General features: G+C 41.9%; 3 protein-coding genes and 1 pseudogene across 5 annotated transcripts; 1 reads left to right on the top strand and 3 right to left on the bottom strand.

Annotated features, from left to right (window-relative positions):
• Positions 1-58,588: 58,588 nt before the first annotated feature.
• Positions 58,589-97,284, bottom strand: FAM114A2 (family with sequence similarity 114 member A2). 2 transcript variants are annotated; one of them, XM_059062940.2, is made up of 14 exons: positions 97,191-97,284; positions 93,457-93,701; positions 93,046-93,145; positions 92,550-92,642; positions 89,648-89,739; positions 88,127-88,261; positions 87,486-87,644; positions 86,757-86,880; positions 82,710-82,789; positions 75,615-75,737; positions 74,763-74,902; positions 71,728-71,800; positions 61,972-62,025; positions 58,589-59,736 (listed from the first exon to the last, which is right to left on the bottom strand). In XM_059062940.2, the coding sequence occupies exons 2-14, from the start codon at positions 93,685-93,687 to the stop codon at positions 59,635-59,637; spliced, it is 1,506 nt and encodes a 501-aa protein (XP_058918923.1). In that variant the 5' UTR covers positions 93,688-93,701; positions 97,191-97,284; the 3' UTR covers positions 58,589-59,634. The 2 variants fall into 2 exon arrangements, with proteins under 2 accessions (XP_058918923.1, XP_066888125.1); XM_067032024.1 differs by lacking the exon at positions 93,457-93,701 and having other exon boundaries at positions 97,191-97,211.
• MFAP3 (microfibril associated protein 3) lies at positions 97,249-117,756 on the top strand. 2 transcript variants are annotated; one of them, XM_059062944.2, is made up of 3 exons: positions 97,249-97,325; positions 107,439-107,902; positions 111,146-117,756. In XM_059062944.2, exons 2-3 carry the CDS (start codon positions 107,608-107,610, stop codon positions 111,937-111,939), a joined length of 1,089 nt encoding a protein of 362 aa, XP_058918927.1. In that variant the 5' UTR covers positions 97,249-97,325; positions 107,439-107,607; the 3' UTR covers positions 111,940-117,756. The 2 variants fall into 2 exon arrangements, with proteins under 2 accessions (XP_058918927.1, XP_066888126.1); XM_067032025.1 differs by lacking the exon at positions 97,249-97,325 and adding an exon at positions 104,762-104,871 and having other exon boundaries at positions 111,146-115,501.
• On the bottom strand, positions 104,332-105,120 carry LOC131756132 (large ribosomal subunit protein uL30 pseudogene; annotated as a pseudogene).
• A 16,431-nt stretch (positions 117,757-134,187) lies between the features above and the next one.
• On the bottom strand, positions 134,188-135,186 carry LOC131756130 (tRNA wybutosine-synthesizing protein 3 homolog). Its single transcript, XM_059062962.2, has one exon. It carries the CDS (start codon positions 135,125-135,127, stop codon positions 134,339-134,341), a length of 789 nt encoding a protein of 262 aa, XP_058918945.1. The 5' UTR covers positions 135,128-135,186; the 3' UTR covers positions 134,188-134,338.
• Positions 135,187-144,179: the final 8,993 nt, after the last annotated feature.

The raw sequence follows: 144,179 nt of genomic DNA, 5'->3' as shown, positions 1-144,179 counted from the left end.
ATCCATCCACGTCTCTATAAATGACGCAATTTCGTTCCTTTTTATGGCTGAGTAATATTCCATTGTATATATGTACCACATCTTCTTTATCCATTCATCTGTCGATGGGCATTTAGGTTGCCTCCATGAACTGGCTATTGTAAACAGTGCTGCAATGAACATTGTGGCACATGATTCTTTTTGAATTATGGTTTTCTCCGGGTATATGCCCAGTAGTGGGATTGCTGGGTCATATGGTAATTCTATCTTTAGTTTTTTAAGGAATCTCCCCTATGTTTTGCATAGGGGCTGTATCAATTTACATTCCCACCAACAGTGCAAGAGGGTTCCCTTTTCTCTACACCCTCTCCAGCATTTGTTGTTTGTAGATTTTCTGATGATGCCCATTCTAAATGGTGTGAGGTGATACCTCATTGTAGTTTTGATTTGCATTTCTCTAATAATTAGTGATGTTGAGCAGCTTTTCATGTGCTTCTTGACCATCTGTATGTCTTCTTTGGAGAAATTTCTATTTAGGTCTTCTACCCATTTTTGGATTGGGTTGTTTGTTTCTTTAATATTGAGCTGCATGAGCTGTTTATATATTTTGGAGATTAATCCTTTGTCCGTTGATTCGTTTGCAAATATTTTCTCCCATCCTGAGGGTTATCTTTTCGTCTTGTTTATGGTCTCCTAGTTTCATTAGGTCCCATTTGTTTATTTTTGGTTTTATTTCCATTATTCTAGGAGGTGGATCAAAAAAGATCTTGCTGTGATATATGTCAGAGTATTCTTCCTATGTTTTCCTCTAAGAGTTTTATAGTGTCCAGTCTTACTTTTAGGTCTCTAATCCATTTTGAGTTTATTTTTGTGTATGGTGTTAGGGAGTGTTCTAATTTCATTCTTTTACATGTAGCTGTCCAGTTTTCCCACCACCACTTATTGAAGAGACTATCTTTTCTCCATTGTATATACGTGCCTCCTTTGTCATAGATTAGCTGACCATAAATGAATCGGTTTATCTCTGGGCTTTCTATCCTGTTCCATTGATCTATATTTCTGTTTCTGTGCCAGTACCATACTGTCTTGATTACTGTAGATTTGTAGTATAGTCTGAAGTCAGGGAGTCTGATTCCTCCAGCTCCGTTTTTTTCCCTCAAGACTGCTTTGGCTATATGGGGTCTTTTGTGTCCCCATACAAATTTTAAGATTTTTTGTTCTAGCTCTGTAAAAACTGCCATTGGTGATTTGATAGGGATTGCATTGAAGCTGTAGATTGCTTTGGGTAGTATAGTCATTTTCACAGTATTGATTCTTCCCATCCAAGAACATGGTATATCTCTCCATCTATTTGTATTATCTTTAATTTCTTTCAGCAGTCTCTTATCGTTTTCTGCATACAGGTCTTTTGTCTCCCTAGGTAAGTTTATTCCTAGGTATTTTATTCCTTATGTTGTAATGGTAAATGGGAGTGTTTTCTTAATTTCTCTTTCAGATTTTCCATCATTTGTGTATAGGAATGCAAGAGATTTCTGTGCATTAATTTTGTATCCTGCAACTTTTCCAAGTTGATTGATTAGCTCTAGTAGTTCTCTGGTGGCATCGTCAGTATTCTCTATGTGTAGTATCATGTCATCTGCAAACAGTGACAGTTTTACTTCTTCTTTTCCCATTTGTATTCCTTTTATTTCTGTTTCTTCTCTGACTGCTGTGGCTAGGACTTCCAAAACTATGTTGAATAATAGTGGCGAGAGTGGACATCATTGTCTTGTTCCTGATCTTAGAGGAAATGCTTTCATTTTTTCACCATTGAGAATGATGTTTGCTGTGAGTTTGTTATATATGGCCTTTATTATGTTGAGGTAGGTTCCCTCTATGCCCACTTTCTGGAGAGTTTTTCTCATAAATGGGTGTTGAATTTTGTCAAAAGCTTTTTCTTCATCTATTGAGATGATCATGTGACTTTTATTTTTCAATTTGTTAATATGGTGTGTCACATTGATTGATTTGCATATATTGAAGAATCCTTGCATCCCTGGGATAAATCCCACTTGATCATGCTGTATGATCCTTTCAATGTGTTGTTGGACTCTGTTTGCTAGTATTTTGTTGAGGATTTTTGCATCTATATTCCTCAGTGATATTGGTCTGTAATTTTCTTGTTTTGTAGTATCTTTGTCTGGTTTTGGTATCAGGGTGATAGTGGCCTCATAGAATGAGTTTTGAAGTGTTCCTTCCTCTGCAATTTTTTGGAAGAGTTTGAGAAGGATGGGTGTTAGCTCTGCTCTAAATGTTTGATAGAATTCACCTGTGAAGCCATCTGGTCCTGGACTTTTGTTTGTTGGAAGATTTTAAATCACAGTTTCAATTTAATTACTTGTGATTGGTCTGTTCATATTTTCTATTTCCTCCTGGTTCAGTCTTGGAGGGTTATACCTTTCTAAGAATTTGTCCCTTTCTTCCAGGTTATCCATTATATTGGCATAGAGTTGCTTGTAGTAGTCTCTTAGGATGCTTTGTATTTCTGTGGTGTCTGTTGTAACTTCTCCTTTTTCATTTCTAATTTATTGATTTGAGTCCTCTCCCTCTTTTTCTTGATGAGTCTGGATAATGTTTACCAATTTTGTTTTATCTTCTCAAAGAAACAGCTTTTAGTTTTATTGATCTTTGTTATTGTTTTCTTTGTTTCTATTTCATTTCTTTCTGCTCTGTTCTTTATGATTTCTTTCCTTCTGCTAACTTTGGGTTTTGTTTGTTCTTCTTTCTCTAGTTCCTTTAAGTATAAGGTTAGATTTTTTATTTGAGATGTTTCTTGTTTCTTGAGTAGGCTTGTATAAACTTCCCTCTTAGAACTGCTTTTGCTGCATCCCATAGGTTTTGGATCGTCATGTTTCCATTGTAATTTGTCTCTAGATATTTTTTTATTTCCTCTTTGATTTCTCCAGTGATCTCTTGGTTATTTAGTAACGTATTGTTTAGCCTCCATATGTTTGTGTTTTTTATGTTGTTTTCCCTGTAATTGATTTCTAATCTCATAGCGTTGTGGTCAGAAAAGATGCTTGATATGATTTCAATTTTCTTAAATTTACTGAGCCTTGATTTGTGACCCAGGATGTGATCTATCCTGGAGAATGTGCCATGTGCACTTGAGAATAAAGTGTAATCTGCTGTTTCTGGATGGAATGTCCTACAAATATCAATTAAATCTATCTGGGCTATTGTGTCATTTAAAGCTTGTGTTTCCTTATTAATTTTCCATTTGGATGATCTGTCCATTGGTGTAAGTGAGGTGTTAAAGTCCCCCACTATTTTTGTTTTACTGTTGATTTCCTCTTTTATAGCTGTTAGCAGCTGCCTGATGTATTGAGGTGCTCCTATGTTGGGTGCATATATATTTATAATTGTTGTGTCATCTTCTTCAATTCATCTCTTGATCATTATGTTGTTTCCTTCCTTGTCCCTGGTAACATTCTTTATTTTGAAGTCTATTTTATCTGATATGAGTATTGCTGCTCCAGCTTTCTTTTGATTTCCATTTGCATGGAATATCTTTTTCCATCCCTTCACTTTCAGTCTGTATGTGTCCCTAGGTCTGAAGTGGGTCTCTTGTAGATAGCATATAGATGGGTCTTGTTTTTGCATCCATTCAGCCAGCCTGTGTCTTTTGGTTGGAGCATTTAATCCATTCACATTTAAGGTAATTATCAATATGTATGTTCCTATGACCTTTTTCTTAATTGTTTTGGGTTTGTTTTTGTAGGTCCTTTTCTTCTCTTGTGTTTCCCACTTAGAGAAGTTCCTTTAGCATTTGTTGTAGAGCTGGTTTGGTGGTGCCGAATTCTCTTAGCTTTTGCTTGTCTGTAAAACTTTTGATTTCTCCATCAAATCTGAATGATATCCTTGCTGGTTAGAGTAGTCTTGGTTGTAGGTTCTTCCCTTTCATCACTTTAAATATATCATGCCACTCTCTTCTGGCTTGTAGAGTTTCTGCTGAGAAATCAGCTGTTAACCTTTTGGGAGTTCCTTTGTATGTTATTTGTCATTTTTCCCTTGTTGCTTTCAATAATTTTTCTTTGTCTTTAATTTTTGTCAGTTGGATTACTATGTGTCTCGATAGTTTCTCCTTGGGTTCATCTTGCCTAGGACTCTCTGTGCTTCCTGGACTTGGGTGGCTATTTCTTTTCCCATGTTAGGGAAGTTTTCGACTATAATCTCTTCAAATATTTTCTAGGGTCCTTTCTCTCTCTCTTCTCCTCTTGGATCCCTATAGTGCAAATGTTCTTACGTTTAATGTTATCCCAGAGGTCTCTTAGGCTGTCTTCATTTCCTTTCATTCTTTTTTCTTTATTCTGTTCCATAGCAATGAATTCCACCATTCTGTCTTCCAGGTCACTTACCCGTTCTTCTGCCTCAGTTATTCTGGTATTGATTCCTTCTAGTGTATTTTTCATTTCTGTTATTGTATTGTTCATCTCTTTTTGTTTGTTCTTTAATTCTTCTAGGTGTTTGTTCTTTAATTCTTCTAGGTCTTTGCTAAACATTTCTTGCATCTTCTCGATCTTTGCCTCCATTCTTTTCCGAGGTCCTGGATCATCTACTCTATCATTATTCTGAATTCTGTTCCTGGAAGGGTGCCTATCTCCACTTCATTTAGTTGCTTTTCTGTGGTTTTATCTTGTTCCTTCATCTGGTACATAGCCCTCTGCCTTTTCAACTTGTCTATCTTTCTGTGAATGTGGTTTTTATTCCACAGGCTGCAGGATTGTAATTCTTGCTTCTGCTGTTTACCCTTTGGTGGATCAGTTCTTTTTTTTTTTAAACCTCTTTATTAGAGTATAGTTGCTTTACAATGGTGTGTTAGTTTCTGCTGTATAACAAAGTGAATCAGCTATACGTATACATATGGGAGACTAGCCAGACTTGATACTGCAAACAAAAACTAATGAGAGAGACTCAAGGACAGGAAAAAAAAAAATCTGACAGCTGCTATGTCTGAGCCACCTCATGCAATCAGGGTACCTAGAAGTCTCAGCTTTTCAGATGGTCTCTGACCTCTGATGACAAGTCAAGAATTGGATCCCTTTCATGTAACTTTGTTAAGCCAAGACTTCGTAGGAGCTTTCCATGGTCCCAAAGATGTTAAACTCTCATCTACCCATTTCTCCACACTCATCCAATAAGGAATTATTGCTTTCTTCTGTAATAGAATTGTTCTAGGCTCTAGATTAGAAGCACTGTGGTCAACAAGATAAATAATAGTTCTGCCTTAATGGAGCTTACATTCTAGTTGTAGACAAAGACATTGAAGACACAGAAAGGAAAAATATACACCTAATTCTGATAAAGGCTATGCAGAGAATTAGAATAAAGTGACATGGTAGATGAGAAAGTGGCTACTTTAGATTGGATAGTCAGGAAGGGCCTCTCTGAGAAAGTAATATTTGAGATGAGGTCTGGATATAAGAATCTGCCAGACAAACTAAGAGCAGTTCCATGCAGATAAAACACGCTGGGGGAGAATGAGGTTGGTATGTTCATAGAACAGAAACAAAGCCTGTGTAGCTGCAGCTTGATGAGGAAGGGAAACAAGATCAGGGAGAAAAGAAGAGGCATAATCAAAATAGGACTTTTTATGTTAGGGTAAGAAATTTCAATTCTTTCCAAATGTACTGAGATAATCCTGCTAACAAGGACTTTCCAGGCAGGGCCTACAGATAGATGGAGGGCTTTGACCCTCCTCTGGACTAACCCTGGACCTTAATCCTTGGGAATAGCCAACCTTGTGATTTCTCTAGTTATAGTTTGATCCCTAAGACCAGACTATCTGAAACTGGGTTTAGCAACCAAGCCAGAGAGAATATATGTAAGGAGTACACAGAGGTGAAAATAGGTAATTTATGAGGTTATGAGAGACAAACATAAAACCCAGAAGAGTCCAATGGAAAGTTGATCATTAGACCACTAGAATGTAAGCTTCACAAAGTCAGGGACCTTTTCAGTCACATTTATTACTATATCTCCTGTATCCATCATGGTGCCTGACCATATTAGGTACACTATATAAACCTACTGAATAAACAAGTGGGAAAAAATGAACAAAAGATGTGTTTTCCATGCAAATGTACCTCACACATCTTCAACTACAGGGAACATAATTCATCGAGGGCCCCTGCTAATGAAATTCACCAAATTTCTCCACCACTGCTCCCTACCAACAACTGTGTGTGGCAGGAATACTATGGTCACCCACTCCTAGAGATAGCCTTGCTGAGCTCACCTTTGAGTACCCATCAGTCTATGATGCTTCCAGCAAGCCTCCCTTCCTTCTCTTCTGCATTAGGAATCAGATTTGTGCTCCAGTCTGACAGCTCTCCCAGACTCTCTTGCCTCCCTCCCCATTTTTTTCTCCCAATTGTTTCCCCTAATGAAATCCTTGGACATTTAATCCCATCTTCGTTTCTGCTTCTTGAAAGACCCAGACTAATGTGAAAGATGTAGGGTACCACCAACCAAGCTAGATACTAACAGCATCTGTTGCTCCTGTGGGGTTATCTACTTATGTACTTCCTTCCAAGGCAGGAATTAAGCAACACTGAACCCAAAGGAGAGGACAGGCAAATAACTGCTTCTAAACAGAAAGGGAAATTAAGGGGGAGAAGTTGGAGCAAGATTCTGAAAAAATCTTCCTTCAATTTCCTTCTGTTTCTTACTATACTGGAGCTACTTTATATCCCGTGTTTAAAACTCTAGTAAATTCTATTTTAAATGTCTTAAAATTAGTTCCTCTATCACTATAATTTCTATAACTCAAAGTGTTTGAACAAGAAGCATTTTCTCATCTAGTCCCTTGAATTGCAATTGGTTGATAAAGGAATCAGTGACTGTGGATTATAAAATAATTGTGCTGTACTTTAACATATGCAAATCTCTTATGCATCTTTGAACAAAATTTATTCTCCCCACAACCATGTAAATTAAATAGAGTAAGGGATATTATCCCATTCCACAATTGAGGACACTGACATTTAAGAATACAAAGTAGTCCCTTAGTAATTTACAGAATACAGAGTACCCAGACCTCTGTCCTTTGGCTAGGAGCACATCATGCTACCTGTCATAGCTAGTCCATGGAATAAACACTTTTGTTCCCTCCCGGCTACCATTCTGCTTTCTTCTGATAAGAGTATCTCTCCTCCATTTTCAGATCATGTGTTAATTATAGGATTAATTCTATCACAGCTCTGGAGGTGAACATGTGATCCAAAATAGGCCAATCATAACACTGAATCCCCCATGCATAGGCATATAATTCAAACACTGAGAGCCACCTGAAATCCTTACTGATTCCTTTGAGTAAAAGGTATTTTCACATGGGTTGCTAAGCTGGTAGGTTGTAAACTATATCACCATCACATGGAAAGTCCCTGCCTGGGTGAAGTAATAACAGTAAAAATCGGGGCTGAGAGGTAGAGAAACATGAATTCCCGGTGATCTCATTTGAGAACCTGGATCAAGGTATGCCTGAAGCCTTGTACTCTAGACTTGACAGTTGTGAGAGCCAATAAATGTCCCTTAAAAATAGATAGCTTGAATTGTGTTTCAGTCAATTAACTAAAGCTTGACAAAATGAATCAATATTATACATTCAAAAAGATACATTCACCCCAATGTTCACTGTAGCACAATTTACAACCACCAGGACATGGAAACAACCTAAATGTCCATCAACAGAGGAATGGATAAAGATGTGGTACGTATATACAATGAAATATTACTCAGCAATAAAAAAGAACAAAGTAATGCCATTTGCAGCAATGTGGATGGACCTAGAGATTATCATACTGAGTGAAGTAAGTCAGACACAGAAAGACAACTATCATAAGATATCACTTATATGTGGAATCTTAAAAAAAGGGGGGGTACAAATGAACTTATTTACAAAACAGAAGCAGATTCATGTAGAAAACAAACTTATGGTTACCAAGGGATAAAGGTGGGGGAGGGATAAAATGGGGGATTGGGAATGACATATACACACTACTATATATAAAATAGATAAGTAATAATAACCTGCTGTATAGTACAGGGAACTCAACTCAATAGTCTGTAATGGTCTACATGGGAAAAGAATCTTAAAAAAAAAAGAGTGGATGTATGTATATGTATAACTGATTCACTTCGCTGTACACCTGAAACTAACACAATATTGTAAAACAACTATACTCCAATAAAAATGTTTTAAAAAAATAAGTTACAAGGATGCATTATGTAACACAAGGAATATAACCAACATTTTACAATAACTGTAAATGGAGTATAATCTTTAAAAAATGTGAATCACTATATTGTACACCTGTAACTTACACAATATTGTACATCAACTATACTTCAATAAATAATTTAATTTTTTAAAAAAGTAGTAATAGGAGCAAAGTTACCTCGGAAAGGAAAATATTGGTAACAGTAAACAATTTTCATGATTTAATAAAATGTCATGTGCCTTCATGCAAACTAATGCCCTCATAATTCATTTTTATTTACTGTTTTCACCAATGAGCAGAGAATATGACTGAAATGAAGCATTTTTCCTTGAACTTCAGAAAGCCAGCTGGATAATTCTCTGGACATGTGAATGGCTGTAGCAGAAAGAAAAAGCACAGTATCTTTAATTCTATGAGCTTTAGATTTGGGGGTGAGGGGTAGTTGGTCACTGAAGTAAAGAGATGAAAAGTGGGAATAAGTGTCTCTTTATAAGGTTCTCAGAGGAAAAAGAGGAAAGACTTTGGATCACTACTGGATAATGTGAAAATTTAAATTTACAAGTCTCATTTATGTGACTTGCTCTATTTTTCTCTGAGCACTTGTCATGTGACATACAATATGTTAGTTTGTTTACTTATTCCCTACCTCCCCCTATCAAGAACATGGTCTCCATGTGGGCAGTGACTATGCCTGTTTTTTTTGTTGCTCCATACCTAGTTCCTGGAACAATGTTGGTGCATAGTGGGTACTAACAGATAATGGTTAAATATTTGTTGAAAGGTATTTGCATCTGTACTACTCTTGTTCTAAATTATGTATTAGAACAACATTAAAATATTCTAACAATACCATTGATGGTCATGTTCAACTATTTAAATAAGGAGTTCTATATTCATACAAAAAGCAGAAATGTATATGTCACATCTCCATTTACCATACAAATTGGGACCATGGTTGATTGAATCGTGAATCATGGCAGCATCGCATTGTGCACCAAAGAAACTAAGAAGGAGAAAATAGGCTGTAGAACTGTGCTAACACATTAACCACCAGCCACATGTGGCTATTGAAATGTTGCAAGTCTGAATTGAGATGTGCTGTAAGTATAAAAAACTACACAAGAGTTCAAAACCTGAGTTAAAAAAAAAAACTATCTTATTGAGAATTTTTACTTGGATTGTATATTGAAATTATAATATTTTTTATATATTTAGGTCAGATAAAACATATTTTTAATTAATTTCTCATGCTCCTTTCCTTTTCCTTTCTTTAATGTGGCTACCAGAAAATTGAAAATTTACATCTCACATTTCTGGCTTATGGTTCACATGTCAGAAAAATCTGTAGATTGAATTTGTGGTTCAAATTCAATTCATCTCCTACTTCTGCTGGCGAGATCACTGTAGGGTGAAAGCTTTGCAAACTCGGGCCTGGAAAGTTGAATGGTGGATCCTTGAAGTCCCTTTCTCTTCTCTCTCTTGATCATTCCAGGAAGCATCAAGAGTCATTGTTATAATAAAAACTTTCTCTTGGCAACATTCTTTTTTTTCTTGAGCCAACTGTTTAAAGTCTTCACAAAGTAATACAACTTTTTATGCCAAGGATTTTCAGTAGTGGAATTCTTGACAAAGCAAATGCCACAGAGGGTAGCCACAATATGCCCTGTGTACCTGACATTTGTGACTCATTCATTTTTATGCCAGAGACAGTGTGATACCTCTCTCTTAAAAAAACAAATAAATAAAAAATAAATTCCACCTCAAATCAGCAACCTTGAAAACACTGGCTTCTCTCAATCCTTACTCTCTTGCTACAAGGCAGTTCATAATGTTCTCTTCCTGGGATTCTTATTTCATTTTTTATGAGCTTCATATGTTTTCTCTTCTAGTCATATTAACAGAGAGCCTTTATTTGTTGCTTAACTCCTTTTGGTGTCTGTTTGTTTCATGTCTCATGTCCTGGAGTGGGATTACATTAGGGTTCACATTGCCTTTCTCCCTAACCCAGTAATCATCTCAGAGACAAGGCCTTCTAATTCCTTGCTTCAGTCCTGGTTCTCAGTAGGTAATAGTTGGAATGCATGAATGAATCCATCTAAACCCCTAGGAATACTGTCGTCATTATTCATCTGATTTTCAAAACCAAAAGAAACCCAGAGAAACTGCCCTGATTTCCCACAATTCAAGGTTTAGATGCTACCATGATCCTTCCCTGCTTTCTCATGCCAAGTCCACTGGCTAGATTTGATTATAAAAAGATGGGGAGGCAGGGAGATCAGATAGTGTGGCCCTCATACCAGACACTTTAGAATCACCCAGGGTCTTGTTAAAAATCCAGATCACCCTGCAGTTTGAGAACCAGGGTAAAGTGTAACCAAAGGTCTGGAAGGGAAAACATAGGGAGAATACTGTATGGGAGCAAAACTTGCCACCCCAAAATATGTCTTTGGCATGCGGATTATTTCAAGCTGAAAACAATCAGGGCCCCAAAGACTCAGAAAGAATCTGTGACCTTCCCCCAACTGCCTAAAAGACTGTAAATAGAGGACCTGTTGCAGGAAGGGAGCCATCACCACAGATAATTATAGTATGAACTAGGTGTGTAGACAGGGAGGAACCTAGCAAACTCTGTTAAAATTCCTCTCTGTGTCCCACTGCCTCTGTGCAGCCCAGCAAACATTTGTATACCAAACGTTTGCTTTACCATCTTTATGTAAACTGCCTTCCTCCCCTATGAAGTCCCAAACCACTACCCCCAACATCCTCTTCAGTCTTTAGCTGAAGATCGTATTTAAGGTAAGGTCTTTGGCCCTTTGCAAGACTTGTTCAGTTTTCCTGGGTCTCTCCCATATAGACATGTTATTAAACTTTTGTTTGATTTTCTTCTGTTAATCTGTCTCACGTCAGTTTGGCTCTTAGACCAGCCAGAAGAACATAGAACAGTAGAGAAAATTTCTTCCTCCCCAACAAGATTACGGGAGAAGCAGAGAAAGGCGGGCATGAGCTTTCCCAGAGGGTGGTATAACGTGTGCACTGGACCCCATTTCCATATCATTGTGTAAATTTCCCACCTCCAGTGTTTTTCTTTAGAACACATTGCACATTGTACCACACTCATGCGCACATTGTCTCCTAATGTGTCTGTGCCAAAGATAACTGGAGCTTTGTGCCAACAATTGTGGAAAATAAATAAGGGTGGACCACAGCTACAGCGAAGGGGCTATGGGTTCTTGTTGAAAGAAGAGGAAAGTAATAATGGGAAATAGTAAGAACCAAGAATCACAATCTTGGGTATAAAGACACTTGGGAACAGCAGCCAAGCTGAAACTCATAAATATACATATGAATCCAAAGAGAGGAAATAAAATAGAAAAGAAACAAGCTTTAAGGGAGAGGATAGAGGCAGAGTACAAAAGAAGAAAAGAAAAAACGCTCAGCTTACTTGTAAGAAATTGATCTATATTCTGGGGTCTGGAGTGGGAACAACAGCTGTGGATGAGAATTTGGAGTCATGAACAGATTTAATTTTGGAGGCCCTCGTGCTTCTGTGGACAGATTCCCTCTGAACCTTGCAAAGACAGTGATCACACCTCCTGCAGGCTTGTTCCTCTCAACACCTGGTGCAAGAAGTTTTAGCTTGGGGACCGTATTAGGGTTCTCCAGAGAAAATAACTAATAGAAGACAGACAGACAGACAGATAGATAGAGATTTATTGCAAGGAATTTCTTCACATGATTATAGAGATTGAAAAGCCCCAAGATCTGCAGAGTGAGTGGGTATACTGCAGACCCAGGAAAGCCAATGGTGTCAATTCCAGTCCAAAGAGGAGCAGGCTCAGGAACCAGGAAGAGCCGATGTTTCAGTTCACTTCTAAAGGTGGGATAAGACTGATGTCCTGGCTCAAGGCAGTCAAGCAGTCAGGGGGGAGCCTTTTGTTCCATTCAGACTCTCAACTGATAGGATGAAGCCCACCCACATTAGGGAGGCCAATCTGCTTTACTCACTCTACCAATTCAAATGCTGATCTCACCCAGAAATACCCTCAAACACCCTCAAGGATACACCCAGAATGTCTAACCAAATATCTGGGCATCCCAAGGCCCAGTCAAATTGACACATAAAATGAACCATCACCAGGGCTCTCATCCAACCTGCTGCAAAAGTACTCACACTATAGCTCCAGCTACAAACTGCAGCTCCAGCTACAACCACAGGATTTCACTTCAGAACACTGGCATCATCACCTCCTGCCCAGGAGGAGCTGGTGGGTTTTGTAGAAATTCATCACAAAAGTTAAACAAGGGGATCTGAACATCTCACTTATGTAAATCACACCTCAATAAAAAAAAGTGTAATGAGGGCAATGCTGTTGCCACACTGGCTACAGTGAGACCTTGTACTTCTACAACTGTTAGAAAAACTGCAGGCCCTGGATGGATGCCCAGCTGGAGAGTCTAGAGCACCAAGCTGAGGAGCAGTATGTCAGGGAGGTGGGATCCCCGAGACCACCCCCAGGTTTGATCATTCACTAGAAAAACTCATAGGATTCAGCATAGAGTTGTACTCACAGCTAGAATTTATTACAGTGAAATTTATTATAAGAAACAAAGCAACATGAGTGAAGGGAAAAAGCATGTGGGGTGAATTCCAGAGGAAACTAGGAGCAAGTTTCCAAGACTGCCCTCCCAGGGGAGTCACATAGGATGTACTCAACTCCTCTGTATCCAACTGTGACAACAAATATGAAATGTTGTCTTCCAGGGAAGCTCTTTAGAGACTCAGCACCCAAGGGTTTTATTGGTGACCACTCATGTTGGTACCCTCTGCCACCACATACCAAAATTCTAGACTCCCAGAAGGAAAACAAGTGTAGGAGAGGCAGAGATTGTCCTCTCTCCTTCTAGGTTCTTCTGGCTGGTCTAAGAGTTAAATTAGATATGAAACAGATTAACAGGAGAAAATCAAACAGAAGTTTAATAATATGTGTACATGATAGCGACCCAGAAAAGCTGAGTAACTCACCAACGTGGCCAGAGCCCTCACCTTAACTACCATCTTCAGCTAAACACAAAAGAGGTTGTTGGGGGGTAGTGGTTTGGGACTTCAAAGGGAGAGGAAGGCAATTCACATCGTGATGGAAAACAAATGTTTGGTAACTAAATGTTTGCTGAGTCATGCAGAGACAATGGGACACAGAGTGGACTCTGATCTGTAGGCCCTGCTGAGTTTCCCCCAGCACATTTAGCCCACATTCTTTGCAGATGGGCCTCTTTGCAGAATAGAGCTTCTATTTAAATTCTTTTAGGCAGTTAGGGGGAAGTTTCTTCTGGAGTCTTTTGGGCCTTGTTTGTTTTCAGCTGGAAATAATCTGAATGCCAAACAGATATTTTGGCGTGGCAAGTTTTGCTCCCTTACACAAGGGTGCAGCATAAACCACATCATTTGAACAAACTGTTTAGGCACAGTGAGAGAATCAGTTAGGGAATGATGGGAACCTCCCCAAATCCAAGTTCTCAGGCACCAGCCAAGGGTCAACCTTGTCAGCAGGCCTCTCTAAGGAAAGCATTCCCAAGCCTCCTATTTAACCTTTATTCCTGCACAAGCAGCAAAGACTTCCCACACCCAGCCACTGAGTGCATGATGAAAATGAGGACGGAGAAAAGGCAGCCACTTCAGAAAGGATGTAGGAAAAATGAAACTCAGCCCCTGAAGGCTGCACCAAGCACTGGACTTTCTTCTGCCACAATATAAGGAGTTTGGAGACAGGCTGCCGCCAGCGCAGAAGTTTGTGGAGGGTCAGAGTATGGCCAGTCATGTCAGTGGTCACATAAGGAAGGTAACAGACCTTACCAACTCTCAGAGAGTCTATGTAGCTGCTTATCCAGAACATATGGACAGAGATCACAAGGTCCTCCCTGAGCAACTCGGTACATCCAGAGGTCCTACCCATACTAGTGATCTGTTCCAGCAGAAATGCCAAGCCCTAAAGGCGTGTGTGGACAGCCCACGGTGGGTTGAGCAGAACTGAGCCTCCCAGCACGGGTCAAGGAGACGGACAAAGGTTGCAGGGTTATAGCAAGGACAAGGAACACAACTACCAAACACTTGCAATTGAATGAACTGATCTTCAGAATGTGACTATTGAATTATATTCATTGCACACAAGTCCTAATGATGCTAGAGTAGAATTTCCTGCTACTAAAGCTTCTTTGGTTGCAGTAAAATATTCTCTTTTTTGTCATTCAGAAAATAAAATTTAAAACTCACCTGTAATTCCAGGAACATTTGCAGAAATAGCTTTGCTTTGTTTGGTCATGAGGTTAGAACTACAAATAAGTATAGGTTAGCAGAAAACTGCCCTTAAATCAAGATACAAGGACACCGTAGGTAGAGCATAGATCTTGGGCAGGAATGAGAGGGTAGGTAATCTCTGGTGCTATGCAACCCCTCTTGCTTTAGGGTTGGGGGTGTGTGTATTTAAAAGGTGATTGTTTTTAATTTTTAAAAGCAATTGCCTGAAAATTCTTGCCATCATCTGAGAATAACCTCAGGGGCAAAAAGAAAATCTAAATGCAAAAATGTCTTGGATGGCACTGATAGCTCTTTATCTCGGACTGAAGAGCTTTGCTTCGCTTATGCCCCAGTGATCTTTTAAAAGGATGTTCCCTTTAAAGATGTAAATATCTTTTATAATCAGAAAAATCCTTCAGATACCAATCCACTGGAAGACTGAAAAGCAAGATGGGCCCATCTGTTAGCTTGACAGCAAAGGCTTGGAGCCTGAGAAGGTATATATAATGTCTCTGAAGAGCATCTTACTCCCTGTCTCTGATTCTGTTATACTGTTAATCATCTATTAGTAATTTGCTTTTGAAAAGACTAAAAACTTGAATGTCTGAAGTCAAGGGGAGCCACCATCTTTGTTAGGTTAGACAGGAACTAGGGAATTGCCAAGAAGATATTTCTGCCCCAGTCTATGAATGATAAAGGAGTCTGCCCAGAGATGTAATCATCCAATACATAGTTCTGTGTTCTGTACTCACTCACGGGAAAGATGCTCTCAAAGCTTTTATCATTGCAGGTGTCTTGTGTCTTCCTCCAACTTCCTAATCACTAACAAGTGGTAGAAATAGTTTTATTTGGTAATTACCTTTGGGGGGAAATCTTGTTATGTTAAAATGCACTTGATGATTCTATCTACCATAAATCTGAGTGTAAAAACACGAAACACAGAGGAAGGAAACTAGATTGTGTTCCTGCTGGAAAGCAGTGGGTGGGTGCAGAGACATTGATCAAGTTATCTTCATCCTTCAGCTAGGCTGGAGGATGACAGTTTTTCCCATCACCCTCTTGGTTCCCAAACCATATTAGGCATCTTCCTGGCTGACCGTAATTTCTCCCCCGCACCAGATTTCTGAGTTGCTTTAGAGACAAAATGAAGCAAGCCTAGCATACTCTCACATTCTAGAATGACTATGGCCAGAAATCTATTAGATTTCTTGTGGAAAAAGAACTTTCAGGGTCAGAGTTAGAATGCAATATCGGATAGTGTAGTGGTTATCCAAGAGGGCCCCCCTCTGCAATACCCCATGGTCTTTGGATGTGCTCCAAAGGAGACAAAAGGAAAATCAGAATGGTAGAGCTGGCCATTACCCTTACTTTAATCAGAGTCACTCCACCCTTATCTGTATGTGTGTGCACACATGTATGTGTGTATGTATATGCACACGTATATTCGTATCCCTCAAACGATTGATTTGAAAAAAAGTCTCTTTTGCAAAAAATAATTTTAAAATTTATAAATCATTTATGGAGATGATGAAGTAGTGGACTAGGAATCAAAAGATTAATTGCCTAAACAGCCTCAGGCAAATAACTTCACCCTGATCAGCTAAATAAAAGGGGTAGCCTTTCTGACGTCCAAGGTTCCCTCTAGCTCTGGAAGTTTATAATACTTTGATGGAGGAGGGAACAGTCAGAGGGAAGGACTCAAACTGTCATGAGTGTAGAGAACTCTTCCCAGAAATCAGAGCAGCCATCAACACCTTCAGAAAAAGTGAACTGCCTTTTCCTATAGTATATCGAATATAATACTTGGCAAAATGCCACTCCAAGCCACGTCTAAGTTGCCAATTTCTGAGACAGCTGCTGGGCTAGGGGAAACAGTAGTCCAAACCTTGCATTAAATGTAATGGCTTTTCCTCCCTGGAGACTTACCTTCATTTCCATGCCCCTCCCCACATTGTTGTGCCCAGCACCAGTACACCTGTGAGCAAGAAAATCCCACATCACCCTGGAACATTCAGAGGGACTATGCACAGAGATTAGAGATTGACTGGCAGCCAACCCTCTAGAAAGGGTCAGCCTATCAGCAAATCATGAATGGGGCCGCAGTATCTTCAGCCCATTTAGCCTCACTTCTGGTCTTGAACTCTTCAAGCACCAAGCATCAATCTGACCACTGAGTGATGCTATGCTAGAAGCCAAGTTTACAAAGGTGAGTAAATCATGGTCCCCACTTTGAGGAGCCCCTGGCCTATAGGTACTCATGTACAGTGCTGAGAACTCTGATAGGCGAGGGCAGGGATGTCTTGGGCATCACTCTCTACCCAGTGTCTAGCAAAATACCTGATACTCAGTAAATAGTAGGTAAATAGTAGGTACTCAATAAAGTTTTTTTTTTTTTTTTTTTTTTTTTGTGGTACGCGGGCCTCTCACTGCTGTGGCCTCTCCCGTTGCGGAGCACAGGCTCCAGACGCGCAGGCTCAGCGGCCATGGCTCACGGGCCCAGCCGCTCCGCGGCACGTGGGATCTTCCCAGACCAGGGCACGAACCCGTATCCCCTGCATCGGCAGGCGGACCCTCAACCACTGCGCCACCAGGGAAGCCCCTCAATAAAGTTTTATAGAATGAATAAATGAACCTAAAAGAATGTAGAAGGGGGCTTCCCTGGTGGCGCAGTGGTTGAGGGTCCGCCTGCCGATGCAGGGGATACGGGTTCGTGCCCTGGTCTGGGAAGATCCCACGTGCCGCGGAGCGGCTGGGCCCGTGAGCCATGGCCGCTGAGCCTGCGCGTCTGGAGCCTGTGCTCCGCAACGGGAGAGGCCACAGCAGTGAGAGGCCCGCGTACCACAAAAAAAAAAAAAAGAATGTAGAAGGGAGAGTAATTAATTTTCACTGGTTGTAGGTGGAAGAGAAAGCACCTGGAACTATATTACTTATTCATTGAAAGACTCTGATAAGGTATGAAATGCCTGATGAGACTTGTTGCTATTCTTTCTAAGTAGATATTCATCTTTTCAGGATGCAGGCAGGAAACTTTAAGCCAAAGGAATAAATTTCTAATGGTAAAAAATACAGACACAACTGAGTGGGGTTTCTGAAGGTTGGTTTGTTTAGTTTTTAAGGTAGACAACGGAACACCAAAATGTTTAGCCCAGGTTCTAATATTTACCCTATGGATATACCCTTTTTTTGCATTGTCTCCAGCCCGGCCTTCCAGGAATATGCACCCACGGTAATAAATGATTTATAATTTAATAGCCCCACACACTCATTTATTGAGAGGTTCTAAAACACCAAAACCTCAAAAATATGATTAATCAATTTCAATTTACTCAAACCTTCCTCTCCAAGTATAATTAAGGGTGTTGGGATTAGTATTGCCAGATAAAATAGTGGATATCCAGTTAAATAATAATTTTAAACAGTGAATACTCTTTTGTACAAGTATGTCCTAAATATTGCATATGACATATATAACCTCACAAAACAGCTAGGTATGTCAACTCTAGTTGGAGGGAGAATAATTAAAAATGTGGAGAGCTATGTCCTTAATTAAAGTTACCATTAATGCCAAAGCTCATGTGTTAATTGTCCCATACTTTCCCATATAGTCCCATATCCTTGGAATTTCATTAGTCCTACAAACATTTTCCCTTTTGGGGAGACTCTTGTGAAATCCTTGACCAAAATGGAGTGAGTCCAGATAGAAGGTTCTAAGGGGGAAAGCTCAGTAGAGTTTGGCTGATAAAAACAGTCTGTTCGGGACTTCCCTGGTGGCACAGTGTAACGTTAAGAATCCATCTGCCAATGAAGGGGACACAGGTTCAATCCCTGATCCAGGAAGATCCTACATGCCACAGGGCAACTAAGTCCGTCTGCCACAACTACTGAAGCCCGTGTGCCCAGAGCCCATGCTCCGCCACAAGAGAAGCCACAGCAATGAGACGTCCGCACACCGCAACGAAGAGTAGCTCCTGCTCGGCACAACTAGAGAAAGCCTGCGCGCAGCAATGAAGACCCAATGCAGCCAAAAATAAGTAAATAAACTAACAAACAAACAAATTTATTTTTTTTAAAAAAAGCCTGTTCTCATGGCCTGACTCAGTCTTTTGTAACCTAATCATTAAAGTGACACTCCATCACTTTTGCCATAATCTCTTTGTTATCAACAAGTAACTAGGGCTTCCCTGGTGGCGCAGTGGTTGAGAATCTGCCTGCCAATGCAGGGGACACAGGTTCGAGCCCTGATCTGGGAAGATCCCACATGCCGTGGAGCAACTGGGCCCGTGAGCCACAACTACTGAGCCTGCGCGTCTGGAGCTTGTACTCCACAACAAGAGAGGCCGCGACAGTGAGAGGCCCGCGCACCACGATGAAGAGTGGCCCCCACTTGCCGCAACTAGAGAATGCCCTCGCACAGAAACGAAGACCCAACGCACAGCCAAAAATTAAAATAAATAAATTTTTTAAAAAAAGATTCCACGTCTTCCCCATTGGCTTTCCTTTAAAAAAACAAAAACAAAAACAAGTAACTAGATCCAGACCACACTCAAGGGGAGGGGATTGCACAAGGGTAATCACTGGGGGCCATTTTTGAAAGCCAACTACCAGACAATACTAGTATAAATCTAGATACAGAGGCTCTTCTTATAAACATATTAGATTCCAAGAGCCTGCTTCTTCAGTCCATTTGTCTTAAAGACGGAAGGAGTAAGAGATGTAAGCTTTCAATCCTGACATATGCTTATACCAATGAGAGCAGGTTATTCCAACATGGGCTTATCCATGAAGTCCTTGCTGAAATAAATTCTATCTATCAGGCATCCTTCACCAAAATAGGCTGGTTTCAACTACAGTGAAGATCTGTCACAGCAAGAAACCTTTTCTGTTCAGCAAATGCTGAAGAGAATTTTTTAGAAGCTGGAGCAACCTCACTTGACCCATTGTCATTCATTTTGATGCCATGATGATTCCACAAGGGCTTGAATCCCTGGGACCATTAGGGGCTCATGACCAAAATTTTATCAGGAACACTTTCCACCATGCTTAGCCTCTAAGCTTTCAAACTGCCAGACTTCTGTGTGAGTCTTAAAGTAGAAAATATCTTGCAATGCTGCTTATTTCCTGGCCAAACAGTCAGAAGTTTGTGCATGTCAACTTCATCATTAGCCTTTTCTGTTCAGTTCTCTTCACTTAGGCACAGTTTTCCTTGTTTATATGATTCATTCTTTTTTTTATCCTCCTGGCCGCCAGCTCTCTTTGCTTTTTTTTTTTTTTTTTTTTTTTTTAGTGGCACCTCCATTCTCCTGGACAAAGGACATGAAAATAATCTCTTTTCATCTGTGTTTCTTCATTCAATATATTCAGTGGGTCAACTTCTTCAGCTTCTTCTTTTGAGTCATATCTTGGATTTGAACTTGGCTCTCCTTTTTCCAACATCATCTAGGTCTGGATTACTGCCACCTTGTGCATGTGTGTGTACATGTGCAAGCACATGGGTGTGTTTGTGTATGCATGTGCATGGATGTGTGTGCATACATGTGTGACTATGTGTGTACACAAACAGTTCTAAGAGGGCAGATCTTAGGTCACCGCTGTATCCCTGCACTTAAAACAGACCTCAAATCCAAGTAGGTGTTCAGTTGATATATTTTGAAGTGAAAAGATGGATTAGGGGAAGAGGATGGGTGGTTTAGCTGCTTTGCCCATTGGGGACTGCCCTCTTAGGAAGAAATCAATCTGTCTACCCTCTATCCACCTGACCATCCTTTCTTTATTCATGGGTGCCTGAAATCCCTTGTGAAAAGATTCAGGTTAAAAAAAGGAATTAATTGCAGTTATTAGCTAGAACTCTGTCCTAATAGAAACTGACTTGAACTAGATCAAATAAAAGTGTGAAACTTATTGTAAGGCTGTGGGCTGTTTTCATGGAAATCACAGAGATGTAGCTGGATTTTGGAAGGGGAATGAAGATGATGAGACTCTTTGGTCTCTGGACATTTTTTTCCTTTCTGAATGTCTGCTTTTGTCTATTACTTTTTATTAACCCTGAAGACCAGTTTCCTCTCCTTCTTGAACCACAGGGATGCCAGATTATAGCCACAGTACAGCTCCTGAATTTGTATCTCCTCTATTCAAGAGACTAGCCTAGACTGAATTAGAAATCTCTCAGTTTCATTTCCAAATTTTCAAAAAAAAAAGTGCCAAGCAACTGTGACCTGGGGGCAGGACCATGTTGTAGAAGCTCAGCTTATGGGGGCCCATGGCCTGAGGAGTAGTTAAGGAGACCTCAGGGAGTTTGCAGACACCATGAAGGGGTCCACAGTTACTATCATGAGCCAGTCCGTGGGAACAGGCTTTTTTTTTTTTTATAAAACTGTTTATTTATTTATTTATTTTTGGCTGCATTGGGCCTTCGTTGCTGTACACAGGCTTTCTCTAGTTGTGCCGAGCGGGGGCTACTCTCCGTTTTGATGTGCGGACTTCTCATTGCCGTGGCTTCTCTTGTTGCAGAGCACAGGCTCTAGGCATGTGTGCTTCAGTAGTTGTGGCACACAGGCTTAGTTGCCCTGTGGCACATGGGATCTTCCTGGATCAGGGATCCAACCCGTGTCCCCTTCATTGGCAGATGGATTCTTAACCACTGTGCCACCAGGGAAGTCCCGAACAGGCTGGTTTTGTTAGCCAAACTGGCTCATCCAGCTGGACTCTCTTTTGCCTTCTCAGCGTGCACATTTTGATTAAGCAAGCTGCCATGTAAGAGAGGCCCGTGTGGCAAGAAACTGAGGGTAGCTTCTGATTAATGCCAGCAAGGGACTAAAGCCCTCAATCCAACAGCTTCAAGGAACTTAGTTCTGCCAGCAAACACATTAATAACAATGAAAGTAGATCCTTCCATAATCAAGCCTGCAGATGAGACCACAGCCTTGGCCAACACTTTGATTGCAGCCTTATAATTCCAGCTAAGCCACATCTGACTCCCAGAGTCAGGGAGGCCCCAAATGAATGGCCTCTCACCCATCAACTCTGCTTCTCCAAGAACTATCACTCTCTGTAAGATTTAGACAAAGTCCCACTCCTTCAGGGGGCTTGCCATGATTACTCTGGCTGTCCTAAACTTACCCTTCTCTAATTGACTTGTCTATACTGCTATACTATACTTGTAAGTCTATACTGCTTACAAGTCACTTTGGCCCTTACCTTATACTGCCCTCTCTAGCTAATTGGGACAGCATTTTTCAGGTGGGCTGTGTATTGGTAGGAAGAGACTCCACACACTGACACCCACTGAAAATCTCTGGGTATTTGCTAAAACAAATCTGAAACATTCAAAGCAAAGTGACCATGCAAAACAAAAACCAATGCAGCATGTCTCAGATGTGCCTCAAATCTCCTAGTGGGGGACCCTCAGCTAACTATGACTTCTTCCACCAAAGCTAGGGTCTTCCCTGACCTGAAAAACTTAATTTTAACTGTATTCAAGTGTTTTTGTACTACAGCCCCACATCACCATTCAGGAAAAATTTACCCAAATAATCTGTGCATGTCATGTTTCCATGTGAGAAAATGTTTCTAGATATCAGGCTCTCCTTGATCCTTGAAATAATCTCAGTATCAGTGAGACCCTATCTTCCCTCAGGAGGGAGAAAAGTAGTTTCCATGCCAACAAAGCAAGCTCTTTCAAGCACCCCAGGTAGCTATTGCCCTTTCTTTGGTTATTGGATAATTTATAAGCATAACGTTTCACCCCCAGTAAGACTGTAAGGATAGAGGGGAATGAGAACCAGTGCTCATTGATCACTCATCGTAATCATCAGGACTACCATCATATTAAGCACCACAAATTTGCCTCACATGGGCCAAGAACATGGCATAAACTCAATATTAAAAAAACAAACAACCCAATCCAAAAATGGGCAGAAGACCTAAATAGACATTTCTCCAAAGAAGACATACAGATGGCCCAGAGGCACAGGAAAAGCTGCTCAACATCACTAATTATTAGAGAAATGCAAATCAAAACTACAATGAGGTATCATCTCACACTGGTCAGAATGGCCATCATCAGAAAATCTACAAACAACAAGTGCTGGAGAGGGTGTGGAGAAAAGGCAACCCTCTTGCACTGTTGGTGGGAATGTAAACTGATACAGCCACTATGGAGAACAGTATGGAGGTTCCTTAAAAAACTAAAAATAGAATTACCATATGACCCAGCAATCTCACTACTGGGCATATACCCAGGGAAGACCATAATTCAAAAAGACACATGCACCCCAATGTTCATTGCAGCACTACTTACAATAGCCAGGACATGGAAGCAACCTAAGTGTCCATCGACAGATGAATGGATAAAGAAGATGTGGCACATATATACAGTGTAATATTACTCAGCCATAAAAAGGAACGAAATTGGGTCATTTGTAGAGACATGGATGGATCTAGAGACTGTCATACAGAATGAAGTAAATCAGAAAGACAAAATCAAATATCGTATATTAACGCATATAGAACCTAGAAAAATGGTATGGATGAACCGATGTGCAGGGCAGAAATAGAGACACACATGTAGAGAACAAACATATGGACACCAAGGGGGGAAAGTGGTGAGCGGGGTTGGGGGATGATGAATTGGGAGATTGGGATTGACAAATACACACTAATATGTATAAAATGGATAACTAATAAGAACCTGCTATATAAAAAATAAATAAAATAAAATATTTTCCACTTAAAAAAAAAAAAAAAGGTGGCAGCATATATTATCCTATTTCCTGACAATGCTGTGAGGTAGATATATCACTTCTGCTTTTCCAGATACAGACACAGGGTCTCAAGGTCAATATCTTACCCAAGTTTGCATATCTCAAAAGTTGCATGACCAGACATAGAATCAGCCTTCAAAGGCTGTGATCTTTCCAGTACTCAGTAGGCCTCTCTGTAAATACCCCATATCCACTCTAATGTGTGAAAGACAATCTCAGTCAAGAAATCCTCCCACCTGTCTAACTAAATTCCTTCAAGCTGAAGCTTCAGGCCCTCCCTGCCTCTTCTGTTCTTGGAGGAACTGGTCCCCAGACTTTAATTGCTCTTCCGCTAAGATTGTTAAATCATCCCTTGACCATCTTTTAGGCTGAACCATTCTGTCTTGCCAGGCCTGATTTGGGGGGCCATTAATCATTTCCATTCTCTTGACCCAAACACTTTTGACTTTCTGTAGCCCTCTGATGTACTGTCTCCATTTTAAAAGGTTCTTAAAATTGTCCAGGTTTGGGGAGGGGGCATGACATTTGGGGGTAGGGAATCTTTCCATCTGTACAAATAGAATGCCTTATTCCTGAGGGAAGGGAGATTAGAAGAAAGCTCAGAGGGCTGGGGCCAGGGAAACAACGTAGAGAATGAAAATAGATGAGTTCAAATGAAGATGAATCAGAAACACGGGATTAAATTTCCCTGAGGCCTTCAATCTTACCAAGAAATGTGCTGGATAAAATAGATTTGGATTTGATTTATCAAATGCAAAATGATTTCTTCCTTTAAAAAAAATTAGGCAAGATGCAGTGAGTACCCTGCCAGACCACGCACAGTTGGAATTAAGCACCAAAAAGCCAGCACAGCCCCTGAGTAGGAGTCAGGTCAAGGCTGGAAGCCTGCCTGTGTCTCCCTGGAGCCAGCAGTTTCCAGCAGGGTATCTCCCATGTTAATCAGCACAGGAGGCAGCAGGGGTGTGGAAATAAGAGTGCCACACTGGGGACTTCCCTGGTGGTACAGAGGTTAAGAATCCGCCTGCCAATGCAGGGGACATGGGTTTGGGCCCTGGTCCCAGAAGATCCCACATGCCATGGAGCAACTAAGCCCCTGGGCCACAACTACTGAGCCTGCGCTCTAGAGCCCGTGAGCCACAACTACTGAGCCCATGTGCCACAACTACTGAAGCCCACATGCCTAGAGCCCTGCTCTGCAACAAGAGAAGCCACCTCAATGAGAAGCCCACATACCGCAACAAAGAGTAGCCCCCTCTCGCCACAACTAAAGAAAGCCCACGTGCAGCAACAAAGACCCAAGACAGCCAAAAATAATTAATTAATTAATTAATTAATTTTTAAAAAAGAATGCCACGCTGGCAATCAGGAGACCTGGGTTCTAGCCCCGGCTCTTCCAGTAACAAGTGGATGACGCTGGCAAGCCCCTTTACCTCCCTGAGCCTCAATTTCCCCAAATTTAAATCCAAGGGCTTCAGACTAGCTAATCCCAAGCGTCTTTTCCTGGTCTCATACTTCATAATTCTCCATTGAATATCAGCAGTTGCCAAAATGGGGTCCACCAAACACTGAATCTACAAGACGCTTAATGAAAAGACAGCTAAGTGGTCCCCCTAGGTTTCGGGAATGCTGTCTATGAATTCCCCTTTAGAGATTCAGAGTGGATATCAGCGCATTAAAGATTCTGTGATACTATATATGAAAGAGATAACTTACCAGAACCTGCTGTTTAGCACAGGGAACTCACTCGATACTCTGTAATGGCCTATATGGGAAAAGAATCTTAAAAAAAAAAAAAAAAAAAAAAAAAAAAAAGAGTGGATATATGTATATGTATAACTAATTCACTTTGTTGTACACCTGAAACTAACAACATTGTAAATCAACTATACTCCACTAAAAATAAAAATAAAAAACCAATTCTGTGAAAATCTAATGTAAAAGAAAAAACAAAATATGTTTAACTCAACCCAACAGTTCCCTAATCTTATACCACAGAACTTCTTTAGTTATTACCTATGACCCTATGGCATGTATTTTGGGAAACACTGACATGTAAAAATTCTATACCTCCTCCCTCCTTGCCTTCAGGGTTTGATCCTCATGTGTGCCTATCTTACCTAGTCACAGCAGGACTTGGACAGCCCCATGGGGAGCTGGAGGCTCTGAGCACTTGTGTCCTGAAAGCAGCACATTGGTCAGCACGCAGTCAGCCCCAGGATAGTCATGTGCTTGCAAACAGAACCAGGGCTAAAATGGCAGGAAAATAAATTCACTATGTATGGGTGCTTTAGGTGCCATATAGGTAAGATGCAGGTGCTTCCCTGTCTCTGAACATTACCTCACAGGATGGACCCTTCCTCAGGGTCTTGAGTGTTTCTGGACAAACAGAGCTCAGAGGCCATGAGAAGAATGACTTCTATTTTGGAAAAACCTAAATTCACTGAGGTGGTGCATTCGTCTGCCAGGGTTGCCATAACAAAATACCACAGATTGAGTGGCTTAAACAACAGAAACTTATTTTCTCACAGTTCTGGAGGCTGGAAGTCTGAGATCAGGGTGCCCGCAGGGCTGGTTTCTGATGAGACCTCACTTCCAGGCTTGCAAGCAGCTGCCTTCTCCCTGTGTCCTCACTTGGCCTCTTCTCTGGGCCCACAAATCCCTGGTGTCTCTTTCTCTTCTTAAAATAAAGCCATTAATCCCCCACCCTAATGACCCCATTCAACCTTAACTACCTTCTTAAAGGCCCTATCTCCAAATACAGTCACTGATGTGAGAGGCACAGTCACTGATGTGAGAGGCGTGGGGAGTAGGGCTTCAACTTATGAATTTAAGTGTGGGACACAATTCAGTCGATAACAGGGGGATTCCTCTGGATTGTTACTCAGAGGGAGAGAGAAAGGTGAGTTTGGGAGTTTAAGAAACAGAAAGAGTCAGAAAAGGAAGCAACAGAAAATGTCCTCCAGGGCTGAGCAGATCAAGTGGTCTGTGGGTGCCCCCTGCCCCTCGCAGGGCTGGGAAGTACTAGGAAATCAAAGGGGATGTCTTGTGACACACCTCGAGAGGCTGTGTCCTGTGTGCCTCCCAGGGGCCAGCTTGGCTTGGAAGATGCAGAGCCCTTCAAGATCCTGTAGACTTGAAGGAAGGTATCAGCTGTGAGTGTGTGGACACAAGGTCCGAGCCACCACCCCGTACACAAGACCTCAGGGCATTTCCCCACATGCCAGGGACAAGGGAGTGCCCCAGGGATGAGTGAAATGGAACTACCCACCACCCAGAATCATGAAATCTTGCAGCAGGTTCAACTTGTTTCAGAGACATAAAATAGCTATTGCACACACCTGTGTTTGGAGTAGATTTTAGACCTGACACTGATTACTAGTTGTGGGCTGGGTAGAATCCATGGGGAGGGGAGTGAGAGGCAAGGTCTCAAAGGGCAGGTCCAGACCTAGGTGAAAGATTCCCAGCAAGGCTGGACCAGTCAAACTCCTTATACAGGATTTGTATTAATAAGCAGTAGAGTAGATGCTGACCCCTTTGGGACAAGCAGGCCCAGTAACTCACCCTGGCTTAGCCACTCTCTTTGACTTGGTGGAAGGAATATTAGTTTCCTGCTATAAAAAAAATTATCACAAACTTGATGGCTGAAAACAATAGGAATTCTTTCACAATTCTGGAGGCCAGAACTCCAAAAAGCAAGGGTCACTTGATTTTGTTGACCTTCCCTCCAGAGGCTCCAGGGGAGAATCTGTACTCTCTTCCAGCTCCTGGTGGCTGCAGGCGTTCCTTGGCTTGAGGCCACATCACTCAATCACGGCCTCCATCCTCACATCACCATCTCTTCTTCTGCGTGTGTCTCAAAATTCCCCCTATAAGGATATCTGTGATTGCATTGAGGGCCCACTGGATAGTCCAGGATAAATGCCCCCTCTCAAGATCCTTAACTAAATCACAGTGTCTGCAAAATGAGGTCCATTCACAAGTTTCAGAGATCTGACACAGATACCTCTTCAAAGGTAATTTTCAGCCTACTCCAGGAGGGTCAAGATCTTGAGAAGCTTAGCCAAGGGTGACCCATCCCCCAGCAGCCAGGCCCACCACCAGAGCTCCTGGGACAAGGCCTGGCACATAGTGTGGTGGGCTCTTAAGATTTGCTGAATGAAGAGTTTGTTGATAAAAGCCAATATGATGAGAAATAAAGCCATGGGCTAGTCCTTTCACCCTTGAAAGGACTTATCAGTGGACTCTAGATTTTCATTGACTAGATAAACCTACTCACAAACACAAAAGTTGGGAGGGGGGCAGGCACGGAAAAGTCCCCACATAGAACTTCCAGCCTTTTCAATTGCAAAGTGAGGAGAGTAAAAGAAAACACCATTTACTTTCATAATCATTTCATAAAAGAAAGAACATTTTAACAACAAAAGGAAGGTCATTGCCTCAAATAAAGGACAGTCCTTGAAATTAAATAAACCTAGCCTCATTAAAAATTCACTCCAAGTTCTTTTTTTTCTTTCTCAGTTTGCCACAGACAAATGAAAATCCCATTATAGACCCATTCCGTTTGCAAACGGGCATCTGGGAGCAACTACAGAGAAAAATGTTAGAAGGGAAAAAGTTAAACCCAAGCAGGATCCTGTGGGACTCCAGGGCACAAAAGCCTTTCCGTGTCCCCTGTTTCTTGCTTGTAGGAAATAGGCTTCATTCAGCCTCCATGACCTTCCCTGAGTTCCAAAGGGCAGGTTCAAACAGTTGCTAATCAGGGAAGGGAGGGGAGGCAGAGACAAAGGAGGAGCAGTCAAGAAACAATAGTGCAGCCTTGGGTCAGGGTCCTGGTTCCCCCTCGAGGGATACACATAACAATATCTTTGAGCTGTTCTGCAGCTACTGAAACCCTCACCAGGTGGAAGGAGTTAAAGGCATACTTCCCACAAGCACGTAAACCCCAGATGGTTTGGAACCAGAAGGTTGGTGATGCTGACTCCTGTTTACCTCACCACCAACCAATCAGAAGAATGTCCACAAGCTGATCACGCCCTCTTTGAGCTATTATCATCGAACTCCTCACTACCCTCTCCAGGTCGGGACACACAGTTTTAAAGGCATTAGCCCCGTGGTCCCCTTTGCCTGGCCAAACAATAAAGCTATTTTTTTCTACTTCACCCAAAACTCTGTCTCCAAGGTTCAATTCAGTACCGATGTACAGAGGTCGAGTTTCAGCTACGAAGCTACTCAATTCTGAGAATGAAGGAATGAGCATCTGTTGTTCAGGGAGCCTCCCCCTCCCCACAATGCCCCAAATTGTCCATCAGAACTCCAGGCCATCAGCCTAACTGTGCCCTTTCCCTGCCATGAAGCAGACGCGTGCATCCTTCAAGAGCCTCTCCCTCACCAGGGGCCACCCCAGGGTTATGCCAACAGCACCTGCTTCCTAAGGACCTAATGTGTTCTCTTCCCCATCACTAGGCCCAGGTGACGTGAGCTCCAGGTGCTATTGTGGGGGAAGACAGCCAGGGGCGGTGCTATTGACCAGGGGGATTTCACTGCTGGACTCCATGAAGCTTTCAGGACACCTCAAAGAAAGAAGCCACTGCATCCCAAGAGTCAAGCCTATGAAGTCCCTGGAGCTAGGCAAAAAGTCCCCTCTGATACCTGAGAAGAACTTAGGGCTCTTGTGTATTGCTGGCTGACCTGGAATTCACACAACTGTCTGGAGGACAAAAAAAAAAAGACCAAATACCTAAAAACAAGCCAGATGAGGGGCTGAAGGGAGAAGGACATAGTGGGTGCTGTCCAGCAAGTGTAAAGCTTTGGTTATGCTCCCGTAGATTGCCTATCTCCACAGCACTTTAAAAGAAAAAAAAGTTTCTGTTATGCAAGATGAGTAGGTTCTAGAGATGTGCTGTACAACCTGTACCTATAGTTTACTATACTGTATGTACACGTAAAAATTTGTTAAGAGGGTAGGTCTCATGTTATCTGGTCTAACCACAATTTTTAAAAATAAATAAATAAATAAAAAATTTTAAGATAGCTCTTTGACCCAGTAATCTTACTTCCAGGAATTATGAGAAAACATCAGAGATCCATCTGCATTTTAGGTATAAGAATGTTCATTCTAGTTACATGTAATAGGAAAGCATTGCGGGATCTGGAAATACCCACATATTGGAATACCTTGAAGCTAATAAAGGTTACCTTGTACAAAAGAATTCTTAATTACATTTAGAAAACAGTCACAGTAGAATAATAAATTGAGATATTCACTGGTGCTCACTGTCACTATGAAGAAAAATCAGGAAGAACAAGAACTATTGTAGCTTGTTCTCCCTACCTATCTTCCTCACCCACTCAAGCCAAGGCTGTGCTGCTCACTGGCCTCAGGGGAGATTGGTGATGCAAGGCAGCCTCCCTTACAGGTTTTGGTTCTGAATTCCAGAGTCACTGGGGCAATCTGCAGGGGGAAGGGAGAAGCTGTTGATAGGGAGAGAAAGAGGTGAGGGGAGAGAGGGTTGAGAAAGGTTTGCGGGAACTCTGCCTCTCCTCCCTTCCCCTGTCTCCCATGCCCTAACTGCACCACAGGCAGATGGTGGCCCCAAAGGCATGGCAGCAGCCTGCCCCAGGGGGCTCTCCCCCAGTTCCAGCCCCAGCCCTGCCCCATCTTGACCAAGGTCCCCTTGGCAAACCAAGCACAGAAACTGCAGCAGACCCACCATCAAGGAACATCTGGCAATGAGCCCACAGTCCAGCACATGCAAAGGACGTGGGACAAGACTCACGATTTCCAGGCCAGTTCTAGGGACACCCAAGGTACGGACATGGGGAGCCCACCAGTGGGGCAGGGTGGATATGCAGAAGGAGAAAAGATCTGCCTTAAAAAACTAATCTGCCTCTTCTTACATGCCTAGATTTATGGAATAAAATCCATCTTGACTGCAGTAGCAAAGTGAAAAAAACAAGTCATAAAATGGTGTGACCTGCATCATCCCATGAGGAAGGTGATGCCATTTTCCCCATTTCACAGATCAGGAAACTGAGGCACAAGGAAATCAAGCAGCTCCCTGAAGGCCATGCAACTACCAAGTGTCAGAACCAGGTTTTCAACCCAGGTTGTCCAACTCTAAAGTGCCCCTCACTGCCCACAGCCCACACAGCCCATGTCACACCCGTCTGAGTGCACCCTGCAGAAGCATAGGGACTAAAAGGGTCATAGTCTAACCTTGGTAGTAATTTTTCTGTGTTCTTGTCCATATTTTCTGTAATAAACATGCATTTCTTTCATAATTAGAGAAAATTAAGTTATATTTAAAACAGGGGATTAAAAGGGCCTCTGTGTTCCCTGAGGTCCCAGGAAGTACCCCAAACTCAGAACAGCCCCAAGGGGGGGCAAGTCCTCCCACAGCATGCCCCATCCCCAACCCCTGCAGGCTCAGGACCCTGCTCCTTGACCAGCAGGACTGAATCCAGCTGCCTCTCTGGGGCCCAGGGGAGAAAGCCACATAGACACAGAGGTCAACTGAGTTGCCTTCTCCCCTCCCATTTAGAGAGTCCAAAAGGGACCCCAAAGGGCAGCTCCACTGCACTCTGACTCTGCTTCCCCCTACTCGCCAGACCCCATGCCCTGAATCCACTCGCACACTAGGTGGGAGGGCTCCTGGGGCCTGTCAGGCTGCAGAAGGCTTGGCTGTGCAGGAGCTGCCCTCCCAGACTCAGGGCTGGGAGGCAGCCCAGCTCTGGCCTTGACGTCCAATCCCACCAACGAGACCAGGACTGGTAAGGGAGGCTCAGATTCCACTGAGTGGGGATGGTTTACTAAAAGCCCCAGGGAGAGGGGAAGGCAGAAATTCCTCTGATGGTCAGAAATAGGTGTGGGCAGAGCCCAGCAATTTTCACCCATCCCTGAGAACCAGGTCAGCCTCAGGGCAGAGACACCTTAGGAACCCTTTGGCCACCCATCCCATTCAGCCTCTGACAGCTCTGTCCTCTTGTAGCATCCATAGTGGGCTCTTCTTGGCTGCCCTATCTTATCCCAGCTGGGATAGATTTCTAACTTGTTCCAGTAGGTTCTCTCTTCTCCTCCTGATGTGTAGTCTGTCTTGAGCACTCCACTTCAGGAGTTCTAAGAGCACAGAAAGCCTTTTCCTGCCTCAGGGCCTTTGCACTTGCTGTACCTTCTGCCTGGAGCATTCATCTTAGGACAGGCTGGGTCTTCAGGTCTCAGCTTGGAGTTACCGCCTCCAGAGCCCCCTGACCTCCCTAAGTGGGGAGCCAGGTCCTGAGCACAGCATCCTCAGGCCAAAGGTCACCAACTCAAAAAGGATGAAACTGGCCCAGTGTAGGTGGATGAATGGCTATGGCACTGGGCTTCTGGGCTGGAGGAAGATGGGGAATAATGGGGATGGTAGCAGACTGGAGAATGGATACCTTGTCCAAAAGGGGCAGCCAGCACACAGCCTCAGTCGGGGTGCTGCCTTGCAGAAATGTAGGCTGTGCTGCTGAATTTCTAGTTTTCCAAGAAGAGCCAGAAACCTGGATTTCCATGGGAACTCTTTAGATTATTTCTATCTGTTTTATACGCTGCCGCAGGCACCAGGAGGTTCTCCTCTGAGTCCCTGGGGTTGAGCTCCACCACTGCAGCCCGAGCTTCCCCCGGGGCTCAGGCCCCTTGCCAATCTCCTGGTTCCTCACGTCCTCTGGCCACTGTCCTCAGCTCCATGCCCCACCCCCAGGATATACCTGGTGTCTTGCTCTGGCCTCGCTGACCCCACTGCCCACAGGGCAAAGCTGGCGACCTCACCTCTGACCCAAGTGAAGGAAAGGGCCCTACAGGGTTCTTCCAAGGCTGCCAACCCCATATGAGTGCCCAGCAGCGTCGGTGCCAGATCACCGGGGAACACAGACAAATGCCAACCCCACCTCTAGAGTTGGTGAGCTGTTTCCTACCACATCCTGCCCTCCCATTCACAATCTGCAAACCAGCATGTGTGCCTCTGTTTCACAGCTCTGAAGACAGAAACTTGCAGGTCCAAGCCTGGCTCTGTCACTGAACCAGCATCTTTACCTCCACCAGGTGGCTTAGCTTCTTGGAGCTCCAGTTTCCTCCTCTGAACAAATGGGTGACGTGCTAGCACCTAACTCAAGAGGGTTTGGGGGGTAGGGAGGATTAAACAAGGTAATGCATAGAAAGGGTGCCAAACGTATACTGGGCAAATGTAAACCACAGCTGCAGCTTGGCTTCCACCGGCTCGGGGAGATTCGGAATTCCTGGGGCAGCCCAGCCACGAAGATCAGACCTGAGGTAACAAACAGCACCAGCTCAGCAAATACAAACCCAATAACCTGAGGCCAGACAGACCTCAGCTGAGTCCTGGCTACTCCACTCTCTCCTCCAGTGGTGACTTCCAACAAGTCACTTACCCTCTCCAGACCTCAGTTTCCTCATCTGTAAATGAAAGGCTGCATCTAACATCATCCGGATGAAACACAAAAGACCACCCAGTGCATTGTTCCATTTATATGAAATGTCCAGAAAAGGCAAAACTATGGAACCAGCAAATAGATTAGTGGTTGCCTGGGGCTGAGGGTTAGGAATGGGGATTAACTGTAACTGGGCCTGAGGGATTTTACTGGGGCAATGAAAGTACTCTAAAACTGGACTATGCTGATGGTTGCACAACTCTGCAAATTTACTTAAAAGTGACTCATTAATTTAAATGGGTGGATTTTATGATTTTATATAAATCATGCCTCAATAAAGTTCTTAAAAAATTATATGAAGTGGCTAGTACACAGAAGACCCTCAGCATATAGAGGTGGTTATTGCCATTATGATTGTTAATAGAATTGTTGACAGGCTTATGAAGTGGTATTTCGAGTGAATTAAAGTATTTCTGCTTATCTGTATTTTTTATGTTTGTACAATAAATATGTATTTCTTGCGTAATAAAAAGAGAAAGAGAAAAACAGTTCCACTAAAATATCATTGAAAAGAAGGACTCTGTTACCATGCGGGTGATTTTCATTTTCTTCCTTTGGCTTATTTTCTCTTTGGCAACAGTGAATATGCACTGCTTGGATAAAACAGAGACTGTTGTTTTCATATACAGCTAATTTTATATTCAACCTTGGGCTAGACACTGCGAAGCATACACACAGGAATATGAGAGACTGTTCCCTAGGGTCTTTCCATCTGGAGTGGAGGCAGGACAGATAAAGGAGTGATCTGGAAAGTTGAAGAACAAGGAGACAGTCTGTGCTAAGAAACCAAATGCACACCCCCGGCAGGGCTAGAGGACCCCGTGGACGAGGAACACCTGCAGGCTGAGAGCTGAGCAGCCAGGGAAGATGGCCTGAGAAGACAAAGAGGGAGAATGTTCATTCCCTCCATAAATATTAATTGAGCACCGACTGTATGCCAGACCATGCTAGGAGCTGGGGACACATGATGACAGGACTGACAAAGTCGCTGCCCTACAATGCCATGCTCCCGGCCACCCCAGCCCAGCTGTGAACACAGCACCAGCCAAGCATCCTGTGCCTGAAGAGGGTAGAGGCGGGGTGTCCCCGTTGTCCAGGCCCTCATCCACAGCTATGGCAGTGCAAGATAAGAGGAGGCCCAGAATTATGAGATGGCCCAGACTCTCTTGCCAGCACTGCCACTAATTCCCAGGAACAGGTCTCTTCCTTCTCCACGCGTCAGTTTCCCCATCAGTACAAATGAGAGCGTAATGATTATGGGCACAGCTCTGAAGACAGAAACTTGCAGGTCCAAGCCTGGCTCTGTCACTGAACCAGCATCTTTACCTCCACCAGGTGGCTTAGCTTCTCGGAGCTCCAGTTTCCTCCTCTGAACAAATGGGTGACGTGCTAGCACCTAACTCAAGAGGGTTTGGGGGGTAGGGAGGATTAAACAAGGTAATGCATAGAAAGGGTGCCAAACGTATACTGGGCAAATGTAAACCACAGCTGCAGCTGGGCTTCCACCGGCTCGGGGAGATTCGGAATTCCTGGGCAGCACAGCCACGAAGATCAGACCTGAGGTAACAAAAAGCACCAGCTCAGCAAATGCAAACCCGATAGCCTAGAATGTGGGAGGGAAAGAGGCTGCAAAACCACTTGAAGAAAACAATAGAGGATAGTCCTCCAATTAGCTTCTCCGGCCCCTTACCCACATACTCAGTCCAGCACTGCCACCTGCTGGAGCTTTGTGGGAAAAGACACCTTTCCCACTGGCTGGGTATCCTTAATCTCAGCTGGAAAAGGAGTGGGAACACTAGAGATGGGGTGGGGCGGCATGCAGCTAATTCCATTGGAAAGTTTTGGGTGGAAGAGATTTGAGCTCTGGAGCTATAAGACTCAAGTCCAAAGCCTGGATTTTCTATTTATCAGCTGTGAGACTTTGGGTAAACTATTTAACCTCCGCACGCCTAAATTTTCTCATCTGTGAAATGGGAATAACAAGGTCTCCTTCTAGGGGGATAATACATGTAAAGTACCTGCCACGGTGAGAACTCAATAAAGGGTTTTTCCCTCTGGACCTCTCCTCTCACCACTCTGCACCTCTAGGGTTTAGAAAGTGAGGTACAGTGCAGGGGTCAACTTCTGGGGTGTATCATCATCCCTGAGTGCTTGTCAAAAATAAAGATGCTGGGCTTCCCTGGTGGCGCAGTGGCTGAGAATCTGCCTGCCAATGCAGGGGACACGGGTTCGAGCCCTGGGCTGGGAGGATCCCACATGCCGTGGAGCAACTAGGCCCATGAATCACAGCTACTGAGCCTGCGCATCTGGAGCCTGTGCTCCACAACGAGAGGCCGCGATAGTGAGAGGCCCGCGCACCGCGATGAAGAGTGGCCCCCGCTCGCCGCAACTAAAGAAAGCCCTCGCACAGAAACAAAAGACCCAACACAGCCAATCAATCAATCAATAAATAAATAAAATTGATAAAAAAAATAAAAATAAAAAAATTAAAAAAAAAAAAAGATGCTGTGCTAATCATTAGAGAAATGCAAATCAAAACCACAGTGAGGTACCACCTCACACCAGTCAGAATGGCCATCATTAAAAAGTCTACAAATAACAAATGCTGGAGAGGGTGTGAGAAAAAGGAACCCTGCCACACTGTTGGTGGGAATGTAAGTTGGGGCAGTCACTGTAAAAAACAGTGTGGAGGTTCCTCAGAAAACTAAAAATAGAATTACCATATGATCCAGCAATCCCACTCCTGAGCATATATCCAGACAAAGCTGTAATTCAAAAAGATACATGCACCCCTATGTTCATAACAGCACTGTTCACAATAACCAAGACATGGAAACAACCTAAATGTCCATCGACAGATGAACGGATAAAGAAGATGTGGCACATATACACAATGGAGTACTACACTCAGCCATAAAAAAGAATGAAATAATGCCATTTGCAGCAACATGGATGAAACTAGAGATGATCATACTAAGTGAAGTAAGTCAGAAGGAGAAAGACAAATACCATATGACATCCTTAAATGTGAAATCTAAAATATGATACAAATGAACCTATCTGTGAAAGAGAAACAGAATCATGGACATAGAGAACAGACTGGTGGTTGCCAAGGGGGAGGGGCTTGGGGGAGGGATGGAGTGGGGGGTTGGAGTTAGCAGATATAGGCTTTTATATGGAATGGATAAGCAGCAAAGTCCTACTGTATAGCACAGGGAAGTATATTCAATATCCTATGATAAACCATAATGGAAAAGAATATTTTAAAAAAGAACATATATGTATATATAACTGAATCACTTTGTTATACAACAGCAATTAGCACAACATTGTAAATCAACTCTACTTCCATAAAAACAAAAAAAAAATACAGATGCTCAGGCACCACTGAAGTTGCTCTGGATCTGCTCTCCAGGGATGATGGCCTAGGAGTCTGCATTCTAGCTAAGTCCCATGTGATTCTTATACTCCAACTTTTAGAGTCACCAGCACAGTGCAAAGAACACCAAGGTAGGAGTTCTAGTTCTACCAGAAGGGCATGTCCTTTGGCCTTGCTCAGTTTCTGTGTCCCTGGCAATGAAATGTGGCCAAGAGTCCTGGCCGGTGTGCCTCAGAGTTGGGGGGTGTGGGGAGGATGCACTTTGGAAACTGTGGTGCCAGTGCTAACAGGAGAAGCAGGCGTGGTCAGAACAGCAGGGTATGGAGAGGTGATGGGGGAGAGGAGGATCAGGCACGGCTCCCTGGCCCCTCCTTCCAGGAAGGACCAGGATGCCCAGGGGCTAGGTGTGCAGGGCAGATGAGCCTGATTCTCAACCCTCACAGAGCTCGTCACCTGCAAGCTATGTAACCCATGCCACCTGGAGGAGACAGAATTCCAGCTTTGGGACCCACAGCAGCTACCAAAATAGGCTGGTCCTTTCTGAGCAGAGGGTGGGAAGAGGGGGAAAACCCCAGGTTATTTCTAGAGCAGCAGCACCTCCACTCCCCCACACCCTCCCAGGTCACCTTCCTCTCCCCTCTGGGGTGCTGATCTCCTGGTTGGACTCACAGCCTTCCAGCACACTGGAGGCAGACGGGGTCTTCATTTTGCAAACAGTAAAATCAAGGCTCACAGAGGAGATGAGTGCCACTTGCCCAACATCTCTTAGTAAATTCTTAGTCCAAGGCTCACTAAATCCTCCTGACAATTACAGAGTAGGCAGGGCAAGGATTAGTATTGATATTTCCATCACAAAGAGGAGAAATCCAGATCAGAGATGTAGATATGTAATTTATCCAAGAACACACAGTAGAGCTGAGCCTCGAACCAGGCTCTCTTCTTACTACCAAGACACCTGTTTGTATTCCCACTGCAGGTAAGACACTGGGCCAGGTGACCTCCAGGTCTCCTCCAGTTCTACCTTTTATGATCCCAGGGCTATACCCTGTTCTTTCAGTTTTATCTCCCTCTCGTTGTCTCAACAAACCAACAACTCAGGCCTCCTCTCTGTCCTCTGAGCAAACCTCAAAACTTTCTGCTTGTTTTTCTCTATTCCAAACCTCCCTCCACCCCATCCAATCTCATGCCCACTCTTGCATATTTTTGGAAATTCTCCAGTCCTTCAAAGCCCAGCTGAAAGTCCCACCTGCTCCAGGAAGCCTCCTCTAATCCCCCTGGTGAGGAATAATATCAATTTGGTGTGGACCAGAGCAATGGGATCATAAATGCTAGCCATTCAATTAATGAGCACATGAGCCAGGCCCTGTGCTCGGAAATGCATGTACCTGTATTACACATATTGTGTCCATGTGCATCATACACTTCTATACACTTTCCTTCACGTATCCCCGAAAGCTCCCTATGGGCCAAGAACTGACAATATGGCCATCTTACAGATGTGGGAACCAAGCCTCAAGTTGCTGACACAATGCACTTAAGATTATTTGAGAAGCTGTCATCCTGCAGAGAAAGGCTCAGGGGGAAATATTAAAACCCAGAGTGAAGAGGGGAGAGTGTTACAGGGAAGCAGGTTTCAGAGCAACATAAAAAGAATGTGGAACTAAAAATCCATGAGGACCTGTGGTCACAGGGCCCAGGGTCCAGAAAGGCCTTAGGGTGTCATTTTCCTTGGGTGACAGCAGCTGGTTAACTAGCACAGGACTTGGGCAAGCCTGGTCTCACTCAGTACAATCATCTTTTTAGAAAGACAGTCTCCTCATTCTACGTAGAAGGAGTTAAAGGCTGGATAAGCAGGTTCACCCTGGCCATAGTGGGCCTGGGACCTGAAGCAAGCTGGATTCCAGAATCTGTGTGCTTTCGGATACAGGGGTCCCTCCTTATCCCTGTGGGGTCCGTTCCAAGAACCCCCGTGGATGCCTGAAACCACGGATAGTACCGAACCCTGTATATACTGTTTATTCCTATACATACATACCTATGATAAAGTTTAACTTATAAATTAGGCACAGTAAGAGATTAACAACAATAACTAATAATAAAATACAACAATTATTATAACAATATACTGTAATTAAAGTTATGTGAATGTGGCCTCACTCTTTCAAAATATCTTATTGGACAGATTTAGTGACTTTTCCATTTAAGCTAAGCACTTATCATGCACTGTGGTCATAACTTTTGCAATTTGAGGCACACAGCAAAACTAGTATGAATTTCTTTTTCCTCCTTTACCATTTCACAGATAGAAGATTCATTCTTACCATAGATCTTAGCAACCTCAGCATACAATTTCATCTTTTCTTAATAAGTTGAGAACTATCCCCTTTTCCCTTAAATGAAGCATTTTACAGCTTCACTTTGGCATATCCGAATTGCTAGCATCACTGCTCCAGCCATTACTAAGTAAAATAAGGGTGACTTGAACACAGGCACCGTGATACCTCGACAAGCGATCTGATAACGAAGTTGGCTACTAAGTGACTAATGGACAGTATAGCTAGACAGAGGTATGATTCATGTCCTGGGTGGGGCGAAGCAGGACAAGATTTCATCACACTGCTCAGAACAGTGTGCAATTTAAAACTTATGAGTTATTTACTTCTGGAATTTTCCTTTTAATATTTTTGGAGCTCAGTTGACCATGGGTAACGGAAACTGCTGAAAGCGAAACTGAGGATAAAGGGGGGACTGCTGTCCACGACTGATATATTATTTACAAAGTTACTCAGAAATATTTATGTAGAAGGCCCCTCTGCTGATGGGCTGGCTCATAGCCACAGTCCTGACCTGCTGCCATCCTGGGTACCCGGACACCTTCCTGATGCTCAGTCGACTCTGACGCTCCAGCATACGTGATCCTGTGTAAATGCGCTTGTGAACCTTCAGGTCTTCATGAAAATGAGAGAGTTTCTGGAGGGGCTCGCTCCTCAGTAGATTCATGGCCCGGTGCCAGAACGACTTGTTCTGGGAGTCCCTGTTTGTCCAGGGACTCCTGGACAAACAGAAAGCACCACAGGGAGAAAAGGACTGGAGAAAGGGTGGGCGTCCATTCACACAGCAAGGTCTGAGGGACCCTCTGCTGGTGTTGGGGGTACAGTGAGAACAAGACAAACCTGGCCATGGCCCCCAGAGTCCCAGACAGAGAAGCTTCCTTCTTCTCAAGTTAGCCATGGAAGAGGAGAGCACAGGAGGGCACCTCCAACCCGGGGACCCTGGTGGTCCCACCCTACTGGACCCCCTTCTTAGCAGCTACTGTGGGCTCTACCACTCTCCACAGCCAGAGAGGGGGAGGGGTCAAGGTACCTGTCAAGATACCCCAAGAGTTCTGCCCGCTCTTGGCCACAAACTCTACCTCTTGTCGCCCTTCCAGGCCCAGCTCTGAGGGGACCTTCCCTGGGTAACCTCCCAGAATCCCAGCTTCCCCACCCCACCCCCCAGCTGGAAGTGAGCTCTCCCTCCATCCTGTGTCCCTCCCCCTTCCCTGTGTGTCCATCTGATCCACCCAAACAGAGCCCAGGCCAGGAGCAGGCTCTGATCCCCTCAGGGACCTCTCCAGGGTCTTGGAGGTGCTAAAACCATTTTCTAAAAGAGTGAGTGAGTTTGCATGCGGTCAGGCGAGAATAGAAGGGGCCAGCTGTTCCACAGTCCTGACCCTGTGAAGGAAGCTGATTGATGACAGGGAATCCAGGCAGAGGAATGCGAGTAGTTTGGGTTAACCTTGTCTGCCTGAGAAGCTACCTGGCAGGCAGCACCACCAAATGCAAACGAAGGGCAGCCAGGTATGTGTCCACAGGAAGCATTAAAAAACTAGAAACTGTGGTCAGTGGTGACCGGGTTATCCAGTGAGTTCAGGCAGCATTTCTACAAAACGGGTCCACAGAAGCTTAATTTGAGAGGTGATCTGTAAGAACAGAGGTCACGGTCAAATTTGTTTAGTGAATACAGCACATTTCTCCCCTTCTGACAGACTTGCAGTGCCCCCCACCCGCAGCACACTAAGGCACTGAGCAGTCGTGCTGCAAAGACAGCAGTTTAATCTGGTGTTTCCCACACTGAATTGCCTTTGTCTTTTTTTTTTTTTTTTTTTTTTTTTAGTAAAACCAACTCAACATCCCAAGGAACTAGCATTGCAAAGGACACACTCAGAAAACAGGAGGGTGCTGGTTATTCAGATGTCTGTCTCTCAAGGAGGCAATTTTTTTGTTGTTGTTGTTGTTGTTGTAGCATGTATCAGTACTGCATTTATTTATTTATTTATTTATTTTTTATAGAAATAATAAGAAAAGTGTCTGAACCCAAACTGTAAGACATTGGCTTACAAGCAGTTATGAGAATCATGGGACCAAATACTGCAGATTCAAACAAATCCAGTCATGCACAAACACAGAATTAACAAAAACAAGGTAAGAAATCTCAGCTTTTTTCAAGGAGGCAATTTTTGATGGTCTGGAAATCTTTTCTTCCTCTGTTAAAAAAAAAAAATCTGTATTTGACAGGCATTACAGCTTTAAAACAAAAGGACAAAATCCCAGTGGTGGACTGTTAGGTGACAGCCAGCCAAGTGGGAAGGGGGAGGAATATGTCATGAAATCTCCTTTGCCCTCTGTCCTTGACTATAGACATGACCTTTTAACAAGCGACTTTTCTGTGCCCCCGGTTCCTGTTTTGTAAACAGTCATGAGGATCAAATGAGTTACTCAGTAACAAGTGCTAGAAGAGTCACAGCATCCAAATAACCTTCTATATTATGAATAGCTCTTATTGTCCCAAACATACAAATTCAATGATTTCCTTTTCCACTCATGTGGTAAGTTTGATGGGCTTATAACTTAGCATACTAGCCCTTTATGTGACATAATTTTGGAGCGATACGCACTAAAAGACAAAAGAGAGAGAAGAGGTACAGTGAACACTTAGAAAGGGAAAGATTCGTGTGTGCCACAAGATGGGCTGTTAGGAAGGCTTCCTGGAGGAGTGGAAAGGTGAGTGGGGCGTGGCCTGGGCTGAGAGGACAGTCCTGGGAAGGGAAGGACGCCAAGTGAACATGGGCCTGGAGGTGACAATGAGCACAGCGTGGGCCTCGTTAACTCGGCTGTGGACAGGCAGGGAGTCTGCTCCCAGGAAGGCTGCTGCTGACGGGAGACCAGCCCACCACGGGAGCCAGTGGCTCTGCTGCATCTGCTGAGGAGTAGAGTCATGCCCAGGTCCTGGAGGTTACGAGAAATGACAGCTGGTCTGATGAGCAGAATGCAGCCTTTGCTTCCCGTGAGCCCCACCCATCCCCAGAAACCCCTCCAGGGCCTGGTTGGTAGGCAATTGCATCATGGCCAGAGGCAGAAACCCACTGAAGCTCTCTCAAGTGTAAAGGTGGTTGGAGAGAGATTCCAGGGCATCTCACGGAAGGCAAGCAAGGGCAAGGGGGCAGCTGGACCTTGGGAAAAAACCAGAAAAATACCGAGTGCCAGGGGCTCTGTGTTTGTCTCTTTGACTTTTTCTCTTTCATTGTCTCTGTCTCTCCAAGTCAGTATCTCTCTCCCTCCCTCCCTCCCTCCCTCTCTCTCTCTCTCTCTCTCTCTCACACACACACACACACACACACACACACATGCACACATCTCTATTCTAGTCTCTCCCTCTATGTCTCTCTGTTTATCTCTCTGTCTCTCTCCATCTGTATGTGTGTCTCTGTCTCCCTCTGATGTTTATTGCAATCTCTTTCACCCTCTAAGGGCCTCTCTCTCACTCTCTCTCTCTCTCTCTCTTTCTCACACACACACACACACACACACACACACACACACACACACACACAGACACGCACACATCTCTATTCCAGTCTCTCCCTCTATGTCTCTCTGTGTTTATCTCTCTGTCTCTCTCCATCTGTATGTGTGTCTCTGTCTCTCTCCGATGTTTATTGCGATCTCTTTCGCCGTCTAAGGGCCCCTCTCTCCCTCTCCCTCCCTCTCGCATCGCACCATCTCCCATCTCTGGTCGGTCTCTCTCCGCAGGCCCTCTTTCTCGACCTGCTCCTCAGCATGCATGGCACACAAATTGCCCTCCCAGCCCCCAACACTGGACTCTGCTTGGCCTCTGAGCCCCAGGGCTCAATAGCATCTGTGACCCTCAGCAACAACTCTCTTTCAAGAGAAAATCTGACTGACCCAGCTCAGAGTTCAGATGACCACTCTCGGTCCAGTAAGTTTTGGCCAGGGAGAGTGCCTTGATGACATCACGATAGCTTCATCTAAGAAGGAGTCTGGGACGGGCATCGCCCTACAATGCAGCTTTTACAGCAGGGCAGAACTGCACAGTAGGAAGGGCACTCACTAGGAGTCATGGGATTGGGTCTCCTATCAGCTCCCATGGAACAGCTGTGTGACCTGGGGCAAGACTCTGCCCTCTCTGGGTGTCAAATACCCCATCTATAAAATGAGGAGTTGGATAAGGTGTTCTGCTAAGAACACTTCTAGCCCCCAAATTCTATGATGTTCTATTTACAAAACAGGCATGGAGACCAGGAAAAAGAGAGAAGAACCTAAGAAGTGACAGAGCAGAATGTTGAGAAAAGAGAAAACCATGTCCTGTCAGAAAGGGTTGGTAGAACTGTGTCCAGGGCAGGCGCTGACAGTGTGGGCTGTCATTCCCAGGGCAACAGAGGTGGACCTGTGGCTCCTGGAGCTCACAGATGCAGATTCCAGGCCTGTCCCAGATGGTTTAATTCAGCAAGTCACTCCAGGTGACTGTGGTTGGTACAAGTGGTCTCAGAACTTCCCTCTAGCATCATTGAGTGGGACTTTTCAAAGGGTTAGAGCTGCCTTAGGAGGAACTGGGCTTCCTAGGAAGGGTAGTGATCCCCCTACCTTTGGGAGTATGCAAGAAAGGCAGCACTGCTCTGGATGACCTCAACCATCCCTTCTTGCCTCCAGTTTCTCCATTACTCTGAAGTTCAAACGAGATCAAGACTGCAGTGGAAGCTCAAGACTCAAGCGGGGAAAGGTTTCCCCTCTTCCTCAGCTGCTTCTCTGGCCCTCGCTCATCTAAACTAGAGGCCACGGACCTTATGTCCAGACAAGGGAAGGGAAGACACTGGGCAAACTGATACTCCTCTGCCTCTCCCGTTACAGCTCCTGGGCTTTCAAAGGCTAGCTTCTGGGTCAGTGGGAGTGCCTCTAAGAAACTCTCTTAGACTGGGACTCACTCATCTTCCAGAAATAAGCAGAATCTGGGTAGGAGGAGGGAGTTCAACCCTAGACTCTGCAAGGAAGCCCCAGATCCTGAAGCCATGAGATTAGAAGAACGGCTCATTTCCCTCCTCTGAGGAGGGTCCCATAGCCTGTGGGCTAATTGGGTTCCAATTAGCACCTGGGTTGCTGTGTGGCTTAGGGAGGACCCAGATAGATCTGGAAATTTAATACTTTCTTAGAGGGCTCAAGAATTCACAAAGCACCTTCACACCAACTATCCACTTAATCTTCTCAGGAATCTGCTGTAGTGGTTGGTTGTGTGTCAGATGGGGAAACTGAGGTTGAGAGAGGCTGGGCTGGAAGTGGGGCAGAGCTGGAGGAGATGCAGGTCTCTGCCTCCCATGCCCCCACCTCCTCCAGGAAAGCCCTGGCTTGGAGAGATGGAAGGACGCCCCACGCAGTCAGGGCCGGAGCTGGGACCAGGAGAGGGTGGGCTGTCATGGGAGCAAGTGGATGGAGCAGCGCGCTTATTAAGCAGATGGTCCTGTCTCGGGAGGATGAGAAGAAGTGACCAGCTGGGATGGAATCCTTGGAGAAGGGGGAGCTAGGGAGCTAGGCAGACAGCAGGCTAGTGGATTTGGGTGTCAGGAGACCTATGTGTGTAGCCCGGAGCGAGGCCCTACTTCTCCCCAGGCCTCAGTGTCCCTGCCTGTCCTTTGGTGGGGCTATAGACTCCGTGGCCTCCAGTGTCCCTCCTACTCTGGCACTGGGGCTTCTCCCTTCCTGAATTTCTGCCCAGCCCCTAGCAGCAGAGGGCCAGTGTGACCCAGAGGCCACAGAAATTCCCTGGACTTTCAGGTCAGCTCTGGTTCTGCCCCAGGCACCCCTAATCCCCACAGTGACCAGAAGTTTCCTAGAAGACTCAACATTACCTGATGTCCACAGTGGATGACCACACTGCAAAAGTTGCAGTGATCGGTACTGACCAGAAGATGGAGCCAAACATCCTGGAAACATAAGTTTTACTTCCTGGTGAGTTTTTATTTCTAGAGCTACAGGTGCAGAAACTAAACCATAAGCACAGTTAAGAGATGTACTCAAGGTACCCCACCTGCTCAGTGGCAGGGCTGGAAACAAAGCCCCTCTCTCCTGCTCCTGGGGCCAGCAAGGATCCCTCTACCTTCCCCTCTTCCCTGCCTATGCCACAGGATTCTGGTCCAGCCAAGTGCATTCCAAGATGCCGTGACCTAATTGTAGCTCATTTGTGCTAGGTTGATGGGACTGGGGAGATCCTGAGGGAGAGACAGTGGACCTTTAAGTGGATGGGGTCGGGCTTTCATGTTTCATGTGTGGATAGGCAATATGGTCAAACACAGAGCTTCATATGTGAAGCTCTCCTCCTCACACCCACCCACCCCACAGCTGTGTTAACTTTGGGCAAGTCTCTTGAGCTCCTTAAACCTGTTTTCTCATCTGTAATTTAGAATGATACTATAGACCTACTGTGTTGTTTGGAGGATGACATTACATAATTGGGAACTGGGGCTTCCCTGGTGGCGCAGTGGTTGAGAATCCGCCTGCCGATGCAGGGGACACGGGTTCGTGCCCCGGTCCGGGAAGATCCCACATGCCGCGGAGCGGCTGGGCCCGTGAGCCATGGCCGCTGAGCCTGCGCGTCCGGAGCCTGTGCTCCGCAACAGCAGAGGCCACAACAGTGAGAGGCCCGCGTACCGCAAAAAAATAAAAATAATTGAGAACAGCTCTGAGTACTATGCCCGTGGTATGTATAGTAGGGAAAAAAGACATCCTGGGGCAGTAAAGACCAGGGGAGAGTACACACAACAGAGAGATATAGATTTTAGTCCAAATTCTGACACTAGCTTCTCAAAGTCTCTGACCTTAAACTATGAATGGCTGCTATCAGATTCTTTCCAGAGAGTATGATAAAGGTGTAAGGAAGGAGAACCTCCACTCCCACCCCTACCACCACCACCACCCCAGCACCGAGAGCCTTCACGGAGAGGAAAGAGGAGGAAGAAGCAACCAGAGAAAAATGATGGGGCAGCATGAAACTGTTCCTACTTTAAAACTTTTCCAAGAGCTGCCCAAGGCAGAAGGCAGCTGCATCCATTAATCTGCTTCTACACAGGCTTCAAAGAGAAATTTGTTCGGAAGGTAAATTGCCAGAGGAGAAGGGGAATGTTATTTGGGAATGCTGTTTCTTGGACACGGGACTTAGACAAATGACCCTTAGATGGAGCTGGAACCATTCCCCTGAGCAGCTAAGGCGAGGCTGGAGAGGAATCAGGAGCAGAGTCTCTCAGTCTAGGCACAGCGACAGCGTCCTCTAAGCATGCCCTATGAAGCCCACAGCCCCTTTTCCCCAGCCTCTCAGCCCTACTCGGTAATTTGTATGAGGTCTTTGAATCCATGTTTACAGCCATGTAACACTGATTGGTCCATTCACCAAGTGCTGAAGTCACTCTCCAGTTGGCCAACAGCTTCCTTCCTGGGTCCTCTATGCCTGAGCAGAACCAGCCCCCCTCATCCCAGGATATCTGCCTGCCAGGAGCAGCTCAAACCGGGACAGCACGGTCACCCCAGAGAGTCTCCACATGAGCTGTGACCCCGGCGAGTCTCATTTCCTGACTGTTCTGACACAGAGGGGGCACAGGAGCCTCACCACCTGCTCAGCCTTCTGCCGCCCCCCACAGGGTGCACGCTTCAGCCTCCCCTTCTCTTCCTGCTGTTCCTTCTCCTTGTCATCATCTCTGCCAAACCCTGGAGGGGGTGGTGAAGAGAAAACGTGCTCAGGTGAGAGGCTGGCTTGACAGTGTGACCTGAAATCATCAGGGTCTGTTCCTCCCTTGCCAACCTCTCCCCTTCCCCTCCTCCTTGCATGTGCGTAGATTTTTCAGCTTTCTCGAAGCACTTTCATATTGAATATTCCATTTGAGCCCTACTGCCATTTTCAGAAGTGGGTGGGGAAGGGATTGTGGACCCATTTCACAGAGAAGTTAACTGAGATCCAGAGAAGGTAAGTGGCATCTCTAAAAACATGTAAGGAAATTGGTGCCATGGGAGCACTAGAATCTCAGATTTCTCCCTCCCGGTCCAGGGGTTCTTCCCCAACCAAGTAGAACATGACAGTTGAGGGAAACAGCCCAGCTCCCCCATCAGCGTTGACTGGTGGCCCTAGTTAAGTGCCTCCCCAGGAATGACCTGCAGCCTCTGCCTTTGGGGGACCCTTTGGGGTCAGCCTTTGGGTCTGTGTGGGCTCTGGGAAGGGATGCTAGGCACCTGGTGTATGTAAGGACAAGTGAGTGTCCACGGATGATATGTGTGCACGTAGCATGCCCGAGCTCGGCCATCCACACTTTAACAACCTACACGTACATTTTCCCCAGTGGCCATTTCTGCTCATGGCTGTCATGGCCTCTCACCCCAGAGTTGTTGCTCTGGGGCTCCAGATTTCTTGATAGCCATTGTTTTTCTCTAAATCTTAGTCAGACCTCGGCAACTCTGCGGAGAGTTTCCTGCTGAGGTGGCCCCTTCTCCCACCAGCTCCCCAGAAGGTCATGCCCAGGATACAGAGAAAAAAATCCCAGGTGAGCAGGACAAAATCCATCTTAAGTGAGATTTCTTGCTTTTGTGCACACCAAGCTGAGAACAAAATAGACTGACAGCAGCTGGCATCTTCCTGGCATGTACCAGTTTACAGAGGGGTTTATGGATGTCGTCTTCTATGATGGGCAGCCCTATGAGGTCAGCACTGCTAGCCCATTGGACAGATGAGGAAACAGAGGCCCAGGGAGGTGAGGGGAACTTCCCAAGAACCCACGGAGAGTCAGTGCTCCCACAGAGTTCTCTTTGCCTAAAACCTCAGATATCTCCCAACAAAAGAAGGAGGTGGGTCAGGCGGGGAGGTAGGGTGGGGTGTAGAATAAGGACTCTTTGACCCTCCTTGTTTTCCTATTTTCTCTCTCCCTGAGCCAGCCTCCAGCAGCCCAGAAGCCTGGAGGGCTCCCCTCCTCAGACAGAGCCCCACAGGGAGGGGGCCTCCAGCCCTGGGAGCACAGGCTCCAGAGACAATGGCCACTAAGGTCTACCTCTCCATTTTTCATGACTCATCCCCACCCTGCACCCACGAGAGCCACTCTGCTGGATGGCGACTGTGTCCCTTCTCAGACTTGGTCTCGAGATTCTCTCTTGAGAACACTGACACCTCCCCTCCTGCCACCCTCACCAGACACCTTGCCAGAGTAGCAAAGACAAGGCCAGATCAGAGAGCACCGGGCTTTAAAGATGGGGTTTCAGGCTGCAGAGGACTGGAAAGGATGGTTGTGTAGATGTGAAAACTGAGGCCCAAGGGGGCAGGGACTTGCTGAGAATCTGTTGGGGGCTTAGAGGCAGAGCTGGGCTGGAACCCAGGTCGTGGAACTCCCCACGAGCGCACCTGGTCAGGCATGCGCCCCACCTTCACCATCCCATGATCACAGGAACTGATTTTCGCAGCCCCTTGAGCTGCCCAGGGTCTCCTTTCCTCCTCCCCAGGGAGTCTGCCCTCTGATTTGGGGACACCTCCACCTGGGTTTGGAAGGAGACATCCACCCCAGTGAGAAGGGGAAATGAGTTTCTCAAAGCCCAGCCAGCTTAGAGACCTAGGGGCTCCCTTTCCATGCACCTTTGACTCACAAACTCTTATGGGTACATATTTCTCAAGTCTCCCTGCCCATAGAAGGCTGGAGGAATTGGAGTTTCTCTGCATGGCCCTAATGGATAGAATTAGGACCAGTGGGTAGAATTTACAGAGAGGCATATTCCAGCTCCACATAAGACAGAACTTTCTATGGTCAGAACTGTTCTAAAATGGAATAGTCTGTCTTCTGAGGTGGTGAGCTCCCCAACAATAGAGGCAACCAACCTGCTAGGGATATTATAGAATAGAGTTCCTCAAAGTGTAGCCCACCTGTATCAGCATGAATTATCTGGGGGTGAATTCCTGGGACCCACTCAACAACCACTGAATCAGATTCTGAGTATGGGCCCAGGAATCTACCTTTTTAACAAGCTCCCAGGTAATTCTGAGGTAGGATTCTGACAACTGAATGTTTGAGAATTCCTGCTCTAGAAGAATACCAGATGGAATTTGCTCCCTTTCACCTCTGAAATTCTATGATTCTATCCTTCTATGAAATACATAACTCCCCTGGTTATTTGTGTTGCATAAGGGACATCCTAAAGACAAATTATTTTTAAGTTACAAAGTCACAGCTCCATGATGGAAGACAGCAGGCAGAGGAGGTGCATGAGGGCAGGCTGACCACAAAGGCAGCAGTTAATTCCCTGCTCCTCTACCCAGTGCTGACCTGAAGTGACAGCCTAATATTGCAGATCTTTGGCTATCTAAGACTCAATGGTCCCAACCAATTTTATCTCAACGCCTTTGTATCCAAGGCCCAAATTCACTAGTCATAGCAGGAGCCAAGAGAACAGGGGAAATATCCACTTACCAATCTGGAGCTAGAGGGCAAACTGGTCTCTGGGCAGGGCTAACAGATACTTCCTGGAGCTTCTCAAAAGTCTTCATGCTTTCCACGCTTCCTCTTTTCAGCCCTGAGGTGAACAAACTCGTCCAAACATCCTAAGGCATCACAGTCAGATCATGACAGATGTTTCCAGACAAAGCCTGGGGCTCAATCCCACCCCACCTCTTGCCCCCCTTGATCTCCCTTGTCAGTGGCAAGGCACACCCTCCATAAATTGTAGACATATTTTATGCCAGCCTTCAAAATCTCTCCCCTCTGACCCAGGAAATAGTCACTTATGTGTTTAAAGATATGTATAAAATGGTAGCAACTACAGTATTATCAAAATAATAGACCTAACAGAATAACCTTAGCTAACACATATACTTATTTGTTTCATTTCCTAAATGCTATTCCTATATTAATTTATTTAATCAGCACAACGAACCATGAACCAGTACGGTGATTATCCCCAATTTAGAACTTGTACATCCCCTCAGTAACTGAAAAATAATTTGAAACAATCTGAGTGTCTAACAATAGGGGATTTGTCAAATAAATTATGGAGTTTCCCTAAAATAGAATATTATGAAGCTATTCTAAATAAGGTTAAAAATATTTAATAAGCCACAAATGTGCTCATGTTTGGTAATATAAAAAGCACAGGAAATAAAACTACATATAACTGAATTTGGGATGAAAGTGCATAGGAAAAAGAAACATACCATGGTTAGGTCCTTGGCAGGGAAGTCTTTCTGGAATGGGCTGGCATTGAGCTACGGTTTGTTCGGAAAGCTAGTAGGGGCTGGGACAGGGGTTGTGCTCCTGATGGAAGCTGCATGAGCTGTTGCCACACACAATCCCAGGTAACGAGGCCAGAGGGGGAGGTGAACCTGAGAGGCTCAACACTGACTGACAATTTGGAGATCACCGTTCACTTCTGATTCTGTTACTACCTGCATGGTGAACATGGCCAAGTCCTATCCTTTCTCTGGGCCTCAGTTTCCCCATTTGTACAAAGGTGGTAATAACACCTTCCCTGACTCTCCCATGAACGAGGAAATGCAAAGCTCAAGTGAGGGCTTAAGTTCAGGGATTCCTAAGGTGAGCTGTGGGTAAAGCTGGGCTCTCTCTCCTGACCACTTACTGAGGCCTTACTAAAGACCAGAGACCAGGCTAAAGCACATACAGGGCCAGCTTTATGGGTTTGTGACCAGTACAATCACACAAGGCCTACACTCACGAGGGCCTATGCTTGGAGGTTTAATGCTCTGGGGTTACCATCGTGAAATGCTTAATAATTTTATATTTGAATTTAGCTCTTGTTAGCAAAGTTAGATAGACAGTGGAACATGTGCTGGGGGCTTGGAGCCTCGGCCGACACATGGCCCAGCTCACTGTCTCGGGGTCGGGTCCCGGGCTCCCGCCCAGGGCTCCTGTGAGGGTCTGCGCTAGCCTGCCAAGTATCCTTGTGCCTGAGAGAGCACAACATTCAATAGCAAATAAAAAACTCCATGGCAGGCAAACAGAGGAACCACGGAAGAAGGTAAAAAGCTCTATTCTTGCTTTTTGAACAAGGAACCCTGCATTTTCATTTTGCACCGGAGCCCACAAATTAAGTTACCCTGGGCAAATCTAAACATAAGGAATGTGCTCATTTTATTTCATTTCACAGGCAAGGAAGTTGTGGTTAGTTTATGACGCCTAAGGAAACATAGCTGGAAGTAGCTTAGACAAAATTTGAACCCAGGTCAATTTGAGCCCAGAGCCTGTAGTCTAACCACTGCGCTGCAGGCAGTCAGGTGACAGCACTGGTGGGGAGCCCCTCCAGAGCAGTAGCCCCTGATACCCTCCAACCACAATCAAGGCCATCACGATTCACACCAGGGGCAGCGTCTTCACCTGGACGGAGAAGGCAGAGCCCACCTGGGGGCTGTGGGAGGATTAGGAAAGCCTTCATGCCTCAAAATAATCTTCATCAGCTGAGATAGTCCGGCCTGATCTCATCTGGCTGTATGAGATTCTTCTCTCTCCTGGGGAAGCTGAGTGGGCCCCAGAAAAAACCCACAGGGAGCACATTTGCTGGCTGGCTGGTTCCAGAGCTCACCCTTGCTCTTAAGCATCTTGCCATTCTGCCTCCGCAGGGGAAGTGAGCAGGGTAAGGATTGCAAGCCGAAGCGGATTTTAAATGGCCACTGACAGCTGATGGGTCTGCTCACTCTACGTAGCGGTGTTCTCTCACCCCAATTCCATTTGAGTGGCCCCCTTTTAAAGCCACGCCAACCCCGAAGATATAGGAGAACCAAAACCCACCCAAAGGTGGTCTCCTTAAACCCCAAGGAACTTCAAGATGCAGAAGAAAACCCCTCAGCTTGTTTGCGCTACTGTGTATTGTCTCTCCTCTCCCCTTGGATCTTGGTATCTCTTTTTCACCTTGGCAGACAGGCACGCTGTCCTGATTCCCTTCCTACAGTGTATTAACAGCAGCAGTTGCTTTTCTGGGAGGGTGTAATGGAACTTGAATGAGCCAGCAAGCACACAGATATTTTATCTTCCCTTTGCCTGTCCTTTAGGTAATCAAAGGAGACAGGCTATAATATGCATTCAACCATTAGGACTCTTTAGAGACCCTAAGTCTATTGGAGGGAAAGGGCTTATTTTTCACATTCAACTGGTATATAACAGGAAGTCCTAAGTAAGTCTCATCCCTTTGAAGGGTGAAAAATCCTTCTGTTACCCTCTCGGTCCCTCAACCTGCCCAGGCTTATCTTCTTCCCTGTAGGGCAAGATTGGCACTTCTTAAATTATGTCTTTACTGCCCCCTGATAAATTCAGGTCAGAATTAGCTAATTGGCTCAGCATCCACTGGAGCCATGGAGAATCCAGACCCAATGGTCCAATCCCCTCTTTCCACAGCTGAGAACCAAGCAGCAGTCAGTGCAGTGGCTATGAAGGCAGGCAGAGGGTGGTGGTGAGGCTGCTCTCCTGCCACACACCGTGTGACCTCAGGCTAATGTCTTAACCTCTGCAGGCCATCGGAACAGTTCCAGCTTTGTTAGGCTGTTGTGAAAATAAATGGGATGATGTACTTAAAAAGTCTTCGGCACACTGGCCTGGCACATAGTAACCACTCAGTTAACATTAGCTATTATCATTAGCAAGATTAATGCATTGAAAGTGTCTCTGTATAAATCCTGTGAGTTAGAGACTAAACCAGCATTAGAACCCAGTTGTCCTCGGTAGGTCCTGTCAAAACCTTTATTTATAAACGGCTTTAATTTAATTTATAATGCTTCTTTCACCTGTTTGATGCAGAATTTGGCTTTAATGATGCTGGAAACAGAATTCCATAAACATCTTTTCCATTGATTTGGTGGATTTCAGTGAACAACAATGGATTAGAATCACCCAGGAAAACTTCTCAAACCCCTTCCACTTTGGAACCTGCTCCCCAAGTACCTGCTTATGAAGAGGAGCCAGACGGAGCTGTACTTGCCACCATTCCTGCTTCCGAACACCTGTGACAGGCATGGTCACCTGAAAGAGAGGCCCCCTAGGCCTTCGTTAAACCCAGGAAGTGGGCAACATTTCTTGACTCTTTGGCTCCCTTGGCCCAAAGGCCTCCTCCTTCCTTTTTTTTAAAAAAATTTAAATAAGTATTGAGATAATTATAGATTCACATGCAATTATAAGAAACAGAGATTCTGGTTCCCTTTACCCAATTTCCCCCAATGGTAACATCTTACAAAACTAAAATAAAATTTCACAGCAAGGATATTGACATTGATACAATCCACCTGTCATTCAGAGTCCTCAGTTTTCCTTGTACTCATTGTGTGTGTGTGTGTGCGCATTTAGTTCTATACACTTTATCACGAGTAGGTCTTTGTGGCCACTAGCACAGTCAAGTTACTCTATCACCACAAGGACGATGTGTTGTTCTTTTAAAACCACACCTACCAGACTTCCCTGGTGGAGCAGTGGTTAAGAATACGCCTGCCAATGCAGGGGACATGGGTTGGATCCCTGTTCCGGGAAGATCCCACATGCCGTGGAGCAACTAAGCCCATGTGCCACAACTACTGAACCTGTGCCCTAGAGCCCTCAAGCCACAACTGCTGAGCCCATGCACCACAACTACTGAAAGCCCATGCACCCTAGAGCCTACACGTTGCAACTACTGAGCTCACGTGCCGCAACTACTGAGGCCCATGCACTCTAGGGCCTACGTGCCCCAACTACTGAGTCCATGTGCCACAACTACTGAAGCCCACGTGCCTAGTCTGTGCTCCACAAGAGAAGCCACTGCAATGAGAAGCCTGCACACTGCAACGAAGAGTAGCCCCGGCTTGCCACAACTAGAGAAAGCCCGCGTGCAGCAAAGAAGACCCAATACAGCCAAAAGTAATTTTAAAATAATAATAAAAGCTTAAAAAAAACCCCAAATCTACCTACCTACCTCCTCCCCCATCCCCATTCCTAACCCCTGGCAACTATTCATCTGTTCTCCATTTCTGTAATTTTGTCATTTCCATGTTATATAAATGGAATTATATATCTTATGCAGTTCTGGGGGATTGGATTTTTTCACTCAGCATAATTCCTTTGAGATTCATCCAAGTTCTTACATGTATCAATAGTTTGTTCCTTTTAATTGCTAAGTAGTAACCCATGGTGTGGATGCATTCACCCACTGAAGGACACCTGCATAGTTTCCAGTTTGGAGATGTTACAAATAAAGCTGCTGTGAACATTCATATACTCCTCTTTCCTCTTTGATCACTAATTGATGCAGATTCACCAAGATCTTTGTTCCTCCTGCTGCAAACATGACTTGTCACCACACCATCCTTTCTATGCCAACTCCTAGTAGCTCTGGATAATCTGCCCAGATGCTCCCCTACAGACACTTATCACTAGACAGGCGCCTTCAAGCCTTTCTCCTAAAAGAAATCAAATAGAACAAACGTGAGTTTGGGAGCCAGACAACATGAGCTCACACTGCAGGGGCTCTGCCTTTTACAGTGGTGAAGTCTCATGCGAGTTACTTAACTCTGAATCTGTTTCATAATCATAATAAAACAGCTGACAGTTAAGGTTTCTTTATCAACAACCTGTGGTGGCAGTGTAATGTAACGGTTAAAAACAGGAAGTCTGGTACCAAGCTGCCTGGGTTTGAATCCTGACTCTACCACTTGTTGGGTATGTGACCTCGGGAAAGTTATTTGTGACCTTCCTGTGCCTCAGTTTTTCCATCTGTAGATAGGCAGACTAATAGTTCCTATCTCGTGAGGATTAAATGAATACGCACAAAATGTTCAGAACAGCACCTGGCACATAGTATTTACTAAGCATTAGTTCCCATTGCTATGTGGCAGGCACTATTCTAAGCACTTTACACAGATTATTTTACTTAATCCTATCAATGACTTTATAATATACGAGTGCTATTATGAGATCAATTTTACAGATTACCAAACTACAATTTAAGGGATTAAGTCACTTGCTCATGATCACAGGTCTGGAAAATGAGGGAAGTGAGATTCAATTTTGAGTCTGTCTTTGTTTCTCACTTCTACACCATCCTGCAGGCCCATGAACTGGGGGTGGCAGTGCCCTGCCTGGCAGAGCAGTTATGAGGATTTACAAAGTTATGTGTCTTCCATGGTGCCTGGTAGTCAATGGGCTCCACATGTGTTAGTGTCCTCTTGTAACTATTGGTAGCTGATGAACAACAGATCATTCTATAGTTCTATACACAGCAGAAATTGGCCTCTCAAGACACAACGCATCAAAACAGAAGTAGCAGTTTGAGGGTTTTGAGGATGCATCTGCAAACATTTGCCATGTGACCTGCCCAACAATCACAATCAGATTTGGGACGAGTCCATCCAGCCCAGCCACAATCCATTAAAAGAGAGCAGCTGCCTCACGTCCTTTCTCGGAGGGCTTTGCAGCTACCATGCAGAGATTGCTCAGACAGTGGCACCCACGTGAGCTCCTACAGGACAGAGGCCACACATTCTGCAGTCTGTTCCCCCAGCCCTTAACCCAGTGTCTGGGATAACCTCTCAGTAAATGTGTGCAGAACCCCAGGGAGGCTCTGGTGTAATGGAGAGACTAGGCCGGGATTCAAAGACCCAGATTCAGGTCTCCGCTGAGCTTGCTATCAGCCATGTGACTTTGGGGGTCACTTTTTCCTATGAGGCCTCAATGTCCCCAGCTGTGAAATGAGGGATTTTCACCTTACATGCTCGAAATCCCTTCCAGCTCCATATCCTCTACTAGCAGCAAAGCACTAAGCAACCTTTCCTCTTTTACTTTTCTCTTTTCTTCCCACTCCCCTCCTTTTTCTTCCTTCTTTCTTTCAGTCAGACAACAAATACTTCCTGCCATGTGCCAGACCCAGTGCCAAAAGCTGGGAACTCAATGGTGAGCAAGACAAATACAGAAAAAAGGTACTTAATATTTGCTGATTTACTGAATGCACTAAATGCCTAAGAATATTCAATTCTTACTTTGAAACTTTTGCTTTGACATACATGCTAAACATGCAGTTCTCATTACTCTCAACGATATGCCTGGAAGAAGTAAAGGAAGATCAGGTTGTACTAAACACTTAAGAGAAGGCCTTCAGTTCAGACATAAACAGCTACAATTACTATGTAGACAATTCAGGCTTAAACAGGTTTGGCTGAAATTGCTGAGTCAGTGCACCAGTTATCCAACCAAGACTGGCTGGTAGAAACTCTGTGACAAACTACTCCCATTCCAACTTTAAAAACATGTTTTAAAAAATTAAGCATACTGGTGCATGCACAGTTGTGATGGGGAAAATGACTTCCTCTTTAGAACTAGCTTAAGAGCGTAGCAATGGCCCGTGTGCACAGATGGAAACAAATTTGGGCCTGACAAGAAGACACAGATGATGATTCAATTCTATATGTAGTCTCTGTATCTGCCCCTTACAAGAGTAGGCCAGTCAGAAACTTAGATGTCTAGAAAATTCAACATTCATGTGTGAGGGTGAAGTGATCAGTCACTGCAGCCTTCCTTTACCTTTAGCCTAAAGGACATGTTAGCTCAGACAATATTCTGATTTATAAAAAAATTTCCCTGAAGAGTTGATTGGGGAAGTGATAGACATGAAGGGACTTTGGGATTTGGCCAGATGACGTAATGACAAGGATGTAATAACAAGGGTCACAAGTAAAACGGAGGAACGAGTGTCTGGTTAGTGCGTGAGGAACAGGTTGTGGTTAAAAAGAGACACTAATGGGCAAGTTTTCAAAACTCTCCTCATGTATTAGCCAGAGAACTTGATGACACATTAATTAAGAGGTTTGGTATTTTTAGAACTTCCTCATTTCTCAAATGCTTCATTCTAAATCATTTATGAAAATGAGCGTCACATTGTAAAGACACAATAAGCGATTTCAACCTTTGACACTTATGAAGAAACATCATGCTTACTGAGAGCCCACTGTGGGTACAATTTTATCTGAGTTTTTCCAACCTGAAGAGTATACTCGCCTTTAAATTCAGAAAACATCTAAAAGTATAGAAAAATGTCTATTTCTCAACTGATGACATCAATAGCAACTACTTATAAAACATCTCTCCCTGAAATAGGTCTTTATATAAAAACAAATTCAAAAGAGAGGGTCCTCATTCAAGCAGAGGAACCCAAAAATCTTGTTTCCTGATTGTAGGACTGGAAAATTTACATTTGCACATCAGCCCTGATTTCAGATTTGTGGTAATGCCACCGATATGAATTACAAATTCACATTTCAGAGACCTGTCAATCTAGGCATCTATACCTTAAAAAAAAAGAACAACCTATCAAAATCAAGTAAGAAAAAAATAGCTTGTCCTTAACATGTTTCCAAGGTACTGTATAAAGGAAAAAAGAACAAGAATTACTTCACAGAAATTTCTATTTCTTTTAGATCAAATTAATAAAGTCTCTCTCTCTTTTTTTTTTTTTTTTTTTTTTTGCGGTACGCGGGCCTCTCACTGTTGTGGCCTCTCCCGTTGCGGAGCACAGGCTCCGGACGCGCAGGCTCCGCGGCATGTGGGATCTTCCCGGACCAGAGCACGAACCCGCGTCCAATAAAGTCTCTTTTAATCACAGCCTTTAAAGATCCCAATAGTAGGAAGGCAAACATTTAATTCAGTAATTGAACATTTAACCTATCAAGGTGTGAATTGGGAAGCGGAGGTAGCACATACTATGACACAGCAGTAAATCTTAGGTACCAAAAAATTTAAAGGAAGTAGCACCAAAAGAGTAGGTATCATCAAGAAACTACATCATGTACTCACCCCAAATGGAATAATGAAGCATGCACTATCCAAAAACCATCACCATAATCCAACAGGTTCCAATGAGTCCCCTGAATCTACCTATTCCACGTATCAATGAATGTTTATGCTCTTATTTCCCTAACTCTACTGAATCAAGGAACTTTCATTCTTTTTCATTGTATTCTAGGTGAAAGGTAGGCAACTGTTACTCAGAATTCATTGGTCCTTTCAACATTTCATTGGTGGTCTCCTAAATCCACTAAAACACACGTGAGTGGGTGGGCAAAGCTGATGAGAGGGATGAGAGAGAAAGAAGAGGCAGTGACTCACAATGGCCTTTTGTAAGGTCTAATCTAAAACAGGTGAAACTGAGGGCTGCAATCTGGACAGGCATAAAAAGTCACTGTTCTGGGCTTCTCTGGTGGTGCAGTGGTTGAGAGTCTGCCTGCCGATGCAGGGGACACAGGTTCGTGCCCCGGTCCGGGAAGGTCCCACATACCGCGCAGCGGCTGGGCCCGTGAGCCATGGCCGCTATGCCTGCGGGTCCGGAGCTTCTGCTCTGCAACGGGAGAGGCCACAACAGTGAGAGGCCCGCATAACGCAAAAAAAAAAAAAAAAAAAGTCACTGTTTTATCCCCCACCTATACCCCTCTTCTTAAAAGAAAAACCTTAGATGTGTTTCCAGATCAAAGAGTAAAAACTGCAAACTACCCTTATATGAGAATCTGAACAGGTAGTAGGTAGTGTGGCCAGTTTCTAAACCTTGCTCAAGAAATACCACCCTCAGGGATCCAGGTTCAGACACAGCAACTGGGCCTGAGTCACAAATCAGGGCTGGGGACACCAGCTTTACTTACCACAACACAACTGTTTTTCTGAAATTACAGAATTACTCACTTTGGGAAGGGTTAAATATTACTATAAAAAGAAATATTCAAATACTTTTCTCATCATGTTAGAACAAAATATAAGCAGACTAACATTTTAGTGATGTTGGTGTATCTTTTTAGTCCAAATCTACTTATTTTCCTCCTTGCTAACAAACTGCCCCCTACCTCAAATAAGGTGATCACATAGAAAGTCTTGATATCAACCTCTTATAGGTTTGCTTTGCTATTTCTGTGGTCTGAGAAGATACCAGGGCTCACATTTGCAAAAGTAAATAAAAGGATCAAATGACACAATTATTATATTTTATTTAAAGGTTTTAAAGATAAGGGGCAGAGCTCACAAAAGTTACCTGAATCATTAAAAACCACAAAGTTGGAGAACTTTTTTTTAAGAGTGGATACCAAAATAGCTTTCAGGAAGAAGATAACCTATAAGTCTTTTAAATTGTTGAAGAAAGCAAAAGAAGGCTTAAGATATGAAAGATAAAAGTTATATTTATAAACATGCTAAAGAATACATTAAAAGAAACAAAAAAGAATGAGGAAAAATAAACTGTCTTAATCCTGTTATACATGAACATTGTTTCTATGGGACTCTACAGTCCACTTCAACCATATTCAAACAACAAAATCCCCTCACTGAAAGAGCTTCAACACTCCTTTGGAGTTGGCTATTACAGAATTTATCCTGCATATAGGGTATGCATAAAAAAAATCCTGGAGACTCAGAATATCTCAAACATGAAACTGTTTCTCTAAATTGCACTTATTGGTCGTGAATCCTGTAAAGGGGGGTCAACTACAACTTGAAGCTTGTCACCTTGCAGTGGGAAAGCAATCTGAAGCCAAAGGGCACTTTGCTATAGTTCATTCATGTGGCTCTGAGTGTATTCTATAAGCTTCTCCTCAATGCTAAGTATCTACTGAGAATTAAAAAGGAGATGAAACTTTCTAACCAATTCCAAGAATTCATGTAATAAAGGGTAATCATTACAGAGTTTATATAAACTCAGTTTTCTTAAAGCCACAGATTTTATTATAGAGAGGAGAAAGAAAATGGCATTAATAGATCAAGCACATGAATTCCAGAATACTGAGTTCCTTTTCCTCTTGCTTAACAACCAATTACATCCATGGACTGCAAAATTACAGCCACTGCAAAATTTTTAGTGTTTTGCATCTTGTCGAAGAAAGACCAATATTTTTGCCTGAGTGTCCCCTTAACCTTATGAGCTATTATTTTTTAACTTTCTATAAAATTTCTTTTCAAATAATTTATTAATTATAACAACTGGGAAGAGCAGTGTGAGGACCTGAATACTTCAGCCAAGCAGTGAAGGCAACAAACTTCCTTAAACCTGCTCTCCTGCCTGGATTTTTATATACTAAAATAACCTTTCTCCCTCACTTCTCCAGGGGTACCCAGAAGACAGTGGCATTTCTTGGCCCTCACAAGTCTCAGGTAGAATCTTCTCCATTCTTCAGTGTTCTGACAAAGGCCTCTGGACCTGTAGCTCATGCCTCTGGTAACTCAATCTTGTTCTCAATAAGAGAGATCTCCAGCACAGGTAAAAGTAGCTGAAAAGCATCCTGAATGTAGGAAGCACTGTTTGATGCCTATAAGGATGAGGATTGAAAAATAAGAAAAAGAAAATATTGCAGTCACTTAAAATATATTATAAGACAACAAAAAAACAAATTAATTTTTACAATCGAACTGAATCTGTAGCCTGGCAAATAAGAATATATACTTAACCATTTCACTAAACTTAGAGGGGAAAGAATGATCTAGCTCTTAAAATGATATGACAGCACCAAAAAAGAATGTCACCATTTTTGTCCAGCTTGCCCATTAGAATGATAGCCATTCTTTGGCATCTTGCTCAAATTCGGCATTCAAAGCTTATTTATTCCTTGACTGAATGGGTAGATCCTGTCACAGCATTTTAGTCAATTACTTAAAGAGGATTTCAGAAGGCTAAGAATCCTACATCAATAGGATTTCTAGTCCATTGTGATTGTTCTTCTTCCATGGACTCAACATAATCGGTGAACATGTGACAGGTGCTCACAAAAACAAGGAATACTGCTTTTAAAGGTGATAAAGTACAGATAGGTTTCTGTCTACTACAAGAGACATATGAAAAACTTGGAATCATTATGCTCAGAGTTTGCCAGACTTCATTTATATCTGACAAGTTCTGACTTTCCAGAAGAATAAGAGTTCATTACATTAAAATAAAAATGTATAATTTCAAGGACAACAGTGTTTCAAATCTGTAAGCAAGAACAACCAACTCAGAATAGCAAAAGGGTATCCATATCGTGAGTTTACCTTTTTTTGATTTATCAATGGCAAGAACCCCTATTTAAACTTCAGTGTGACATTTGATACCAAATTTTGCAGCCACAGAGACCTCACAGCACATCTAGTTAAATCTCTTATTTTGTATATAAAGATAACAAGATTGCCAAGAAGGTAAACGCCTGGTCCATGGTCATAGTGCAAATCAGGGGAGACCTAGGACAGGGCTGGGCTCCTGGTTTGCAAACTTCTTTCATCTCTACCACTCTGCCATCTACTAAATCATAAAACTTATTTTACTTTAATTGCTTAAGTGATCAGAATAATTTCCCTGACTATTAAAGGAAAACTATGCAGTTAAGGAAAGTCATTTTTTCAAAGGCAATTTTAAAAGAATCTAAAACTAAAGAAGTAACATTCTAGTGGCAAAAATATTTTTTTCAATTCATATTTAAAACCTAACTGATTATCAAATATATTTTCTCCTCTCAGACTTAGATAAATGTTTTAAACAAATCATCAAACATCTAAATTTTTGCACAATTAATTTACAAGATAGAGTTCTTTTTTTTATCTTTCACTTTTTCTGCCTTCTGCGGTTTTCTAATATAAATTTATTTATTTATTTATTTATTTTTGGCTGCATTGGGGCTTCATTGCTGCGTGTGGGCTTTCTCTAGTTGCGGCAAGCAGGGGCTTGCGGTGTGCAGTGTGCGGGCTTCTCCTTGCGGTGGCTTTTCTTGTTGTGGAACGTGGGCTCTAGGCATGCAGGCTTCAGTAGTTGCAGCACACAGGCTCAGTAGTTGTGGCTCGCGGGCTCTAGAGCACAGCTCAGTAATTGTGGCGCACAGGCTTATTAGTTGCTCTGCTTCCCAGACCAGGGCTCGAACCCATGTCCTCTGCATTGGACCAGGGCTCAGACCTGTGTCCCCTGCATTGGCAGGTGGATTCTTAACCACTGCACCACCAAGGAAGTCCCAAGATAGAGTTCTTAAATCATGGAAATCAGAAAGCATCATACATGGCAGCAATATAATCCATCCATGGACTTAAACCACCTACCTTCTTAAATCTAATGAACTGACACAGATTATGTAAATACAGGTAACTTTTTGACATAATAAAGCAAATTTCTGGTCAAGAAAATGACAAAATGTATTGTTTTCTTCTGTTTTGTAACTAATCTCCTCTGCATAAACCTTAGTCCTTTAAGGAGCAGTGCTAGCCTATTTGTAATTTTCAGCACATCATGTTTACTAGCTAGTCTCCAGAAGACGTTTCATTAATGAGAATTGTCCATTAATTACAAAAGGGTAGTGCTAAGTAATGACAGCCTACCACTTTTTCCTCTGCACTTTGCCTGGCACCTTCATCTTTATGGTTTGTAATTAATGAACAGGAAATATGATAAAATATACATCACTTTTGGTCATATCTGCATGAACACGGCTAAACTAGTGAAAAAAACAAAAAATAAAAAGTTAAAGAGTTATTAATACATAATGCCCTAGAAGTTGGAGACTTAACAAACAATTAGTACTACTAACCTCTAGAAATACTGCAGTGATTAATGGATTAAGGACGTCTGCCTTTTCCTTGACCTAGAACAAAGGATAACATGTTAAGCGGGCATAGCACATTAAAAAAACAATAGGTAAAGTATGATGATTGGCTCAAGATGGCGGAGTAGAAGGACATGCTCTCACTCCCTCTTTCAAGAGCACCAGAATCACAACTAACTGCTGAACAATCATCGACAGAAAGACACTGGAACTCACCAAAAAAGGCACCCCACATCAATGGGCTTCCCTGGTGGCGCAGTGGTTGAGAGTCCACCTGCCAATGCAGGGGACATGGGTTTGTGCCCCGGTCTGGGAAGATCCCACATGCCGCGGAGTGGCTGGGCCCGTGAGCCATGGCCGCTGAGCCTGCGTGTCCGGAGCCTGTGCTCCACAACGGGAGAGGCCACAAGAGTGAGAGGCCCGTGTACCGCAAAAAAAAAAAAATACCACACATCCAAAGACAAAGGAGAAGCCACAATGAGACAGTAGGAGGGGCACAATCACAATAAAATCAAATCCCATAACGGTTGGGTGGGTGACTCACAAACCAGAGAACATGTAACCACAGAAGTCCACCCACTGGAGTGAAAAGGTTCTGAGCCCCACGTCAGCCTTCCCAACCTGGGGGTCCAGCAATGGGAAGAGGAATTCCTAGAGAATGACACTTTGAAGGCTAGCGGGATTTGATTGCAGGACTTCAACAGGACTGGGGGAAACAGAGACTCCACTCCTGAAGGGCAGACACCAAGTAGTGTGCACATCGGGACCCAGGGGAAGGAGCAGTGACCCCATAGGAGACTGAACCAGACCTAACTGCTAGTGTTGGAGGGTCTCCTGCAGAGGTGGGGGGTGGCTCCCCATGAGGACAAGGACACTGGCAGCAGAAATTCTGGGAAATACTCCTTGGCGAGAGCCCTCCCAGAGCCCTCCATTAGCCCCACCAAAGAGCCCGGGTAGGCTCCAGTGTTGGGTCGCCTCTGGCCGAACAAACAACAGGGAGGGAACCCAGCCTCACCCATCAGCAGACATGCAGATTAAAGTTTTACTGAGCTCTGCCCACCAGAGCAACAGCCAGCTCTACCCACCACCAGTCCCTCCCATCAAGAAACTTGCACAAGCCTCTTAGATAGCCTCATCTACCAGAGGGCAGACAGCAGAAGCAAGAAGAACTACCATCCTGCAGCCCATGGCACAAAAACCACATTCACAGAAAGAGAGACAAGATGAAAAGTCAGAGGGCTATGTACCAGATGAAGGAACAAGATAAAACCCCAGAAGAACAATTAAATGAAGTGGAGATAGGCACCCTTCCAGGAACAGAATTCAGAATAATGATAGTGAAGATGATCCAGGACCTCGGAGGCCAAGATAGGAAGATGCAAGAAATGTTTAACAAAGACCTAGAAGAATTAAAGAACAAACAGACAGAGATGAACAACACAGTAACTGTAATGAAAAATACACTAGAAGGAATCAATAGCAGAATGACTGAGGCAGAAGAATGAATAAGTGACCTGGAAGACACTAAGGCGGGATTCACTGCTATGGAACAGAATAAAGAAAAAAGACTGAAATGAAGATGGCCTAAGAGACCTCTGGGACAACATTAAAAGCAACAACACTCACATTATAGGGGTCCCAGAAGGAGAAGAGAGAGAGAAACAACCCAAGAAAATATTTTAAGAGATTATAGTTGAAAACTTCCCTAACATGGGAAAGGAAATAGCCACCCAAGTCCAGGAAGCGCAGAGAGTCCCATACAGGATAAATCCAAGGAGAAACATGCCGAGACACATAGTAATCAAATAGGCAAAAAATAAAGACAAAGAAAAATTACTGAAAGCAGCAAGGGAAAATGACAAATAACATACAAGGGAACTCCCATAAGGTTAACAGCTGATTTCTCAGCAGAAACTCTACAAGCCAGAAGGGAGTGGCATGAGATATTTAAAGTGATGAAAGGGAAGAACCTACAAGCAAGATTACTGTACCTGGCAAAGATCTCATTCAGATTTGATGGAGAAATCAAAAGCTTTACAGACAAGCTAAAGCTAAGAGAATTCAGCACCACCAAACCAACTCTATAACAAATGCTAAAGGAACTTCTCTAAGTGGGAAACACAAGAGAAGAAAAGGACCTACAAAAACAAACCCAAAACAATTAAGAAAATGGTCATAGGAACATACATATAGATAATTACCTTAAATGTGTGAATGGATTAAATGCTCCAACCAAAAGACACAGGCTCACTGAATGGATACAAAAACAAGACCCATCTATATGCTGTCTATAAGATACCCATTTCAGACCTAGGGACACATACAGACTGAAAGTGATGGGATGCAAAAAGATATTCCATGCAAATGGAAATCAAAAGAAAGCTGGAGTAGCGATACTCATATCAGATAACATAGACTTTAAAATAAAGAATGTTACAAGAGACAAGGAAGAACACTACATAATGATCAAGGGATCAATCCAAAAAGAAGATATAACAATTATAAATAAATATGCACCCAACAATACATAAGGCAACTTCTAACAGTTATAAAAGAGGAAATCAACAGTAACACAGTAATAGTGGGGGATTTTAACAGCTTACTTACACCAATGGACAGATCATCCAAACAGAAAATTAGTAAGTAAACACATGCTTTAAATGATACAAGAGACCAAATAGATTTAATTGATATTTATAGGACATTCATTCCTAAAACAGCAGATTACACTTTCTTCTTAAGTGCGCATGGAACATTCTCCAGGATAGATCACACCTTGGGTCAGAAATCAAGCCTCAGTAAATTTAAGAAAATTGAAATCATATCAAGCATCTTTTCTGACCACAATGCAATGAGATTAGAAATCAGTCACAGGGGAAAAAAACGTAAAAAACACAAACACATGGAGGCTGAACAATACATTACTAAATAACCAAGAGATCACTGGAGAAATGAAAGAGGAAATCAAAAAATACTTAGAGACAAATGACAATGAAAACACGACAATCCAAAACCTATGGCATGGGGCTTCCCTGGTGGCGCAGTGGTTGAGAGTCCGCCTGCCGATGCAGGGGACACGGGTTCATGCCCCGGTCCGGGAGGATTCCACATGCTGCGGAGCAGCTAGCCTGTGAGCCATGGCAGCTGAGCCTGCGCGTCCAGAGCCTGTCCTCCGCAGAGGGAGAGGCCACAATGGTGAGAGGCCCGCGAACCATAAAAAACAAACAAACAAACAAACAAAAAAAACCCCAAAACCTATGGGATGCAGCAAAAACAGTTCTAAGAGGGATGTTTATAGCAATACAAGCCTAGCTCAAGAAACAAATCTCAGGTAAATAATCTAACCTTACACCTAAAGGAACAAGAGAAAGAAGAACAAACAAAACCCAAAGTTAACAGAAGGAAAGAAATCATAAAGATCAAAGCAGAAATAAATGAAATAGAAACAAAGAAAACAATAGCAAAGATCAATAAAACTAAAAGCTGGTTCTTTGAGAAGATAAAACAAAATTGATAAACATTAGCCAGACTCATCAAGAAAAAGAGGGAGAGGACTCAAATCAATAAACTTAGAAATGAAAAAGGAGACGTTATAACAGACACCGCAGAAACACAAAGCATCCTAAGAGACTACTACAAGCAATTCTATGCCAATAAAATCGACAACCTGGAAGAAATGGACAAATTCCTAGAAACATATAACCTTCCAAGACTGAACCAGGAAGAAATAGAAAATATGAACAGACCAATCACAAGTAATGAAATTGAAACTGTGATTAAAAATCTTTCAACAAACAAAAGTCCAGGACCAGATGGCTTCACAGGTGAATTTTATCAAACATTTCGAGAAGAGCTAACACCCATCCTTCTCAAACTCTTCCAAAAAATTGCAGAGGAACACTCCCAAACTCATTCTTTGAGGCCACCATCACCCTGATACCAAAACCAAAGATACTACAAAACAAGAAAATTATAGACCAGTATCACTGATGAATATAGATGCAAAAATCCTCAACAAAATACTAGCAAACAGATTCCGACAACACATTAAAAAGATCATACACCATGATCAAGTGGGATTTATCCCAGGGATGCAAGGATTCTTCAATATATGCAAACTGATCAATGCAGTACACTATATTAACAACCTGAAGAATAAAAACCATATGATCATCTCAATAGATGCAGAAAAACCTTTTCATAAAATTCAATACCCATTTATGACAAAAACTCTCCAGAAAGTGGGCATAGAGGAACCTATCTCAACATAATAAAGGCAATGCATGACAAACTCACAGCAAACATCATTCTCAATGGTGAAAAACCAAAAGCATGTCCTGTAAGATCAGGAACAAGACAAGGATGTCCACTCTCACCACTATTATTCAACATGGTTTTGGAAGTCCTAGCTACGGCAATCAAAGAAAAGAAATAAAAGGAATACAGATTGGAAAAGAAGTAAAACTGTCGCTGTTTGCACATGACATGACACTATACATAGAGAATCCTAAAGATGCCACCAGAAAACTACTAGAGCTAATTAATCAATTTGGTAAAGTTGCAGGATACAAAATTAATGCACAGAAGTCTCTTGTATTTCTATACACTAATGATGAAAAACCTGAAAGAAAATTAAGGAAACACTCCCATTTACCACTGCAACAAAAAGAATAAAATACCTACGAATAAACCTACCTAGGGAGACAAAAGACCTGCATGCAAAAAACTATAAGATGCTGATGAAAGAAATTAAAGATGATACAAACAGATGGAGAGGTATACCATGTCCTTGGACTGGAAGAATCAATATTGTGAAAATGCCTATATTACCCAAAACTATCTACAGATTCAATGCAATCCCTATCAAATTAGCAATGGCATTTTTTTACAGAACTAGAACAAAAAAATCTTAAAATTTCTATGGAGGCATAAAAGACCTTGAATAGCCAAAACAGTCTTGAAGGAAAAAAATCGGAGCTGGGGGAATCAGAGTCCCTGACTTCAGACTATACTACAAAGCTACAGTAATCAAGACAATATGGTACTGGCACAAAAACAGAAATATAGATCAATGGAACAGGACAGAAAGCCCAGAGATAAACCCATGCACCTATGGTCAACTAATCTACAACAAAGGAGGCAAGGATATACAATGGAGAAAAGACAGTCTCTTCAATAAGTGGTGGTGGGAAAACTGGACAGCTACAAGTAAAAGAATGAAATTAGAACACTCCTTAAACACCATACACAAAAATAAACTCAAAATGGATTACAGACCTAAATGGAAGACCAGACACTATAAAACTCTTAGAGGAAAACATAGGAAGAACACTCTTTGACATAAATCACAGCAAGACCTGTTTTGATCCACCTCCTAGAGTAATGGAAATAAAAACAAAAATAAACAAATGGGACCTAATGAAACTTCAAAGCTTTTGCAAAGAAAACTACAAACAAGATGAAAAGACAGCCATCAGAATGGGAGAAAATATTTGCAAATGAATTAGTGGACAAAGGATTAATCTCCCAAATATATAAACAGCTCATATAGGTCAATATTTAAAAAAAAACAACCCAATCCAAAAATGGGCAGAAGACCTAAATAGACATTTCTCCAAAGAAGACATACAGATGGCGAAGAAGCACATGAAAAGCTGCTCAATATCACTGATTATTAGAGAAATGCAAATCAAAACTACAATGATGTATCATCTCACACCAGTTAGAATGGGCATCATCAGAAAATCTACAAACAACAAATGCTGGAGAAAGTGTGGAGAAAAGGGAACCCTCTTGCACTGTTGGTGGGAATGTGAACTGATACAGCCACTATGCAGAACAGTATGGAGGTTCCTTAAAAAACTAAAGATAGAATTACCATATGACCCAGCAATCCTACTACTGGGCATATACCCAGGAAAACCATAATTCAAAAAGAGTCATGCACCCCAATGTTCATTGCAGCACTATTTACAATAGCCAGGTCATGGAAGCAACCTAAATGCCCATCGACAGATGAATGGATAAAGAAGATGTGGGGTGTATATATATATATATATATATATATATATTATACATACACACACACACACACACACACACACACACACACAATGGAATATTACTCAGCCATAAAAAGGAACGAAATTGGGTCATTTGTAGAGACGTCGATGAATCTAGAGACCATCATACAGAATGAAGTAAGTCAGAAAGAGAAAAACAAATATCGTATATTTACGCATATATGTGGAACCTAAAAAAATTGTACAGATGAATCGGTCTGTAGGGCAGAAATTGAGACACAAATGTAGAGAACAAACGTATGGACACCAAGGGGGGAAAGTGGCAGTGGGTGGGTGGGTGGTGGTGTGATGAACTGGGAGATTGGGATTGACATATATACACTAATATATATAAAATGGATAACTAATAAGAACTTGCTGTATAAAAAATAAGTTAAATAGAATTCAAAAATTCAAAAAAAAATAAAGTATGATCCCACTTTGAAACACACCCACACATACCCAAATATAAGCATAGAGAAAGTCTGGATCAGACTCAGGAATGGCTTTAAATTTCCTCCTTTATTTCCTTCTATCCAAATTGAGAGTGTACGGCCTTGTAGTTTTTACTAACTTTAAAAAGTATATTCATTTTGGAAGGGAGATAGAAATGGTATATTTGATCACAAAAACTTTAGAAAAATTTTAAAACATAATATACAGATATGAAACATGCGCTCAAAATACTCAACTGGTTTTTAAGATGGGCTGTTTGGAAAATGTGGAAACAAATAATGCAAAGTTAATACTTGCATGTGTTAGCACCTTAGAGTTGACTTGCTGGGTTAAAGTATCTTTATGAAACACATGGAAAACTTCAGTCTCAGAAGATTAACTTCAGGAAACCCAGAAGCTCTTTTAAAGAAAATACTGAGGAGAAGAGAAGCTATATCACAGAATTATCCCTTATAGGAAAAATCTAAACTCAAAGTGAGAAGAATTAATTTGGGCCATGCTCTTAACTAAAATAAATTTAAGGGCCCAGAATAACTTTGCTGTCACACTGACCCTTACACCCTTAACTATGAGCTGATTTTTTAAAATTGAGGTATAATTGACATACAACACTATACTAATTGCATATGTACAACCTAATGATTCGCTATCTGCATACATGGCAAAATGATGGTAATAAGACCAGTCAACATCCATCACCATGCACAGTGAAATAATTTTTTTTCTCATGATGACAACTTTTAAGATCTACTCTTAACTATAGGTATCATGCCATACATGACATTCCCAATGCTGTACATGCTGTACGTTATTTATTTTATAACTGGAAGTTTGTACCTTTTGATCCCCTTCACCCATTTCACCCAGCCCCCATCCTTTGCCTCTGGCAACCACCCATCTGTTCTCTGTATGTATGAGTTTGGTATACTACAAAGTGCTTTTTATTTGTCCATTTAAAATGCCCTTGATTTTATGCCAATTCATGATTACTGATGTCTGAATCATCTTCCATAGTTCACAGACCTTCAGTAAATTTTTACAATTCTTTAAAACAAAACAAAAAAACTTTAGCTTTAATTACAACTCTCCTACTGGCTGGCAACTGCAAAATATGAGAGTTGCCCTAGTCTAAGTAAGGCGCTACCCCTTAAAACTAGAATCCAACCTTGGGATTTTTATCTTATCAAGGTCTACATTCTCAGTACAGGTCTTGAGAGAGAGCAGCACAAAATATACTGAAGGCTGTATAAAAAAGAACAACAATGAGTTGCAAAATTCAGTTAGACATAGACAAACTGATCCTAAAATTCATATGGAAATGCATAGGGCCTCAAATAGACAAAAAAATCTTGAAAAAGAAGAACAAAGTTGGAAGACTTACACTTCTTGATTTCAAAACTTACTACAAAGCTACAGAAATCAAGACAGTATGGCAATGGCATAGGATACACACAGATCAATGGAACTGAAATAAGAGCCCAGAAACAAATCCCTATGACTATGGTTAATTGATCTTAGACAAAAAGGGCCAAGACAATTCAACAACGAGAAACTTTTCAACAAATGGTGCTGGGACAACTGGATATCCACATGCAAAAAAAATGTTGGGCCCCTACCTCACACCATACACAAAAATTAACTCAAAATATATAATAGACATAAACATAAGAGCTGCAACATAAAACTTAGAAAAAAACATAAGTAAATCCTCATGATCTTGGGTGAGGCAATGATTCTTTATTATTTTTTTTTTATTTATTTTTATTATTATTTTTTTTTTGCGGTATGTGGGCCTCTCACTGTTGTGGCCTCTCCCGTTGCGGAGCACAGGCTCCGGACACGCAGGCCCAGCGGCCATGGCTCACGGGCCTAGCCGCGGATCTTCCCGGACCAGGGCACAAACCCGTGTCTCCTGCATCGTAGGCGGATTCTCAACCACTGCGCCACCAGGGAAGCCCGCAATGATTCTTTAGATACAATACCAAAAGAACAAGTGATAAAAGAGAATATTGACAAGTTGGACTCTATCACTATTCACTATCAAGAAAGTGAAAGGACCACCGATGGACTGGGAGAAAATATGTGCATATCATATATCTGGTAAGGAACTTGACAAGTTGGACTCTATCACTATTCACTATCAAGAAAGTGAAAGGACCACCCATGGACTGGGAGAAAATATGTGCATATCATATATCTGGTAAGGAACTTGTATCCAGAGAAAATAAAGAACTTCTATAACTCAATATTAAATAGTAAATAATAAAAAGACAAATAATTAAAATCAGAATAAATAATAAAACAATCCAATGTAAAAAATAATAATAAAAAGACAACCCAATTTAAAAATAGGCAAAGGGCTGGAAAAGACATTTCTCTAAAGAAGACATACAAATGGCTAACAAGCACATGAAAAGATACTCAACATCATTAGCCATCAGGGAAATGCAAATAAAACCCATAATGAGATAACACTTCATACCTACTAGGTCTGGTAAAATTTTAAAAAACAAAAACAGACAATAGCAAGTGTCAACAAGGATGTGGAGAAACTGGACCCTCATACATTGCTGGCAGGGATGTAAAATGGTGCAACTACTTTGGAAAACACTCTGACAATTCCTTAATGGTCCATATTACCCATATGACCCAGAAATTCCACTCCTAGCTATCCACCCAAGAGAAATAAAAACATACATGCATGCTCATAGTAACATTATTCATTACAATCAAAAAGAGTAAACAATCCAAATGTCTATCAACTGATGAATAGATAAATGTGGTATATATCCATATGATAGAATGTTATTAGGTAATAAAAGGAAATACTGATACAATGTGGATGAACGTCAAAAACATTATGCTAAGTGAAAGAAACCGGACACAAAATACCATAATATTGTATGATCCCATTTATATTAGATGTCCAGAATAGGCAAATCTATAGACAGAAAGTAGATTAGTGTTGCTTAAGGCTAGAAGAATGTGGAGGGGAAGGGAATGGTAAGTGACTGCCAATGGTATGAGGTTTTCTGGGAGATGATGAAAATGGTCTAAAATTAGATTTTGGTGACTGTTGCATGGCTCTGTAAATATATTAAAAACCACTGAAACATACACTTAAATGGGAAAAATTTTATGATATGTAAACTATATCTTAATAAAGCTATTCTAAAACCAAAACAAAACAGACATTAGCCCAATAAAAATCATGAATTCTTACCCCAGCAGTTGTTAGGCAGGTGGTGAACTCTTTAGACAGAGAGGACAACTCTTTACACAACACAACTGTCATCCTAGGAAAGAAGGGAAGAAAGGAGAGTTCTTTTCTTTTCTCTTTTTCTTTCTTTTATTTTTTCTCTCTTTTTTTTCATAAAGCTACTATCAGAAGAAAACAAATCACTCCTGGTACTAAATGTAAAAGAAGGCAGTTTTTAAAGCCACTAAACATGCCTAAATCAACTACATATATGGGGACCCATGCTACAGGAAGAGAAGGTTCAGTCCTTAAGAGAAATACTTTCCTACAAAATTCTCTAGAAAATATTATGCTTTCAAATTAGTTAAAGGAAATAACTAAGATACATTTTAAGGAGACAAGGTAGTACTTAAAAGATCCTACATTCCATTTAGAAATATAGTTAAATTAAATATTTATTCATTCATTCATTTGACAAATACTGAAAAGCTTCCATGTACCAGGTACTTCTGAGCACTGGGGATATATTAGTAAACAAGCAAAGCACCAGTTTTCATGAATACTAACTTACTTGCTGATTGACAGGGATACTATAAATATAGAAAGGGATGTTTGTGTATGTTTATAGTTATATATGTATACATTTATACACAAAGTATACATATATTTATATATATAATATGTACTAAATGGTGATATGAAAGCAAGAATTCGAAAATGTAACAGGGAAATGCAAATCAAAGCCACATGAGGCAGCAACATGGATGGACCTACAGATCGTCACACTGAGTAAAGTTAAGTCAGACACAGAATGACAAATATCATATAATATCGCTTATATGTGGAATCTTATAAAAGAGTATAAATGAACTTATTTACAAAACAGAAGTAGAGTCATGGATGTAGAAAACAAACTTATGGTTACCAGGGGATGTGGGGCAGGGGGGTGGGGTGGAGGGATAAATTGGGAGGTTGGGACTGATGTATACAAACTACTATATATAAAATATAACTAATAATAACCTGCTGTATAGCACAGGGAACTCTACTCAATACTCTGTGATAGCCTACATGGGAAAAGAATCTCCAAAAAAAAGAGTGGATGTATGTATAACTCATTTACTTTGCTGTACACCTGAAACTAGCACAACATTGTAAATCAACTATACACCAATAAAAATTTTAAAAACACACAATGAGATATCATCTCACACCTGTCAGAATGGCTATCAACAAAAAGAACACAAATAACAAATGTTGGTGAGGATATGGAAAAAAGGGAACCCTTGTACACTGTTGGTGGGAATGTAAATTGGTGCAGCCACTGTGGAAAGTAGTATGGAGGTTTCTCAAAAAACTAAAAATAGAACTACCATATGACCCAGGAATTCCACTACTGGGTACATATCAAAAAAAAACAAAAACACTAATTCAAAAAGATACATGCGCTCCAATGTTCATAGCAGCATTATTCACAATCACGAAGACATGGAAGTAACCTAAGTGTCCATCAACAGATGAATGGATAAAGAAGATGTGGTATATATACACAATGGAATACTACTCAGCTGTAAAAGAGAACGAAATTTTGCCATCTGCAGCAACATGGATGGACTTGGAGGGCATTTATGCTAAGTGAAATAAGTCAGACAGAGAAAGACAAATACTGTATGAAATCACTTATATGAGGAATCTGAAAAATACAACAAACTAGTGAGTATACCAAGAAGCTGACTCACAGATATGGAGAACAAACTAGTGGTTACCAGTGGGGAGAGGGAGGGAGGGGCAATATAGGGGTGGGGAAGTGGGAGGTACAAACTACTGGGTGTAAGACAAGCTCAAGGATGGGGAATATAGCCAATATTTTGTAATAACAACATGGGGAATATAACCAATATTTTGTAGTAACTGTGAATGGAAGGTAACCTTTAAAAATTTTATAGGACTTTTTTTATTAAAAAATAAATTAAAAAATAAAACAAAATAAAAATCCTACCCTTGAGGAGGTTAAAGTGATCAATGTAACAGTGAATTAAGAGTTAGAGAAAGAAAAAAAAGAATGAGAAAATGGTAGAAGATAGTTTTAGATAGTGTGGTGAAAAAAGGACCCTCTAAGAAGTAAAGGAAATTCAGTGAAGGAAAGAGCCATGACTGGAAGAGCATTCCATACAGTGGAAATAGCTAGTTTTCCAAAGAATAGGCTGCTTTGGGATTGGGAATCCCTCATCCTAAGGATGTTTAAGACAAAACTAGGCCCCTCCTTATGGGATGTTGTAGAGGCGCAGTGAAACTGTAGGTGAAGAAATGGCCCAGAGAACATCAAGGGTCCCTCCACTCCTAACACACTAGACAATCTCACTCATGTTTTTTTCTCCAATGAAAAATCTCATTATTTAATTAGGAGATTTATTTAGAAAACAGTAGGGGTTTTTTTCCTCCTGTGACTACCTACATTCTATCATTTTTCAAATTTTTTGTTAAAAACCAGCAATATACTGGAAGAAAAAGGGTTTGAAACTTAGATAGACCTGGGTTTAAACCCCAGTCTGCACAACCTGGGCATAATTTACTTAACTTCTCTTATGTTTGTGTTTCCTCATTTTTAAAGATGGACTGATCATTTATCTTGAGGGTTGTTTTTAAAGATTAGAAATGATATACATAAATCCCTTAGCATGGTACCTGGCATATAATTAGCACTCAATAACCAACAATTGTTATTAAAAACTGACGTTATTAGAACTGCTTTCTGTTTTCACTTATGCAAAATTCTACCTCAATTAAGGTCAGTGATCTGAAAAAAAAAACTAGTTTTCCAAGTATGAGTTGGTTAATAAAAAAGGGCAGATTTATAATACAGATTTATGGCTCAAGGAAAATAAACAACACCCTTGGCTACTTTTTAACTAAAACCCAAAATGAAGAAACCTCTAAGATGTGAAAGGTGCAATGTGAACAGCATCTTATTGAGAGGAAAGTTTCTAAAACTTTGGAAAGAAACTGAGAAAACTCTTTCAGCAAACTGCATCATTTAGAGGGATACTCATTACACTTACTGGGAAAGGGCTCTGCTCCTTTCTATGGCTGTTACTTCCTGCTTCCTGCCATGCAGAACCAGAGCCGCTGTTTTGTGAAACAGTTCAATTGAGCAGGCAGTCAATTCTGCTAGGCTCCGGATTGCAAATGCATGGATATCCTGGATGGAAAAACAAAACAAAGCATAACAGGGCTTCCCTGGTGGCACAGTGGTTGAGAGTCCGCCTGCCGATACAGGGGACGCAGGTTCGTGCCCTGGTCTGGGAAGATCCTAAATGCCGCAAAGTGGCTAGGCTCGTGAGCCATGGCTGCTGAGCCTGCATGTCCGGAGCCTGTGCTCTGCAACAGGAGAGGCCACAGCAGTGAGAGGCCTGTGTGCCGCAAAAACAAAAACAAAAAAACATAGCATAACAAAACATAGCATTGGTTTTTTTATACAAGAGGAAATGACACCACCCTGCTTCTCCCATACTGAAGTATACAAAATATCTTGAAAGCAACAGAGACTAACAGCTGCCCTTCAATAAACCTCCTCTTCTTCCACAGTAGTTATATAATTTTATAACTGGGCTCATAGCTATAAAAACAGAGGCTCCCCTGAAGTCAGGTGTGACCATGTGACTAAGTTTTAGCCAAAAGATTTGAATAAAAAGTGTCATGTGCAGCTTCTGGGAACCTTCTTATGATGCCACATACATGCACCCTTTGTCTCTTTTTCTTCACTCCTTGCATCCTATAGTCTAGAACTAAGATGTTGCGATCTTGGATCACAAGGTAGTAATTATGGATAGCAGTACAACAAAATAGGTGCTTAGGTCCCTAACTGTGATACCACCTTGGAAAAAAAAAAAAGCCTTAGTTGTTTTCATTACCTCTATTGAATTGTTATTAACTTGCTCAATTTTTTCTGCTTCCAACTGTTTTTTTCCTTCTTCCTTTTCTTCTAATGGTTTGGCCAGAGATGTCCTAATCCATTCACAGGCTGTATTTCTTGCCTAAATAAGAAAAAGATTATAGTTGGCCCTCCATCTACACAGGTTCCACATCTTCAGATTCAACCAACCATGGATTGAAAATATTCAGAAAAAAAAAAAAAAATCCAGAAAGTTCCAAAAAGCAAAACCTAAATTTGCCAAGTGCTGGCAACTTAAATAGCATTTACATTGTATGTACAACTATTTGCACAGCATTTACAATGTATTAGGTATTATAAGCAATCAAGAGATGATTTAACATATACCAGAGGATGTATGTAGGCTATATGCAAATACCACACCATTTTATATTAGGGACTTGAGCGTCCCTCAATTTTGGTATCAACAGGGGGTCCTGGAACCAGGATACCTCTGAGGATATCAAGGGATGACTGTACAGTCCATCAGCAATTCGATTCAGCTCACCAAGATTACTGTGCACCTACCAGGAACATTTTAGCATCATGGAAGTCAGTGTTCTTGCTCTCACCCAAACATACCATCTAGCTTTTCAGTACTTAACTTACTAGATCTCCTTACAACACTTAACATCTGCGACCACACATTCCCTCTAATCCTTTGGCTTTTTTTAAACTGAGGTGTACTTTACACACAGTAAAGTGCACAAATCTTCAGAGCATGACAGGTTACATGTGTATATGCCTGTGTAACTGTGACCCAGATCAGGATACAGAACTTCCCCATCACTCTAGGAAGTCCCCCATACCCCTTCTTAGTCCCGAATAGCAGCCTTGGCTCTCTACTTATCTCACCCTACTCCCTCCCCTCTCCATCAATCCTATTTCAGTAATTTTAACTATTCCCTACCTGCTGCTGACTCCTGAATCCTTATTTCCAGCACTAACTTCTGAAAACAACATATTCCAACTCCCTTCTAGACATACACATCAGGATATCCTATAGGCATCTGTCTCACATATAACATGTGTAAAATTTAAATTTATCACTTTTCTCTTCCGATCCCTAAATTTTTCATCCTCTCTTATTCCCTTGAGCTTTAAAAGAACCACCATATACCAGTCATCCAAGCCAAAATACACGAGCCATCCTAGATTCTTTCTTTCCAATCACCAAGATAGTCTGATTTTACCATACGTATTTCTCCACTTTGCTCTTCCTCTCTATTACCACCACTTGAGTTCAAATCTACTCTATGGCAAGAGCACTCTGATTGGTCTCCCTGCTTCTGATATGGCTCCTCTTAAATCCATCTTCCACAGTGGTACCAGTGATCTATCTAAGCCCATAGCTGATCACTCTGCTTTTCTTCAATGGCTCTCCATCCACTAGATCATGCTCTTTGACATGATCTAAAAAGTGCCCATGACCTACTCTACCTACTTCTCTAGCTTCATCTCTTACCACTTCCCACTTTATGATCTGATAATAATGACCTGTAATATGCCTGTTCTTTGTTCATGGTATTCCCTTAGTCCAGTGTCATTTCCATTTTTAATTTTTTCCCCTAAATCAAGGCAACTCAATTTTCTTTCAATCCTCCACCCAAACACTGTCTGCTCCAATTTTCAAAGGCATCTCAGGGGATTGGGCACCTCAACAACCCTTTTCTGTACGTCCACAGTCCCCTAAGTACACCTTCAACTTAGTACTTACCAAAATACACTGAAATTAACTATGTGTTATCTCCTAAATAAACTACATTATTACAGAACAGTGGTAGTATCTTATTTGGATTAGTGCACCCAGATGTTCCCTATAGTGTTGAGAGATATCTACTGTTTTTACCTAGCTGGCATGTATATCTCCTTTTTTTTGGTAGTAAGTTCTAGATTTTTCTCAGTTCATGTGGTTTGGATGGGGTTACTTTCATCCTCTGACTCCAAGGGTTGGCAAATGATTCACGGTTAGCTACCAAGAAATTAATCCCCTTGTTTATACAGTAACTAGTTCATGGATGGAAAAGTGACCCAAGCTAGGTCAATGGGCATCAGCCTCAGGACATCTCATAAAATTACTGGGAAAGGGAAGTCCTCTTTCTGTTGGAGTTACTCAACTGGAAAAAGTCTCCTGAAGCTGCCAGTAATCATCTTACCATCATGTGGAAAAGCATCCGTAAGAATGAACAGAAGAAAGCAGAGTCAAGAGATGGAGAGGGGACAAGTTTCTGGGTGGAGAGCCATGCCTGAAGCCAGTGTTGCCCCTTAGTTTTCTAGTTTCATGAGCTAACAAATGTGCCTTTTTCTTAAGCCAGTCTGACTTGAGTTTCTGTCATTTGCAACTGAGAAGAGTCCTGGTTTCAAATGAAATGTTTACTGTCATTAAGTTAAGTCATCCACTTGAGTAACTTTATATACACAGAATGTGTTCAGAGCTGTAAGCAGGCAATAGGAATCCAGAGAAGACGTTGAGAGTCATTCCAACTGAAAACTGAGAGAATCACAGGCTTTATTATAGACACAGTATTGGGGCTGAGCCTTTAAGGATCAATAAGTGGGGCTACACCCAAGGGTACAACAAGAATGAGCTAGAGAAGAACCTATGAACCCAGACAAAAAAACAGACATTGATTTATGTGAGATGGAAAAAAGAAGAAAAATAGAGCGATATAAGGCCACAGAAAACAAAAAGAAACCTGATACTATAAATTTAAACTTGGAGATATTTTAGTAGGCATAATACATACTCAAAATAACCTCTCTAATAAATATATTAAGTTATTATAATCTATTGTGCCAACTCAATGTAATTTATCATCCCTTTCAAAAAATACCAATGCTTGGGACTTCTCTGGTGGCGCGCAACGGTTAAGAATTTGCCTGCCAATGCAGGGGACACAGGTTCGATCCCTGGTCTGGGAAGATCACACGACGCGGAGCAACTAAGCCCATGCGCCACAACTACTGAGCCTGCGCTCTACAGCCCATGAGCCACAACTACTGAGCCTGCATGTCAAAACCACTGAAGCCCACACACCTAGAGCCTGTGCTCCATAACAAGAGAAGCCACTGCAATAAGAAGCCCACACACCACAACGAAGAGGAGACCCTGCTCGCCGCAACTAGAGAAAGCCTGCACACAGCGACAAAGACCCAATGCAGCCAAAAACAAATAAAATAAATTTTTTAAAAAACCAAACCAATGCTAGCCACCCTCCACACCCAGAATTCAGTCTGGAAAGTCCCACTGATGAGATCTAGAGACTTAGGAATTAAAAGGCACCTTTGAGCTTAGCTTCTCCAACAACTTATTTTTTTTTCCAGCTGAAAAAAATGAGGCCTGGAGAACGAATGGGTTTTGCCTACATCACATGTGAGAGTCAGAATAGGAATCAGAACTGTGTTCTCAGACTTTTGCTTCATTGCTTTTCCCCGGCATCATACAGACTCTTATATAAATTCCTGGAAATAATCAGGCCCTGATCCTTAATCATTCTACATCTTAAGTCTCAACACCCAAAACATAAACAATACAAAGATTGCTTTTAGAGAATGACTAGGACTACCAGATAGGTAAGGGGTTACTTTTTAGAAACAATTTATTTATTATGATGATCTATTTGAGCAGAGAGACTATGTCTCTTTCATTACTGTTTCCCTAGTACCTAGCAAAATAAAAGTTTATTGTATATATGCTTATCGAACATCTAAATGTATAACATACTGAGCTAGCTTCTTTAGGACCATAAACAGTGAGTATTTACAATGGGCCAGGCACTTTTAAGAGCTCTGTGTGTATTAACACATTAAATCCTCACAGGAACTCTATCCCTACCTCACAGATAGAGAAGCTGAGGCACAGAGAGGTTAAGCAACTTGCTTAAGACCAAGACCACAGAGAAAGTAAAAGATGGCAAAGCTGGGATTTTAAGAACTGATACAGCACAGATCCAGCCTTGAAGAAATTTCAGTTTTAGAATGGGAGGTTAGATACACACATTTAAAAACAAACAAACAAACAAAAACCAATGATAATTTTATGAAAATACATTTGCACACAGTTAAGTGAATAAAGTGCTAAATAATACATATATCAATAGTATGTTAACTTTTACATAAAAAGCAGATAAGAAAATATATCTGCTTGTTTTTAAAATATATCTGCTTATCTAAAAAAGAAACACAGGAAGGATATGCTGGAAAACAAGAAAGTTTAATATCTAAAAGGAGAGGGGAGAGTGAAGTGGGTGGGAATTGAGAGGGAGTGACACTTCTGAATATATTTTTTGTACAGTTTTGACTTTTGAAAACATATTAATACTCTATATATTCAAAGATGAAATTAAATTAACATGGGGAGACAATAAATAAATCATAAATATTTTAATAGTTTGGTTTTATAGTAGTATGGGCAAAGCAAGGAAAACATTTCAGATGCATTACAGGACTGGGGAAATTAGGAAATGTAGTAATGTTGTTGGGAGACAGCGTTCTTACTATGAAAGAGAGATACAAATGTATAATGGGGAGAGGCAAGGAAGAACCTGTAAGAATGGACTGAAACTGGAGTTATCAGTGTGAACTCATGATCTCTAAAATATGTATGTGAGCATATACATGGACACACACACACACAGGTGCACGTATGTGTACTTGAATACATTTCCTAGGCCAACAGGGCCTAGAAGCAAAGATACCCCAAGCAATGGGCACACCTAGCACCAAGGTTTTGTCCTGTAATATCAAAAAGGAACCATGGTTCCTTGAAGAAAAGGTTCATTCTGGAGAGAAATATGGAAGGTACAAGATCTCGTTATGCCATAAAATAAGGAAATACTCAAACAATAATGGGGGCATGTCACACAGGAGTCAGCTTGAAGGACAATTTGAACAGCAAAATAATTAAGGACAGTAATGAATTACAAACCAATGGGGGGAAAAAACAGAAACCCATGAGACCATATCAATAACAAACAGATAATAAAGAGATAAGGGGAGAAACGAGAGCTCTTAATTCTAATAGAATGCTGAGAGCTCACTGGTACATGTGGAACATGTACTGGGATTGAAACAAATCATCATTCAGCAACCATCACAGTAAAGACTGGTGCAGCAAGAATCATGAATAGTTGCTAAATTATGAGGAGCAGGATATTTGTATGGTCTTAAAATGTCTCCCCACAGAAAGCTCATTAGTAGCAAAGGAACAAAATCATAACTATGCAGTGAGAAATCAGACAACACATCACCAACAAGGGACAAATGGACATCGTGTGCCTCTAGATATGATACCCTGTGCAGGATACAACATCACTTACAAGAATGCATAACCTGATTTTAAACACTAGAAAACATCAGACAACACTCAAATGAGGAATACTCTACCTTTATAAAGGGGGAAGGGGCTTGAATTTCTCAAAAATGTCAAAATCATAAAAGACAAAGAAAAGCTAAGGAACTATTCCAGATTAAAAGAGACTAAAACAAACAAAAAAACAAGCAAATACAGATTAAAAGAGACAAAGTACGTGACAACTAAATACAATTCACAATCATGTACTGGCTCCAACATTAGAGGACAAAATTGGATATGAAGGACATTATCAGATCAATTGACAAAACTGGAATAGGGACAACAGATTAAATAAAGTATGGTATCAATGTTAAATTTATTGCAGTTGATAATTAGTGTGGTTATAGGAGGGAATATCCATATTCTTAGGAGATACATATTGAAATATTTAGGAGTACAGCGCTATAATGCTTATATTTTACTCTCAAAAAATAGTCCCAGGGACTTCCCTGGTGGTCTAGTGGTTAAGACACCACACTTCCAGCGCGGGAGGGCATGGGTTCTATCCCTGGTTGGGGAACTAAAGATCCCACATGACGCGTGGTATGGCCAAAAAAAAAAAAAAGTCCCAATAATAGTAATAACTTATGTGTGTGTGTCTATGGGGGAGGTGGAGATGAAGGGATAGGAAGAAGGAAAGAGAGAACACATCTGCAAGCACAAATGATGAAACAAATGCAGTGAAATGTTAATAGGTGTATCTGCATAAAAGCTATATGAATGTTGTTTGTACTTTTCTTGCAACTTTTTTCTAAGTTTGCTATTACTTCCAAAATAAAAAACACTATGACACAAACTAGAAAGTGCCGTAAAGTGCTACAGACAAGACAAGGGAGAGGAGCTGCTGAGGCAAGGTTCTGAAAAGCTTTCTTGGAGAATGCAGTGTTTTTAGTGGGCATGGGAGAGCAGGGTAACTTCCCTTAAGCATCCTATTCCTTACCGTGCGGTACACAAGAGGTGACTCTGATGACTATGCAATGGCTATCAGTTCTCCCTGGCCAGGAAGCAATGTGTGTTGCTGCTAACCAATCCTAAGATATTTATCAAGAAGAGGATGAAGAGGCAGCAAGCAGCCCAAGACCCAGAGAATACTGTCCCAAGAGCTGGCACTGGCATATATGCTAGGCGGGTACTACCCTGGAAACAGTATCTCCCAACCCACTCTGAGCTTTGACTGAAGTCCCTCCATGCTCCAGATGTGTAAAGACAGCTCAGGCATCACTACCAAAGACCAAGGCTCAGGCCATGGACTCTCTCATTTCCACAGGCTAAATGGTCATTATCTGAGTTACTGGGCTCTGGGAAATGGCAAACTCCAGCTACCTAAAGGCAGGGGCCACATCCCATCATCTCAGAATCACTCAGAGCCCTGAGAACAGTGAGCCCTCAAGAGAGAACTAGCCCATTGGTATCAAGATGGCTGGTGAGTGCTACCAATTTTAACTGACCAATGCTATGGCCTAATTTAAGCTTTCAGACAAGCAAAGCATTCCAAATGGAAACAGGTGAGGATGGCAGATGTGTTGGGGGGCTGGGGGTAAGGGGGTGCAGTGTGAGTTTAGCACACTAACCTGCGAGACCAAGAGGGAGACAGGATGTATGGAACTCAGAATACACCCTCGGTTTTGGTGACATCCTTGCCAGGAATTTACAACCTTACATTCTTTATCCACTAAATATATATATGTAAAATATTGAAAATCAGCAAGAAGGAAAACTTACCCTAGTAAGTTTCTCTGGTTTGGAGGAGACATGCAGCTGGGAAAATAGCTCTGTTATCTCTTTGGTAAAGTCTTCATCCCCTAGAAAAACAAGTCCCACATAAAACACTGCAGAAAGACTGGTGAGGATCATTGCAGGGGGAAAGAAGAGGAATGATAGTAGCAGCTGTAGCAGTAACAACAGCAGAAGCAAATTATATGAGCAAGGTGCTTTAGTGCTTACAGAATCCTTTTATGTATATTTTACTGACGAATTCTTCCAATAGGCTTCTAAAAAAAAGTGCGTCATTATCCCATTTTAGAGATGAAGAAACTAGGGCTTGAAGAGGTTAATTTATATCCCCAAATATCATAACAAATTAGGAGTCAAACCTTGGGCTTCCCACCCCCAGTCCACAGCCTATGCTCTTTGTATTACATCCTAGAAGTATGAATGGAAAGGTGATGAAAGCAGAGTACTAAGCGGGTAAGAGGCATGTGCTTCCAAAGAAATGGAATTTTAGCTGGGACATAAAAAACAAGTACAAGTTAGCCACAAGAATGGTAGAGCTTCAGGCAGAGAAAACAAGCACAAAGACCCAGAGGTGAAAGAAAGCATGGCAAGAAGTTTAACATGGTTGGGAGTGTCCTAATGGAAGAAAGAGAAGAGGGGTAGAAATGAAACTAGGAAAGTAAGCAGGATCCAGGTAATAAAGGGCATCATAAACCATGATGAAGAATTCAAACGTTTATTAAGAGAATGAGGAGCTGCTGAATGGTTTTATACAGAGACAGGTTAAGTCCAATTAAAATTTTAGAAAGATCACTTTAGCTCCTGGGTGAGAATGAAATAAAAAGAGAAACATGAAGGGAGGCAGGAAGCCTGTGAGGCAATATTCCAGGATCCAGATAAGAATAAGGTTAGATAATAAGAAGGGAAGAAGATTCCAGAATGTTGGAAGGATAGTAAGGAAGCTGTTGGAATAAACTTGATGAGCGATGATGTGGAACATGGAATACTTAATACCTGAGAAACATGCAAACAAACAGGCCAGTCAAGATCAAAAACAATCAACACATCCAAACAAACGACAGGAAATGGCTCTTTTCCTCTCTATTCATCTAAATCTATTCATGTAAATCCTATCCAATCTCCTCTTTGAAGCTCAGCCCAAGTTTTCTCTCCACCAAAGACTACAGAGAGGAATCCTGTACACAGAAATCTCTTAGCACTTACAATCTATATGAATATTTCTTAGTCACCAGTTCATGGTTACCAGGGCAAATTACTACTGCTTCATACATGCTTTCTCCCCAGAATGCTTAGGAAAAAAATCTGTCTTGGTTCTTCTCTCTCCATCTGCTCTTCTGTCCTCTCTTGGCATTCAAGGCAGAGAATTCAAAGGGTTTAGTGATCCCAGGTAAAACATAGTTTGGGAAAAGCTGATCTCACTAAATGATACAACTGTGACCTATATAATTCATGTAAACAACTCCTAAATCATATTCTACTAAAAACCTGACTCTCAGGAAGGCATTTTGCTTTCCCAGCTAAGCTCTAAATTATGTGAGACAAGGGATGGATCTGAATCCAAGTGGGATGCAAGCACCTCAAAGGGTTCACAAAAAATAGAGTGCAGGAGGAAAAAAATGCAACTTTTATAGTCATTTATCTCATTCTTCAAGAAGTACTTTTTTAGGATGTACTTCAGAATGTAAATAATATACTACTATGGTGGTATATGTGTATAATTTATACACATTCAAATATACACATATTGGGTCTAAGTGCTCAAAAACCTTTTACTGCTAAGGGTTGATCAAAAAATGTTTGCATCTGCAACATGTATAGACCTGGAGGGTATTATGATTAGAGAAATAAGTCAGATAGAGAAAGACAAAAACTATGTTATCACTTACATGTGGAATCTAAAAAATAAAACAAATGAATATTTAAAAAATAATAAGGTAAAATAAAATACAGGGGGAAAAATTGAGATCCTTGTCATGTATTCCCCACAGACTTGAGCATAAAAAGCAGTTGTTGCATTAGAATAAAGTATGTAAGGGGCTTCCCTGGTGGAGCAGTGGTCGAGAGTCCGCCTGCCGATGCAGGGGACGTGGGTTCGTGCCCCAGTCCGGGAAGATCCCACATGCCACGGAGCGGCTGGGCCCATGAGCCATGGCCGCTGAGCCTGCACGTCCGGAGCCTGTGCTCCGCAACGGGAGAGGCCACAGTGGTGAGAGGCCCGCTTACCGCAAAAAAAAAAAAAAAAGTATGTAAGGATGGAAGGGAGACAGGGTTAGTGCTTTGGAGAGACTCAGGAGAGAGGCTGGCACCTGAAGCAGGAAGTCTCCTAAAAAAGTGAAGGCGGGCTTCCCTGGTGGCGCAGTGGTTAAGAGTCTGCCTGCCAATGCAGGGGACACGGGTTCGTGCCCTGGTCCGGGAGATCCCACATGCCACGGAGCAGCTGGGCCCATGAGCCATGGCTGCTGAGCCTGCGTGCCCAGAGCCTGTGCTCCACAACGGGAGAGGCCATAGCAGTGAGAAGCCCACGTACCAAAAAAAAAAAAAAAAAAAAAAGAGGCAACGTGAAGGCATTGAGTATATAAGATAGAGGAACAAGGGCTAAGGATGCTGATGGAAACTGAAGAAGATCAACATCACCAGAACTAGATTCTGTGGTTTTCTCTCCCCTCTGCTACCACATTTTGTTAAAAAAAACTTCATTGAGATATAATTAAATACCAAGGTCAGTGTTGCATTCTCAACCAAAATCACTGGGGAGGGCCACTGGGAAGGGTGGCATGCAGCACTCCAGTGCTATCTTTGCAGAATCCTGATCTCAGGCAAACAGTTAGGGAGTAAAAATATTATAGACACAAATACATCTGTTTAGAAATTCCCTTAGAGTCCTCTGAATGGTATTTAAAGATCAGGATTTCTGATCACTATGTGAAGCCAGATGTCAACTAAATTAAACAAATCCTGTTAATGACACTATGTACAAAGCACTATGTACTTAGTCAGGAACAATGGAGCAACTTAAGCAAATCAAAATTAATATATGGGTTTCCTGCTAAGTGAGGCTTTGAAAATGAAGATCTTTATTTACTTATGCCATCCTAATAATGAAAATTATAGCCACCATTTGTTGAGTGTTTACTATGAGCCACACATTAAACATAATATTTCATTTAGTCCTTATAACAAACTGAGAGGAATTAGCTACCTCTACTTACAGTTGAGGAAACAGACACTCAGGGTTAAGTAATTTCACAAAGTTGCATGGCTTAATAAATGACAGATCTTGATTTAGAACCCAGGTCTAACTCCACAACCCATCCTTTTATCCACCATGCTTATTGCCTTCTCAATACCTCAAGACAGCTTTAAAAACTCATATTCAAGGACCATTTCATATCAGGACTCTTTACATAGAGTAAGATACCATTTAGCAAGATATTACATAACCAGACAATTGGTTTAAGAAGATGTGGTATATATACACAGAAGGGACTACTACTCAGCCATAAAAAGAATGAAATACTGCCATTTGCACCAACATGGATAGACCTAGAGATTATCATACTAAGTGAAGTAAGTCAGAGAGATAAACACAAATACTGTATGATATCACTTTTATGTGGAATCTTAAAAAAAATAGTACAAATGAATCTATTTACAAAACAGAAACAGACTCACAGACACAGAAAACAAACTTACGGTTACCAAAGGGGAAAGGGGAAGGGGGGATAAATTAGGAGTATGGGATTAACAGATACGAACTACTATACATAAAACAGATAAGCAACAAGGATTTACTGTATAGCACAGGGAATTATATTTAATATCTTGTAATAACCTATAATGGAAAACAATCTGAAAAATATATGTATATAATTGAATTACTTTGCTATACAACTGAAACTAATACAATACTGTGAATCAGCTACACTTTAATTTTAAAAAAAGAGTTAATGTAATTGGAGAGATTTATTTCAAGGACAATCACTGCATATAAACACACTACATCCCTCCCACTCAGATGCTGGATTTCCATATTACCTTTCTTCTCTTCCTCCTCTTCCTCACAGAACTCTGCTAGGGAAAATGCTTCTTTGAGTTGCTCCAATTCAAATTTTAGAGTCTCTAATTCTTTTCCACTTAGAGAATTAAGAATAGATTTCACCTGAATTGATATAAAATAGTAAGTGGGAGTATGAGAGAAAATGAAAAACATTCTCAAATAGAGAAGAGGGTATGGATCATATTAAAATTAAAACTATGAGTTCACAAGCTCTTCCTTAAGAACCTTAACACAAGAGGCAGGTGGATCACAGAAAGGTATGGAGATTTGTGCTTCCAAAAATAATATAAGCCAGAAATGTCTGGAAATTATTAGTGCTTAACAACAGCTTAGAAATTAGGAGGAAATGAAATAGTCTTGAATCAATTCAATGCTAACAGGTAACTGTATCCAAACTGGCAGCTTAAGCCAAAGAAAATTCTAAAAAGAAAAAAAAAAAGATGAAGGAAAAATAATAGATGTGCTATTAAGACCTCTGTTAATCTGTCCATTTCTGTTTAAATTTAGAGAAACAACACTTGACTCATTCTATTTCTAGCAACTACTTCAAATATTAGTTTTTTTGTTTATTTTGGTATAGTACTTTCAGAGAGTCTCAAGCCTCTACCTGACATACATTTCATCCTCCAACTGCACAAAAGGAAGAGACTATGCAGTGTGCTTCTGCTTAAAGACTACTCCAGTTGAAATTTTTGGTGTGGAATTACCTTTATTTCACTTTCTTGGGAGAGCATCTCCAGAGCTTCTAGATGTGAAAGGCCTTGAAATTCATCAAAGAGTAGCCCATAATGAGTTTTCTTGTCCGTTTCCATGGTAACCTCATTGGCGGTCCATAGCTCGTCTTTTTCCTTTGCCTCTCGTAAAACCTGAAAGAGATCGAGGCATTACACTGCAACAAGTAACAAGAGCTTAAGGGTGAGTTTTGAAAGTCGAGGGAAGCAAACTGAGATGGGTAACACTGCCCTTTCATTCTTGGAATTGTGATTCAAATCGGATAGGCTCAGGAGCTGCAGGGAAAATATGATCACATAATTTGCTCCTAGACAAGGTAAATAACACCCCAGGAACCAGGTGTTTTTCTGACAGTGGTTTTATCATTAATCTAATGACAACCCTGAAAGGGCTTGGCATCTTATATTGCACTGACAAGAGGCTCCTGCAGAAAGGAAAGAGGAGGGAAAAAAAAAGAACTGGGCATTTTTCTAAGCATTAGAGCTGTGCATCCCCTTACCAAAAACAAAACAAAACAAAAAACACTGAAAAGTCCTCAAAAGGAAATAATAACAAGGTCCCAAATTACCAAAGGCAAAAATACAGATCAAAATACAAACAGGAATGCAAACAGTACCTGAGACAGTGTGGAAGTCCGGTTCATCAGACCCTTGGTTCTTTTAAATCCAGGATCCCCTTCTGCTATTACATCCATTGTCTTTTTCCCAATGAATTCTAAGGCATCCAAACCCCCACTGATAACACTCTTTCCCTAGGAAACACATGCAACCTCATTACAATAATACTGAAAAAAGACACCTGCATGTTTTGATTTCATAAAATAGTGGCTAACAATAGCAACCACTGGCTAGAACAAGGAGCAACTAAACCAATCATACAGTGCTTGTGGGAATGTAAAGCAGTATACCCACTTTGGAATATTATTTGTCAGTATCTACTATAGCTGAACATATGAGTATCCTACGACCCAGCAACTCCACGCATGGTTAAATACTCAAAAAAATGTGTAGAGGTTCATCAAAAGACATACAAGAACACTCACAGCAGTACTATTATAAAAGCTAAAAGCTGGAAACTACCCCAATACTTACCAACTCTGGAATGAGTAAATGTTACATAGTCACTCAATGGAATACAACAAAGAAAATGGAATATACCACACAAACTATACCGTGGATAAATTATACAAACATAATAATGAGTGAAAGAAACTAGATACACTAGAGTACATTCTGTATGATTCTGTTCATATAGCAGGGAAAATTAATCTATGATGACAGAAGACAGAATTGTGGTTATCTTAGATGGCAAGAGAGGGAGGCACAGAAGACTGGGAGACGGCACAGAGGAGACATCTGATATACCACCCTGCTGTTTCTTAGTCTGAATGTGTTCATGTTGTGAAAATTAAAACAACACTTATGATTTCACCTGTCTGTATATAGATTATACTTCAATAAAAAGTTAAAATTAAAAGTACTAGCTATCTATCCTCATGTAGGAAAGATATTAAGCTTCCTATTTAATCCTTTCAAAAATGTTTCTAGGGCTTCCCTGGTGGTGCAGTGGTTGAGAGTCCACCGGCCAATGCAGGGGACGCGGGTTCGTGCCCCGGTCTGGGAGGATCCCACGTGCCGCGAAGCGGCTGGGCCCGTGAGCCATGGCCGCTGAGCCTGCACGTCCGGAGCCTGTGCTCCACAACGGGAGAGGCCGCAGCAGTGAGAGGCCCACGTACCACAAAAAAAAAAAAAAAAAAAAAGTTTCTAATCATCTATAGTTTTATAAGTATTCATCATAAACATCTCATTTTCCCTTTGCCTAAAAGATATAATTATGACAAAAATATTTTTGTAAAGCAGAGATGTTTTTCTAGGGCCACCAAACTAAGAATTCTTAGTCCATAAAATATTATGTACATTGCCTATCTATTACTCTTCACTTCCTGCTCCCTCTTTTACTTCTTTTAAGTTTTCAAGTTAGCTCTCACTCTACCCTAAGATCAAAGTGAATGATCTTCAGCAATTTGAACTCCCATAAGAGGAATCAGTCCCCATGACTTTTCAAGGAAAAGAAAGAGAGAGACAAAAACCCATTATAAACATGGAAGGAAGCAGGCCACCTTGCAATTTTTACTCACTGTGCTCTGAACAGCAGTAGAGATGGTTGAGAATACCCCAAATGGCCCACTCATTGGAGAGGAGTTTTCATTCTCTTTGGCATTTGTCTCTCCTATAGTGGGGAAGGGATGTGTAAATATGAAGAGACAGTCCATAAATAGTTTTGCTTTATTAGCATCTATATGAATTTTTAAAAATTAGACCTTATTTCCAACACACAAGGCCTTAGTACTTTTTGTTTTATTATTTTAAACTATTTGCCTATTTTAAAATAAAAGTTAAGGGAGTTTTTCATTTTCATTTCAAAAACAAAATCCAGGGCTTCTCTGGTGGCACAGTGGTTGAGAGTCTGCCTGCCGATGCAGGGGACACGGGTTTGTGCCCCGGTCTGGGAAGACCCCACATGCCGCGGAGCGGCTGGGCCCGTGAGCCATGGCCGCTGAGCCTGCGCGTGCGGAGCCTGTGCTCCTCAATGGGAGAGGCCACAACAGTGAGAGGCCCGCGTACCGCAAAAAAAAAAAAAATCCAGCCTTTTGAACAACCTACTGACATATATAACAGACTATATACTGTGTGATTCCATTCATATGATCTTCTGCACAGGTAAAACCACAGGGTCAGAAAACAGATCAGTGGTTGCCAAGAGCTAAGAATAGGCGGAGGGGAGTGACTACAAAGGGGCATGAGCGGATTTTTTTTTTGGTGGCAGGAGGAATGAAAATATTCTTGAGTCTTGTCTATACAAATATAAGAAATATTCTATATCTGTATAATCACAATGAACTGTGATTACATAGCATAAACAGGACGGTATGTTTGTTAAAATATGTAAAACTATATACAGTTGGCCTTCTGTTCTATGGATGCTGAACCCGTGAATACTCATTTTATATAAAGAACTTGAGCATCTGAGGATTTTGGTATCCATGGGGAGCTCCGGGAACCAATCCCCCCATGGATATCAAGGGATGATTGTATCTAAAAAGAATGAACTTTACGTAAATTATAACTCAATAAATGTGACTTTTAAAAAATCCGGTCTACTTTAAACTTTATCCTGGAAAATTATGCTTCTTCACAGGATTCAGACATGCATTACAAAGATCTTTTTAAAACCTGTTCTATTTTATTAACACTAAAATCTCTTACAGGATATCAACAAATAATCTATTGTAGGAAGGACTTCTGATTCCAACTATGATGGATCATCTGGTGTCAGACTTGCCCTTCTACCATAGCATCTAGAAAACTAGACAAAATATAAGAAACAATTATCTCCAGACAATGGACTACAGACCATACTGTACTATGGTTCAGGAGAGAAGAGAAACAAATGATGAGAACTCTATGATTGGCTTGCTTTCCAGACCACAGCACAGGGAGGGGAAACCCAAGCAGAGCATGGCAGTCTTATTAAGTAGAAGAGAGAGACTGGAATCTAGGAAGCTGAAGCACCTGGAGTTTGCAGGTCAGCGTACAAGCATATCTCATTCTATTCCACTTTATTGTGCTCTGCAGATATTGCTTTTTTTTTTTTTTTTACAAACTGAAGGTTTGTGCAACCCTCCGCTGTCAGATAATGGTTAGTATTTTTCAGCAATGAGGTATTTTTAATTAAGGTATGTACATTATTCTTTTTGACATAATGTTACTGCACACTTAATAGCCTACAATATAGTATAAATATTTATATGCACTGGAAAACCCAAAAAAGAATTTGTGAGACTCATTGTTTGCGATATTCACTTTATTACTGTGGTCTGAAACTGAATCCACAATATCTCCAAGGTATGCCTGTACTGGAGAGGAGGGAGATACAGAGGTAAAGAGTTCCAACTATCTACAAAGGAGTGCCCTTGAGTCTTTGGCTAAATACTAAGCTGTTCCTGCACTGGAAAACTCCACGATACTGGGCAAAGAACTGCCATGGAGCTGTAAACTAAACAATGCCCAAAGCTCATGCTAGGCTGAGAGACATCTGACTTCCAACCAATCAAGTAGAGAGACCTAGTTAAACACCTGGAAATTAGGTAGAGACCTCAGAAGGGTCAGGGACTTAGTAGTTGAGCTAAACTAGCACTTAACAATAACGGATACTCTAGAAATCACCCTCAAGAAGTTTAAAATCGAGACCAAAAGATCAATCTAAGCTACAAATATCTTAACTGCCTTCCAAACAAAACTCACACCCTTTAAAGGACTACAAAATCCACTCAGCAAGGTAACATTTCTAATGTCCAGCATCCTATCAATGAAATGAAAATGTTATATCCCTAAGCAAGAAAAAAAATTGGTCAATAGAAACAGATTCAAATGACAGAGATGATAGTCAGGGACACTAAAATATATACATAAGGAGGTGAGAAATGAAAGACAAAAAAGAAACAAATGGAATCTCTAGAGCTGAAAAATATATCTAAAATTTTAAAGTCACTGAAAGGACTCAACAGCATTAGACACAGCGGAAGAAAAGATCAGTAAACCTGAAGCCACAACAAAAACTATCCAAACCAAAGCACAGAGAAAAAAGCCTTAAAAAAAAAATGAACCATGGAACAGCACCAAAACTAACACGTTAAAACATTTTTTCATGCCACAGTAGATTCAAATTCAGCTAACTCTTACTGGGCTCTTACTCAGTTGTGCCAAGCACAAGGCTAGGCAATTTTTACAATCTACTTTCATGGCTTTACTTATTTAATGTTTGTAACAGTCCTCTGCAATATAAAATATCACCCCATTTCATAGATAAGGAAAATAAAGACACCTGAGTGGTTAAAGCCAAAGATTCCAAATCCCATTTCTTATCAGCCCCATGATGCCCTGAATATCAGACAGTCCAAAAACATCTACTGAAGAAAATGAGCTTAACTATTCCATTTCAGTTTATAATTCTAGGCCTTAATGGTTCCATATACTGACCTGTTGCATACTGGACTTCAGATGAAACTTCACTGGGACTAGGGATTCCAAGTGAAGTCTCTGCCTTCTCAATGACATTTGAAATACCTTGTCCTAATGAGAAAAAATAACATTTTTATATTTCAATTTATTTGCTACTAGTCACCAAAACTGAAGAAACAAACTGAAAATTAAAACCACAGATTTTCAAATTCATTACAACCACAAGACATGTTACTTTGACCATATATAACTAATCTTTGGGAGTGTATCCTTACCAAAGGAAAAAAAATTGATTATCACCAAAGAATAGTTTTATATTAATTCCTCAATGTCAACCTTCTAATGAAAAATGTTACCAATTCTAGTGGCAGTATAAATCAGCCCATCATTACTAATGTATCTTCAAACTAAAAAGCCTTTGAGTAATCATGGAAGAATGATTAACAAAGTCGTTTTGAACACAGATCTGTAGCAAAATGCACACAAAAATTAATAAAATGACTGATGATCTTACCTACTGTGGCTACTGTAGCTGAGGCTGAGGAGAGCAAGGACTTGCCCCAACTTCCCCAATAGCCCCACCCGGTCTGGGGTACATCTTTGGAAACAGTCTCCTATTTTTCCCAGTAGCCAGAAAAACAAAGGCAAAGAAAAATGGAAAAATTAGAAGAAAATAAGAGTGTATATACAAGGTAGCTAATTATTGGCCAAAAGTATGGGTGAACAGATACATATTATTTGGCTCAAGAAGTGTATTGCTTGACTGACAGATGTATGTTACCTGCAATGTAAGCATCACATAGCAAAGGAAATTATTTTATGGTTATAAAAAGAAAGAAATAGGTGCAATCCCAATTTGGTATTGATTCCATATTCCTTTTAACCCTAATACTTTTTAATCTCAATGTTTTAATAGATACTCTACTTTGCCTGCAGCCTGTGATGTCTGAACAGGGAGAATGTCTGAAGTCTCAAGGTCACTGGAAGGTCTGGACTCTGGTCTTTTCCGAGTAGAAGCCACAGGTTCTGATTTACTCTCTGACTTGGCACTTTGGTCAACTGACTCAAAATTCTTGGTTGGCTCACAGTTCTCATCATCAAGGATGGAGATTGCTTCACTTATCACTTCAGTCTCAATATCATCTTTATCCGACATGATTAGATCATTGCCTGGTAAAATAAAAGCCCCCCACCCCCAAAAAATTAATTATATAAGCTTGTTTTTGGTAAAAGTTACTTGAATAAACTTTTTGAGATTATCAAGTCACATGCAGGTGTAAGAACTAATACAGAGAGATCTAATATACCCTTCACCCAGTTTCCCCCAAGGGAACAATTTGTTTAACTATAGCATATCACAACCAGGATACTCATAGATACAACCCCCCAACATTACTCAGATTTCACCAGTTTTCCATGCACTCATTTGTGTGCGTGTAATTAGTTCTATGAAATTTTATCACATGCACAGATTCATGTGATACAGAATAGGATTACCACAGTCAGGATACAGAATAATTCAATTACCAAACTCAGGATACAGAATAATTCAATTACAAAGATCCCTTGTGTTACCTATTTTTAGCCACGTCCCACCCTCCTCCTAACCCACAGCAACCACTGATATTCTCCATCGCTATAATTTTGTCATTTCAAGATGTTATATAAATGCAATCACACAGTATGTAACCTATTGAGATTTACTTTTTTCACTCAGCGTTAAGTCCCTCAAGATTCATCCAAGTTGTTGTACCACTAGTTTCTCCCTTTTTATTGCTGAGTAGTATTCCTTGGTATGGATGTATCTCAGTTGTTTCACCATTTACCTGTTGAAGGATGTCTGGGCTGTTTCCAGTTTAGGGCTATTACAAATAAAATGGCTATGAACATTTATATACAGGTTTTTATGGGAATATAAGCTTTCATTTCCCTGGAATAAATGACCAGAGTGCAATCGATAGTACTTGCTTAATTTTATAAGAAGCTGCTATACTCTTTTCCAAAGCAGCCGTACCATTTTACATTCCCACCAGCAATGTATGAGTAATCAAGCTCCTCTTCATTCTCACCAGCATTTGGCAGTGTTATTTTTTTATGTGAACCATTCTGATATAGGTGCACTATGACAGCTTAATATGGCTTTAAGTTGCATTTCTCTAATGGCTAATGATATTGAACATCTTTTCATGTGTTTATTTGCCATCTGTATATCCTCTACAGTGAAACAGCTATTTTTATCTTTTGCTCATTTTCTAATTGGATTTTTTTTTTACTGTTAAGTTTCTTTTTTTTTTTTTTTTTTTTTTGTGATATGCGGGCCTCTCACTGTTGTGGCCTCTCCCGTTGCGGAGCACAGGCTCCGGACGGGCAGGCTCAGCGGCCATGGCTCACGGGCCCAGCCGCTCCGCGGCATGTGGGATCTTCCCGGACCGGGGCACAAACTCGTGTCCCCTGCATCGGCTGGCGGATTCTCAACCACTGCGCCACCAGGGAAGCCCTACTGTTAAGTTTTGAGAGCTCTTTTTATATTCTAGATTCAAGTCCTTTGTCAGATATGTGGTTTGTAAACATTTTATCCCAGTTTGTAGTTTATCTTTTCATCCTCTTCATAGAGCTTTTCACAGAGCAAATGTTTTTAATTTCAATTTATCAACTTTTCCTTTTGTTGACATTAAAAAAAATCTTATTACTCATTAATCATTCCTACCTCAATTTTTCAGAGAGACGATTATGAAATTTAAGCTACCAGAATAAGATTTACATCAGACCAGCTTTTGAATAGCAGTGTTAACAAATTCAATTCCTTCCAGAAGTACGGCTCTTTGACAATTAAAGCCAAGATATTATTGGTGTTTTTACAAGGAGGAGATGCTGGTTTCCAGGATAACCAAGTATTACCAGGGGAGAAATTAAACGTATCTTACACACTTACACACACACACACAGACCTCGGTATGTATAAGCACGTTTTTACCAATATATACTAACCACAAAATTAGACACAATCCATCAATGCCATCAAAACATTTCTAACATACTAAAAAAGAGAGACATACTAACAACTAAGGCAGCCTGGAAGTGGCACTATAACTGAGTTACACACAAAATGTTAAAAGAACAGAGAGCAAGGAAAAGTATGCTAGGATCAGGAAATAACACTTATGAACTTTAAATACTTGAAAAAAGCATAGAATAGTGATCACAAACTGGGATTTTGACTTCCAAATCCAGTCTACAGATTTTTTTGTTTGGCCTGCACAGTGCTTAAACTTTTTTCTATACTAATTGGTAACATTTAAAAATAGAGTTCGTTTACAAATAGAAATTTCCAACTTCTCTTGTAAAACTGAAAGATCTGGCGACACTGGCCCCACATTCGACTTGTTAATAACTAGTTCATGCCAAATATTTGCTGGGGATCTTTTAGACAGGGTAGAGTAGTGCTCTCTAGTTCCCCGTAATCTCCACCCAAATACACTTGACTCGTTTATGTTACCTGATTAGCCCCTGTAGGCATCTGAACTTGTAATACCTGCCTTAAAGGGCACTTAGGATTCTGACAGATGAAGATGCCAATGAGAGAATTCAAGGGTGTGTAAACAACACAGGAGAAATCTCAAAGGTCTGAGGTATGACAGCGTGGAATACAGACATACCAGGAGTAGTTAATATGGCAAAGAGAATGATGGGGAGGCGTAAGGCTAGAAAGGTAGATTTATATAACATGCTGGATCCTAGATCATATGGTATATGATATACATACATTTCCAAAACACATAGAAAAAAACAATCTAGATACAACTATCCATAGACATAAAAACCAACTGTGAAACACTCATTCATTTACTTGTAAACATTTTTTTTTGACTACCTGTTGCATGCCAAGCTCTGGGGACTGAGAACTAATTTAAGACACAATTTCTGCCCTACTTACTCCAGGGGCCTAATAGGAAAGGCTACACAGTTCTTGCACAAAGTTCCATCAATGTTTCGTGTAGCTGAAACATTGATGGAACATCTTTTTGCTCTCCTTATGCTCTCTCCAAGCTACAACACACGGTAATATGCATGTAACATACACATTATATACTATATATAACATGTAGTTAGGCTGAAACTCTTCCAACTCTGTACTTTAGTGACTGCGAGAAGTCAGTTCACCTATCTGCGTCTTCATTTCTTCATCTGTAAAAGGGGGAGGGTACTACCTACTAGCCAGGATTCCTAGAAAGACGAAATGACCCGGTGGATGTGACGCGTTGGGAGCAGAGCCTGGCACGTAACCCCTCACGGGTAACAGCTGCTGTTAGTACCTGGTGGTTGTCTGGAGGAAGCATTACTATTTTTACTACTATAACGATTTGTCTCGAGATGTACAAAATCCGCTCTCCCTTATTCCTAATTACAAGAACAGGTGCCAAACCGGAGTTCTGGTGTAAACCTGCGCTCCTAAATTCTCCGACGCTGACAACGACGAGAATTCCTCACCCAAGCGGAGCGCTTCAATAACCAGAGCACTTCCGTAGCCTCAGCGTCCACCGCAAGGCGCCCGCCGCCCAGCCCCAGGCCGCTTCCTCCCCTTCCGCGGCGACCCCGAGACCCCGCACCCGGCCCGCCTCCTCCCAGGAAGCCCCGTACCCAGCCCGCCGCCTCACTCACCGCCACCACAGCAGCAGAGAAGCCTCTCCCTACTGCCCCGGAAGTCCTCCTTCAGGACGGAAAAGGCCTTGCCTACCTAAGAGAACTTCCGGGTCAAGCAGCCGCTCCAGCCGGAAGGAGCTCGGCGAGGGTCTGGTGAGTGAGGGCTGGTTCGCGGTCGTTGTCTAGGGCTGGGGTGGTGTGGGGGTGGGTTACTAGCGGTGCCGAAGCGTGGGTCGGGTACGACATGAAGGAGGGTGGGGTATCCGCTGCCCTTTTGCAAGCCTGGCCTGGGCTGCAGGAGTTCGGCCGTCGTATACTTACGGAGCTCCACATACCCGCCAGGCACTCCTCTGGGCGTTTGGGACACACTGGTTTACGAGCGACTGTGGCTTTGCTCACAATTAGTTGACAGCCTAGCGGAGGAGACCGACTAGAAACAGGTCAACAAACAAACACGATTATCTAAGATGGTAGTGAGTGCTTTAAAGAAAATTAAGCAGAATAAAGTGACGGAACGAAGCGAGGGAGTAAACCTTTTGAAGATCTGGTGAAAACAAAGAAGCAGAAGGAATAGCAAGTGCAAACGCCTTATTGTGGGAACAAACCGAGCCAGGTCAAGGAAGAGGAAAAAGGCTACTGTGCGTGGAGCAAAAAGAGGAAGATGAGACCAGAGACGTAAACTGGCCAACCCTTGTAGGGGCTATGAGCCAGGACAAGGATTTTGACTTTTATTTGGAAAGCAATGGAAAAGCACTGAAGGTTTCTGTGCCCAACAGTGACATGCTGTGGTTTATGACTTTAGGTTACTCCTGACCCTTCATCAGAAAGATGTATCTCTTCAGTAGCCCTTGGACAGTGGAATGCATGAAACCCAAACTGACCGCCAAAAAAGCATTAGAGACACCCTCCCTGTAGAGATGTGAAAAACTAAGTCCCAGAGAGGTGAAGGCACCTGGCCTTTTAAGAACCCACGTCTTCCAACTCCATTTAATGCTTTCAGAATGACCATTTTAATGTCTATACATAATAATTGTCACTTCCTAAAACTCTTAAGATGGTTTCCTTTGCTTTGATGGTGCTTCTCTAAATTTAGGGGCATCATTATCACCTGGAAGCATGTTAAAAATGCCTATTCCCAAAATAACAAGAACATTTTAAGTATGAAATAGGTGTTTTCCTCTGATTTTGTGTTGTAATGGAAATATATAGAATTGGAGGTTTAAGAATAGAATCCTGGTAAGCCACTTAACTGTTTTATCCTTAAAATACTGCTGATAATAATTATAATAGAAAGTGTTCAAACTTTTTGGTCTTAGTATCTCTTGACACTTTTAAAACTTATTGAGAACTTCAGAGAGTTTTTGTTTGTGTGCTTATATCTATCAATATGCCATTTTTCCCCACCTCACCCAGAGTTCCCTCATACCCACCCTCACCCAGCACTCCCTGACACCCTCCCTCTCCCAGAGTTCCTCAGTATGCCATTTTATATATCAAAACAGCTTTTCAAAAATTGTTAATTTATTTTAAATGATACGTTCATTACATGTTAACATAAATAGCATTTCTATGAAGAATATTTTCCAAAAAAAAATCTTATTGAAAAGACTGGCATTGTTTTACATTGTTACAAGTTTTTTTTAATATCTGGCTAAATAGAAGACAGCTAGATTCTCATATCTCCTTCTGCATTCACTCTCTTGTGATAGCATTCATTATGTAGCCTCTGGAAAACTGCACCATATGTGTGAGAATGAGAGTGAAAAGAGCAAATAATTTTCTAGTATTAATATGAAAATCATTTTGAAAAAGTCTCAGAGACCCGTGCACCACAGTTTGAGAATCGCTGAATTACAGTAAGGTTTTGAAAATCAAAAGATACATGGGCTTGATTTGTAAGTCATTAAAACTACATGCACTTTGTAAGTCATTAAAACTACATGCACAGCAAAGATGCAGATGCCCAAGAAATCTGCATCTTTATTTTTTTATATAAATTTATTTTCTTTATTTTTGGCTGTGTTGGGTCTTCGTTGCTGCGCGCGGGCTTTCTGTAGTTGCAGTGAGCGGGGCTACTCTTCGTTGCAATGCGCACGCGGGCTTCTCATTGAGGTGGCTTCTCTTGTTGCGGAGCACGGGCTCTAGGCGCGCGGGCTTCAGTATTTGTGGCTCGCAGGCTGTAGAGTGCAGGCTCAGTAGTTGTGGCGCACGGGCTAAGTTGCTCCGAGGCACGTGAGATCCTCCTGGACCAGGGCTCGAACTGGTGTCCGCTGCGGATTCTTAACCATAGCACCACCAGGGAAGTCCCACATCAGGCACTCTAACACCAGAGTCCATGTTCCTGACGACATAGCCATGATGATATTGTAACTTTGATCTTGCAAAACTGGAAGAATTGTATTGTGTGGCTATCATTCAAGCTATGTATATACTGGACAGGTAGATTTGAGGGTGAGAGTGAGGAGTTCTTTTTTAATTATACTGAGTTTGAGATACTGGGAGGGGGGGAGGGGGAGATTCAGACTGTAGAGAAAAAAATGGGCAAGGAGATCATAAGTCTAAGGTTGTCATATCAATGTCTTTGTGTAGCTTCATAAGCAAATGCTTATAGCAAAACTGATCAAAGTCAAGGGCATAACAAATAACCATGGTTTGAAGCACAGCTTCAGCAAATACAGAAGGTGTTCCTCAGTGTGCCAGAAAATATGCTGATGTTTGAGCCAAGTGCCCAAAGGCCAGTGATGAGGTGTGTGATGGCTGTAAGATACTGTTGGGAGCATAAGGGCTATTCAGAAACTTTTTGGAAAATGGCCCTCAAAATGATGATTTCTGTTTGCATATTACTAACCTTTTTATGTTATCTATAGCAGTGGTTGAGTATAAGCACAACAGCTTTACATTCTCTGAAAGGATAGAGGAGTGCTAACAGTCTGCTCTTCATTTCCTTTTTCTCCCCTTTGCCAATTCAGAATGCCACTCTGACCATTTGTGTGCCTCGTGTAGGGAGCTTCTCCATTTTTCAAGTGTAACAGTGCAGGCTGAGGAGAGTGGATGAGCTGTAAATACAGCCTTGAACGCAGTTAACTATGGAGAGTGAACCGTTAATATCCCAGTATACTTGGAGCAAAAACCAATACCATCTGGGCATCAGTGTTTTTCCTTCCTTTGAATTATCCCAGAACTATTTCTGCAAACAGCTGTTTCCTCAGCCAACTTAATTTTGAGCCACAAGAATGGAAGTTAGCCACATTACTTCCTTATTTACTTCTGTTGAGAATTGGAAGAGAATGGAAATATTTCTTCTCTCAGAATTTGGCAGGAACAGCAACAAGGCAATCTGTTAGGGATGATAGCTTAGGCGCTTTTCTTTTCTTTCTTTCTTTTTCTTTTTTAATGACACAGCCAATATCCAGAATGATTCTGGAGGGTAAAATAATCTACATTTCTGATTATTCATGATCCTAGAAAAGCTAACATTTTACTGTATCTAAAAGATGAAAAAGGAGTTAGATTTAACTTAAATATCACACTTTTCAGTTATCCTATTCATGCTGAAGAAAGGTAATAAAACATTTTACCAAGTAACTTCATCCACAAGCATAGCATAGCCCTTTTTAACTGTTTACAGGAAGGTGGCACTTTGATTTTCCTTTTTGAACTCTTTCTTCTTAGCCTCCAAATGTCAGCTGCTCCATTGAGAATAGCAGGCAATATACTATGCAAAGCCCCAAACTTTTAAGTGAGTTGCATTTCTAAAATTCATGAAGTCCTCCTTTCTCTTTTGTTTTCACAGCACAATTACACTTCTCTTCAGTACTTCTCTTGTATATAGTTAGCTTTCTCTGCCCCTGCCTTCCAGGTTTTGCTGAAAGTCTTTTTTCTCCCACCTGAGCTTTTCTCCATTTCCTTCATTGTTTGCACAGTCAGCCTTCATTTTTGTGGTTTTAATTTTGAATAAAATTAGATAAAGATGTTTATTTCTTTTTTTAACTTCTTTATTGGAGTATAATTGCTTTACAATAGTGTGTTAGTTTCTGCTGTATAACAAAATGAATCAATATACATATACATATATCCCCATATCTCCAAGATGTTTATTTCTCAAAAAAAAAAAAAAAGTCATATTGAAGTCAGGAAGTAGAATTCTGTCAGGAGCCAGAGCAGCATGTGTGAGTCCCTCTTTCTCTTCCCCTCTGCAGCTCTTCCCACCACCAGCAGCCCCTGTCTCCTGTCTCCTCTCTCTTTCCCTTCTCCACCCCTGTTCTTTCTCTAACCTGATTGCCTCAGCTCCCTATAAGGCTTCTCTTCCTCAGAAAGCCCTAACCCACAGTGTCTCAATCCAAATTCCAAGAACAAGATTCTTCATAGCCAGTGGGTTGACTTCCTCCTGGGCCCAAGAAGGCAGGGCTCCAAAAAGGGAAACAGGGGCTAGGTAGATCACAACAAAAGCTCTCTACCACAAGCTCAGGACACATTAAAAACAATGTAATATAATGGTTGGGCTCCAAGGTCAGTTTACAATTCCTGTTTGATCCATATCATTGTAAAATATTTATTTGCAATGAGAAAAAGAGGAGTGTGAAATTTAAAGACTGAAATTACCTAGTGGTGTTTCCCCTCCCCGCTCCATGATTTTTAAATGTTTGCATGGTATTCCAAGTAAAAGTGTTTTATTTATCTTAAATAATGGCTTTGCTATAAGGTGTAGATTTTAGCACCTGAAAAGACCATCAACAATAATAATATCTAGAGCTTATTCAGTGCTTACTATTAGTAGACTCTGTGTTTTTTATATACTGTCTCATTCAGACCTTGCAATAGTCCTGTGAAAATAGATGCTATTATTTTCCCTGTTTTAAAGATGGAGGGGGCTTCCCTGGTGGCGCAGTGGTTGAGAGTCCGCCTGCCGATGCAGGGGACACGGGTTCGTGCCCCGGTCTAGGAGGCTAGGCCCGTGAGCCATGGCCGCTGAGCCTGCGCGTCCAGAGCCTGTGCTCCGCAACGGGAGAGGCTACAACAGTGAGAGGCCCACTTACTGAAAAAAAAAAAAAAAAAAAAAAAAAAAAAAAAAAAAAAGATGGGGGGACTAAGGCACAGAGAGATTAAATCATTAACAAAAGTCGTAAGGCTGGTTAGAGTCAGAGCCAGGATTCGAGCCCAGGAAACCTGGTTCCAGAGTCTGTACTCTGAACTTCTCTGCTACCCTGCCTTTATCAGAGGCCAGCAAGTATGATGTTCCAGGGTAAACAATCCAGAATATAATCTGAGTAATAGTTCTCTTGTATTAGAAGTGTTCAGACAGTCTGGAGCAGGGCTGTTGTAGAGGAAATGAGGAAGTATATTAGTGGTTGCTAGTCCATGGACCCTCTGCCTCAGAATCACCCAGGGAGCTAATTAAAAACCAAGAATTCCAAGGTCCAAACCCAGAGGTTCTTATTCACCAGGTCAGTAGGTCTGGGGTGGAACCCAGTAATCTATATTTTTAACAAGTTCTCTAGGTGATTGTGATATTCAGTGTGGTTTGGAAACTCTGGACTTGGTAATCTTTTATTCCCACCATTATCTCTTAGGACTAGATGGTAAATGAAGACTTGGAGAGTTAGTGGTTGGTTCAAGGAATGCATTTAGGCATTATGCCTTTAGGATCTTTCGAGATTACAACATTGGTTCTTTTTGTCTCAGAGAATATAACAAGTGCTAGTAAATGCACGTGGGCCTGAATAATTATGATCCCTGTCGTATAACATTCTTCAATTTACAAAGATCCATAACATACTTGATTATATTCAGACTATTCTCTGTCAGTAAGTATTTATTGAACATGTGCTAGTTACGAAATATAGCATCAAAAAAATACAATACCGGGCTTCCCTGGTGGCGCAGTGGTTGAGAGTCCGCCTGCCGATGCAGAGGACGTGGGTTCGTGCCCCGGTCTGGGAGGATCCCACATGCCGCGGAGTGGCTGGGCCCGTGAGCCATGGCCATGGAGCCTGCGCGTCCGGAGCCTGTGCTCCTCAACGGGAGAGGCCACAACAGTGAGAGGCCACAACAGTGAGAGGCCCGCGTACCACAAAAAAAAAAAAATACAGTCCCTGTGTTTAAAGGGCTCATAGGTGAGATGGTGTAGACTGCCTGGTAGTACAGAGCAGCATATACCAGAGCCAGGTGAGTAGTGTAATGGTGAGGACTACAGGGGTCAGGGAATAGCCATCATGCATCCAGGTATACTCTGGATCCATGTGGGAGGAAGAGACAGGCCTTGAGAGGAGGCTCAGGGAAGCTGCATGAAGAAGGGATTCCATACAGCAGTAACACTGCCAGGGCACAATTGCCCCACAGCCCTGTCACGTGGAGGCTGTTCATTCCCATGATGCTCCTGCATCTCAGAGCAGGGAGAGTGAGTCCATTTCTTCTATTTCCAGTGTCTTCTACCTTAGCTGCCTAGATCCTGGGGGGACATCAGCACCCCCATACGTGATATACCCCACTTTTGAGCCTCTCAGTTCTTTGACTGCTTCACCTTGGACAATTATCTCTTTCACTCACTTCAACCTGCCACTCCAATTCCCAAAGTCTACCTCCAGTTTTGCTGTTGGTCGAAACTGCTCCCCTCCAGAATCAGGAATCAGACCCATTACTCTCTGGCCACAACTTGTAGCTCTTTTTCCTGAACACCTTCTAACCAGTGACCCCTCTGCTTTTTCCCTGCCCCCTGTCCCTTTACCTAGATGGCTCTCTTGCATTCTCGATTCCCATTTATCCTCAGGTCCTATTGCACACCTTACTTTCTCAGGGAGGCTTTCTGTGACATGGTTAGCTCTCCATGTTGGGTGCTCCTGTAGCATCCTGTACTTTCCCTTGGGTAGCATTTAGTGTATTTTGTATGTACTTAGTGTCTATGTCCTCTACCCAACTGAGCTCCATGAAGGCAGAGACAGTGTCTGTGGTAGAGTAGGTTGGCACAAAGTAGGTGCTCAGTAGACACAGTTGAATAGATTAAAATGTATACCCCTGGTCTAAAATAGTACTTTCTGAACTCTGTAGTAGGAAGCAGTGGGGAGCAAAGGAATGGCAGAATAAGAAATGAGGTGGTATTAGAATTAAGTGGAGTTCTGGGAGGTTTGCTTTGTTTTGTTTTTTTCAGTTTGAAAGCAGTCACTGTTTATTAACTGACCAGATTACAGAAATAATCGTGGTAGATACCTTAGTTCATCCTTCTAATAAGCCTGTTGATCTGGTCTTCCCTGTTGCCAGCATCTCCACGTTCTACAAAATTGGTGGTCTTTTTCTTCATTCCATCTCTTGGAGAAGACAATTTGAAGGGCCACAGGAAGTTGTTTGCTTCTTTGAAACGTTTTCCAACAGTATAGATCTCATGAATCAGATCCTCCATGCAGATAATACCCTATTTGCCAAGAGATTGAGCAATCAACACATTATCCGTTAGGGCAGTTCGCTTCTTGTTGATTTTGCCATAACCACGCTTGTAGATCAGTTCATTTACTGACTTCAGGTTTGGGTACCCCCATGCTATGTATGGTTCCACAATTCTCAGCATGTTAATTGAAGCCTTGTCGTGCTTCACAAAGGTGCCATTGAAAATCTGACGGAGGCGAAGAAGCTGCAACACCTTTCGAACCTTTGGACTCACACCATTGATACCTCTGATCCTGATGACATGCCAATTTGGGTTCCGCAGGTACATGGAAGTTGCCAGCTTTTCTTGCCATCCCAGCCATTCGAATTTCAGTTCTGTACATCTGCTGGTATTCCCTGTGATAGTGCTTAGTTTTCATAGATAAGCTTCCTCCTTGCCTTTCGAAGCATCTTTTGAGCAAATTTCTTCCTCAGGCACTTGATCTTAAAGCTCTGCGAAATTCTTTCACTTTTTCTTAAGGGTTTCTGGCACAGCAGGAACCTTCTTTTTCTTCTCTTCTGCACTCTCCATGGTTCCAGCCAGGAAAGAGCTGTTTTGTTTTGTTTTTGTTTTCTCCACAAAGAGAGCAGGCCTCCAGCTCAGAGTCTTCAACAGATGGCAGTATCTCTAGAAGTGAATTACATGACTTTGTTTGCATTGTGCTTATGTGTACAGTTACTTTTATCTACAGATGTGATACAGACTTTCCTTTTAACATAAATGTATGAAGGAAAAATGAGTTTTTTAAAGAAAAGCATAAATAATAATAATTTCGTTCATGGATATAGCAAAAAAAAAAACCATCTTAACACTAGAAGAAATGAATGAAATTTGGGAAATGCCAACTTGGATGAAGCCATAGGTACTCGTTATGGAAGTCCTGGGGAAAACTTGGAGCACTTTTTCAGCACACTCATTTCCTGTCACTGTTGAGAACCACAGGTCTAGAATAAAGGACAAAATCACATCTGCCAATTGTAGTGAAAAAGTTGGGAGCTTACATATATCAAGCCCTAGCACAGTGCCTGGCTTACTTCAGTCATTTAATAAATGTTATTTCCATTGTTTCCACCCTCCACTCCCTCCTAATAGAGACCAGAATTCTCCTGCTAACTTATAGTATACTCTTAAAGAGCAAGTCACAGTGAAGAGGTAGATCAGATCACTTCTATAATCCTCTCCAATGCCTAAGTGCTTTGTTTTCTTTAGTGGGGTTTTGGAAAGAAATAGAAACAAGCACATGTGTCTGTTTATGTATAGCAAACTCTGAAGTTCTTTGTTTTACTCTAAATAGTCCATACTTAAACTTGAAAGAGAAAATTATTGTCATCATCCAACCATCCTTTCAAGGTCTAATGAAGATTAAATGATATTTACAACTTAATGTAATTTAGACTTTGAGTAGTTTAATGGCAAAATACAATGATCAATTTATTTTTATGTTGTATGATCAAGCAGCTTTCACGTGAGTATACATGGGAGTAAATGTCATTTCCAAAACTAATTATTTTGGGCCCTTATAAGAAATAAAGCTAGGTGTTTCATCCCATATTTTATAGAAATAGAATTTGAAATATTTCTTTAAGAGTCAGTGATTTTAGGGGCTTCCCTGGTGGCACAGTGGTTAAGAATCCACCTGCCAACGCAGGGGACACAGGTTTGAGCCCTGGTTTGGGAAGATCCCACATGCCGCAGAGCAACTAAGCCCGTGCACCACAACTACTGAGCCTGCGCTCTGGAGCCCATGAGACACAACTACTGAGCCCACGTGCCACAACTACTGAAGTCCGCGCACCGCAACGGAGAGTAGCCCCCGCTCGCCGCAACTAGAGAAAGCCCGCGTGCAACAACGAAGACTCAAAGCAGCCAAAAATAAATAAATAAAATAAAGTTTTTTAAAAAGAGTCTGATTTTAAAAGAGGAATCAGATTACCAAGAAGTTCATCATAATCACATAGATTCTTAGACTGAGATATCATTTTGCTTTTATTTATGATATTTTACTCTTCTTTTAAATGTGTCTGACAATATTTCCCTGTAGTTTACATCTGTATTTCTACCAACTAGACATTTAAGGTGTCAGTTCCTCCCTTAGCTAATTTTATAAACTTTGAGCTAGAAATCTGGTATTCTTACAAACTTAAATATACTGAATTTTGTTTCTTGATATTGAAGAAATTATTAAAGGAAAATTCTTTTGTCTAACTTTCTTGCCCAAGAGGGAGGTTCTGTAGCCTCAGAAGTCAGTAGCTATTTATGTACATGTAGTAGTGCACTTTTCTTTCTAATGTTAAAACAAAAAACTACTTCAGGTAGCCCTGTATTATTTATATCTTATATGTCTGTGTACTTGAATTACTCAAATTTTGAGCTCCATGGTTATGATTATAATGTACCAGTTGATTTAAATTATTGATATAACAGCATTTGGTAATGGTGTAAGTTGGAATAAAAGATCATTAAGCTAAATATTTTAACCTTCATTGGCTCCCTGTTGCTTGGAGTTTGTTAGAGTGAAATAGAATCACAGCATTTCAGAACTAGAAGGGCCCTCAGAGATTGTCGCATCCAGTCCCTCACTTGACACATGAGAGAACAAGCCCAGCTACTTGCCAAGGACCTACAGCTAGTTAGTAGCAAAGCTAGTACCAGAATCTAGGTCTGCTGTTTCCCAATTCAGTGCTCTTTCTACCGATTCTGTTGGGTTTTTTAGGTGGTGTTCTCTCTATTTCACTCCCTAATGTTGATGCCAATTATTCTAATCAGTTTCACATCTGATTATTTTTAGGACATAGAGTTTCACCCCATTATGAGTCTTTGGTTAAACTTTATATCTGGCTTTCTTTTAGGTTGGTCTCCATTCATCTCTTTTAATCTTGAAGACTTCAAAATATACCTGGATCTACCATTTTTTTTGAAAACTCCAATACCAAGCAATCAATGACCCACCGTGCTCTTGTTATAATATAGAAGCTTTTCAGTTCTACGACTCTAAACAAGATTTTCCCCCATTTTCCCATGAAGCCACATTGTTGTTTATTCACTTTAGTGGTGAGTGTTACTGTGCCAGCAGCTTTTGCTTTGGAAGATGTAGGCTTCAACCAAATGACCCCGCTGGGAGCAAATCATAGTTCTTCCAATGCATCATTTCTCCCAAGTTTTGAACTCTCAGCAGATTCCCACTCAGGTGATGATGTCATCATAGCCAGAGAGGGAACTAGTGTTTCAATTGAGTGTCTTCTCACAGTCGACCACTATGAAGGTGTCTATTGGTACAACTCAAAAGGACAGCAGCTGGATAACAGAGGCAGAGGTAACTATGCCAAAGTATAATTAATCAAGGTTACTCATTTCCTATTCTTTTTTTTTTTTAACATCTTTATTGGAGTATAATTGCTTTACAATGGTGTATTAGTTTCTGCTTTACAACAAAGTGAATCAGTTATACATATACATATGTTCCCATATCTCTTCCCTCTTGCGTCTCCCTCCCTCTCCTATTACTTCTTTCTTCTTGGTTTTAAGGTATATTCAACAAGAAATCTGTAAGATGAGGTACTACGGTAAATAGTTAAAACTTTGGAAGGCCTGGAGTATTATACCTATCAGAAAAAGCAAAATAATGGTAATTAACCAGAAAAAAATAGAGAATAGTTATAAATTTAAAAGGTGTTCACATAATGATGGTGAGCTATTTTCTCTCCTCTTGGTGAGCTGGTCTTCATTCAAGATAGACTCCATCAGGGTTGTCGCATACAGCTGTGCAGGATACGCGCTGCACAACTCCAGGGGCACCATTCACCTAGACTGTAATGTGAGTAGTACAGTGTGCTGGCCTTGTGTGAATACAGCAAGAAGGATTTGGGTTAGACTTAGAGTCATAAATAAAAATTTTTTGCTCAGAAATGAGTTACTAAAAATGTTGGAGGAAATCCAGGATGTTTTTTAAAATAGTTATAAAGATCTGTGCATAAAACTTTAAGTCCCTCAGAATCAGAAGGGCACTGAGGAGGAATTCTATAAGCCCTTTCTATTCTATACCTTAATTTACTTGAAAACAGGAGAGTTTCCCTTGTATTTTTTTGTCTGTCAGTCTTAAAAAATCACACAAACATCATAATAATGTGACCAAGGTCTACTTTTTGACAGGTTTTTATTTGATTATGCTGTTTATGAACCCGTAAACACATCTTAATCAGAATACTATTTCCTTTAATTAGTGTTCTGTTAGAATTTTTTTTTTGAAGACTACTTGTGTTAAAACACCTTAGAAAGAAATCTCCATGAAATATCACTGGGATAAAGATTAAATTCTGGGATCCTCACAAGCTACACTTTTCGGAAAAGACCCCTTTATATTTTTTGCTAGAAAGATAGTCTAATCTCTTGGAATATAAGGATATTTGGCTATTCATATTAGAGTGGAAAACTGAAAAGGAGACAGATGGTGCTTCCTTCTAAAGTATATGCTAAACATTTTAACCTTCTACAAACTGAGTAACTGGCCACCAAGGGATTGAAGAGTTTGAATGTTAGAAAGAACAGAGCTTCTTAAGAATATAGACCTATTAAATCAGAATCTCTAGAGTGGTGCCCAGAACATGTATTTTGAACATGATTTGGGGTTCCCTGTTTGGATCCACTGAGCTAGACTCTTACCTCATTTGGCTCGAGGGTCCTAACAAACCCATCTAAGATGTGAATTAATCAATGAGGTTATTACAGACTGACTGTACAGACAAAGCTTAGGTTAGGATGAGACCAGCCAAGTGGAATGGCAGTTTTATTTTCCTATTTTGCCCTTACTTAGAAAACCAACATCTGTCATTGATGCTTTCAGCAGCAGCTCTGGACAATTATATTAAATTATATGAATCTCAAGTGAGAATAGTTTAAAGAACATATTAGTCTAGTATAAGGTTCATAAATCTTGAGCTATTATCAGCAAGTGAGCTAGGGAGTTTAGATTGTGGTTATAGTGGTTGATGAGTGGAGTCTATGTAGTTCATCATACCGTGGATTCACAGGGTATCCTTTTCATAGCTCCAAGTTTATAGAACAGAAGTTATAAAATAATGACTATATTCGTAACTACATGTTTTCCTCTTTTTACTTTAGTAAAAATATAACTATAGAATTTAGATAAGTTTTGATGATGATAAGAATGGGTACAATCCACAGTACTTACTAATTGATGTGCCACCCAAATAATCCCGAACCCTAGAATCTCAGGGATGAAAGAGATCTGGAAGATTAGACATTGAAATGGTGCTTAACAAGCAGTCACCCAGCCTCCTCTGGGACACCACCTCTAGGCACTGGGACTCATACCTACACCGCACATTAGCCCATCTATCCCACCGTTGAATGGCTTTAGTTAAAGCACAGGGTACACTGAGAACTTACCACAAAGGTGAGAATTGTGCAGGCAGAGCCAAGTTGGGTTTTTTTTTTCCAAGTTATTAAAGGATGTTGAATCACGGTGGTGGTCAGTGTGCTTTGTTTTTCATACTCATGCGCTTTTGTATACGCGTTTCCTGAATGAAGATACCTTCATGTGTGGAAGAGAGGCAGCATGTTTTAGGTTTAAAACAAGCCTAGGCATCTTAAGGGCAACTTTTTTCTCTCTCCCAAGCTGGTCACTTAGCCTCGCTTGTGAAACATATCTTTTGGCTTGTGCTTCATTTACTCTTGCCAGAAAAACAAGATATTATCATCAACCAACCTTTTCTAACAAGACAAATTAACATGTGCAAGGCATGCCAGATTAGCCAGTTAGTAATTGAACAAATGCATTAAATTGGTAGGGTTTTTTAAAAATAGTTTTTGTCTTAAATAAATAAGTTCATTATTGAAAGTAAACAGTTTAAAAGGAAGTAAAAATTACTCATAACCCATTATAAATAACCATTGTTTTATATTTCCGAGGCACATCCTTCTAGTTTATGAGAAAGTCTAGGTAGAGAGTCTAGATATAGAGACACACACACACACACACATAAATATTTCTTTTTTTTTTTTTCTTTTTTTTCCAGTACGCGGGCCTCTCACTGCTGTGGCCTCTCCCATTGCAGAGCACAGGCTCCAGACGCGCACGCTCAGCGGCCATGGCTCACGGGCCCAGCCGCTCCACGGCATGTGGGTTCTTCCCGGACTGGGGCACGAACCTGTGTCCCCTGCATCGGCAGGCGGACTCTCAACCAGTGCACCACCAAGGAAGCCCTAAATATTTCTTTTGAAGTTCAGTCATTTAGCATTATGTCGACACACCTGTCTCCCTGAAAGGCTTCTTACATGTAGCAGTGAAAACGTAGTTATGATCATCATTAGTGTCAGGAAGATCTTGATTCCCTTCTTGAAGTTCCAGGCTGTTTAAATTCTGGCTCTGAACATAAAAAGTCTGCCCTTTCTTACATCTTTTAAGGAAATAGCAGAACCTAATAGGAGAGTTGATTTAACGTACTCTCATGAAGAGGTGGAATATTGATAAGGCAGTTGGCATATTAAGTAATAGTCTTCTTTATGCTGTAATTTTTTATTTCTGTTGGGTTATCAGGTGGAAAATGGTTGGTTTCTGATAACTTCCTGAATATCACCAACGTAGCCTTTGCTGACCGTGGGCTCTATACATGTTTTATCACCTCTCCGATCCGTGCCTCCTACTCGGTCACCCTGCGTGTAATCTTCACCTCGGGAGACATGAGTGTCTACTACATGGTGGTTTGCCTGATTGCCTTTACAATCACTCTCATCTTGAATGTCACACGGCTGTGCATGATGAGCAGCCATCTTCGTAAAACTGAGAAAGCCATCAATGAATTCTTCCGAACTGAAGGGGCAGAGAAACTTCAGAAGGCCTTTGAGATCGCAAAGCGCATCCCCATCATCACCTCAGCCAAGACTCTGGAGCTCGCCAAAGTCACACAGTTTAAAACCATGGAGTTTGCTCGTTATATTGAAGAACTGGCAAGAAGCGTCCCTCTGCCACCCCTTATTCTAAACTGTCGGGCCTTTGTAGAGGAGATGTTTGAGGCTGTGCGAGTGGATGACCCTGATGACATGGGAGAAAGAATTAAAGAGAGACCTGCCTTGAATGCTCAAGATGGCATCTTTGTCATTAACCCAGAGATAGGCCGGAGTAATTCACCAGGAGGAGATTCGGATGATGGTTCCCTGAGTGAACAAGGCCAGGAGATAGCAGTTCAGGTTTCTGTCCACCTTCAGTCAGAGACCAAAAGTATTGATACAGATTCTCAAGACAGCAGTCATTTCAGCCCGCCTGATGATACAGGATCTGCTGAATTGAACTCTAACTACAAAGATGGGGCATATGAAAGCTGCCAGCTGTGAGCTACCCCAGTACCTACAAAAATGGCTCTCAGAAAAGGAACCTGTTTCATGCAGGAAATAACATTTTTACCAAAAGATAAGTAGGACTTTCCCCTTGCTAATATTAAGCACATCAGAACATGAATTGTTACCAAAATCTTTCTAAAACTTCAGTGTTTTCTCTATCTGATCTTTCTCAGTCATTTACCGTGAGCTTGATTAAATGACACATGTTGAGATTTAAAGGGGCCTGAGACATCAGCATAATGGGGAAAGTACCACACCCAGAATTACATGGCTTCTCTTCTGGTCACAGTTCTTTCATTGTGAGGGCCGACACTTTTCTTTAGGCCTCACTTTTCCCACTAATAAGATGAGGGATTTGCACTGGATGATATCTAAAGTCATTTCTGGCCCTCTAACTTCTTACCTGCCACCTTTAAACCAAAAGAATCTTCAGCCCATTTCTGAATAAACGCTTCCCTAGACTTTGAGTCCCTTTTTATGGAAAGGACCAGGCTGAAACTTTTTTCTGTGATTTGGATATTCACACCAATGCTATGCATAGAGGTGTGGGTGTTTTTCGGATGTCTTGCTGGTGGAGCATACAGTTGTATATGCTAGGTTGAATGTCTCCAGTGTAGCCCATGTCTATGTATATCGTTGTACAGATACCGGGGAGCTAACGGCTCATTAGTAAGCTACTTTCCATGAGTAAATTGGAAGTTGTGGGGGTGTATCATGTCTTTTTAACTTACTGAGGCATCATTTAGCTCATTGAGCCAGCAGTGATTTCCCAACTGTTCTACAAAAGTGAACAGTTCATTCCTAAAGAATAATGTCTTCATTGTTTTTAGAATAAGAAAAAATGTCAAATCATCTGTGTCTGGTAAATTAATGGATTTTGACATTTCTGTTCATAGAATTTCTCAGGCTTTCCCTGTTTAAAAGTACTGGACTCTATGAGATAGTTCTGTGTTTGGGATCCCATTCCAGGAGAAAACCTACAGCTGAATTCCTCCAGACCTCTGTCAACACTCTTGCCCTCTGTGGTCTTAAATACGGTGCTAAAGGTTGCATGCCTCCTTATCTTGTTCGTCTTGTTTATATTTTATTGTTGAGGTTTTTACTTTTGTGTACTTCAGGTGTAGAATTTTGAGCTAGGGCTGCTTTTGTGGCCTTTCCGAGAAGCACTCACCTGAAATAAGATTCGATAATGGTGTGTGGTGTGTGTTACTATATTAAATATATAGATACTAATACGGATGGATATATATACACACATACAGATGATCTAGACATAAAGAGGGAGAAAAATTATGAGGGATGCCACCTGATTCAACTGTGTATAATAAACGCTTAGGACAGTATTTCTTGCCTGGCTGAGATCTGATATAATGGAATTGTACATACTCTTCAGAATAATTTCTTCAGCTACAGTAAGCTTGGCATCATATAATTTTAAGAACTTGGCAGTGGAGCTCCATGTGCTTCACGTTTCTTCATTTGGCTTCTGATTACTGAAGCATTACTTGAACAGAGGTTCCTGAGGGAAATGTTCGGGGGAGGTTTTTATCAGGATTTTAATTTAAGGTTTCAAATGGAGGAAGGCAGGAAATTCGAAGTGTGACCAGATAGAACGCCTTTCTCCTTTGTGAAGGCTTATCAGAAGTAATACATCTGCTCTGGATAGCATGAATGAATCGTGCAGTTTTATCAGATGGCATTACAGATAATGATAATGCTGCTTTTTCTGTCTCTCAGGCTGTTTCCATGGAAACCTCCAGAGCCAAACAAAAGCTACCCGTCATTTAGCCAAAGCTTGTCTTGGCTCATAGACCTGTATTTCTTTAAAGAACACTGTTTTCATACATTTGGCTATGAGAGCAAGGGCTCTTGAACATGCCCTAGATTATAGAACACTTTTTCCCTTCCCAGAATGTTTCTCTTGAAAATGTAAAAAATTTTTAAATCCCTTGTCTGAGGTCTGTCCCCAGAATGTCCCTCAGACCTTTAGATAGCACCTTGCAACCTGTCCCAATATAGCAGGTTTGGGGTCAGTTTTAGAATGTAGCTTGTCACATTAAAGAGAATGGATTTACCCCACATGTTCTCATAACAGACATGGGCGTTTGGGACCTTAATGTAGACATATTTAATGATCAAAGTCCTGAGAAACAGGGCTTTGGAAAAATACAAGAAATACTGGGAAAAAAATAAGTTTGTACAATACTATATAACAAGTATAGGCTACTCCAGTGTATCCTAGATAAGTCACTTTAGAAATGTAATGGTGACTTAATTTGGTGGCCAAAGTAACTGAATTACTTTGAGTATTCCAAGTTAAGGTGCCACTGGTAAGGAATTAAAGTAGGTCAAAATTTAAGTGGAGCTCGTATTAACTTTCTAAATCTAGTAGTTCAGAGGAAGAAAACCACATTCAATAACATTTTCTGTAGCTAATCAAATACTCTTCATATATTATTAATACTCATGTTATCTTTTTGTAAAATCCTTAACCTTTTGAACTTAAACTCCAGTCTGTCTTTTGACAATAGTGGTAGTGTAATTATCCTTCTGTCTTGCTAGATTTTATGGTTAGTGAAAATGCCTTTACTCAGCAAACTGTATTTGAAATAGTTCTGTCATTTCATTTACAAATTTTGTCTTGTATTGTGATTTAATGAACCTCACTGTCCTTATGAAATAAAATGGTAGCTTTGTGAAATAAATTTACCAAAAATAGACATGTGAACATTTTTAGAGATTCCTTACCAGCTGAAATCAGACAGACGGGCATCTTTTGAGCTGATACTGCAACCAGTTTATAGGCAGTTTGATAAGCCTGTCCTCAAAGTCACATCTGTTCTGATAGTTTAGTTCTTGAGTCTGGCCCAGTGAGCATTTATATTTCCTACCAACTACCTTGATATAAATATCTTGGGAGTCGCTGACCTGGAATGGTTGTGAGAAGGCTCCCAGCTTCTTCACCTCTCTTACCACGTATTTTAAAGTCGAAATACCCAGCTTCCCTTTTGTCCTCCAGCCACAGTGAACCCCTTGGCACAGTGCTCTCCACGCCCTGCATGTAGTTTCACCCTAAATCAGACTTTGTATTCTGTGTCACAGAGCAGCATGGGAGCGTGAATGCTTGTTTTCCAGGGCCCGGCCAGTCACGGGTGCTAGCCTTGCCTCCGCACACCAGCTACGGTAACGCAAGTATATCAGATTTCCTGAATCACCATTAAGAGAACACAGTCTTTTGTCACCTAGGCCAGCAATGTTAAAAGTGCTGAGCCTTATGCATAAACTCCTAGGTTCTCAACACATTTCATAAAAGTAAATGAGTTGTTTGATATGGTTCAGATGATGTTTAAATGGTTACCATGTTAATGAATACTTACATTATGATTTTGTCATTTTTTTTAAAAAAAGCTGTACTTGAATGTAATGTATTAAATGTTCAATGGAGTATATTTCATTTGTCTCAAGTCTTCTGTAGAAATACATTCATTTTTATGTGTCATGTAATTTGATGTTAATGATTTTAAACAGGAGAAAATTTAAAGTCTATTTGGTTTCTACTATGGCTACCCGTTTGAATTTTACAGATATTTACTAAGCATCTGTATGTTTTTGGTGCTATAAGCCATACTGAGATAGGTGTCCTGCCCGTAGTTTACCATGAGAATGCAGGTACCAGACCATCCTCACTAGGCCTAAATACAGCAGTTTCCCACTTCTGAGGTAAAGTATTCCTAGGAAAGGCAGAGCTTGAGCAAAGCCTAGAGATAGGAAGATTTAGCACATGTTTTAGGGAATCTGATCAGTTGGTAAAGTTTGTGATGAGGTGTGGCATTGGGAGGAATAGCAGCGGTAGAAGCAAATGTCTGCAGTCCCATGGGTGTGAAAGCAGGCATGGAAAAGCACAGGATCTCAGGAGACAGGCAAAGAGAACAAGTAGAGGTGCAACTCATTACTTAATTGCCACAGACTCTTTAGAATGAACACCAACCCCTGTCTCCCTGTGGCAAAAGGTCACTGGACTTGGAATCCTGACCCTACCAACTAGCCATGTAACATTGGAACTCAGCCTCCCTGGACTTAAGTAAAGTGGAGTTGATAACACCTACCTCACAAAATGTGAGGGTTAAATATAGTGACATGTAAGCAAACACTGTGCAAGCTGTAATGTGCAATATAGTGTGAGGGGCTGGTAATCACGTAGCCATGGTGTTAGCTTTGTTAGCAGCCATGTCCAGCTGATGACTGGTTGCATTTGGACTCAACTAAAACTTCCTCCAGATCTCTCCCAGTTACAACTGCATTTGGCTGCATGCCATGGAAACCCGACTGTGGTGGCCTACCCAAATAAGAGGTTTATTTTTCTCAAATAACAAGAAGTCCAGAGAAAGTCAGTCTGAGGCTGATGCAAGGGCCCAAGTTTGGCATCAGGGGCTCCATTCAAGTCTATTTCATCAGAGAACTTCTAGATTCCTTCCCACCCTTAGCATGTGGCCTTCATCTGCATAGTCACAAGATGTCTTAGACTGGGTTCCCCCAGGAGTCCCTGAGACAAGAATTCATGTGCAAGCAGTTTATTTGGAAGGTGAACCCAGGAGGGTAGGAGAGTAGGGAAGTGAGATGGAAAAGAAAGCGAATACAGGGTGCATTAAGGAGTGGGTTATTGCTGTGGGCAGCTGGGATTCAGTCCCTCTGGGGACCTCAGGGCACTCTATCTGCCCTCAGTGTCTGTAGCTCATGCCTCAAAGTTGTCCCACCTGAAGGCCAAGGAGCACAGATGTTTATGCACCAACTTCCATCTGTCATTGAGGGCTGCTTCCAGGGTCACTAACTCTTTGGCACTTCTGACTGCCACATACATACACACAGGCTAAGCATGATCCTGTAGCCGGCAGAAGCGCTCTGCTAGAGTCACAGGAGCTTTCAGTAGGAAGCATGAGATGAATATAGCAATGGTGAGTGTCAAGGGATTATGGGCAGAGCCCTGATGGCACCGGCTACACAGGACAGCTGCTTCCCCTTCAGCATCATGTCTACATTCCAGGTAGGGAGACAGGTAGACAGTCAAAGGGCAAAAGACATAGCAGCTGAGTCTGTACCTTTTTATCAAGAAGGCAATAGATTTTCAGAAGCCTCACCTGACTTCCAGTATACAGCTTCCAGAACTAGGTTACATGACTACCTGCAATAACTGTAAGAAAGCTTGGGAAGATGAAATTGTATATTTTTTCACTGGACATACTGCAGCAAAGTTTTATTATTAAGAAAGTGAAGATTGGAAGTTGTAGGCAACTGGTAATGTGCAACAAAGTCAACTTCACTTGAATTACAGGAGCAAAATGTGGTTGTGTGGTGGATATAGTTGCAAACCGTGTTCCTTGAAGATACTCCCATGTACGGACGAAGAATGTTGCATGCCATATTAGTAAACAAAGGATGTTGCAGCCATCAAGCCATCAGCCACTACAGCCACCCTGACTGTGCACCCTGAGGGAATTCAGGATGGAGAAAAACAGGATACCGGCCTAGATAATTAAGGTGTACATCAAAGGAATGGTTTCGATGAGCCCAGGGTCTTACATCTTCCCATACATAGAGAAGTATTAAGTTCATTAACTTGAGATGTCTGGTTTTTCTTTAATTAACAGTAATCTTTTGCTGTTCTGACTACCTGTTTTTTGTTGCAAAAATTCATGTATATCCTGGCTACTCCCTTACCTCTTCAGAACAGTCCCTCAGAACTATCTGAAAGGCCGCCTCCCGGGCTTAAGTCCTCAGTATGTCCACCGAATAAAACATAATTCTCAACTTTTAGGTTGTGTAATTTTTTCAGTCCACACATGCATGAACAAAGCAAGAATCAGAAGCATTAAACCTTCAGTTAAATCTTCAAGCCATCGCTTACATAGTCTCCAATACACGTGGCTCAAACAGCAGACAGACAAGTTATGGGATTCTGCTGGGGCATAATTGGCTTATCTTAACCTATTTATTCATTATCAGATATGTACTGGCCACCTGCTATGAGCAAGCAATAACAAAGTTCCTAGGGGACAACAAGGTTGGCCTATTGCAGAAAGAGAAGAAATAAGCCTGTGTGGCTGTGAGGGGAGAATGTCAGAGAAGCAGGCAGGGGCCAGGAATAAGGTTAAAAGATTTCAAAGCTCTTTTTGGCTGTCCCCAGAAATGTGTTTCTTAGAAGAAATGCTAGCAGTGCCTACTTTGGAAGAGGAGATTTACCAATTTAGGGAGGGAAGTTTGATCATTCAGTAGTACTATTTGTTTTGTCCTGAAATCATCTGCAGCTAAAAAAACAAAACAAAACTCGATTGTCCTAATTTTCTTCAAGGAATCAAACTCCTTCAGAGCCCCTTAAATTCCAATCATGTCCTTGAGTTTTCATGTTTTCACTGGAACCTATTGATTAGGAAATATATATGTAAATATACATATGTTGCTCCATCTGCCTGGATGATCGTGGCTGCTGCCAGCGTGCTGCTTCTTCCTGACAGTTGGAAACACTCTGCTCTGCCTCCTGCTAAGCTGTGTGAGAAGGATCAAATGTCCTAAGTGATGATAAATCAGCCTTCAAGGGGGCCTCCTTACCATAGAAGAGCCACCCCCTGGGAAAGAGTTTGTCCCTAAGCAGAAGGCAAGTTTATCAGGAGGAACTCCCTCTGAGGGGTAGTTTTGCCATGTGAATTTCATTGCTCTTTCAGAAACTGCAGGCAGTTAGACCATGCCTGAGTCTCCTCTGCTCAAGTCCCTTGACCCTTTGAACACCTAAGGCTATGCCTATTCAATTTTTCAACAGATGTTTGTTGCACCTAAACGAGGGACACTATCATGAGGAAAATCAGAGGTGGTCCCTGCTCTTTGGGAACTGACAGACTATGGGAAAACAGGTCATATTCAAAAAGTCACATATAGGGTAGATAATTAAAAACTGAGAAGTGTGCTAGAAAATGATGGAGAGCTTGGAACAAAGGAATCGGATCTCATCAGAGGTCAGAGAAGAATCCCCAGAAGAAGTGACACTAGGAGCAGCAGGCATTGCTTGAGGGCTTATTATGTTTCTGTCCTGAGCCAGAGACAGAAACATAATCGAATGCTGCCTAGAAGGAATTTATAGACCTGTTGAAAAAGTAAGATGTTCCTACAAATAAACCATCTGAAAGAGACAGTGTGGCATCAAGTGCTAAATGGATTAGCACGAGATAATAAAAGCTTAAGGAGTTAAAGATGAAAACTGAGTGGTGGTAACAGAGGGTGGGCAATACCTTGTCGATGGGGTGAGATTTGAGCCAGACCAGGAGCATGAATGAGCCTTGGACAGGGAAGGAAAGGTGTTAATCTGGTCATGGAACTCAGAAATCTTCAATGGTGCCCTGCTATCTTAGCAGTAAAAAAAAAAAAAAAATCCTATTTCTTGACCCTCCATGATCTGCTCCCAGCCTATCTTCCCAAGTTTACCTTTTAAAGACCCCTCCACTCTCTTGGAAATACACTAACATTCTACCTTTTATATTATAGTTACTCCTTCCTTACAAGTTTATGAGCAACTTGAGAGATGGCATCATGTACTAGTCACCTGTATTTGTAGCCCTTTATTCCTCAGGGTAACACCTTTTGTATAAAAGAGACAGTAAATGTTTGTTTCATGGGATGGGAGGGGGGACAAAACTGTTGTGCTGTAGTATATGACCACATTGGTTAATGTGGGACTTGGGGGTGAGGGCTCGGGAGGTGTGGCTGCCCCTTTTCCAACACCATTCTCTTCCTGGAGACATCACTGACTTTTAAATTTAAAACTATTAAAAAGTTTTAAATACCATCTTCACACTGGTGACTCCAAATTGATATTTCCAGCTCTCTTCCAGACCTGTGGATCTAACACCTCCCTACTTGCTATCACCATTTGGCCAGGCACCTCTAAAAGGCATCTCAAAATTAATGTATCTGAAACAGAATTTTTGATTCCCTAACCTGATAACAAAAGCATACATCACTTTCTACCTCCACCATCTTCTCTCAGTAAATGGCACCACCATCTAGTCATTTGCTCAAGACAAAAATCAGTTTCATCCTGGACTCAATTTACCTTACTCTCAATGTCCAATAGATAGCAAGTTCTCGTTTTGCTTCAAAAGCCATATATCTAATCCATCCACTACTCTCTTCCTCCATTGATATCATCCTGTTTCAAGACACCATCATCTCTTGCTTGTACTATTTGATGTTCCCCACTGTTGTCCCCAGGTGATGCATTCTCAGCAGTGCAACCAGAGTGAACTTTCAAAAGCATGTCATCTCCTGCTTATGTTCTATAGTGTCTCCTGTCACTAGAAAAAAATTCTAGAAGAAAATTCATACTCCCCACCACAGCCTGTAAGACTCCCTATGAGCTGCTCCTTCCTGTGTCCATGCTTATCACCCACCACCCACCTCACTCTACTTCCCAGCCACCCTGACCTCCTTGCTGTTCCTCAAACACACCAAGCTTGCTCTCACCTCAAAACCTTTGGTCTTGTTCTTCCCTCTGCCTAGAATATCTTCCTCCAGACGTTCCCTTCACTGGTTTCTCCTTGGCATTCAGATCTCAGCTAAGCTGTCACCATTTCAGAGAGGCCTCCCTGACCATACAACAGTAGGTGCCCCCAGGGTTGGGCTTAGAGTCAGGGCTAAATAACTCTAATAATAACTTAATTTTACCATAGTGCTTGTCACTATTTGTCTTAGTCCACTGGGGCTACTGTAACAGAATACCATCGACTGGGTGGATTAAAAAATGGAAATTTAAAAAAAAAACAAAAACACAAATTTCTCTCTCACAGTTCAAGAGGCTGGGAAGTCAAGGTGCCAGCAGATTTGGTGTATGGTGAGAACCAGCATCCTGGCTTGCAGATGGCTGTCTTCTTGCTGTGTCCTCACGTGGTGGAAAAAGGTGAGAGAGCTCTCCAGGGTCTCTTTTATAAGGGCACTAATCTCATTCATGAGGACCCACCCCTATGACCTAATCACCTCCCAAAGTCCCCTACCCCCTAATACTGTAACACTGGGGATTAGATTTCAGCATATGAATTTGGGGGAACACAAATTCAGTCTATCACTCTATTAGATATTGGTTATTTATTATTTGTTTACTTGTTTATTATATTATTTCCCCCATCTACAATATCAGCTACATGAAAATAGGGACATTACTTTATTTCCTATTATATTATCAGCAACTAAACAGAGCTTGGCACCTCTAAATTGACAATCACTAAATATTTGGTGCATCACTGATATAGATGGATGAGTGAATACTGGTTAATTGTGTAAACTTAAAGAAATCATTTAGCATCTTTGCCTCAATTTACCTCCTTCCCTGATGTAGATGGAAGGTAATATACTACTGAACTTTTCTGGAACACAAAGGACATGGTTAAGATAAATGAGAAGTCTGAAGGCTTTACCACTTATTATGAGAAAAATATTGGAGTGTATGGTCAAGGAGCCATTTAAAAGTGGTGATGACAGGCTAATGGAGAAGAAATTCATTTGTTTTATTACCCGTGAACCTCCTGGGGACTGAGTAAGATGGAGGAAAATGAAATGTACCCATTTGTAATATAAAAATTCATAAATACAGCTTTTGTTAATTCAAACTAGAGTAATGCTTTGTTTTTCTGGCATCAATAGATATTTTGCTAAGTGTTTTGTTTTTTCAGATAATGTTCCCATTGTAAGAAGATTTTTTTCAATTTGACTGTTTTAATGGAAATAGTTTTCAAATGAATTTCAGTGCCACTTTCTCTGGCAGCACACTGAGCAGAGCCTTTTGTCAATAACTTGGAATATCATTACAAGCTTACATTACATACTTGGGTATAAAATAGTGATAAACTCTGAAATCACAGATGTGTAGACCTTTTATACTTCCTGAGATCCTTTATGTATATTGCATAGGTTTTTTTTTTTCTCTTCTCTCATTCATTTAATCAACAAGTAAGACACACAGTACCTGCAGGCTGGCCACCCAGAACTCCACCCAGAGTGATAAACAAGAGAAATGTGATTTCTGCCCTCTTGGAGCCCACAATCTGCTGGGAAAGATTACAGTGACCAAAGAAGTACACGTGTGACAAGAATCTCAAAGGCCTACCCTGGGGCTTGGGAAGCACCTCCCCAAGGAAATGGCCTTTAAGCTGATTCCTACAAATTTCTCAGGGGAAGAATGTTTCAGGCAGATGGAAAAGCATGTTCAGAGGGTGTGAATGGTGAGACAAAGGTGCATTTGAGCAGAAATTAAGACCTGCAAGTCTCCTGATGATGCTGTAGTGTCAGGGCACCAGATTGCAGACCCCTCCTCCCATAAGCCCAGGCTAGGAATCTGAGACTTCATTCTAAAAACAAATTAAATGCTTCTTTTAAAGAGGGGAGTAACACGATCAGCATTACCCTTCAAAATATGTGTTAGAAGAAAATAACCACTAAACCTATGCTTTCACACATATTTTTAGTTTAAATGAAGTTAAGATAAGTGGTGCCACAGTTATCAACCTTCCACAAAGTATGGAATTGGCAGGTGATGCTCAGGGCCATAGGGACAGTGCAAAAATCGAGAAGAGGATGTTCAAGTTTGGGAAAGTGTAGGTTTCAGAAAGGAACCTCATTATTGGAGGCCTCTTACAATACAGTATATGTAAAAGCCTGATTTAAATCGGTTCGACATTATCTGAAATACCCACCATATACCCAAGAGCTAAAGGAAAAGTTTTAAGTGGATGAACATGCACTGGGAGCAGATGCCTGAGTTCCAGGCCTGCCTTGGCCACTACCAGGATGGACCCTGGCCTTCGGCAAGTCTCTTCCCCCATGGACCTTAGCTTCCTCTCCTGCAGAATAAGATGATGCCTGTGCGAGCCACTCCGCCTGGAATGCCGAGATGCACATAGCTTAGCAGGCAGGAAGCTCAAAGCGGGGCTCCATCACCTACTCACCAAGTGACCTTGGACAGGTTACTTCTTTGAATATCGGTTTACCTATTTGTGAATGCCCTACCTCACAGATGATCGTGAGGGCTAAAAAGCCTGGCACAGACAACGCAGTCAGGAAATATTAGGATCACTCTGTAATTTTACAGCTTAATATCTGCTGGCTCACATATTAGCCCACTAAAGCAGGAAAAAGAATTTGGAAATGAATGTTTCCTTCAGGAAAAAAGTGGCCTCTTATGAATTAAGAATTCATTCCACATATTTCATTTTTCTGTATCCTTTTGAGACTTAGTAACATTTTGGGAAGCATCTTTCACCATCCATCTGTCCAACATTTGTGCTCGGGAATATCTTTCCTCTAACAGCTTGGCCAAACTCTGTTTTGAATGTGTTCAGTGACACTGTCCCTAGCCTATCTATTCTGAGCACGTTATTAACCTGAGCTCTTGCACGTATCAGTATAAATTCTGCTAAGAGCCAACATTTCCTTAATTTCTGAGCATCCATGCAGAAATAAGCTTGCATGGTTTCCTTGTAGTCTCTGTAGACCCCAGGGGTATTAATAGCAAGTCATACACCCTCCATTTTTCTTATTACTTTTAAACACCTGGGCTTTAAATAAGTTTAATATATGCACATTGTTTAAAAATATGAACAGTATAGAAAGGTTTTAGGTTAAAAAAATCTTTTCTTTGCTTCCTTCCCCCTGATCCCTGGTTATACTCCCCATATATGAACAGTATTTTATACATTCTTCCAGAAATGTTTTCCCTTCCTTCCTCTCTTTCTATATATATTCTACATAATTATCTTTATTTTACACAAATAAGACAATAACATCCCACCTTCCTTTCTCTGTGTATTTTATATCATTGTATTTATTTTGCACAAATGAGACTATACTGTTCAGACCTTATGTCTTGGACATTTTTCCATAGGAATACCTATAGATCTGCCTCATTCTTTTGAGTGGCTTTCTGGCATCCTATTAATGGTATATGTACCCTTTAACCAACCCCTGTTGTTGGACTTTTTAGATGTTTCCAATCTTTTGCTCTCACAAACAGTTTTCTTAAAAATATCTCTGGACATACTTCTTTGCACACTTGAGAAACTTTATCTGTAAGATAAGTGCTTATAAGTTTTAAAACCCAGAAGAGCATCCGCCTGTGTGTTCACCAAGCCATCAGCCTGTCTCTGCTAACATCAGACCTCCAAAAAGAGCTCCTTCCAAGGCTGGTGGCTGCCTTATTGGACAATACAGGTACAATCAATACTTTGAAAGATGTTATCAATCTTTACTGTGAAGGCAGGTGAAAATGTAGCAGAGTGCCTAACAAATATCCGAATATCTGACATACTGTAGTTACCTGTAAATGGTGGCTCTTAGTCATATTGCCTTTATGCTTGTGAGGAATTTATCTCCAAGGCCCGAAGCTAAATATAACTAGAGTCAATGGGTTGGTATAATATTAGCAAATTTAGGTGACACTATTTTTATGAAACAGCCATTTATTGAAGATGAATGTCCAATGGAACAGGAAAGTCCTTCTTAGGTAGTAAAGGAAAACCTATGAGGCAGTATGCTTCAATTTTAGAAATTTTCTCTGGCTGGATCTCCAAGAAGCCTTGACATTTTCAACAATAAAAATCAATTCATAGCTGGTGGGTATTAATCTTAGCATTTTGGGAAAAAGAATTGCCAATTTAAACAAAGTAGTGTTGATTTTGATCTTGAGAACATGAGAACATGATCAGGCATTTGAGTTCCATTCATTCATTCATTCATTCAACAAATGTTTATTGATCACCTGCTAGGTACAAGGCAGGCTTCTAGGTTACAGGGGATGCAATGTAAACCAAACAGATATGGGCCCGGCAATTAAATAGCCATGTGACCTTGGACAATCCTCTTGCCCTTCTTGGACTTTATCTTCCACATCTTTAAAAGAAGCTGGCTGAACTACATTGTCTCCAAGCATCCTCCCAGATGTATCATTCTGTGCCGCTCCGTAATGCGTTCTTTTTTTTTTTTTTTCTTTTTTTTTTTTTGTGGTACGCGGGCCTCTCACTGTTGTGGCCTCTCCTGTTGCGGAGCACAGGCTCCGGACGCGCAGGCTCAGCGGCCATGGCTCACGGGCCCAGCCGCTCCACGGCATGTGGGATCTTCCCAGACCGGAGCACGAACCCGCGTCCCCTGCATCGGCAGGCGGACTCTCAACCACTGCGCCACCAGGGAAGCCCCTTAATGCGTTCTTAATGGTGATGTCAATGCAATGCTGCACTAATTGCATAGCACATGGGGACACCACATAATCCTTCACAGGAGTAGTGCCAAGTTTTGACCAATGTATACTGTATTAGTTTTCTCAAGCTGCCACGACAAATTACCACAAATGTGGTGGCTTAAGACAACAGGAACTTATTCTCTCACAGTTCTGGACACTCAAGTGTGAAATCAAGGTCATCAGGGCCATGCTCGCTCTGAAGGATCTATGGAAGAATCCTTCCTTGCTTCTTCCCAGCTTCTGGTGTTGCCAGCAATCCTTAGTGTTCCTGGGCTTGTAGCTGCATCACTGCACTCTCTGCCTCAGTCATCACATGGCCTTCTCCCTGAGGATCTGTGTCGCTGTTTTCTCTTCTTATAAGGACAACAGTCAGTGGAGTAGGGCTCCCCCTAATCCAGCATGAACTCAACTAGTTACACCTTCAAAGACTATTTCCAAATAAACTCACATTCCTAAGGTTCCAAGTAGACATAAACTTTGGGAGGGGGGACACTGTTCAACCCAGTACAGATACTATTTCCTTTTGCTTCTACCAAGGGTATGGACTGTTACAGCAGTGTCCACCAGCGGACACTGAGCTGGGGAGGTCACCCAGCCTAGTGCAGACGGGTGCTCTATGAGGAAGAGGTAGGGAGTACATCTGAGCATCAAGGCTGGCAACAAAGGACGGAAATGTGTTTAATGGAACCTGTGAGACTGTGCCTTGCAGACAGGTACAACAGGACGAACAAGGCCAGCTTGTGTGCCCAGGACATTCCAGGCAGTAAATAGCAACATTGTGTTGGGGGTGACAGTGTAAAGGGAACGATAACTGAAAGCTTTCCTCCCAGTTATAACTGGGAGACTTTATAACAGCGATGTAGGCGTGATTACTTCTAATTAATTGTTGGTTTCTTTGGCACTGTTTTGAGTCATTTCTTCTCTTCTAGTTGAGCAACCAAAATGCAGGGATTTAAAAGGGTGGCCTACATGCAGGAAGGCCGACAGCTGGGCCTTGCAGAGCAGGAGTCAGGGGCTCTAGCTCTGGAGGCAATTCCAGGATGGAACCTCTACTCTCCTCTCTTACTGGCTATGTGTCTTTGGGAACATTAGTTCGTTTCTCAGAGCTCAGACTCCTTGGCTGTAAATTGGGGATAATAGAAACGTCTTGTAGGATTGTGGTGAGGAGAAAATGTTATGTTGTGAGGAGAATAATTCATGTGAAACATTAAACAGTGCCAGGAGCATAAGAATGTGCTTAATGTGTGTTTTTTGCTATTAAAATATCTACTAATCTTTCCCTGAGCTGGAAGAGCTTTCCCAACAAAGATAGAAATATGTTGTTACTTCTCTCATATTAAAAAAAAAAGACCTTTCTAGACTGTATCTTCCTCCAACACCTTCCCTTTACAGCAAAATTTCATAAAAGAATCGTTTGTCCTGTGTCTCCAATTCCTCTCCTCCCATTCCACAAACAGGCCTCTGCCCTTCTCCCAACCCCTCCACTGACACTGTTGTTCTCAGTCAGTGTGGTCCCCCTTGACTTCAGTGCTGCTGAACCCGGAGGTCAGTTCTCAATCCTCACGCTACTTGTCTGGTCAGCGGTTTGTGACAGTTGAGCAGTACCTTTCTCTTGAAACACTTTACCACTTGGGTTCTTGGGACACCACTGGCTCTTGGTTCTCTTCCTACTTCCTTCTGACATTGGAGCGCCCCTAGGGCTCCCCTGAACTTCTCTTTTCCATCTAGGCTCCCTCCCTAAGTAATCTTAGCCAGCCTTTGTACCTTAAACGCCATCACCGACAGCTCACACACTTAGATGTCCAGCCTGGACATCTCCCCTGAACCTAGTCAGCATCTCCATTTGAATCTCAGATAGACATTTCAAAGTCAGCATGTTCAAAATCAGATTCCTGATCCCCTCCACGGGGAAAGCTCTTCCTCACATCGTCTGCCCCACCTTAGCCAATGGAAACCGCCTCCTTCCAAGTCGCTCAGGGTAAAAACCTGAGAGTCATCCTGACTTTTCACTTTCTCTTACACCCTGCATCAAATCTGTGAGAAAGTCTTGAGAGTTCTACCTTCAGAATAGATCCAGAATCTGGGTGTATTACCTCCACTGCTGCTGCTCTGGTCCAAGCCCCCTTCATTCCTCTCCTGTATCACGGCAATACCCTCCCAACTCAGCCGTATTACATCAGTAGCCTCCCAGCTTAGCTTCCTGCGTCTTCCCTTGACCCCCTGCAGCCTATTCTCAACCCAGAAGCCAGAGGGACCTCGCTTGTGGCTGCACATTAGAATCACCTGGAAAAGTTTCAGAAATTTCAATGCCCAGCCCATATCACACTAATCAAATTAGAACCTCTGGGGGGTAGGACCAGAGGGCACAATTGTGGTTCTGTTCTTTTATGTCAGATCATGTCACTCCTTTGCCCCAGAACTTCTAACGGCTTCTCATCTCAGAGTAAAAGTCAGAGTCCCCGAGATGGCCCAGAAGGCCTCGGCATCAGTGGTTCTCACACTGCGACAGCATCTGACTCAGCCGGAGGGCTTGTTCAAACACAGCCCGCTGGAACCCATTCCCGGAGTTTCTGACTCAGTAAGTCTGGGGCGGGGCCCTATGATTTGCATTTCTCGCAAGTTCCCAGGTGATGCTGATGCTGCTGGGCGGGTGGGTGGGTGGGGGCCACACTTGGAGGCCCAGTACCTTGTGGGATCTGGTCCCACACCTCTCAGACAGCATCTCCTGCTGCTCTTCCCCCACTCAGTCTGTTCCAGCCAAACTGGCCACCTTGTTATTCCTAAAACGGCCAGGTGCGTTCTCACTTGAAAGCCTTTAATCCTTGATGTTGCATGTACCTGGATTCCCTTCCTCATCTCTCTCTCAAGTCCCTCTTAGATGTCACCATATCAATGAGGCTTTGTACCTTATTGAAAAGGGCTATCCTCCTCCCCGTCCCTAACCCTCCTCCCTGCTTTATTTTTCATATAGTTCTTCTGAACATCCAACATACATTTACACATATATGCATGTATATTTTCTGTCTCCCACCCCCAACTCACACAAGAAAGCTTAAACCTTATGAGGGAGAGGACTTCGTTTTGTTCACTGATATGTCCAGGGTGTCTAGAACCGTGGCTGGCACGCAGTAGGTCTCAATACATCTAAACGGGAAAAAAATGCAGAAGGGCTTCCCTAGTGGCGCAGTGGTTGAGAGTCCGCCTGCTGATGCAGGGGACACGGGTTCGTGCCCCGGTCCGGGAGGATCCCACGTGCCGCGGAGCGGCTGGGCCCGTGAGCCATGGGTGCGCTGAGCCTGCGCGTCCGGAGCCTGTGCTCCACAACGGGAGAGGCCACAGCAGTGAGAGTCCCGCGAACCGAAAAAAAAAAAAGCAGACAAGCCGGAGACCAGACTAAGGAGTGCCTTAGTTCTGTGGATAGCCACGAGGGGCCGCTGTTGCGCCGCAGGACGGACAGGAAGGCTCGCTGCTGCTCTGCCTCCCACAGCCAAGGGCTTAACATAGACCCTGGCAGGGAAACACCTGGGTGGCCAAGCAGGCCCAGCTGGAACATGGAAACATGTTTGTTATTGCCTCCTAAAGACTCGTGCCCAACACCAAGCCAAGCTGCTCCTGGAGATCCCCCGCAGCCCATATCCAGTAAGCTTTTGGAAGGCAGCATATCGGGGTGAAAGCATTTGAACAAGTCCCCAGTGGAGTTTGATGGATACCAGGTCCTGGGGAAAGGCTGACGGGAAGGAGTGAACCTGGCCTGGTCCAGGTAGACACAGCCGAGAGGCAGAATTACAGAGTGAGGTAGTCACTCCAAGTTTAAATCCAGAAGCCAAATTCTCAAGAATTCTAGAGGGGAGAGGTGAGCCTAGCTTGAATGTATCCCTCCCTGGATCTGGGATGTTCCAGGGCTCACTCTTTCCTCCTTCCTCATTAATGTAACCATCTATCTATCCAGATGTACATGCATGCACATACCTGAAGGCTCTAAGAGAATTCCTTTGCATTCTCCGTGACATAGTATATAAAAGCTCTGGGCTTAGAAGTTAAAAAAAAAAAGCTTTAGTTTCACCTCCAGCTGTGTGACTCAAGTCTTACCCTATCTGTGTTCCCTACCTCATGGATTAGTTGTGCTGAAATATTAGTTGAAATATTGTGAAAGCTCCTTGTGAACCATCTAAACATCAAAATGTTTGTGTTTTTTTGACGTGTGGGTGGGGCTGCTTTCACAAATGGCACTTGAATCCAGCAGGGATTTATCAGAAGATCCCACCCAGCATAGACTCCAAGTGAGCCACAGATTTATTTGTGTGTTGGTTTGCATACAATTTAAGAACAATATTAATAATAATAACAGCTAAAAAGTATGTAGCATTTGCCTCAGGCCAGTAAACCCATTACACGCTTCATCTCATTTAATCCTTACAACAAATCTAAGAGGTATGAGCTATCCTAATCCTCCAATATAGAGATGAGGAAACTAAGGCTCAGAGAGGTTAAGTAACTTGCCCTAAATGACAGGCTCGTAAATGAGATTTGGACTCAGGCAGTCTGCCCCCTCCCCCTCCTACACCAGAGCCTGCTGGGTGACCTGAAGGGACAGTGAAATCATCCTGGTGGACCAGCTTTGGACCTTAGACCTGGTGTTCTTCCCAGCTTTGCTACTTCTCAGCTGTATAAACTTGGGCAAATGATTTATGTGCTCTAAGCTGCTGTTTCTTCCTCTGCAAAATGAAGATAATATTTCCCTTGAAGGGTCATTGTGAGGATTAAATGGGATAACACGTAAAGCACCCAGCCAGTCCCTGTGAGAGTAGATGTCCATTAAACATTACTCTGCCCCTGACTCTTCATTAAAGATGAAAAAGCAAAGCACTGAGAAGTAAATGTCTTAGCTGACATTTTCCAGTGTGTTTTCCCAGACTTTGTGGTCAGTCCCTGGGCCATCTCCAGATAAGGTTTTCTCTTTGCTGCAGTTGGTAGTCAAGGATCTTGTCTTTTCTCAGTTCCCTCTTAGCCAAGGTGGGACCCTGGCAGATAGGGCCCATCAGAAGCCTTTGCCCAGCCACCCTTCCCTCTTGCTGGCCCTTCTTTTCTGCCCTCTCCCCATAGGTTGTAAAGAAGAATAGGACAAGGAGAAGTTAAAAGCTCCCTTGGTCATCAAGAGAATTAAGGGCAGAGGTTTGTGGTTTGGGTCATGCCTGCACTCCAGTCAAGAGCCTCTTAGCTCTAAGCCATCCACTTAGGCACAGCAAGATTCACTTAGTCACGCCATCTAGAATCGTATTTAGTATTAAAGCTGAAAGACCGCAGAGATTATTTCATTTTCAGCCAAGCTTCATGCTTGGTAGATGAGGCATCACAGGGTGACTAACCTGCCTGGCATCTCACATTAACAGTCTCCCCAGCCACCCAGGGTCCTAGTTCCCTGGCCTCTTTGCCTTTTACCACTTTGACTCCCATGACCTCGCCATTCTCTGTGGATTCATTGCCCTGAAGCTTTGCATGATCAAGGTTGCAGTGATAGACTTTACTCGCCTAGTGCCATCTTCTCCCCCAACACTCTTGCTCTGCTGAGCACCACTTAGTCAAAACCTTTTTTGCTGCCTCCTGGCTGCCCAGGACCCCACACTAAGGTAAACTCCTTTGGCAAAATCCCATGTCCTAAAGCTTCCCCTATGCCCATTTCTCCATCACAACTTACCTTTCTTACATCCCAGCCAACAGTCAAATTCAAAAGGGAATCTGATATGTAATAAGTTCTACCATGTTTACGACTGATAATGAACTCAAATGGTTCTAAGTTTGTTTATTTTTTAAAACTGGGCTCCTAGAGGAATGAAATGTTTACCCAAAGAGGTAAGGCCCTAGGGTAGAATTCTGGGAATTCTGATGCAGAAAATTCTCCCCAGCATGCCTCCAAGTGTCCAGTAGAGACAGCTACAAGCACTGACCCCATGTGATACTAGCCTTGAGTTAGAGGTATGTGTGGTTTCAAGCATTAGCCTGATGATGGTCTGGTCTCATTTCTGAATCTAAGAAATTCCTTGGTCTTCTTATCATAGCAAATCTAAAGTCATTTATCATCTCCATTTCCTTGGAGCACTCTTTTAATCTCTCTTTTTCACCCAGTGCCTGCAGTCAGAGAGTGGAGGGAAACGGGGGTCTTCTGTCAGGGGAGAGTACCAGCTGGTCTTTGACTACTTCTTGTAGCAGCTCTAGAGGCACCCCTTCCAAAAATCTCAAGCACCAAACCCCAAATGCCTTATTTCCACAGGACTTGACCTCTTTCCCAAAATGCTTCCTAAGATCAATATAAGTGTTAATTGTGATGGTTAAAATGGTGGTGCTGCCAGCTGTAGTAGATTTCCTCTCCACATCATCATGATTCATGGTGGTCCTGAGGGATGCGGAGAACCCAGTGGCCAGGAGCTGGGATGACCACACATCCCTGTTTCTGCCTGCTATCCTGGCGTACTTATTAATAAGGCCAAAGTGTCCTGGGTTGAACGATAAACTCTATTAAGATCATGGGCTTGGGAGTGAGTTTGACCTGAATTCAAAGCCTTCCCTTTACTCTTAGTAGATGAGTGAACTTGGACAAGTTTCATAAAGTCTGTGAACCTCTGTTTCCAAATCTGCAGAAAGAGGATGTTATTAGCCACCCCCCCCACCCCCATTCGTAAGGTCGTTTGGCAGGACTGGCTTTGCACAGTGCCGAGCACATGCTAAGAGTGCAACCTGAGTTAGCTCTGATTCGAGAATTATAGAGCATCCATGTACATCCTCCTCATTTGCGGACTCACCACAGAGAGGATGTAGACTCCACTGAGGAATATTTTGCACTGGAAAAACTTGCAACCAGATAGACTACCATTCAAATCCCAGCTGCACTATTTCTAGTTCTGTGACCCTGGGCAATTGAAACAAACTTTTTGAGCCTCACCTTACTCATCTGTGCAATGGGGATAAAAATCTCAGGGTTGTTGAAAGGAGAAAATGAGATAAAAGTATTGGAAAGCACTGTGCCCTGCGTACTAATAAATGCTGCTGCTTATTATTACATTTGGGGGAAGTGAGGCACAGAGAGGTAGGAAGAACTGCCCATGTACACAACTAGGGTTCCCCAGTGAGAGAGGGGGCATGTCTGGCCCCGTGCACTTTCCACTCTATCTTATGGTCTCTGAGGATTATATTTCTCCCTCCTCCCAAGGTTACAATCATGCCCTAAGCCATCAGCATCATTTCCAATGCTGTATCAATCCTTCACAAGCTCTCCCCTCCCTAATCATGGAGATTCGAAACAGGAAATGGAAGCCTCATGATGACATGCAGCTGGCCCTGGGATTTCTGAATTAGAACCAGATTTCATGTTTGTGGAATAGATGTCAATCTGCGGGCTGTGCGACAAACTAAAGTCATTCTGACTTCTGAACCTCTGCTTTTAACTTTGATCCTAGCTCAAGTTCAGTGCTGTCCAGTCCCCTGGCCGTTTGGGGAGCAGTTAAGAAGATGGCAGGTAGTAAGAAAAAAACCTACATTTCAGGTATGTGAAGATGACTTCAAAAATTGGGATTTGGGCTATGGTATGAGATAGAATGCTACCTCATGTGGGTAGATATTTTATTCAAAATCGTCCAAAAGCAGTTGGCCTGTTTTTTGTTTTTAACACCTTTATTGGAGTATAATTGCTTTACAATGCTGTGTTAGTTTCTGCTTTATAACAAAGTGAATCAGCTATACATATACATATGTCCCCATATCTCCTCCCTCTTGTGTCTCCCTCCCACCCTCCCTATCCCACCCCTCTAGGTGGTCACAAAGCATGGAGCTGATCTCCCTGTGCTATGCAGCTGCTTACCACTAGCTATATATATATATATATTTTTTTTTAACATCTTTATTGGATTATACTATTTTACAATGGTGTGTTAGTTTCTGCTTTACAACAAAGTGAATCAGTTATACATATACATATGTTCCCATATCTCTTCCCTCTTGCGTTTCCCTCCCTCCCTATCCCACCCTTCTAGGTGGTCACAAAGCACTGAGCTGATCTCCCTGTGCTATGCGGCTGCTTCCCACTAGCTATATATTTTACATTTGGTAGTGTATATGTGTCCTTGCCACTCTCTCACTTCGTCCCAGCTTACCCTTCTCCCACTCCGTGTCCTCAAGTCTATTCTCTACGTCTGTGTCTTTTTTCCTGTCCTGTCCCTATGTTCTTCAGAACCATTTTTTTTAAGACTCCATATATATGTGTTAGCATACAGTATTTGTTTTTCTCTTTCTGACTTACTTCACTCTGTATGACAGACTCTAGGTCCATCCACCTCACTACAAATAACTCAATTTTGTTTCTTTTTACAGCTGAGTAATATTCCATTGTATATATGTGCTACATCTTCTTTATCCATTCATCTGTTGATGGACATTTAGGTTGCTTCCATGTCCTGGCTATTGTAAAGAGAGCTGCAGTGAACATTGTGGTACATGACTCTTTTTGAATTATGGTTTTCTCAGGGTATATGCCCAGTAGTGGGACTGCTGGGTCGTATGGTAGTTCTATTTTTAGTTTTTTAAGGAACCTCCATACTGTTCTCCATAGTGGTTGTACCAATGTACATTCCCACCAACAGTGCAAGACAGTTCTGTTTTCTCCACACCCTCTTCAGCATTTTTTGTTTGTAGATTTTTTGATGATGGCCATTCTGACCGGTGTAAGGTGATACCTCATTGTAGTTTTGATTTGCATTTCCCTAATGTTAGTGATGTTGAGCATCCTTTCACGTGTTTGTTGGTAATCTGTATATCTTCTTTGGAGAAATGTCTATTTAGGTCTTCTGCCCATTTTGGGATTGGGTTGTTTTTTTTTTTTTTTTTTTTTTTTTAAAAATCATAATTTTATTTTTGCAATGACTGTGTGACTAAAAAAGATGGTATTTAAGAGCAAATATTGATATTATACACAGCTATTTTTAAAAGCTAAGGGTTTCCCTAAAATATAGAGAAAAATTAAATCTTGTTTTTCTGAAAGGCTGATACACTCAAAAAACTAAAATACTCCTATAAAGAGCAGCTTTATAATATATCTATTAGAAACATTATTCTACAAAGACACTTCAGAACCAAATCTCAGTAATCTTCAGGGAAGATAGTAACACTGATTCCTGGATCATCATGATCATCATTTTCAAGTTCTTTATTATTTTCTTCAGTAATATATTTGCCACATGCTTTTTCTGGGTTTCTTTTTTTCTTGTGAGTATATGATGAGTTATTTATCTCTTTGATTTTCTCTTTGGGATATGAGATCATAGAAATAGTTTCTTTTTCCAAAGCATGTTGTAGGCAGTTGTAAAACCTTTCAATTCTCTTCTTGTTTTCCTCCATTTTTTGATTTGCTATCTTTATCAGGAAGTTGATATATTCCTCTGTCACCATCAGTTTTCCTTTATGGGTTAATGGAACTTCCAAGCCATGTGTGCTCCGGACAGCCAACATAGTCTTTCTTCTCTTTCCCACTGTTATGCCGGAGTTCCTGAAACCAGAATCTATTGCCACTGAATGCAGAATCTGTGCATCCTGCAACTGTCGACACTGTACATGAAGAACAAGTGGTTCAAATTTCAAAATGGCTTCGCCATTCGCTCTCTTTAGGGCTACAATCACATCATCTTTCACACAGGGTTTGTGTGTAACCAGTAGCCAGCAACAGTTTTGCTTCTGAACCTCAGAACCATTTATACCCCGGTCTAGGAGGATGATGCGGCCAGCACAGGAACTGGTGGTGAAAAACTGTTCTCGCCCATTTAGGAGCTGCACAAGCTCTACCACATCCTCGTCCACACTGCCTTTCCGGCTGAGGTCCACTTTGCTCAGACACTGCGCCTTCCATCTTCTGAACTCTGCGCTACGATCCATGCGACGAGGGAGCCAGGGTCTGTGCTTTCACGTTAGCCTCGCCTTTCCTTGTGGGCAGCCATATTCTGTTTTTTTAATATTGAGCTGCATGAGCTGCTTGTATGCTTTGGAGATTAATCCTTTGTCAGTTGCTTCGTTTGCAAATACTTTCTCCCATTCTGAGGATTGTCTTTTCATCTTGTTTATGGTATCCTTTGCTGTGCAAAAGCTTTTAAGTTTCATTAGGTCCCATTTGTTTATTTTTTTTTTTATTTCCATTTCTCTAGGAGGTGGGTCAAAAAGGATCTTGCTGTGATTTATGTCATAGAGCATTCTGCCTATGTTTTACTCTAAGAGTATTATAATGTCTGGCCTTACATTTAGGTCTTTAATCCATTTTGAGTTTATTTTTGTGTATGGTGTTAGGGAGTGTTCTAATTTCATTCTTTTACATGTAGCTGTCCAGTTTTCCCAACACCACTTATTGAAGAGGCTCTCTTTTCTCTATTGTATATTCTTGCCTCCTTTATCAAAAATAAGGTGACCATATGTGTATGGGTTTATCTCTGGGCTTTCTATCCTGTTGCATTGAGCTATATTTCTGTTTTTGTGCCAGTACCATACTGTCTAGAGTACTGTAGCTTTGTAGTATAGTCTGGAGTTGAGGAGCCTGATTCTTCCAGCTCTGTTTTTCTTTCTCAAGATTGCTTTGGCTATTCGGGGTCTTTTGTGTTTGCATACAAATTGTGAAATTTTTTGTTCTAGTTCTGTGAAAAATGCCATTGGTAGTTTGATAAGGATTGCATTGCATCTGTAAATTGCTTTGGGTAGTATAGTCACTTTCACAGTGTTGATTCTTCCAATCCAAGAACATGGTATATCTCTCCATCCATTTGTATCATCTTTAATTTCTTTCATCATTGTCTTATAGTTTTCTGCATACAGGTCTTTTTGTCTCCTTAGGTAGGTTTATTCCTAGGTATTTATTCTTTTTGTTGCAATGGTAAATGGGAGTGTTTCCTTGATTTCTCTTTCAGATTTTTCATCATTAGTGTATGGAATGCAAGAGATTTCTGTGCATTAATTTTGTATCCTTCTACTTTACCAAGTTCATTGATTAGCTCTGCTAGTTTTCTGGTAGCATCTTTAGGATTCTCTATGTACAGTATCATGTCATCTGCAAACAGTGACAGATTTACTTCTTCTTTTCTGATTTGGATTCCTTTTATTTCTTTTTCTTCTCTGATTGCTGGGGTTAAAACTTCCAAAACTATGTTGAATAATAATGGTGAGAGTGGAAAACCTTGTCTTGTTCCTGATCTTAGAGGAAATGGTTTCAGTTTTTCACCATTGAGAATGATGTTGGCTCTGGGTTTGTCACATATGGCCTTTATTATGTTGAGGTAACTTCCCTCTATGCCTACTTTCTGGATGGTTTTTTATCATAAATGGGTGTTGAATTTTGTCGAAAGTTATTCTGAATCTATTGAGATGATCATATAGTTTTTCTCCTTCAATTTGTTAATATGGTTTGTCACATTGATTGATTTGTGTATATTGAAGAATCCTTGCATTCCTGGGATAAACCCCACTTGATCATGGTGTATGATCCTTTTAATGTGCTGTTGGATTCTGTTTGCTAGTATTTTGTTGAGGATTTTTGCATCTATGTTCATCAGTGATATTGGCCTGTGGTTTTCTTTATGACATCTTTGTCTGGTTTTGGTATCAGGGTGATGGTGGCCTCATAGAATGAGTTTGGGAGTGTTCCTCCCTCTGCTATATTTTGGGAGAGTTTGAGGATAGGTGTTAGCTCTTCTCTAAATGTTTGATAGACTTCACCTGTGAAGCCATCTGGTCCTGGGCTTTTGTTTGTTGGAAGATTTTTAATCACAGTCTCAATTTCAGTGCTTGTGATTCCTCTGTTTATATTTTCTGTTTCTCCTTGGTTCCGTCTCGGAAGGTTATGCTTTTCTAAGAATTTGTCCATTTCTTCCAGGTTGTCCATTTTATTGGCATATAGTTGCTTGTAGTAATCTCTCATGATCCTTTGTATCTCTGCAGTGGCAGTTGTTCTCCTTTTTTACTTCTAATTCTGTTGATTTGAGTCTTCTCCCTCTTTTTCTTGATGAGTCTGGCTAATGTTTTATCAATTTTTTTTAATCTTCTCAAAGAACCAGCTTTTGGTTTTATTGATCTTTGCTATTGTTTCCTTCATTTCTTTTTCATTTATTTCTGATCTGATCTTTATGATTTCTTTCCTTCTGCTAACTTTGGGGGTTTTTTGTTCTTCTTTCTCTAATTGCTTTAGGTGTAATGTTAGGTTGTTTATTTAAGATGTTTCTTGTTTCTTGAGGTAGGATTGTGCTGCTATAAACTTCCCTCTTAGAACTGCTTTTGCAGCATCCCATAGGTTTTGGGCTGTCGTGTTTTCATTGCCATTTGCTTCTGGGTATTTTTTGATTTCCTCTTTGATTTCTTCAGTGATCTCTTAGTTATTTATTAGTGTATTGTTTCGCCTCCATGTGTTTGTATTTTTTACAGATTTTTTTCCTGTAATTGATATCTAGTCTCATAGCATTGTGGTTGGAAAAGATACTTGATATGATTTAAATTTTCTTAAATTTACTAAGGCTTGATTTGTGACCCAAGATATGATCTATCCTGGAGAATGTTTCATGAGCACTTGAGAAGAAAGTGTATTCTGTTGTTTTTGGATGGAATATCCTATAAATATCAATTAAGTCCATCTTGTTTAGTGTATCATTTAAAGCTTGTGTTTCCTTATTTATTTTCATTTTGGAGTATCTGTCCATTGGTGAAAGTGGGGTATTAAAGTCCCCTACTATGATTGTGTTACTGTCAATTTCCCCTTTTATGGCTCTTAGCATTTGCCTTATGTATTGAGGTGCTCCTATGTTGGGTGCATAAATATTTACAATTGTTATATCTTCTTGGATTGATCCCTTGATCATTATGTAGTGTCCTTCTTTGTCTCTTGTAATAGTCTTTATTTTAAAGTCTATTTTGTCTGATATGAGTATTGCTACTCCAGCTTTCTTTTGATTTCCATTTGCATGGAATAAGTTGACCTGTTTTTGTTTTCCATACCTATGAGCCTCTAACAGAGCCTGTATAACCTGCTGACTATTTTTGTAAATAGAGTTCTACTGGAGCACAGCCATGCCCATTTGTTTATGTACTACCTATGGCTGCATTTTCTCTGCTGTGCCAGAGATGAGTGGTTGCAACAGAGACCACACAGACTGTAGAGGCAAAGTATTTACTATGTAAACCTTTACAAATAAAGTTTGTAATCTTGCTAGACAGTAAATACCACTTAAGTTTTGTTTTGTTTTGTTTTGTTTCGTTTTGTGGTACGCAGGCCTCTCACTGTTGTGGCCTCTCCCATTGCGGAGCACAGGCTCCGGACACACAGGCTCAGTGGCCATGGCTCATGGGCCCAGCTGCTCCACGGCATGTGGGATCTTCCCGGACTGGGGCACGATCTCGTGTCTCCTGCATCAGCAGGCGGACTCTCAACCACTGCGCCACCAGGGAAGCCCCCACTTAAGTTTTAATAATGCTAATTACAGTAATACCTGCTGCTATCACGTGCTTGCTCTGTGCCAAGTACTGTTCTGAGGCTTTATATGTACTGTCTCATTTAATACTTGCAAGAATCCCATGGCACACACATACTTTTATTCCCGTTTTATGAGTGAGGAAACTGAGGCAGAAAGAGGTTAAGTAACTTGCTCAAGGTAAATGAGAATTGGAATTCTAACCTAGGTAAAGTATTAGACTTCCTTAGAAACTTTCACACCCATTTTCTTTCCTGATAAACTTAGTCACTCATCATATGAGAGAGAATTTTAAGTGGTCCACAGCACATTAAAAAACATCCTCTTCTGGGAATTCCCTGGCTTTCCAGTGGTTAGGACCCGGCTCTTTCACTGCAGAGGCCCTAGGTTTAATCCCTGGTCGGGGAACTAAGATCCTGCAAGCCACGGTGCAGCGCAACCAAAAAAAAAAAAGGAGTCCTCTCCTATTTAAAAGGTATTCCCTTTTAAATTCTCTTTAACATTACGACTCTCCCTTTTAACAGAAAGAATGAGTGTTCTCTTCACATATAGTGGTAACTTGCTAAAATTTGTATTGCTTTGTTTCATAGCATTTATTTTTATGGTTGCCTTTTATTTGTGGCAAACGATCCTTGCTTTCCCTTTGCAGCAACTTCCTTTCAAAATTAATTTATTTAGGAATAAAAAATAGAATCAATTCAATTATTAAAGAAACCACGTTAATAAATGTACAGATGGTGTGTAGATATGACAAAAATCATGACAATGGCACAGAAATGAATGATAGCGCCCAGAGCGCTTTCCCCTGTCCCAGCCAGTAGTAATTCGGTTTGTGGCCGTGGACACCAGTGCCCCCTCTCCACCCCCTGAGCCTCCGGTTCCTTACCTACTGAGAGAAGGAGTTGAGTTAAATTATCTCTAATGTTCTATGGCATGCCAGTTTATTCTTCCTGGCCTGGAATTCACCATACCTTCACGTGAGCCACGATTAAATTAGACTTGTTAGAGCTCCATCCTTTCAAGTGCTGTAAACACAGAGGACTCGATGGCACTCCTTACGTCTCTCCCTCTTAGAGGGAGCCCATTAATCCCCATCTAGATTCTTGCAGAAAAGAGAGAGACAACAAATGCATATGGTACAGGATTCAATTTGTGCTTCTGGCCTAGAAATTAAACAGGTCCAGGTTCATCCAGGGCATTTACCAGGAGAAAGAGAAAGCCCTCGACATTACCTCATTCATAGTTATTCCACCTGGGCCCAGCAGGCCTGGCCTGATGGGCTTTCTCACCCTCTGGAGGGCTCTGTGTCTCCTTACCCAGAGACAGCCATGGTCACAAGCTCACAATGGCTGGAAGGAAAAGAGTAGGATTTCTATTAGAAAATACAAGATGCAGCATTTCAAATGGGCTCCAAGTCTATATGAAAAATATCCTGATCAGTAGTGACAAGAGTGGAAAGACCCATTCTTCTTCCCTTTAAGGAGACTTAGGGGTTGGAGGGGCACCTGGGATAGGCCAGCGACAATATCCTATTTACAGCACACTGCTATATTTAGTACTTTAACACACCCCTCCTCCCTCCCACAACATCAGTTCTGAGAGGTAAGAGTGATCACCATCATCATCAGCATTGTTTATCATTCATTTTATTATATTATATTGTATAGATGAAGAAATTAAGACTCAAAAAGGTTGCAGTCCCCTCTAACTTCAGTATAGTCCTGACAGGTATAGGTGTTATCACTCCCTATTTTATATTTAAGGAACTTGAGATTCAGGGTAAGTGACAGAGTCAGGTTTTGAACCCGAGCCGACTCTCTTCAAGTCTTTTCCCTGTGCTTCCTCTCATGCAGGCCTCAGGAAACTTTGAATTATGGCCTTCTAGCCCTTAGCAGGAGAGAGGGAGGGAGAGGGAGACGCAGGCAGGCTGGATTCCAGTGGAGATGATAGTAAGAGAGGGCAAGCGGGGTTCCCCCTCTGGTCACGTCTTCATAAGGGCACCAACCCCACCCAACAACAGTGTCATTTTGCATTCCTCACGTATGTCAGAAATTCCTACACGGTCAGTACAATGCACACTTCCCCCCAGCCACTCATGCAGATTTGAAACCATCTATTAGTCCTTCCCAATGATAGCTGACGGAGGTATCTGTGGCCAAAAGCCACGTGAGTCCCTTCTCCAGCTGCCAGCAAGGAGCAGGTTAAGAGCCATGTTGTCTGTCTTGACTAAAGTTCTTTCCCACATGCTATTACTTAAGCCCCATACACAGTCTGTGAAGCCCAAGTTATCTGAAGTGCCAGGACTCTGTCTGCAGGGAGTCTCCACCCGTAGTGGGCACTGTCACTGTTCCACCCAGAGTCCTCAGATCCCCTTCACCATTTCTGTGATCCCTCGGCCAGCTTCTGTGTGCTCTGTTTCTGATGAATCACACCTGCTACTTTCTGCAGAGGCCTGCCTCAGGCTGTCAGATTTTCTCTGCCCTCGCTTTCAGAGAGCCAGAAGTGCCTGAGAGCCAATGACCAACTAGGGCAGGAGTCTAAAACCCCAGCTCTCTTGCCACAAGTCAGGGTGTCAGTTACATTCCAGAGATTCCCCCTGGGATCAGGCTCGGATTGAGCCTGAAATCACACCTTTGCCTGGCCTCTTCCTCCTCATGTTTTACTGCTCACACTCCCTCACCAGTTTCTCCCTGGAGCACTCCCTTAATAAATCACATGCAAGCACACTATCATCTCAGGGTCTCCTTCTAAGAAACCTGCCCTAAGACACCATCTCTCATCCCTCATCTACCTTCTTTTCCTCCAGGCCCACAGACTATATTCCCTTGAATAAATATTCCTTCCCCGTGATCATCTGCATCAGTCTCCTTTATGGAAATTTGTCTCATGAATATAAACATGGTAAATGGGAATGTCATTGTTCAAATTTATCTACTCTATCAGCAGATTTCTAGGCAACAATAAACTCAACTTGGTGGCGTTCATGTCCCTCTTATATATAAAGCCTTTTCAATAAGAAAATTTCACTACATATAATGGTGACCTCATCGCATTCCTTTTATAGAAAAAAAAGTGAGAAATTTACTTTCTTTTTTTTTAAGTTGAATATTCTTTTTAAAAAACATTTTATTGGAGTATAGTTGATTTACAATGTTGCGTTAGTTTCAGGTGTAAAAGTGAGAAATTTAGAGTTGGGGTTTTTTTTTGATCCATCCACTTATTAACTTGTCCATTCATTTATTAATCATTGGTAAGTAAGTGGTATGACCTTTATTTTATTTTAAAAAGTAAAAGTTTTTTTCTCCTGATTATTAAGATAATATACATATATCCTTTGTGAAAAACATTTTAAAATTTAGAAAAATATTATAATTCAAACATGCTAACATCAATCAGTGCTTTTTGGTAAATTTCTACCCAATTGTTTTTTTCTATGCAGATATTCTTAAATAATAGTGATAGACATTACTCACGCCCATCATCTGGTTCTCTTCTCCGTCTAAATACATGGGACAATTATACTTCATTCCCCCCTTGATATGGTCATATGACTTGGTTTGGTCCATGAAATGTGAGCAGTGTATTTAAGAGCTTGTGTGACGTTCTCCATGCCCTCTTCCATCACTAAGGTGAACCCTGAAGCTTCAAGTTGAGATGGTAGCTCCTCCATCATTCTGGGTACCTGCAAGATTACAGGCTCTCTGATGGCAGAGCCCCCTGCCAACCCCAAATGGGCATGTGCATATGCAAGAAATAAACAGTTGTTTCAAGCTATTGGAACTCAGTGGGTATATTAGTTTGCTAGTGCTGCTGTAACAAAGTACCATAAACTGGGTGACTTAACACCAGAATTTACTGTCTCATAGTTCTGGAGGTTAGAGGTTCAAGTTCAAGTTGTTGACGTGGCCTGATCCCTTCTGAGGGCTGTGAAGGAGAATCTGTTTCATGCCTCTCTGCCAGATTCTGGTGGTTTACTACTGATCTTGGGCATTCCTTGGCTTATAGAAGCATCTCCCTGATTACTGCCTTCATCTTCACCTGGCATCCTGCAAGTGTACATATCTGTGTCCAGATTTCTTCCTTTTAATAAGGACACCATTCATATTTGATTAGGGCCCACCATAATGACCTCATCTTAACTAATTATATATGTAATGACCCTACTTTCTAATAAGGTTACATTCTGAGTACTAGGGGGTTGGACTTTAACATATGATTTTTAGGGAGACACAATTCAACCCATAACAGTGGATGTTTGTTACAACAATGTATCTTAGCCTAAACTGACCAACATAGAGCTCATCCTTCTCGTGCTTTTTTTTTTTTTTTTTTTTTTGGCTGCATTGGGTCTTTGTTGCTGCACGCGGGCTTTCTCTAGTTGTGGAAGCTACTCTTCGTTGCGGTGCGCAGGCTTCTCATTGCGGTGGCTTCTCTTGTTGCAGAGCATGGGCTTCAGTAGTTGTGGTGCACGGGCTTAGTTGCTCCATGGCATGTGGGATCTTCTAGGACCAGGGATCGAACCAGCGTCCCCTTCATTGGCAGGTGGATTCTTTTTTTAAAAAAATAATTTATTAATTTAATTTATTTATTTTTGGCTGCGTTGGGTCTTTGTTGCTGTATGCAGACTTGCTCCAGTTGTGGCGAGCGGGGGCTACTCTTCGTCGCAGTGCACGGGCTTCTCATTGCGGTGGCTTCTCTTGTTGTGGAGCACAGGCTCTAGGGCTCATGAGCTTCAGTAGTCGTGCCACACGGGCTCAGTAGTTGTGGCTCACGGGCTCTAGAGCTCAGGCTCAGTAGTTGTGGCGCACGGGCTTAGTTGCCCCGCGGCACGTGGGATCTTCCTGAACCAGGGCTCGAACCGGTGTCCCCTGCATTGGCAGGCGGATTCTTAACCACTGTGCCACCAGGGAAGCCCCGGCAGGTGGATTCTTAACCTCTTTGCCACCAGGGAAGTCCCTCATCCTGCTTTTTAACTTCCTATTTTCAATTTATGAGGTTAAATAATTTTCCCAAGGTCACAAAACCAATAAGAGGGAAAACTGGAATTCTAATACAGGTTTTTCTGATTCAATAGAGTGTATTTTCAACTAGTCTCCAGAGCTTGATCCCTGACAGTCCAAGTGCTTTGCAGCTCAACACAGTACCTGTTATATCCCAGACATTGAGGGTCAGTACTGTTTGTCTTTGGGCTTGGCCTGTTGAGTTTCCTACATGAATCAATTTATTTGTCTATGTTACCTGTTTTCTTCCTGTGGGCATTGCATTTGCAACCTTGCACTATGCTATAGTTCCTCTAAAATAAAGATTAAAAGTGTAACACATGACCTTCCAGGTCACCAAAAACCCTAGAGTCATTAAGACAATCTGAACCACTCTCACCCTAAGCTCCCCTTGTCCCTGACTCTCTCCTGCCATGAGCACAGACCCATGGACTAGGTCCCCATTACCCTTCTTGTACCTGTTTTCTGCCAAGCAAATTTCCCCTCAAA

The sequence above is a fragment of the Kogia breviceps genome, chromosome 4 (assembly GCF_026419965.1).
Source record: "Kogia breviceps isolate mKogBre1 chromosome 4, mKogBre1 haplotype 1, whole genome shotgun sequence".
Taxonomy (NCBI): domain Eukaryota; kingdom Metazoa; phylum Chordata; class Mammalia; order Artiodactyla; family Physeteridae; genus Kogia; species Kogia breviceps.
The sequence above is the reverse complement of the archived record's forward strand: the minus strand, read 5'-3'. Positions and strand labels throughout refer to the sequence as shown.

Coding starts and splice junctions, on each gene's coding strand:
- MFAP3 (XM_059062944.2), top strand. CDS start 107,608: ATGAAGCCACATTGTTGTTTATTCACTTTAGTGGTGAGTGTTACTGTG. Junction 107,903..111,145: donor GCTGGATAACAGAGGCAGAG/GTAACTATGCCA, acceptor TTGGGTTATCAG/GTGGAAAATGGTTGGTTTCT.
- LOC131756130 (XM_059062962.2), bottom strand. CDS start 135,127: ATGGATCGTAGCGCAGAGTTCAGAAGATGGAAGGCGCAGTGTCTGAGC.
- FAM114A2 (XM_059062940.2), bottom strand. CDS start 93,687: ATGTCGGATAAAGATGATATTGAGACTGAAGTGATAAGTGAAGCAATC. Junction 82,790..86,756: donor AGAGGAGGAAGAGAAGAAAG/GTAATATGGAAA, acceptor TTGTTTTTCTAG/GGGATGAAGACTTTACCAAA. Junction 59,737..61,971: donor TCACTGCAGTATTTCTAGAG/GTTAGTAGTACT, acceptor TCATCCTTATAG/GCATCAAACAGTGCTTCCTA.